At 35.7% G+C, this 144,179-nt stretch overlaps 1 protein-coding gene and 3 long non-coding RNA genes across 4 annotated transcripts; 2 read left to right on the plus strand and 2 right to left on the minus strand.

The window, feature by feature from the left end:
- Positions 1-4,268: 4,268 nt before the first annotated feature.
- On the plus strand, positions 4,269-7,244 carry LOC126912481 (uncharacterized). Its single transcript, XR_007707183.1, has 2 exons — positions 4,269-6,552; positions 6,904-7,244. It is a non-coding gene; the product is annotated as an uncharacterized LOC126912481 (long non-coding RNA).
- Positions 7,245-7,730: 486 nt separating this feature from the next.
- LOC118264509 (uncharacterized) lies at positions 7,731-102,505 on the plus strand. The gene is made up of 9 exons (XM_035577034.2): positions 7,731-8,011; positions 25,446-25,643; positions 71,333-71,550; positions 73,694-73,832; positions 75,205-75,354; positions 78,157-78,300; positions 90,626-90,718; positions 97,925-98,089; positions 101,177-102,505. The coding sequence occupies exons 2-9, from the start codon at positions 25,541-25,543 to the stop codon at positions 101,692-101,694; spliced, it is 1,530 nt and encodes a 509-aa protein (XP_035432927.2). The 5' UTR covers positions 7,731-8,011; positions 25,446-25,540; the 3' UTR covers positions 101,695-102,505.
- Positions 26,484-27,501, minus strand: LOC126912482 (uncharacterized). Its single transcript, XR_007707184.1, has 2 exons — positions 27,364-27,501; positions 26,484-27,254 (listed from the first exon to the last, which is right to left on the minus strand). It is a non-coding gene; the product is annotated as an uncharacterized LOC126912482 (long non-coding RNA).
- Positions 102,506-137,318: 34,813 nt separating the features above from the next.
- On the minus strand, positions 137,319-139,710 carry LOC118264692 (uncharacterized). Its single transcript, XR_004782696.2, has 3 exons — positions 139,634-139,710; positions 137,866-137,986; positions 137,319-137,601 (listed from the first exon to the last, which is right to left on the minus strand). It is a non-coding gene; the product is annotated as an uncharacterized LOC118264692 (long non-coding RNA).
- Positions 139,711-144,179: the final 4,469 nt, after the last annotated feature.

The raw sequence follows: 144,179 nt of genomic DNA on the forward strand, positions 1-144,179 counted from the left end.
AATTGAATTGTCCGGCAGTCTGTCTGTCAGTGAAGCTAGACGATCGTTTCAAAAACTGCGATAATAGAGAAACAAAAATAGTCTGTCCACATTCTGTGTTAGTTGGCTGAAAAAGATATTTAAAAAAAACAGCCATTCCTATAAATGTATTTGTAAAAATCAAAAAAACTAATTAAATTCCGTACTCGCTATGTGCCAGTTATCAAGAACCTCGTAGGTACTGAGAATTTGGGTAAACAAAAAACCATCTGCTGCAGTTGACGTTTGCTTTTGCAATCCCATAAAGGTAACAGACCATATCCGCAACACTTTGATAGTTGAAAACTCTTCCGACACTGGAAAATATTTTTCTGTAGTATTCCGATACTTTTTAAAACCTCAGCGGCTACTGTAAAAACTGCGATAGTTTCAATGTTTTTATTTTGCAATCCTTCAATTTTTCAACTGCGTAGTTCGCAACAGATTCCCACTTTAGTTTTACTCGCACATTGTTTGTTGTAGCAAAAGGAAATCTGGGAAATGTACCTATTTAACGATCAGTATTTATATTTCTAAAAAAATCAAAAAAATTAATAAGAATCAAAGTGTTGTATAATACGATATTATCATCGGCTTCTATGACCACCTTTACTCGAATCGTATCATTAATATTATAAATCGAATTGTGATGCGTATAATCGAATTGTGATGAATCACACTTATAAATATGAAGGTTTGTTTGGATGTTTGGATATATGTGTATCAATCACACTGAATTTACTGAACAGATGATTTTTATTTCCTCCCCAAAAAAAAAAACACTCTTTCTCTCATAGATATTTTTAATCAACTACGATGAAGAATCACTGTACCTATATAACATGAAGAACAAAATTAGACGAGTGACCCAGTTCGTTGATAAAAATAAATATGTTTTAGCAAAATGAATCCGTAAATAGACTAAGTAAACGAAACGTTTCCATCATCAAAATGATGGTCCTCATTTAGTTGTAGACGCTTTATTTATAAATGGTAAATAACTTGATTTGTCTATAAAAAGTTTCTTGGAAAACAAAACTAGAGATTTCTTCCTTATTTTTAATGTTTTCTTTGAAATTTTTTATTGCCATTTTAAAAGAAGGTCAAAAATGTACTACTATTTAATAAGTGGCTGTTTGATCAAATACATGAAATTGATCTAATTACTGGTAGAGAAATATCGTGGGTTGTTTATCTGATATTATAAATAGATATTATAAAATGGAGACAACTTGTTGTAGGTAGACAATTAAAACTTGACACGTAGGACATATTATGTTAGATTTTTTGGAAAGTTTAAAGTCCTACGCAAACCGGGCCGGTATGGCAATGGATTTTGCTGTCGGTCAGCGCACATTAGCCACTTAGATTCTGTGGCATTCCGCGCGAATGCCACGTTATGCTTGCCATAAAGGAGCTCTGAGGTAGATTTTTTGGAAAACCCTATGTTTGTTACTTATGCTGTTACATGCAAAAAAAAAAATGTATTATGGTGAATGACGATGACGATCTAAACCAAACAATCATGTCGTGTTAAATATTGAAACAAAACACGTATTAAGCATACGTGTTTTGTTTTGCTAATCCGTATGCATGTATAACCTTATGCTAGCGTATATAATGGATAATCTTTAAAGGTTATCAAGTGATAAACTTAAAGGTTATGCTATCACACATAATATAGTACTGAATATATATTTTACATAATACATACACAACATAATTAATACGCATTTATATTAACTCCCCAAAGATCTCTTCAAGCAAATAAGTTGTCAGTTTCTACATCGACGTTTGATAACCAATACAAACACAATACTTAAAGGCCCTTCCTTAACACTACGACACAAATACTGACATAAATGTGAGACATTAATGTCTGTACCGTTCACACTTATACGGATGATAAGATGGTGGTTAATTCGACACTAATTATCGTGTCACAATAAATTCTCCAATTACAGATCGTGTTTATACAGAGACATTCGATTTATACGCTGAGCTTATAGTTTATAGTGTCGTAGCATATTCTAAGTAACTAGTATAGGCCGCTAGATCACCAGATCAACACTTTTTTTAAGGGGGGAAAATCATCCAATTCCTTCTCCCGCCTTGAGTGAGGGAGTGTCAGACTCTTATTGACTAAAAACAACACCGTTCCTATTCCGGCTTAAGCCTTAATTCCTAATTCCTCTAGACCGCGTCCGACATCATCTTAATAATATTAAACTTTTTAGGAAAAGCTGTCAGTTTTTGAACAGTCTTTCGAATATACTATAAGAAAACTTTTTTTCTTCTCCTTTTTTTCTTCTTTTCTAAATTTCTTCTGATATATTTCATTGCGGGATCCAAGACAGATATTAATATCCCTGGGACGCGCCGGACTTCAGTCTTTTCAATCTTATAATATCTACTGTAGATTCTGGCTTACAGGAGTTGCAGCGATATCGGAGGACACTGCGTGATTGAAGCATCACACATAACGCACATAACGTTAAACACACTACGATTATTGAGGTAATTTTATTACCGTCTAGAAATTATTTATTGTAAAGGTTAAAGTTCAGGGCATCTGCCTGTGGGCGGTAACTAATGAAGGTTGCAATAAATGAGATTAAGGTTTTTACTTCTCAAGGAGAATCTTATCCAAGGTCATCGCCTTATAGCAAAATTAGGATCTTGATTATATCTATGTGTTTCTTTGTGGGTAAAATAATTGCTAGATGATTATTATAATTATAGTCTGGAATTATGTCCAGTATATGGCAATAGACTCACCCCCTATTACATGGTACTTATAACACAAATGGTGAAAAGTGTGTGTACATTGTATAGCGGCATTACGTGTCGTAATGAGCACCTCTGCCTACCCCTTTGGGGATAAAAGACGTGACGTTGTTGTTGTTATGATTATTTCATACACTTCTTGATTTCTTTTTGTTTACAGATTAACTTTTTAGAAGTTTCCCCCTGGTCATGATAATATAGCGCATTGGTACGACTTATTTTAAAAATGTCTTTTACATTTTTCCGTATTAAGCACAAAAAACAGGCACACTCCTAAAAGAACACTTGTGTAACTTCTAAAGAATATACGTTAGAAACAGATGTTGACTAAACTTGCTCAAAACAGAATGCAGTTAAGTTTTAAAACAAGAGAGCTTTGAAAACTGACACATAGCAAGATAGTACATTTGCAAGTCCACCAGTTTTGCTTACCCACTTTAGACTAGTATATTCTGTACGCAACAACACCTGAGTGATTTATTGTGTGGCTGCAGCTCGAAATTCTGGCTTCGATTTGCACGTTGCCTATATCGTCATGCCTTTTATCCCGGAAGGGGTAGGCAGAGGTGCACATTATGACATGTATTGCCACTTTGCAATGTACACCCACTTTTTCACCATTTATATTGTAAAGTAACCCATGTAATAAGGTGGTGAGCCTATTGTCTATACGGGCACATTTCCAGTCCGACCCGGGAATCGAACCCAAGACCCCTTGCCCGGCATTCGCACTTGCAACTACTCGGCCAACGAGGCAGCCTTTTTATTGAGTTATTCGATTTTGTCATCCACTAGCAACATAAATCATCTCTGAACCTTTGCCTCACATTCAACGTTGAATACTAAAATAAAAGCATTTTTGCACCAAAGCTGGTCTCGACTTTCCAGTATAGAGTTTGAATGCATAAATTTTAAAATTAAATTAAACATCACAACACGCATTCCTATTCCCAAAGTTTGCCCGTGCAGGCTTCCAGATGAATAGAATCAAAACTATTTGTTTTAATTAAACAAAACATACGCCAGTCGGTAAGTAGAATACGTTGTTCGCTACTAAGAAAACTTGAGTTCCTGAATTTCAAATATAGTGAATTATTTAGCTTGAACTAAGACTGTGGTTCGCGTCTGTGAAAATGTGATGAGATGAAATTATGTTATGTTGGTACTTCTGAGCTTAGACTTAAGTGTTAATCTTGGTAATATTTTAGAGCCGGTGGGTTTTCACATCCTACTTACTACGGAGGGTTTATTTCTTTGATCGTTCTAATCTCTGAAGCTGTCAGTATTAAATTTTAACTTTCCTTTTGCATTTGACAGGCAAAAGTTTAAAAATCGAACATATAACCTCATAATTTCCTATCAGAGGAAATCGATGATAAAGAAACTAATAAACCTTTTTGTTTCTCTAAACTTTTTAAGATATTTTACTTCTTTAGGGCAATTAAAGGACGTTACTTAAACTTACTTATCTTATATATAAAAATGAATCGCTAAAATCGTTGGTAAGCGCATAACTCGAGAACGCGTGGACCAATTTGGCCAATTCTTTTTTTGTAATATTCGTCGAAGTTCAAGGATGGTTTTTACGGCGAGAAAATATCAAATAATTGACGGAAAAGCCCTAAAAACAGCCCTTTTCTTTATCCCATACAAACGTTTTCTAACTAATACGTAGAGTCAATTTGAGCTTTATTGCTATTGGATAAAGTTCATATTGCTATTGGATATTAAAAAACAAATGCTATTAGATAAGTGTGCGTTGGAGACTTGGAGCACAGAATCCCTACTAATATTATAAATGCGAAAGTAACTCTGTCTGTCTGTAATTACGCTTTCACGCCTAAACCAGTGAACCGATTTTGATAAAATTTGGTAGTGAGATAGAATAGCCTTACTTGATACTTTATATTGAATGAGAATGGGTAAAAGTAGGGGATAAATGGTCATATGGAAATTCGTCATTTTAAAAGCTGTAACAGTAAAACTTTGTATTTAGATACTTAATGAGGAACGAAAGAACATGGTCTACTTTTTATTGCAAAAAAATTGGGGAGAGTGGGTAAAAATAGGGGATAAATGGTCATATGGAAATTCGTCATTTTTAAAGCTGTAACAGTGAAATTTTGTGTTTAGACACTTAATGAGGAGCGAAAGAACATAGGCTACTGTTTAATAAAAAGGGTAGAAGGCGTAGAACGCTTGATAGAGGAGATTAATGTTTGCTTGAAAATTCGTCATTTTCGGTAATACGTTGCCTGTGGCTTCACTCGCGTTCGATTCTTATTTAAATACACATCTACTTATTTAAATCGCCAAAATCCCTACTACCATACTAATGTTATGAATGCGAAAGTAACCCTGTTTGTGTTGAGGTTATGCTTGCACGAATGTTTTTTTTTTTGGAATATAACAACGAAACAATGTATTTTTTATTGATAGGCAATATATAGGAAATTAAAGGATAATAATATAGATAACCTTGGCTATTTTTCATCATGATTATAAAATGATGAATCGGCGGTCGTGGTTTCTTTGGAATACATATCTTTAAAAATGCTAACAGTAACATATTCTCAAGTAATTCACATTTTAGATGACATACGGCAGCATTTTGACCACTAACACCACAACGCGGACGAAGTCGCGGGCAAAAGCTAGATTCAATAAATTTTCATTTGTACATGTCAAATATTTGTTGTTTCTAAATTCAAATTTTGTAAATAATGATTGACATTTATGCATAAACTATGAAAAGGATGAATAAAAAATTGTCTGTATTTTTTTTAATCTATTGAAAATGTTGAAAAGTGCATTAAGCATTAATAGAAATTCCTCAAATATTTATGCAAGCGTTCAGAAATAATGACAAATTATCAACAGTTACCCGTGTGTTCAGAAATTAATTTTGTGTAAATTAAAATTTTTATTCACGTTTCCGAACAAACGATGCTCTTTCAATATAGTCTATTGGTGTGAATGACATTGACATTCGTATTGCGCGTTTTTTTAAATATACAAAATTAAATGTATATTTTTCAATATTTCTGAGAGATTATCTTAATATTTCTTCGAGTTTTAAAGACTAAGAAGATTTTTATTTGCTAACTAGCTGACCCAGCGAACTTCGTACCGCTTTCGCGTAGCAATGATGCTCTACTTTATTTTGTAAGGTAAGTTCATATCTTCATGTTGATTTTTAGTCACTTTTGGTGACTACACAATACTACAATTTGGTATACATGGTTATGCAGAAAATGTATGAGAGCTTTTTATTTTCAGTTGGAATTTCGTTTTTAACAATGCTACCAACCAGACGTACAAGCTTAGGCCGCAGAACTCGAAATACGGCAAGTCAAAGAAATATAAGAGCAAATCATACTGATGAGTAACGCAAAGCGCGAAATGAACTTGAACTGAATCGATATCAAGATAGAAATGTTGTGTTTAATCCCCACAAAGCTGCATTCAGTTATAATGTGGCAATTGATTACAGTTCAGAGCAAATTGTTGCTATTGGACTAATGAACATTGTATGTCCACATTGGGATTGAAATTAAAAAATGAAGCCTCTGGATTGTGTTGCGCCAGCGGCCAAGTCAAATTGACGCCATTGGTACCGCCACCAGAGCCACTACATTCATTGGTTCATTTTTTGACTCATATCCAACAGTACAATAATTGCTTTCAAATGACATCATTTGGGGCAACAAAAGTTATACGAGACAATTTTTTGCCTACTTTTAGCAAGTAAGTATAATGGCAAACGTTTTTTTTTTAGTTTTAAAACCATGTAGCTGGCGCAAAATATGTCGAGTCAGTGATGTGTTTATTTTGTAAACAATAAATCAAATACATAATAATAGTCTATAATCCGAAGACTTCATCAGCAACATTTTATAACATGTTATATTTTATAGTGGCATGAGCAAGCGAGGCAAGATGTTCTTGGTAAAGCCTACTACCTAAAGCTGCCGTGGAAGGCTGTTTAATGTCGAGGTTAAAAGTAGTTTTAATCTGAAATGATATAAAGTATTGTGGCAGTATTTTGCGAGCCACATGGTGGTACAATTGCCTGTATACATATTTATATTCTTGCAGATTCAGGGATTCAAATATATCATCAAACAGGTTCCTTATTGCCAGTCCCTGTTGAAGACTGTACATTTTTGCAATTATATTTTATGGACAATTCAGCAAGAGAAGTCGATCAGCGTTGCGCACACAACAACTCAGTAAAGAGATCCATTGTGATGAACAACATCAAACATTTTTCCTTCAACACAATGAATTAGTTGCATTAGACCGATGCATTAGACATTCACAAATGCATTAGACCGCATGCCATCAGATAATCACAAAATTGTCATCAGAGCCGATATTAAGGCGCCTGCAGGACAGTGAAATTATTAAATCCTTTGAAATAAACATTATTATGAAAATATATTTATTTTGTTTTTTTTTTAAATTAGTAAAGTCCTTTTCAGGTATAGTGAGATCAGGAAATTATGGATTCATTTTTATATGGAGGATATTTATAGATTCCAATTCAAATTGAATAGGGACTCATACATAACTCAGCTATACAAAATAAAGTAGAGCATAATTGTTACGCGAAAGCGGTACGAAGTTCGCTGGGTCAGCTAGTTATTATATATATTTAATTATGATATTAAACTTACTTATATTATGATATTTAAACTTACTTTCTTTATAACAACGTAGACGTAGTTTCCTTTCAGTCTACTTACTTTTTCACAATAACAAAACCTCCGCTCTAAAAATCACATAAACTAAGGAATTTTTAAACACATCCCCCTTTTCAGCAAATGCACTAACGTCTTTAATTAGCTTTCTGCCATCGAAGTACCGACTGACCGATATTAGAACACCATAAAATAATCCCGTGGTTGCGTCTCTGCGCAGTTTTGCCGCGTTGATTCCCGTCTGAACATCCGAGAGTGTCAGTCGGTGGCGTGTTCCCGCCGGGGTAGCACGTGTGTCCCGTATCCCGAAACGTTGCACGACCCGCGTATTTTACGTGAGCGAATTTTAAACTTCAGTGTTAAAATGTGAAACTTTAATACGTGAAATGTTTGATGATGTGCCACGTTAATTAGTGCCGTGTGGTTTCCCCATGAATTCTGGTTATGAATACAAATTAATTAAAGACTGGCTGGATTTTGATTATTAATTTCTCTTGTGAAAGGTACGTTAATTTGTGATTAACTGGTGTGTTATTTCGATATTCAGCTCTAATTATGTTGAATTATGGGACATTTTGGGGTAACTTATTATCTTCCATTATAACTACGTTTGGCCTTATCTGATGCTAAGCAATAACGTTTGGGACCAAGGCCCCTTTCCTTTGAGTCAAAGGGAACCCGGTTGGTCTATTTTTAGTTAATGTCATTTAGCCACTGTGGATGATATTTCCGCAAAATGATGAAAGCTATCAGTCAAATGTAAAAGGAGATTATAAAGTCAAACACTTCAAAAGCAATGAATTGATATCTTTTGAGGAAGAATTTTCGGATCTTTGGAATAATTTTGTCAATAAAAAAAATATATCATTAATAAATAGAGTATCTTTTAGGTGTTAAACATGTATCGTTTTTCCCCAAAAAATTGATACCCCTTGAAGAATACCGGTGCGGTTGAATGCACAGCTCGGTCAGAGAGAATAGCTAAAAATTTCCCCGTACCTGAGGTATCGGTTTATTTACATGCAAATACACATGTTGCCCGCTCATCTGTACTGTTTTTTTGTAGGAAAATTCACTATATTTTTGTTCATTTTGTCATGCAAAAGTGCCTTGTGGAAAAACTATTTGGACCAGTTTTTTGCAGTAGGACTGGATTTCAGTAATAGTGTGTGGAATTGTGCTCAGTTTTTAGTAATGGACTTTACTACAAAAGAGCATAGGTACCATGTGGGAAGATAGTACGCTGTTTTTATACAGAATATTTAAGAGAAGACTGAGTGTATTGTGGCCAGATAAATAAATATGCAACGCAGTAGGCGAAACTTTTATAACGGACTTACACCTATCTTCGTAGGTTTCTCGTAGGTACTGGGATATGCATCTTTAAATCTTTGACTGCCAATAGAAAACTCTTGAAGGCATATCCTCCGCTAACGTCGGTCACCGGTGACCCCTGGGGCATTTAAAGTGTTAATTGAATTATGTTCTAAGTATTTTCTTAAATAATGTGTTACGTTTTTTAATGAAGCGATCATTATCAGCATCTAACAAGTCCTAAAACATGTCCGATGGGACATAGGCATGAATTTATATTCCCATACATATTATACTGAACTTTAGCTTTTATCCTCACTTTGAACGGGGGTACACAAAGTTGTATAAAGGCAGTCACCAACACCAGCCTAAACTAATGCCCAGGGCGTCTCGACAGAGAAATTATACGTGTAATTACCCACACTCCAAACTTTAAACCTGTGAGAAAAGTTAATCTCGATAGAAATCTAATTAAAGTACTCTTCTTAGTAAAATATAACCTACTCGTGTTTATTCCCTGAATTAAATTAGAAAGAGAACTATATTTAATACATACTCATTTACCAATTTTGTATTAAGAGTTTTATTACTAGTAGATACTCGTTGTAGATATTATTACTAGATACTCGAAACACATTATTCTACAATCTTTGTCACACAACGTCACGTCTTTTATCCCCGGTAGGCAGAGGTGCACATTAAGGCACTTAATGCCGCTATACAAAGTACACCCAGTCTTCACCACCTTTGCAGTCAATGAGATTTTCAAATCGAAATTCTCATCGATTGATCCTAAAATCGAACGCCGCAGAGTACTTTCGCAGCTCTAAGTCTTACTCTATTTGTCACTGCCACCGAAATGGCATTAATTCAATTGCTTCAAAAAACATTATTATCTTAGAAACAGTAAAACAGTGACACCTGAATTATTTTCTCTGTTTCATTTTACTTTTTAGTACGCCTTGATAATGTAATTTCTCACAGCTAGGGCTGTGCCATCATAAAAATTATCTCTAAGTATACGAGACAGAAGAAATGGTAGGAAGATTTTAATTTCTTATGAGTTAATGCTCTTGAGAAAAAGAATTCGATAAAGAAGAGACATGAGATACGGCAAAGTTACAGCCGAATGGATTAGAAATAAAATATGATGTTAAGCTTTAGGTACTTTCTGCGGTTGTTCTTGATGGTTCATGAAATCTATTTTTGTAATACGTCGAATAATCTCTTAGGGACTTGCGAGTCTAAGTATAGACTGATGTATAAAATTGTACAAGTAAAGGTGAACTAGTACCAGATTTAGATAAAATTTGCGAGAATTTAGTTCCCAGGTGGGACAAAGTTTTACTAATAACACGATGTTTGGAAATACGCCTGGTTTAGACTATTGAAAAACAATAACGATTTATTCATTGTAGAGTATCGCATTATTTGTAATAATAAATGCGAAAATGGATTGCTTCTCCCGTCATTGGTTGAGATTATTCTCACAACCAATGACATGGCGAGTTCCTTTCAAATATTTCGAATTGACAATTACAGTATAGCTTAGCTGATCTACTAGAAGCACGTCTATCTTTTGTTACTTAAAACAATTCTAGTCTAAATTTTAATCAGAATCACAGAAACAATGGAATATACAGTTACATACAACAGTTAGGGGTTTTATAGTCTAACTATTGCAACCAGTTTCACGAAATACGGCTTCGTTGGTCTAACGTTGCAAGACCAAGTTTTGGACGTAATGGTCTAAACCTCGGTTATTTTCGTGGCATGGGCAGATAACTATCTGGTTTTTCAATTAAAATTCTCAACTGGTAGTCAACCCGATATATTGGGACTTAGAATAGACTATGATTTAATTTAAATAATTGGTTTAAAATATTTATATGCTTTGTAAACCATTAAAACTTTATATATGTTTGCAGTAAGTTTATTTTTATATGATGCAACGTCACGCCTTTTATCCCCAAAGGGGTGGATAGAGGCAGATTACGGCACGTAATGTCGCTATACAATGTACGAGTCTAGTGCCATATACTGGGCACAACCCCTTGTCCGGCAGTGGTACTTGGGAATACTCGACCATTGAGGCAGTCGTATTTATTTTTATATTTCTCTTGAAATATATCTCCCACACAAGTTTAGACAAATCCCATCATTGAAAGTGAACTCACTGCGAAACTTTTGAAAACACGTATTCAGAGAACATAATTTAATAATAGCAATTGAACTATTAGACTATCAGTAGCCTACTTCGAAAATTGTCCCTTTACTGAAAATTAGATCCCACCAAAGTTATTGCTTTGAACACAACACGTAATAATTCAAGTAACTTGTAAATTTTAGCGGAGTTCATAGTTGCTTAGTTTATAATGTTAATGGTTCTCTTTGATAAATATTCCAAGAGGGGCCGATTGAACTTTACAATGTTCAATTTAAGTAAAAGGCAAATTACGGAATCGTTCACTCCGGTTCATTCACTCACTCGTTCAAAATGTTGACTCCATGGTGACATATAAAAAGAGATTCGCTCTCATTTGTTTTTCGTTGTCCAATCACTTAAGAGCTTTGGGTGAAGCACTTTTGAATTAAACACTCTGTGACTGCAACGAGATATATCGGTAAAGGATTGGAGCAAAATGTAAATCCGTTCATTCAAGTGTAGGTAATTAAGCTATTTTCAGTGGGTTGTTTAAATTGGATGAAAGGTTTTGTGTTATAAAATATAATTCAGGCAATAATAATGTCCCTTGAAATATTTTCTTTGTAAGTGTATTTTAAAGTATTGGTACTATCGTCATGAAAAGCCTATAAGTGACCACCGCTCACCAAAAGCCTCTTATCACGGATAAGGTTCATTGACTATAGGCTGATAATAATATAATTATCTTAAAGTCTGAAATAAATAACAAACTACGTTATAGTGCATGACTGACACATTTCACATCATCCTATGTAATCAAAGTTTCTATTAAATTACCAGAAATATTTAAAAAAAATTATAAGCAACAAGTACATTTCCCAGAGGAGTAGAAGTAAGTCTATTGCGAACACTTTTTTTTCATAGCCTCCTCAGAGAGAAAGCTTTACCGTGAACACTAGACATTTTCTGTGTTGCTCGTTTAGATATTGCACTAATAGCCTCTATCTAACTAAAGAAATCAGGACACTACCCATGTAATCAAGTTAAAGAAATGTGAAATCAATGCTAATAAGAATAAGAATCAAATTAAAGAATGAAGGTGAACACGAAAAGAAAAGGAATTCAAAGATTTTAATCAGACTAAAATAATTTGTTGGCATCGCCAGGAAATATTCAAATCAATCTGATTACCTGAGACACTAAGACTTTTAGTCTTCAGACGTCTCATGAATATTTAATTCTGAGGAATACTTGAGAATTCTAACGTCTCTCTGTGTAATATATTTTTCCTGGGAATGGAAATCAAGTCTATTAACGTGTGAGGATCAAAAATAAGCCTATTACCTTTGTACGAAGGCATCGTTTTGATATTTTGATTGACAGGTATTTGAGGTGACTTACTACATTGATGTTTTCAGAAAAATGTTGACAACATTGTGATTTTATGAGTATATTTTTATGAGTTACTTAGTTATGAAACGTATGAAAGTAGAAGTATTTTCTTTTTTGGAATCTATTGCGTGGCTTTATATCACAATTATTTTTTAAGTATTTAGTTTTTTCCTATATTCTTAACTGTTACTCTACTAATCTTAGAGTGGGGCAACGTTTTAAACATACAAAAAATAGTAATTAGTTAGCCTTGTTTTCTGGGCCCAGACTGGTTTTCACACAAGTCTTCCAGTCGCCAAGACTCAACGGTATATAATTTTTTCCTTATCTTTTAATAATATATACTGATTTATTTCGTTGCGGGTTCCATGATAGATCCAAAATACATAGGTATTCACGTCTATAGGACGCGCCAGATTTCACTGTTCCAGAGTTTTCAGGGTTGTATCTACTGATCCTGGCTTACAGGAGGTGCAATGGTTGTAGGAGGTAGTGGTGGGATTGTCCCATTAAAAAATAGACTCATCTTTGTACATAAACTCGTAACATAACTTTTGAGACACTGTTACATCTTAATCTGTACACTACCTAACCCTTCGCGTAATAAAATATGTAATGTTATGTTACATTCTCCTAGTATATTACATGGTTATGTATATGTAACACAATTATAAGGGTGTGTAGTATTCGGGGGTTGCATACGGAAGCTAAATGGGCAACTGCTGTGACAAGCGAGGGTGTTCACGTGATGTATGATGTTTTGTTATTATTGTCGCTTGGAGGAAGTAGGGGGCGTGACTGTGGAGACTTTATATTACAAAAGAGTTTGGTGAAGATTTGTTTTAAGAAAACTATACAAGATAGTGACTCTGACAATGAAAGTGACTGCAATATTATGTAATACATTTTATGTTAGTGTCAACAGCAACTGTTGTTACGTTATGTCTGTCTGTAAGCGGTTACTGTAATCTGAGTAAAGTGCAACTCCTTCGACATTGTGTGTGCGTTGCCAACTATGTAGGATATGGTATTTTGACTAACTTTTGGTATTTTAACTGACTTTGACCTGTGTATACATGATATGTTTGTGCGCGATTATCTCGGGTTTGGCTAAACAGATTTTCAGCATAGTATTTATCAGGCTTAAAAAGTTTTAGATATATTTATTGACTTGAAGAAAGAAGTAAAGAAAATTGAAGCCGATTTCCTTTTTAACGTTTTATGTAGTTTCCTGTCGTGGAAAATATCATATCAGCAGAAGTCATCATTTTTCTTATGCATTTTACAAAAATAAAAAGCTTTACGAATACTTTTGTTACTGACCAAAATCTACCACTTTTAATACACTTACTCGGCTCTGAAATTTAAACTACCGGCCGTAGCGGCGAGCAGTCGAAAGTCAATGTTTCAGCCATATTTCATGAAAACGTTGCCTCTAACCGTTTTACTAGATTTTATGGATCAGAAACGATAAATTTCAATAAAACTCTTGTAAAGGATTTGACAATTTAATTGTCCTTACGAGATTGACAAACAGATTTTATTTTTATACTAGCTACTTCCCCGCGGTTTTAACCGCTCTGCTTGGCTCCTACTGGTCATAGCGTGATGTTTTATAGTCTATAACCTTCCTTGATAAATGGACTATTCAACACAAAAATAATGATTCAAATCGGACCAGTATAGTTCCCGAGATTAGCGCGTTCAAACAAACAAACAAACAAACTCTTCAGCTTTATAATATTAGTATAGATAGTATAGATAACAGTTGTAACTATGGTTTCCGCATTAACCAATTTTTTTTGAGGAGCGTAAATCATCCAGAGTCTTCTCCCGCCTTGATCGAGGCGAGAGGGAGTGTCAGACTTACTGACTAAAAACCATCCCAATCTTACTCCTGTTTTTCGAGCTGGAGCCCCTGTAAAACCATTAGGTAGTCCGTATCTACGGCCCCATTAACCTATACATAATTGAAAAAACAACATCAAGTTTACCCATATTTTCTTGTCTCTTGTAAACAAATCAATAAGTATTCAAACTTTATACATAAACAGCTCATATTATATTAATAACAATTTGCTTTTTATACCTACAACGAAGAATAATAATAATCATAATCCGTACATTCTTGAATATTTGCCAAATCTAAATATGTAGATACATATTTATTTGTTTTGTAAATAAAAACTTTGTTTTCACACAAATACAAAACAAAACAAGTAAAACACTACATTTGAGACTAACTTTCTTTATGTATTGTGATTTCTTTCTGTTCGTAGTATTTTTATGTATTACAGCTATAGTATCTTATTTTAGTTTTTTTTACTTGTTTGCACTTGGCAAATAATTTACACTTTTTCGGTACAAATGTTCAAAGAGTAAAAAATGCGCCTCTTTCTATTTTCCAGCATGCAGTTCCATCCTACAAACACGTTGCCAATTTATTGTCTACATTTTGATGTACCACTTTTTGTATACCTACCTCTATACTTATAATCTCCTATTTGTACTTGCTTCATGAAACTATCTTAATAATGCCATAATCTAAAGCTCTCTGTAAAGGAGACCGTTACTTTATCAATAGACCACCACGAGCGCATCAATGTTAAATTTTAAAGAAATTTGGTACTGAAAACAGAATTTTAAAATTAAATTTTCACTAAACACGGCTGACTAGTAACAGAAAATAATTTAACTTTGACGATTTGGATTTAAAATTATATATTCAACTATTTTCATATAGAATATAGAACTTTAGATCTTTAAATTTCTCATAAAATATGAAAAGAGTCAAAATTGGAAACTAAAATTCCTTTTTAAAATTTAATACCTATAACATTTTGCTGGTTCATATTTTCGACTAAATTTTAGGAATACTTTATCAAAGCAAGCAATTTTGAGCTCTTAATATCACACTTATTAAAATTCACAAGGGTAAGCTTACATTAAAATATAATGAACGTGTAGAGGAATCAACGAGGGGTAACCCTTCCAGTTTTCCTTATTTTTATTCTATGAATAATGCTAGACATTAGAGTCACAAAGAAGTTCAGGAGTAACACAATTAATTCAAATTCTTTTGTTCCCTCCCCACTCTTGTTTAATCCCCATGTATAAAACAAGAATCACAAGGTTCCACAGAAAGCGACATTAATTTCTTCTTTCCCAGAAAATAAAAGAATAAAAAAATACCCGTCCTTTAGGGTTGTCAGTCAGCGCCTGCCATTTTATTACAATCCTTGAGCTTACTCGGTATTAAATCATTGTTGATATACAACAAAAAATAGAATTTTCTTCAGCAAATATATTATTTTTCTTGGCATTCCTAGCAGAATTACTTATTAGTTAACTTTAATACTTACTCTAATACAAAAAGAGTTTCTTTTTGCCCACAATTCACTAAAAGAAATGAGGCATTAAACACAAAAAAAAAATGTAAACGCAAACAACAATTATCTACGTGAGTTAAAGCATCACATTAATAAAACGTTTAACGTAACTGAAAACATATGTAAGCAATTACATTTAACCGCTAAGCATACATCAAAAAACGGAGTATGTACAGAGTAAATAGAAACTTCTTTACGCTTACGAAAATACTTACCTATGTAAACCGCAAAATTATTTTCTGCGGAATCAACTAATTTACTTCGGTGGCGCTGAATTCCACGACTCGGGGCCCACAAAAAAATAACAGAACCAAGTAAAATAAACATCCAAAAATACACCGTACACTTACGGAACCAACTGTGTTTACGGAACACACTCCTCCCATAAAACTCATCAGAATAAATGAAGGCAATCGCAGGAGCTACTCACTTTTATACGAACGAAATGGTTTAACGTTGGTCACAATGAATGACTTTTTATATATAAAGGAATTGGGAGTTTAATTTAAGGGCTGCTTTGCTTTTATTTGTTTACTTATATAAGATGTAACGATATTAGTTCGGGATATTTTTAGCTCCTTTTATTAACATCGTAAATTATTTGCCAGGAGCCGCAAGCGCGACTCTTCGACTGTTATGTTGTCTTTGAGGCGTTATTGAGTTTTTCGGCTTCTTATTACTTATATTATTACCTACAATCTTATCTAAGAAAGATATCAAAAAAGCATTGCTGGGGTAGGCAGAGGTGCACATTGCGGCACGTAATGCCACAATACAATGTACATCCACTTTTCACTATTTGAGATATAAGTCTCTTGGAATATATGGGGTGAGCCTATTGCCATATACTGGGCACAATTCCAGACTCTGTGCTACTAATGAGAGAATTTCAAAATAAAAAAAAAATCCAACAATACTTTGCGCGACCCGGGAATCGAACTCGAGACCCCTTGTCCGGCAGCAATCAACGAGGCAACATATCAAAGCTCAATCTAATATTACGTAAAACGCTATTTATCACTGCTAACAAAAAAGAAAATTAACATTAAAAACAATCCATTTATGTAAGTAAGTACCTAAGCAAAGTAAAGCAATTTGTACCCCAGAGCGGACCTTTTTAATGCTACATCACATTTTCACAGGAACTATGGCAACCTTAAGGGTTTTCCCTTTCGTTGTGTTTATATTAAAGTTTATACCGTGTTTATATTGTGTGAGTGTGTTTAGCGGTTCGCTCGTAGACGTGTTTTGAATAATAAGTGGTATTTCAATTAGAAAATGTTGATCGCTGAAGGGTTTAGTTTCAGAAGATAGGGGCGTGAAGATGTTTCTGTCTAAGTGAGTGTAACTTTAGTTAACATAATATTGTATTATGTTACGTGTTTTCCTCAGGGATAGCTAACTAGTAGTTCGAATTAGTTGAGTGGTCGCTACAACTCTACAAGATATAGTATTTAGATTTCCCAGTCGGATAAAGTAAGTTTAGTATCCGTATTTTATTGTTTTTAAAGAAATGACGACCCACACTAGGATTTTCTACTGTGACGTGTGTGCGTTTACAAACATACAATACACAAACACATGAAACCCAGACCCGAAGCAACAATTTGTGGATCATACAAAGAGTTGCTTTGACCGGGAATCGAACCCGCTACCCGTTGCACGGCAGCCATCAACCGTGCAGTCAAATGGTAGCAGGTTCCCCTTTATTATATAGAACGCAATAACCAACAAAAAGTGTGTAACACATTTAATATGTATGCGTTCTACTTACCCCTGCAGGTAAATAAAGGAGAGACATTATATTTTATTTCCTTCTTCAAAACCGCCTCACCCACATCCCACGACAAGTAAGGGTACAAAAATAACTTCATTTTCCACTTAACATTTGGAGTTTCCAACACATTAATTATGAAAGATGCATTATCTTCCTGTGTAACTCTAATCTACGTTAATTAGTGAATTTTATTTTATAAGATTTAACACTGTGAGGGTTGAGGGTGCATAAATAACGAAGAGTTCCGAAGCGCTTCGGAAACTCTTGCCTGGGAGGGAAGTAATCTAATATGTATAATATCGTTAATTGAGAATTCTGAGAAGGACCTTTTTGAAACCACGTAGTATATTATACGGATGGGTAGGTAGCTTTAGGAAGTAACCTCGGGGATAAGTTCTAGAATTTACAACAGTTAAGTATCTTTTGAAATTGTATATCTGTTTTATGTTTGTAAAATGTAGAATTCCATTAGGTGCCTACGTAAGTATTGTGCTTACCTTTACAAACACCAGTAAATGGTCTATTTACTTATGAAAAGTTTAGTAGGACAGCAATAATTACGATGTCCTTTATACAATATACTATCTAGTCTACATTTTTGATGGGTATAATACCTTTTACATACAAATAAGCCTGATGGATTATGTTACGGACAAAATGTATTCACAAAACACGAAGCGTTGTTTACGTAAATAAGGCTGTTTCTAAGTAGGCAAACCAATAAAATATGTAGCAAATTCTCCACGATCGACATGTAAACTAAAGGATAATAAAATTTACATAAAACAAATCCAGGTCTGCTTTAAACTAGGCCACGCCCATTAAAGACTACAAACTTTCTAGAAACATCTGTGAAGTTAACTGTCTGTAACCAAATTGTTCTTTTAATAGTCTGCAGAATCGCCCTCTTTTGTTCCTTCACTAAACCAGATATACGGACGAAATTGGGAACAAACTGTTAAAGTGGACTATTCTGCAAAATTTCGTTTTGCATTTTTATTTTTCTTATGATATTGTCGTGTAGTTCTGTGCTGTACCTTGTTATTTGCTGAGCGCTGGCATTAAAACGTGTAATGCCTACATTCTTGCATCTTGAGAAAAATTTAACCTATTTCGAGGAAACATTTCTAGCTTACGATGCATAAGTACTGGGTTTAAGATCTAGAAAATCTTGTTATTGTATTACGTTCGTGATTTTATTGTATTGTAGGTATTAGTAGTGATTTGTGTAGGTAGAATAAACTGAGGTCATGATCCGAATGATCCGAAACGTATACTTGTAATATTAATATAGATATTAGCTCACAAAGCCTTATAGATCAGAGAACAATGTATAATTAGACCTTTCACAAAATAATTATGTCCTTGGTCATAAAAGTTAAATGTTAAGTAGAAATTAATAAACCCCTGGTGTTATTTAAAATTTAATTTTGTTTTAGTCGGAATTTTAATTCGGGATTACATATTTTAACGAGTAATACAATGCAGGTGCTAAGTATTATTTAATATCAGTACATTGTGTAGGTATTTCTAGTAACACGTCATGTCAGCACTTTGACCACAGAAATCGCATTAACCACATGATTGACGATGTCAATACAAACAACATAATTATTAATTGTGTTGCTATTTATTTAATTACATTATTAATTACACTGTCATTGTCACTGTCATTAAATATGTATGCCATTTAATGTCAGAAATATAAAAATGTAATCGTGATCGCGGTTATAAAGGTTTATTTAATTTTATTAATACGATTGAGCCACACTAGTTACTTTTTTATTAAATTTTACTTTTTACAAACTATTATTATAGTAGTTATTTCTGCTGACTCGATTCCTGGATCAGGCAAAGTATATCCGGGCTTTTCTCTGTTTTTTTTAAATATTCTCTGTACTAGCACGGAGTCAAGAATTGTGCCCAGTATATGGCAATAGGCTCACCCCCTATTACATGGGACCTATAACACAAATGATGAAAAGTGGGTGTACATTGAATAGCGGCATAAAGTGCCGTAATGTGCACTGCTACCTACTCCTTCGGATTTAAAACGCGTGACGTTGCGTATAAAAATAAAATAGTATACAAGAAATATTTTTTCAAGAGAATTATTAACTTCTTTCATGAAAAACTAGTGTGTAGGGTGTTCCACAAATGTATTACGAAAAATAAATCCCATATACTGTTTGTAAAATATTATTCTTTATCGAGTTTCCAGTGGAAATATCGTAGGAACTGCGTCGACGTGACGGTACCTAGCAATCCCAGCTTTACAGTTGCCAACATGCATCCGTTGGTTCCTCTCACTGTCATATTTTATTGTTGAGTTTTAATGTTTTATTCTGTGATACGTTGTACGACTGCAGGATTTATGTAACTCGAAAATCATGTTTCAGTAACCTTTAGTCTACAACATACCTACTGAGGATTATCGGGGTTTTTAATTTGAATACTTTTGGCAACGATTTTAAGCTCGGTATATGTATAACATACTCAATGCTCACTTATACCATGAATAGGGAAATGTAGTTTAAGTCATGCGAAGGTAGTTTTCCATAGACCGTGGAAAATTGCTGCCAGCCTTCTGGGCACTTTTCCTATTTACGTCGACGACGTTTTGATGCTTTGTAAATAGCAAATAATTCTTAGTTTAGTTGTAAATATTATGCTATAGTATATTGAAAGCGAATAGTTGTCTAATCTGAAAGCTAAATGATCACACACGCACCTAAGTGTGTCCCATTGAGGGTGTTATTATGAAGGCAACACCACCAAAATAGAAATTTTCACAAAAATGATAACTTAGGTATATATTTCACAAGCCATATATTGCGAGGCAGCAGCGTCTAAGACTTGTTCAGTAAAATATTAGAGGCGTATATTTTTTGAAACTCTGCCAGAAATAGGAAGTTAGTATAATCATGATGGATTACAAAAGTTATTGTGTGAAACGAGTTTTTCGATTTTGGTCCGAATGAAATGAAAGATGTCAAAAAACTTTGGACCATCGGGACGTTGTAATCGTGAAAAATTGGTTTCGTAAAGAAAAAGGGTTTTTTTAGATTATCCCAAAGAAAATTAAGGACTATCTGATTAGTTTTATATCAGTCTTAATCAGTATTTGAATAGGACGGTAAAAACTTCCAAAGAAATTTTAGGTTTATGTATAAAATTTGTTTTTTTTTTTGTGTAATTACAGAGAAGAAAGAAATATCGTCGAAATTCCTAGAATTATAATTTAACATTGTAAGGGTGTTTTTCCACCAGTGATACTACGAATATGTAATAGCTAAGCTGTGAAACTATGGGACCGTTTCCACTGATACTAAGCTGTACGCGGAATATGCGGAGCTCGTGAATAGTATCTACATCGGTAGCGATAGCACGCATCCATAGCAGGTATATTTCCATATAAAAAAACATAGCTTAACTGAGTCCGTTTCCACCAGTGCTTAGCTATGTGTACCAATGAATATGATTGGTCAAAGCCAAACGCACACATAGCAACGTAACATAGAACATCTCTGGTGGAAAAGCAACTTAAAGAATTTAACATAATATGTATGTATCATGTTATGATATTCAATGGAGGACTTTTCACAAGTCGAAAACATGATACTTTATTCCCGAAAATAGATTAAACATAAAGTCTCATATAACATTGCTTTGTTAAAGGTTTCTCGTACTAGGAATTACTTCACACAGTAATATGAAACAGTAATTATGAAAGGCGGTAATGATAATAAATTAAATACACACTTACGAAGAACATAATTAGGTTTGTTTTACCTTCAAATATTAAATTCTCCGCTTTACTTTACAAGTTCTCATTAAAATAAATTCCAATTTAGACGTTCGTGTACCTTTTGTAAACTAACCTAGTTTTCTTAACCATTACTGGGTTCCGTAACGTGATATTTTAGGTATATGAGACGCGCGCCGTAATGGATAAGTAATTTTCACGTCAGCGAAAATATCAGATTCTGCTAAAATTAAGTGATTCGTATTTTGTTTGTTTGTTGACATTATCTTGTACCTAATTCTGTACAGTTTGAAAAGAAAGGAATTATAATTTCTAATAGAGCATTGTACTGTAGACTTTACTTTTGTTTTACAATGTAATTATGGAAATTAGTCTATTTGGAAATCTTTCTTGGATACTTGTATAATATTTTTATTTTATATTATTATACGCCGGTAACCGAGCAGACGGATCCACTAATGGTAAGCAATGGCCGCCGCCCATGTCACCCGATACACCAGAGGCATTACAAGTGTGTTTTCGGGGGTTAGGAATTTAAGGGTTGTTGGGGAATCGGGGATTGGAAAGATTGGAGAGAGGAGTAATTGGCGCTCCGGTAACCTCACCTCCGGTGTCCTCACTCACACAGCGAAACAAAACAAAAGCGTTGTTTCGCATTGGTTTTCTGTGAGGCAGAGATATTACTCCGGTTGAGCCGCCCCATTGGTGCCGAGGCATGGCTCTCCCACACTTATATTATAGTTGTACAATTGTACATATGTATTGTATGTATTTATTAAATCCATTTCTAGGAAAACTTCACTTACGTATAAAAAAAATATACGTAAGAAGTAAAATACATACAGATAAAGATTTAAACCAAACTACTTATTTATATAACACAAAAAAGGAAACAAATCAACGAAAATATCATTTCGGATAAAGCGAACAAATGTTTTTAAGTTGCTCCTACAACTGATGGAGATTTAATATTAGATTGGATAAGGAAAATAGTAAGATTTACTGTTCTGCGAGTAGAAAATAATGCTGATATTATTCTCACGTTTATTATCCGACCGAGGAAGGCGCACCCGGATGTTTTCCTTTACTTACGGCCTACTTTCGAGATTTATTTTGTTTAATGGATCGCATAGTGCACGCTGGTAGTTCTTGCTTATGCTGTTAAGTTTATCATGGGATTTCACCCTTTCTTTCTGAAAGGGGAGTTCAACACAATCGCAGTTTCAAAAATTTAGACATAATATGTCTAATGTTGAAGAAGAGTGTATGAAGAGGCTCTTAATATATTATATACTATTGATCAAAGCCTCTTATCGTACGGAGAAGGTTTGAGCATTAATCACCACGCTTGCTCAAAGCGGGTTGGCGATTTAATACTTATAATTAGAAATGCCGTATATTTGTATTTGCTGTGTTAACGACTTATATTTATAAATCAAAACAATATTTACCCAGAAAATCAGGAAATAGCATTCAGACGAAGCAGGAAAGCTTTACCCTTTCGCAATACTGACTTTAGAATATTTTCGAAATCCAATCACACTTTAGTCAGCCGGAACGTAAAATTTCCCTGCCGGAGTCTGTGTTTCCTGAAGGCTTCAACCCTGGAATCTTTAAGTCGAGAGTGAATAGGTTACTTCTAGGTAAGCGCGCTCCATCGTCGACCGCATCGTCGCTTCCCATCAGGTGAGATAGTGGTCAAGCGTGAACCTATAGTTAATATAAAAAAAAAAAAAAAATTTGATAATGGTTTCTCGTAAAAAAAAACACATGTCTGCCAAACTAACGTTTATACGATAGCTGTTTTCAGTTCACAATGTGTTTAATGAACTCATTCTCTTAAAAGCAAGTTGCCAGCATTTGAATTGTAAAGCTGGAAACTGTGACCAATAAAAACTGTTCACTCGACGTAAACACACCATTACACATAATTAAATAATATTCAACTTCTTGCTTCACAGTCTTCGTTAATCCCCCACAGTTAGGACATTAGTTTGCAAACTATTAACCACTAAATACCAAACTGTCTTTAATAACGCAACTTAATGAATCTCAGATTTATGCAACTGCTCTTAATTTTATAAAACAATTAACCCTGGTTGCGACTCCCATTAACATGAGATTTACATAGTTGGGAGTCTTTAAGCATTTATGAGGAGTAACTTGGCTTTATTTACCCGTTTCCCGGTCCCAACATATCATTGCGGCACATTAACTTCATTAACATAGTGTCCATGTGGTTTAAAATTGCCATAACTTTAAAAATATAACAAGAGAGTAAAGTCTTTATTTCTTTTACGCTACAATTAAGGTTGGACAATGAGCATCGTATTTAAAAAAATCCTCTTTTAGCCTGTTATGTACCTACATCAGACGTAATAAAGAAAATTCTAGTGACATAGTTACAATCAATTTTTATATTACACTTTATGTACATTGAAACAATTGTGGACTTAATGCCATTCACAATTTGGCATTATCTATCAGGTCAACCTTAGTGTGATACATAATCTAGACACGATTCTAATCTCATCATGTTACCTACTTACTAATAATTTCAAAATCCAAAAATCTTACATTACTTTACCCGACTAAATGCTTACACGTTGTAATTGAAACTACTCGGTCATTGAAGCAGCATTTTAAATAGTAATTATCTAGAGTTGTTAGTCAGTCAGTTTATGAAAGTATACTAAGCTATGTTTAATACTTATGTAGATACATGTGTTAATATTAGTCTAGCCCATAACTTGGATGTCAGCAATCATGCTAGCGGCTATTGACCTGAAGCGAATGCCTAGACCAATGCCAATCGGCTTCAGTTTCAATAATCATGTTTGATTTGACTATACGGTAAGCGCAGTGATTTTTTTTTAAACTTGCCACACTCTAGTCTTTTCTTCTGTGTCGTGGGTGCCTTTATAACCATACAAGTTCACATACACATTACACTCAGACCCGAAACAATAGTTTGTGGATTATACAAAGAGTTGCTCCGTGTGGGGAATGAACCCGCTACATGTTGCGTGGCAGCCGGTTGCCCAGCCACCGCGCTAACCAGTCTTTGGAGTCTAGATTAATTATCCTTTGCACAACGTATTACAGCTTCAAATCCTGAACAAATATTTTTGGATCTATATATAGTTATTTCAGATTTAGGTTTGACGTAAATGTATATTATTAAGATATATTGGGGAAGCCCTATTAAGTATAAAGAGCGAAAATACTATTTATTCTGGCTTCATCTTATAGGTACTATTTTTAGAAGCTAATATAAATCACTCTCACATTAAGATTACGAACACAAAACGATACAAATAATAAAAGTCTAGACACTAGACTGTTCTTAACGATCAAAGGGAAAGAATAAATAAAATAACTTAGCTAGAATTTGAGGCTATATTAGATCAATTTCAGGTACATTTTCTCAGTACAACAATACTATCAGTCTTTATGAATCATATATCCACTTCAAGGCTGTATTCATAGAAAAAAATGAGTAACATCGATCATCGCGTTAGCTCAGTACGTGTTGCCCATTTAGAACCTTTATAACTAGGTTTTCTTGTGGTGTTTTCCTCCCTCCCTAATGTTCGGGAAACTGTTTAGAAAGTTTTAGAGGAAATTCTTTTGTTTCAAGGTCAAGCGTACTTGTATAAGTTTTTGGTAAACGTGTTTTTTGTATCATTTTCCTGTACTTTGTTGGGTAACAATAATGTTTTTTTGAGAGGGGAAAATCATCCAGGTGACTTCGAGGCAAGAGGGAGAGTCAGATTATTACTGACTAAAAACCACCCTTGCCTACTTACGAGCCGGAGCCCCGGTAAAAGCACTAGGTAGTGCACAGCTCCGGAGTCACAATAAAGATAAAGCGAGTTTACCTAAATAGGAAACTGTAATTTAGTGACTTCATTGTTATTTGAATAAGACTTATTTTGGTTTCTTACGAAATAATAGAGTTGAATTCTTGAAAGAATATTGTGATTCTTATTAAAGTTGCGTATTGTATTTTTCCTGTACTTTCGTCCATTACCGACACTGTTAATTTAGGTTATCATTCAGGTTATCCATATTATAGCGTATTTTATTCTTGTTATTTTGATTTTTTATTACACAAAATAAACATACTCAATATTAATTTCCTTTGTTACAGATCCAGCCTAATTTCGTATGATATTTCGAAAATCTCCATCGTCCAAAAACAGTGCAATATGTTGTTCAAAACAGAACTAACAAGAGTTGCTTCTCATGTGCGGAACTGACAGTGTTCACCAAAATATGGAGAGGAGAGCGGGTCTTGTGGTCGTGTTGTGGGTGGCCATATTCCCTCTGTATAGAGCTGATAATCTTGGTAAGTGAAACTTTATAAATACTTTTTAATTGTTTTAAACTCAAAGTAACTCATAATATTCAGAAAATAGAAAAATCATAATCTTAAAGTCAGATGACTTAAAACAAGAATACTTATGAAATATCGAAAATCGCATTAACTTTCTTAATAACAATATCAAATTTCCTAGTGCCACATCTATAATATAAAAATGAATCATAGAATGTGTCGAATAGATTGTTCGAAAGTATTTGTTTCCGTAAGAAAATAAAAAATACGCGTTTTAAAATAATCTACAAGACGGACATTAAAGTAAAACTTAGTCGTCTACTCTATTTTGTTTCTTCAACATTAAATTAACTTTAAAATAATCAGCGTAATGCACTTCTTATATCAACACATTATTACGGAACCTTTTAGAAAATGTAAGCGTAACTGAAAACTAAACTTAGTTCACTATTTCTTGGAAATTCGTTCAACTAAGTTAAATATAACTCGAGCACTGTATTTCTTATTACTACTCCTTTTAATATAAATATTGCATCAATTTCGTTCCAACTATATTGCATTCCGATGTGAGGCCAAGGATGCAATTGAAACTTCGAAAATAAAGAGCAAATAGGAAATGAAATGTTCACTCGTGGACTTTTTTATTAATTTCAACTAGCTGACCCAGCGAACTTCGTACCGCTTTCGCGTAGCAATGATGCTCTGCTTTATTTTGTATAGCTGAGTTATGTATGAGTCCCTATTCAATTTGAATTGGAATCTATAAATATCCTCCATATAAAAATGAATCCATAATTTCCTGATCTCACTATACCTGAAAAGGACTTTACTAATTAAAAAAAAAACTAAATATATTTTCATAATAGTGTTTATTTCATAGGATTCAATCATTTCGCTGTTCTGCAGGCGCCTTATCGGCTCTGATGACAATTTTGTGATTATCTGATGGCATGCGGTCTAATGCATTTGTGAATGTCTAATGCATCGGTCTAATGCAACTAATTCATTGTGTTGAAGGAAAAATGTTTGAAGTTGTTCATCACAATGGATCTCTTTACTGAGTTGTTGTGTGCGCAACGCTGATCGACTTCTCTTGCTGAATTGTCCATAAAATATATTTGCAAAAATGTATAGTCTTCAACAGGCACTGGCAATAAGGAACCTGTTTGATGATATATTTGAATCCCTGAATCTGCAAGAATATAAATATGTATACAGGCAATTGTATAGCAAATTGTACCACCATGTGGCTCGCAAAATACTGCCACAATACATTACATCATTTCAAATTAAAACTACTTTTAACCTCGACATTAAACAGCCTTCCACGGCAGCTTTAGGTAGTAGGCTTTACCAAGAACATCTTGCTCATGCCACTATAAAATACAACATGTTATAAATGTTGCTGATTAAGTCTTCGGATTATAGACTATTATTAGTAATTTGATTTATTGTTTACAAAATAAACACATCACTGACTCGACATATTTTGCACCAGCTACATGGTTTTAAAACTAAAAAAAAATTGTCTCGTATAACTTTTGTTGCCCCAAATGATGTCGAGTTCTGCGGCCTCTAAGCTTGTACGTCTGGTTGGTAGCATTGTTAAAAACGAAATTCCAACTGAAAATAAAAAGCTCTCATACATTTTCTGCATAACCGTGTATACCAAATTGTAGTATTGTGTAGTCACCAAAAGTTACTAAAAATCAATATGAAGATGTGAACTTACCTTGATTAACAAACACTTATTAGCAAATAAAAATCTTCTTAGTCTTTAAAACTCGAAGAAATATTAAGATAATCTCTCAGAAATATTGAAAAATATACATTTAATTTTGCATATTTTAAAAAACGCGCAATACGAATGTCAATGTCATTCACACCAATAGACTATATTGAAAGAGCATCGTTTGTTCGAAAACGTGAATAGAAACTTTAATTTACACAAAATAAATTTCTGAACACACGCGTAACTGTTGATAATTTGTCATTATTTCTGAACGCACGCATAATTAATATTTGAGGAATTTCTATTAATGCTTAATGCACTTTTCAACATTTTCAATAGATTAAAAAAAAATACAGACAATTGTTTATTCACCCTTTTCATAAATGTCAATCATTATTTACAGAATTTGAATTTAGAAACAACAAATATTTGACATGTACAAATGAAAATTTATCGAATCTAGCTTTTGCCCGCGACTTCGTCCGCGTAGTGGTGTTAGTGGTCAAAATGCTGCCGTATGTCATCTAAAATGTGAATTACTTGAGAATATGTTACTGTTAGCATTTTTAAAGATATGTATTCCAAAGAAACCACGACCGCCGATTCATCATTTTATAATCATGATGAAAAGTAGCCAAGGTTATCTATATTATTATCCTTTAATTTCCTATATATTGCCTATCAATAAAAAAATACATTGTTTCGTTGTTATATTCCAAAAAAAAAACATTCGTGCAAGCGTAACCTCAACACAAATAGGATTACTTTCGCATTCATAACATTAGTATGGTAGTAGGGATATTGGCGATTTAAATAAGTATATGTGTATTTAAATAAGAATCGAACGCGAGTGAAGCCACGGGCAACGTATTAACGAAAATGACGAATTTTCAAGCAAACATTAATCTCCTCTATCAAACATACTACGCCTTCTACCCTTTTTATTAAAAAGTAGCCTATGTTCTTTCGCTCCTCATTAAGGGTCTAAATACAAAATTTCACTGTTACAACTTTAAAAATGACGAATTTCCATATGACCATTCATCCCCTATTTTTACCCACTCTCCCCTATTTTTTTGCAATAAAAAGTAGACCATGTTCTTTCGTTCCTCATTAAGTATCTAAATACAAAGTTTTACTGTTACAGCTTTTAAAATGACGAATTTCCATATGACCATTTATCCCTTATTTTTACCCATTCTCCGCTATTTTTTTGCAATAAAAAGTATCAAGGTCTATTCTATCTCAGTACTAAATTCCATCAAAATCGGTTCACTGGTTTAGGCTTGAAAGCGTAATTACAGACAGACAGAGTTACTTTCGCATTTATAATATTAGTAGGGATTCTGTGCTCCAAGTCTCCAACGCACACTTATTCAATAGCATTTGTTTTTTAGTATCCAATAGCATTTATCCAACAATGAACTTTATCCAATAGCAATAAAGCTCAAATTGACTCTACGTATTAGTTAGAAAACGTTTGTATGGGATAAAGGAAAGGGCAGTTTTTAGGGTTTTTCCGTCAATTATTTGATATTTTCTCACCTTTTAAACCTCCCCTGGACTTCTACAAATAATTCAAGACCAAAATTTGCCAAATCGGTCCAGCCGTTCTCGAGTTTTAGCGAGACAAAGGAATAGCAATTGATTTTTATATATATAGATTTGTAAAATAGTGTTCGATGGAATAGCTCAAAGGGTCTTATTGTTTATGTTTACTGTCAATATTTATTACCAGCTTATAAATGGCGCATGGTTGCTTCTAGATGTATGAATGTGGAATCAGTAAAATTATAATAAATGTAGATAATACTTTGTGGTGTTAGCAAATTGTCGCAATACAAAGAGGTGTGCGTATGTGTAGGCTGTAGGTATATTATTCATACCATATTTAAAGTCGAATTAAATGTACATAGATACATAACTTCATACCTATCTCCCATGGAAGTAGATACCACCAACCAATCAACACCATCAACAGTCATCAGTCTTCTCATGCATGCTCGTCAGTTAAGGGTACTTTTAATTTCCCTAATTTAATACATCGCCAATCTGGTCGCTATATGTCCAACCGAAATGATATAAAAAGAGACTAATAGACGTAGAATATATAGGCACAAAAGATCCTAAACGACCTTCATCCAGAATCATTGAACCTGGAATTATATCTAAGTCTATATCTACGACTAGACGATCTAGACTTTACGTGTATAAACACAGACATGTTCAGATAAACCTAGTTGACTTAGTGCCAACCGCAACCTAATGAGTATAACGCATGAGCTCACCGTGGGAGATGTCACGACAAGGTTAGGTTTTGTGATTGACAAATGTCAAATAGATACCATCTACATATTATAGGTTTAATAAATTATTAAAGTTACCGTATGATGGTATAGTAGAATAAAGATGATTGTCACCACTCCTCTTCTTTCTGCGAGTGTAGAAAGAGCCGATTAAGACATACTTAATTTGACAAAATTACAACAGAAATGAAAGAAAAATGGCTTTTCTTCTTTCTTAAGTAATCTCCAATAAAGCTCAACGGGTTAAATTGTTTGCTAAAAGTGGAGATTATAGCATTTTTTCTTATTCTTGTAAATAACAAAAATTAGTAAGATAAGAATATTGTTTCCGACTTTAGTGGGTAATAGGAACTTTCACTCTCACAGAAAGCTGACGTGAAACAACGCTTGCGTTGTGTGACTGAGGTTACCAGAGGTTCAATTACCCCTCTTGCCGATCCACGATTTCCCAACAACCCTTAAATTCCTAACCGCCGAAAGACGGCAACGCACTTGTAACGCCTCTGGTGTTTCGGGTGTCCATGGGCGGCGCCGATTCATTACCATCAGGTGATCCGTCTGCTCGTTTACCGGCTTATAGGTACTATAAAAAAAAAACATTCCTACATGTAGCTTAGTTCTAAAAAGGTTTAGGTAATAAACCTTCTAATAGATTATTTATGTCTTATAACTCCCACGACGAATACTATTTCTAGATGTTTCTTTGTTTTCGTATTAAATATAAATACGGTCTTACGATTGATATTTGCAAGAACTTAATATTTAAAGATCTATTATACTCGTTTATTTAAAGCTGGCTATTTGACTTAGGAATTTAATTTAGAATTGTATTTTATCTCTTTAAGCAAAGATTCAAATATAGCTATAATATTCCAAGTAATTTTAAATCATCATTCAAACTAATTAATTTTATAATGAGAGTGATCTTCAAATATATATTAAATATTTTCGCACGTTCATTGCTCGATTTCAATTGCAAATACTTTAGATCTATTTTATATTCAACTACAGTTTATTAATATTTAACCTTTAGATTTGGATTAATTCTATATACAACGTCACGCCTTTTTATTACCGAAGGGGTAGGCAGAGGTGCACATTACCTTTAATGCCGCTATACAATGTATACCTACTTTTCACCATTTGTGTCATAAGTACCATGTAATAGGGGGTGAGCCTATTAATTAATTAATTAATAATAAATGGATTGATTTTATTCTTGATAAAACTATTTTATTCTGCGTTTCATGAAATTACGTCTTTCATCCACTAACATCCACGCCCAAATATAAAAAGAATACCGTACTTAGTTCTCCCATTCTTAAGATAAATAAGCTTTTCTTTTTGAAAAAACATTGAGTAGGTATCATCTATTAATATGTGGGAACTATTGTGTTTATCTTTGCCAAGTAAGCAGTTCTTTGTTAAAAGAAAGTAAATATTTTGCTTATTTTGTTGTGGGTATTTCTATGAATACTAGAACTTAATTGATAGCATTGGTGGCGCGGTGGTTGGGCAACCGACTGGCGTGCAACGTGTAGAGGGTTCGATTATGTTCTCAGAAAGCAGAGTGATTTTCATTCAATGCTTTAAAAATATAAAAAATCTGAGAAATTAATTTTAGAAACTTCATAATTACGAAAGGGGTCTTAAAATTAAAATTATAATCATGAAGGCCTACCAAAAAAACAGACGATCATAAATTAGAAAGTAAAAAAAAAACTAAAAATAAAACTTTTTCTAATTAAAATATTTATAAACCCATCTGTCACGTTCTTAATTAATAACACCAACGGAATATTGATGACTTAATCCCTATTTTTGAAACCTAAAATAATGTTTTTGTTAGAAACTGTAATTTTATTATGTTGTTTTAGGACCCTTCTTGAGGTAACGCGTATGAGAATTAAATTTGGATGTTAATTTCTCTACCAAGGCTCTACACCTGTTTTGAATATGGATTTTTTTTTTGTCTTATAATAAAACTATAATTTTAATATTCTGATGATGGTTAAGTATAAATTAAAATAACTATTTATTTTTTAAAAACACGTTTTCAATTAGTTAAGAATTTTTGGATGATGAATTCTCAATTTTTTAGTCATTCGTTACTCACAGTAACCCACCCACGTCTTTAAGTTTTAACAATAACCAAACAACGTGACATTCTTAAAGTCGTGTTGCGTAAATCAATCTTTGTATTTCAAAATACACTATCATTGTTAATTATTATGCTATCGGCTTACTCACATAACGGTTTGACGAGGAACTCAACTAGTTTCAAGCCATGCTAGAGGCTCATAGTATTTTAAACAGCATTCTGCGACCCACGACGCGGCAACTCTCACGCTACTACTAGCTCTAGCATGGCTTGAAACTAGTATATTCCTCGTCAAACAGTTACGTGTGTAAGCCGGTATCATAATAATTAACCTTCGGTGTTGTTAGGGAAAAAAACTCTAAGGATCCAAGTACCTACCGATTTGTTTGCAAATGAAAAATGTGTTCCGAACTTTTTATTTAATTAATATCAAACTTCATTCGCTGAACCCTTTCTAACTTTAAATATTTTATAACGAAATATCTTTCGGAACGACCCTTTATTTTTCGCTGGTTTTGTGCCAAAATATTTTAAGCCATACTAAAGTTTTAACAAACAAATCAGACTTTGTGAACATTTTCCTAGAAGTTTTATTAAACCTGGATTCATATGTTGAAATACATTTTAATACGTTCATATCAGTATAGAAAAAGGTTCATAGGATTTGAGTTTCCAGTATAAAATAGGCTCTGAGTTTGTCTAAAGTTTATTTAGGAATAGATCTTCTTTTAGGTACCTATCCTTTATATTGTTAATATTTAGTTTAAGCTTTATAGATTAAAGTAAGTCTTTGTTTGTTAATCATTTTAATATTAATAGAGATATTAATATTAATTAATAGTGTCTGGTTTGTTTTAAAATGTTTAGTATGATTAAGCCTTAAGCCATGTTCATATGGTGAGCGTTAACAATATATATGTTTTACTACTTAAGTATACATAATTATGTAAATACGTATGTAAATGAAATGTATGTATACGTATATAAACGCGCGTTTAATGCTTGTGATGTAAACATAGGTTAAAATACTTATTAAACCTTGTAATAGTATTTTTTTTCGTTACTTACCTACACACTTTTGACTGTATAGAAGACCTAAAGTCACAGGTACTTTCAGTCCAAAATTGGGAGATTGTGGTTTGAAATCAGTAACTTATGAATTTTCAAGCTAATAATTAAACATTAAATATAATAGATAGAGTACAGGTACAACATTAATAATTTAATTCAACCGCTTTGGAATTCTCGAATTAGTAAGAAGCGAGTGCTTACACAATTGAGTAACTTTTCGTAGAATACCGAGAAGTTAATTTTGATACAAATTGTCTTATATCCATTGTGACTAATGATGCGCAAAGACTGGGTTTTAGGATCACTATCTAACTTACCAACCGTTAATATTAGGGCCTGAATCTTCCTTTCAGCAGGAGCTTATGTTCGCTAGTGCGTAGGATTGAAGTAGCTGAGTTATTATATGCTCAGCTCCATCGCTGGAATTGTGAATATATTAACGGGTTATTTTGTGAATATTTTCTTTAATATTTTGACTACTTTGTTTCAAAAAAGGCTTGGTACTCACATACTAATACACCCACTGACAGAAATTATTTTATTAGCTTAAAAATACTGGTTGAATGGTATCGTAATAATATTAAAGCTATCTGTTAAAGAAAAATCAATACATTTGATATTAATTCTTATTTTTGCGGCTTACTCGCGTAATTATTTGACGAGGAGCTCGACTAGTTTGAAGACATGCTTTTTTTGATGGGGGAAAATCAACCAATGACTTCTTCCGCCTTGAGTGAGGCGAGAGGGAGTGTCAGAATCTTGCTGATTAAAAACCACCCGTTCCTACTTCAGCTTTTTAAACCGGAGACTCGGTAAACGCGCTAGGTAGTTCTCAGCTTCAAGCTATGCTAGAGGCTCATATTCATGAGCAATATTCCGCGACACATGATGCTCTACTACTAACTCTAGCATGGTTGAAAACTAGTCGAATTTCTCGTCAAATAATTACGCGCGTAAGCCGAAAACCTAATAATTAATTCAGTATGACTCACGAAATGTATCATATTAAAGATTCAAATAAAAATATGTTTAGTATACATTACAATCATTACAGTTAAAGTCTATTGACTCCCACTGAACCATTCAAATATAAAAAAGAACTTGATATTAAAAATTCTTTGTGCCAAACTTGAAAACCATCTTTACGTGCCATCTATTTAAAATTTAACGGTTGCAGAGCATTACGCTTCATACTCCCGACCCCTTTTTAAGCAGTTTGGTATTAAACATGGATCACGTTTGTCAGAATTCGAAAGTGCACGCTTAAACCAAAATGTTTGAAATGGTGAATGCTTTAATGAATTTGAATACTGAGAATCTCTTTCTTAACCATTTTGAAAATCCTTTTTAGTCTTGGTTTGTGTCAGTGGCCTGCATAGGTAATAAATGTCTGTTAGTGGTGAATAGAAAAGTGAATAATATATAGGTAATATAGTGATATGAATGTGAAACTATAATTACTATTCAACCGAATAAAGATATCAGCCTGCTGCCGTTCTCTACGATTATAAAGGCGATATACTTGTTTTTTTTTATAATTGTAATAGACGTTGCCCCCCAAGGATTTCTCCTGTGTCGTTGGTGCGTTTAGAATAATACAATTTCACATACACATGACACTCAGACCCGAAACAACAATTTGCGGATCACACAAAGAGTTACTCCGTGCGGGAATCAACCGCGCTATAAGTTGCGCGGCAGCCGGTTGAACGCCCAGCCGCCGCATCAACCATGCAGTCAATTTCTTACCTAGGCAACATTCATACAACCAGAGCAGTACTTACAAACATTATTATACCAAAACAAAAACAAAGATAACAATGAAAAACATACAAAATAATTGACATTGACGGTTTTTGGTTAACTGTCCCGGAAGATAATCGCGATGTCCGAAATATAAGCCTTTATCCCGAGATGTACTGGGAGTAAAGACGTGTCAAAACGGCGAGGTTTGCGAAAATCTTGTTCGTGACAGAGAAAAGATAATCCTGCTTCGGCCCCTTTGGGGATGATGGTAAATGGCCACGTATGGGGTTGGATGGTACACGTGGATCGTGTTTTATGGATGTTTTCATATCTGAAGGTCGTTTGTTGTGAATATTTGTGTTGTTGTGATTTTATGGTGGGTTCCCGACGTGATTTGGATGGGTTATTTTCTAGGCTCGTAATAAAATTTTGCATTCATTCAGGATTTTTTTTTGTACTGTGAATATGTTTAAAAACAGCAGTGTGTTAGGAAAGCCAAATGTCGAACTCTCCAATCACAGAAAAGAGTTTGAAAAATACCATTAGGGACATAATTGAACGTAAAAAAATACGATTTTATCATATAAAATAACAAAGCACGTTTAGAACTCTTATCTTTCATTATAAAAATCCTTCAAACACCTAATACAATCTCTACAAACCAAAAAAATAAAGTAATCTCCAACAAAATTTGGTATAAAGGAATAATCTTAATAACGCTACGAACATAAATATTTCTATATCACCACATAGTAAGTGCTTATGATCATTCATGCATAAGAAAGGAGGGCAAAATAGGCCGAAATCTCTGGGAATACACGTGTCACCTCACGTACTGACAATACATCAATACGATTTGTCAATATCGTTTGAACCGCTCAGAGAATGTAATACATACTTAATACTAACATATTTCGAATACAGATTTATTATATTTTACGCTTGGAATAAATTCGGGGTGCGTTTAATGTTCGAAGTTGTACTACTGTTGTTAAAAATGTCCCTTTTAATAATGGGAGCGATCAATAACTTGTTTGATGTGTGCACGTACTCGTATTGTGTTTTTGTAATACTAATCCGATCGTGTCAGTCTTTATTTGGCAGATTAGTCGGTCGGTCGGTCGGTCGGTATCAGAATTTATCGATTTTATTTGTTCTGTGTGGTTAAAAATTAACGTATGAATATGCTGCTGGATATAACTAGTTTAATAAATGTATAGTCAGTAAAATACTTTATTTTATTTTATTATAAAAGATAAACATTTTAATGAAAGAAAGAAAAAGGGAAAGAAAAAGCTTGGTTTGTACAAAGAAAAAAATGCCTTTTGTAGTTGTAATAACATTGTTTTATCCGTCTACTTTACCTCGTTACAGCATGTAACTTGAGATAAGAGCAGGAAAGAACAGCCATAATATTTCGATTCCACCATAAAATAATGTTTTCGAAAAACACGCTGATTATTACGAAGCTACCCCGAACCAATTAGAAATACGTAACACACAGCTAGAAACGAAATTTGAGGGAGAAATTGAAATTACAAATTTTCCGGGCCCAAATTCCTGGCGAACCTAATTAAAACCAATGATGACTATAATTTAGAAACTGATTGGGTCCAATGTTAAATGGGCTTCGCAAAATATATTACATTGCAACAGATATTAATTTTACCTCCCAAAGACTACGAGAAAGTTAATTAATTTCCTAAATATAATTTAATTATGAAATTGCTTGTTTTGATTCGAAATGTACAACGAAATTGTGAGATGTAATTAAATTAATGATGTGGGTCGGGGAAAGTTGTTGACGAAGCTTGTATAAAGATTATATACATAGATATTCGAAGATCAAAATAATAATGTTTTAGTTGATGTTTGAGAGATGTTGAGGTTTGACGCCACAACAACCAATCTTCAGATATCTATGTATATGGAAGTATGCAGTACCTCACCCAGAATATCATTAACCGGAGCTGCGGACTGCCTAGCAGGTTACCAGGGCTGGTTTTAAGTTAGTATCAGTCTGACACTCTCTCTCGCTTTGCCGAAGGCGGGAGAAGTCATTGAATGATACCCCTTCAAAAAAGACCATCATATTTTTTTTTCAATGATGCCTCCAGTAGATTTTCAACCTAGGCCTGAAAAAGTTATTTTTAGAACGAATCTATTGACGAACATCTTCGGAAAAATATTGAGCCAATTTACCTTTTACAAGCATTTTATCGATGCGTGCTCTCACGCCGACCTTGGCTACAAACTCAGAATCCTTGCACGTACACCAATAAAGTATATCATGGGAATCCCAGGTGTCATAACAACTCGAATTAAGAAACTAACTTACGATATAACTTGGGAACTAGTTTTAATTATAATGCTAATACTTGTAACTAAAACATTTCTGTAAAGTTACTGTTGAGTGGTTTGTTAGTTTTAGTGGTTACTATTGCCAACTTATTTAGTAAAATCTAAAGGAATAATTCCAAGAAGTATCTAAGTGCTTTATATCTGATTTAAGGTCAAGTGCCTATTTTATTTATACTGTAATTGAAAATTTTCCATCAGAAATTTCAATTTAAAATCACTGTTAGAATTCGTAGAAAATTTTCAATAAGCGGTCTAAATGATTCGGTGCGTAATTTAGCAGACTTAGAAATGTAGACGTATTTCAAGAATACCTAATGGAATTACTCTGACAGCTTGGCTTTTACACGATACCTTACAATCTTTAAGGAGTTCGGTACAGAACCACGTAACCGAAGAAGCAGTTGCATTAATAATAACATCGAAAAAATACGCTGGCATCATATTTTACGACATCACGGTATTACCTAATCTAGTTCAGGCTGGGAACGGAAAGCCAGTATACGAACACGGTGTTCAAGTTTTCCCGCGGCGAAGTCGACAGGGCTATCATAGCCCCCATTACTTATATTTTATAGCCACCCGCCATGCCGCCTTTGTATATGATAAAAAATAAATTGCTCTACATCCACTTTCGAAGCAATTGTTTTTAGGCAACGCTTCGTTATGAAAAGCTGAAATGAATGCGCAATAACTTTTCGTAATTTTAAGTGTTATAAAAATATACATAGTAAAAGAAATATTTCACGTCATATCGCTTCTCTCGTTTTAAGAAAGAATTTTTGAAGGTATAAATAAATCTCATCTACTTGGCGTGTGCTACAAGCGTAGTTTAACCACGTGAAGTATCTTCTCTGTACGAGTAATAAAGTCACAAGCCTGCAGAATAAAGAGAGGTTTTTTATGTATTTTTTTATAATATCGATGTTTCTAATAAGCTGTGATATGATATCATAGTAGCCCGATTGGTAAGGACTCACTTCTCAAGCACAATAATTTCTATCGTTGGATTTTTCAAACTTAAGATTAAACTGGTTCGACGATTCGAACTTGGTCACATAAAGAGAAATACGTAGTTAACCTAAGATTAAGATAAAACCTATTTTCAGTTATGTTATTCAGTTAGCCACAAAAATGTCAGCTGCAGTTAAATGTGCAACGGCTACGTCCAAGTTTCAAATGCAAACGTTTTCGATTTAAACTTTTTAGTGTTTCGTTTCACTGTTTTGTAAATAAACCAGCACCGTGTGAAGTGGAAATACGTTGGCCATTGTTTTTTTAGAGGTTTTTAAATGGCTACCCGGCTCGTGAGTTTCGCTGGTAACTTGGCAATAAAGGGTTTTAAATCATGAAGTTCATTATTTAGGTTCTCTTTAATTGGGTTGTAAATATCTATGTAACTCAAATTATTTATTGCATTCATACAGTGTGTGTACATTTAGATATTTTAGATTAGTCAATAACTCAAACTCAAATTATTGCATTTATGTGTACATTTAGATAATACAGAATCAAGCACATTTGTCTCAACATGAAATCCGGTTAGGGTACGACAACATAATTATAATAGTGTTAAGTTACTTCTGGATAAAATCTAAGTACTAGTATTTATTTCTTACTATTAAGGCACTATTGCTATTAACTTATTACTTTATTAATTTACTATTACTTATTACTTTATTACTAAACACCACCATTAAGGCACACACAAACAGAATAATTAAAAAAAACAAGATGAAGACAAGGTCATGTGCTTATGCCAATTATAGACAAGCACTACATTCTCAATATCAACAAATATAGAATACAATGCAGGTAACTATATTTTGTACTTAAGTCTAATAGGCACTTACAATTTAATGTATTTATAAGAATCTACGATCAACTTTCTTACTCAAAAGTACGGGACATACGCTTGGATTCCGTTCTTTTACTTTGTAATTAATTTCTATTAATTAAATTCACAGGCTTCCTTTTAATATTCACTTTTCGAAGAAACGTTATCGATTATAAAGCAGTGTGTACCTAGAAAATGTATTATAGGTACAAACAGATTTCTTCGATAGAAATTAGTAGTTAGATTGACAGCCTTTTGTTTTGATAATAATATTTCACTTCTAAACCTTTATCATTTGGGCCCGCTGTTATAGCGGCGGTAAGTCCTCTCTTTGAGGAGTGGCTTGTGGAACGTCACGGTGTCTTCATCTACCGCCTCATGTAGTTGCTTATAGGACACAGAATTTTCAGTAAGTCTTTGGGGGCCTACTTTAATTATTTAAACGAAAAACGAAGTTTCGTCCGAGACTTCGCAGACTGCATACTACAATTCTATTTATTGCAAACTTTTATGAAAAATAAATGAACGAATATAATGAAGATAAATAAATAGGTTTTGATATGAAATTAAAAATAAAACGTTATTTCAAGTGATTCTATTAGTAAATCAATAAAATCTACGGCCGAAGATTAAACGAAACTTCCGATTCGAGAACCGGAGTAGACCCCCTGTTTCGGATTCGGCGATTCGCAAAAAACTTTTATATTAGAGAAGGATAGGTAGTCGAACATGTTTGTACTTTACCCACAAAGCCCAATTATTCCAAACTGTAAATACGACTAAATAACAATAAGTACGCAAAAATTTTACTTACAGACTAATTGGTAAGTCTCGAACAACCAGGAGATCGTACAAAGAGACAGGCAGTGGTTATTGTGCACAACTTTTTGTCTTTCATCGCTTCTACCCTTACGATCAAAAATGGCTGCCAGCTTTGATGTCGCAATGTGAATGCACATTCATACAAACTCACTGACTCGACGTGACTGGCTTGGTTGCTTAGAAAAAGAAAATGTATGTGGCAAATGTTGTCAGACATAATTATAATGCTATAATTAGAAATACACTTGAGTTACGCAAACGAGTTTTTAATGTTATTAAAACGTGAGAAATAATGATTGTTTTGTACGTAAGATAATTTATTGCAAACGTAAATTCGTTTGTGTTAAGCATCTTGTTTTATAAAAATAGATATATGTAATGTAGATAATTATATTTTTACAAACATGTTTTTGTCAACATTTTTCCCATGTTCTGGATAGCTATGATAAATGACCACTAAAGAACTTTGAGAGCTATAAATAGAAATTCTGATAAATATTAAACTATACTTAGAAAACTATCTAGTTCTACAAACCTTGTCTATTCGTCACCAACAAAAGTAATTAAAAAGGCTTAGATGTATATTGACGGCCATTTGAACGTCTTTAAGGCCAGCTCTGACTTTTTTGTGTGCGTATGTGTAGGTGTTATTTATAATTATGTATTGATTTATGTAGCTTGCAAATTGTTGAGTGATATTGTGGCACGAACGGAATGTCTGTGATGTTTAATGTGTAAAAAAATAATAATATATATAAACTAGCAAACCAGGCGAACTCCGTTTCGCCACCAATGATTTTCCCTGTTTTCCTGCTTTTCTCTTATATTTTTTCTGAATTTTCTTTGCTATAAACCTCACGGAGCCCGAGACCTTTCCAACGAATGCAAAACCGTGGAAATCGGTTCGTGCGTTCTGGAGTTATAGCGTCAGGAAGGAAAACCCGACTTATTTTTATATTATATATAATAAAAAAGGCCACACTAAATAGGATGTTTCTAAAGAAGCGTTTTCCATCTTCGACCGCTTACCACTTTTATCAGGTGATACCGCCGACAAATGGCTGTCTTGTTAAAGATAAAAAAAAAACTTGAATGTAACTGCTCTCAAACACAGCTACGAGTCCTTGTAACAATTAAAACGAAGTTTAACGAAACCAGCTATCGATTATACGGCCGTCTGGAAAACGGGATAAGTAATTATCTTATAATTACTTATGAAACAAGCCAGAATTCCTCATGAATAACTTTCATTTCTACTACGACTGGCAGTCACAAAGCGTCCAAGGAATGTCATGAAGATGACAGAATGAAACGGGTTTTGTACCGTAAACAAAATGAAATAACTTGTCAAATACACCCGGTCATAGTGTTGTTTATATTTTTTTTTCTTATCATCCGAAATAAACTTTTATCCTTTTTTGAAGGCGAGATGGAAAATGGAGCGGATGGTTTTAGCGGGTGAAAGGAAGAGAGCGTTGATGAAGTTTTGCTAAGACTTTGTTTTAATTTGTCTGTCGAGTAAACGGCATTTTAAGAAAGTGTTCAAGCATTAATGAGTTTTGATAGTTATGGAAATTCTGTACAATTCCCAGATAACGATTTATGTATATGCCCGTTTCCATCAGCCTTTCCTTAATTTTAGAGGACCTCTAAGCTATGAAAGGTGACATTTAACGACACTTTAGTTTTTACCATATTATAAGTGATAGCTAACAGTACAAGGGGTTTTTTTGAGGGGCAAAATCATCCAGTGACTTCTCCCGCCTTGGGCGAGGCGAGAAGGAGTGTCAGATTCTTACTGGCTAAAAACCACCCCGTTCCTAGTCCTGTTTTATGAGACGAAGCCCGAGCCCCATTAACCCACCAGGCAGCCCGCAGCTCCGGGTCCGGCATCAGTCCTACTGGGTCCCATCTGTGGTGGTTTACGAGTTGTTGGTAAACATTGTTATAGGCCGAATTAAAAAAAAAAACACGAAATTTTATTTTATACGATCTCTAATAATTATTAATAATTATTTATTATATAACCACCAATACAGTTCAGATTTAGACTCATTTTGACAAGAGCAATGATAAAGTACACTCACATAACGATAACCAGGGACTTACAAGGGAAATCATGTCAATACTAAGAGCGGTCCAAATTCAGGGGTTGAACATCAGTGAACCTGACAGGAGGTCAAACATGGCGCCTATCCGTGTCAAACCTGACCACTTGATACGAACCTTTAACATTTGGCTCGTGTGGTTTCCAATTTCATAGTTATATTGATACTTTTGCAAGGGATTTGCTTATAAACACGGCCTCAACGTGACCTCGACCGCTCTGCCAAAAGCGAAACGACAGAGAAGAAGATTATAAATAGTATTTTGTGTATTCTCCAGACGCACTAATATTCTATTTTTTTTTTATGAAACATGCCTGCATAATCGAGCAGACGTATTACCTGATGGTAAGCAATCGCCGCCCATGGACACTTGAAACACCAGAGGCTTTACAAGTGCGTTACCGGCTTTTTGGGAGTTAGGAATTTAAGGGTTGTTGTTCGGGACTGGGGATGGGGAAGATTGGGAAGGGGGGAATTGGGCTCTCTAACTAAGTATTTAGATAATTAGCTATTAAAATGCTTTCTTAAAGATCTTAATATTTAATAATTACAATTCGAAACTTTGAGATTATTTTTGAGGCGGCAAAATCATCCAATGATAGCTTCCATCTACGGTAAGAAGAAAGAGGGTATCAGACTCTTACTGACTACAAAACCCACCCTGTTTCTAAGCCCCCGTCCCCGCTCTTTGAGCCGGAGCCCTGGTAACCCGCTAGGTAGTCCGCAGCTCCGGGTCAAACTTAGAGTATAATCTAATTATATAGACTTACAAAATTATATTACCAAAAATCTTAATACTTTATTCTCAGTCTGTAGCTACTCTATATCTAAACAAATTCTATATTTAACCCATCTATTCACTGACTTGTCTTCCTCACATTACTCTATTCATAAGAACACACATTGACATCGTTCACTAAGTTATTATAAGAGAAGGGTCCTATAAATAGCTTTTCTACGTTCAAATAGAACAGAGGGCTTAATACGAGATTGTTTTACGTTTGACAAAATCGAAACGTTAACGCGTTTAGCCCTATCATTGGTTGGTTCTTTGGAGCTGGCCAATCAGAGCGCCGAACGTCATAAGTGTGTTGATCACGTTAAACGTAAAACAAACTCGTACTAAGCCCTCTGGGTAGCAATGTGTAGCACTACAGGGATGTCGTGACCAACTATTTTCATAATCATGGTTGAAGGGGAAAAAGTATTTTAGATATCAATACGAAAGAATGTCGTTAACTAGAAATATAGTGTTTACTGTTTAACATACATACTATTACGTAGTTAGGTAAAGAGTTGGCTAGTGTTTGCGTGTTTGTTAATATTGTACAAGATTAATGGCGTGTTTGTTAGTAATGTATGGGTTATATTAAGAAACTTATAATATTCAAGTACACTTATACACACAGCACTTAAGAGGTTTCGGATAAAAAATAAATGGAGACTGTTAATATTACGTAAATTAAAAAAATACCTACACATTCTTATATTTAAATAGCTTTAAAACATTATTAAGTGATAACCTACTACTTAGTTATAAGTATTAAAAAATAAAATATATGAGACGTTGTACTATGACGTCACAGTACAACGTTAATTTTGTATGAGAATGTGTTTATTGTTGCCAATAAGAATTTAAATTTTAAACTACGGGCTGATTTTTCAATCAACAGATAATTCTTATCATCAGTAGTATAAAATTTATTTCAGTTTTTATTAAGGAATAATCGTTGAAAATTTAAAATTATTCCTCGAACAAAATTTATGTGGCGTTGGAAAAATCAGTTCTAAGAAAAGTAAGAATAAAGAATATTTAAATTACTTTCTAACTTAAACGGTTTAAGAATAACATTTAATATTACCTACCTAAACTTTTGAAATAGTATTCAATACAATATTAAATAGTTTTTAAACATACATACATATCGTCACGCCTTTAATCCCTGAAGGGGTAGGCAGAGATTATGGCACATAATGCCGCTATACAATGTACACCCACTTTTCACCAATTATTTTATAAGTCCCATGTAATAGGGGGTGAGCCTATTGCCATATACCGGACATAATTCCAGACTCCGTGCTACTACTGAGAAATTTTCGAAAATCCGAAAAAAGCCCAGCAATACTTCGCCCGACCCGGGAATCGAACCCGAGACCCCTTGTCCGGCAGTCGCACTTGCGACCACTCGACCAACGAGGCAGTCAAAGTAGTTTTTAAACACTAGCTTATAACCTGTCAAACAAATGACGATAGCACAAAAACAACCATTTAATTCTACTTTCTACAAAACTTTAATTAATTTCAACGAAAAATAACAAGAGATTTAAGATTAGTAAGTGCTTAACCACCAAGTATGACGTGTAGCGTGTCAGCAATCGTTCGTTTCAATCGAGTTTCCTGCCACTGCGAACTAAGTACCCTATAAATATTACTCGAACTGTACGTAATCCGTTCGAGTTTCGGTGAAAAAATAACAGCGTTTTATGTTTGTAGCTAACTTTTATTCATAGGTTTGTTTCTATGATTTGAATAAATTGTTCACTATTATGGTTTACTAGTTGATAGATCGCATGGATTATGGACTTTATGACTTTATTTTTTAAAATAAAAGTAGGTCTAAGTTACTCCTTAGTACATTAGCCTGCAGTCAATAAAAGTCCCGTCAAAATCATTCCAGCCATTTCAAGCATTAGCCGGAATAAAACAGACAGACAGACAAAATTTGTGTTTTTTTTTGGTTAGATATCGTGTGTATATTCATATGGATGTATTGCTTACCATCAGGTGATCCGTATGTTCGTTTACCGGCTTAAACAAAAAAAAAAAGTTTATGGAAGTACCTAACTAACAAGCAGGAAAGCTTAACATGCATTTCAAATGAGTGTACTATCAGGAATACTACCGTGAGTGCGCCTGTCACTGCCAATTCGTACCAACATACAAACAAACAATTCCGATTTTTTATGACGGTACGGAAAAAGATATACATTTTGGATTCGTCGAAGTGGAAAAATGATTTGTTATTGAATTTTTTCCTCCCTTTTTCTTTTTAGCTTCAGTTTGTTTTGCCGGCTTTTACCGAATTCGCTGAGGTGAAATCGTACTGTCTAGAGATAAAACAAAAACATTGTATCTGAATAAAATTAGGGTTCTCAGAATTATGGATAAACAACTATTGGTTGGTGAAGCAAGCCTAATTTGATTTTATCAAAAGAATTTCTGGCCTTATTGTAATCGAAGAAAAAATGGTGTTATTTATCTTGTATTGTATCCTGTGGTTTTCACGGTAAAGTGAATACGATAATTTTATTGTAACTTTCGTGAGACATACTAAATTAATTATTATGTTATCGGCTTACTCACGTAACGTTTTGACGAGGAACTCGACTAGTTTCAAGCCATGCTAGAGGCTCATATTCATGAGCAGCATTACGCAACACACGACGCGGCGATTGTCGCACTGCTACTGGCGATTCGAGCTACGCGCCCATCGCGCCCTCTGCCTGGAATCGCGCGTACTATTTTCGCGCGCGACGATGTTGGCTCGTTAGACTCGCTCGCCGGCGGCTGCGCAGGTGTTGGGTTCGATTCTCGGGTCGACGCAAAAACGGTGTCACATACCGCGCTCACTGTGTCACACTCCAGACCCGCAACATTGTAGGCTGACGCAGATTGCAGACTTGGCTTCCAGGCAGGAGGTAATGCCCAGCCACCGTCTCTGTTGAAGTTGGGACGACGACTTATTTCGATAGCCTCACGTACTTTCCGCGGTACGAAGTATTTCTCCCTCGCTAGTACGGAGACCTTGTCGAAACGGAGGAAGTGAGTCGTGCCCGCGCTACAAGCATGCTCCGCTACTGCCGATGTATGAGTGTCCCTGTTCTTCACACTGCGTATGTGTTCCTTGAGTCTGGTTGTGATGTTGCGGCGAACCCCGATGTAACTCGAGCCACAGTCGCACGGTATCATGTATACCCCGGGAACTGCCAGTGGATCCTTATCCTTAGGCGAGCGTAATAAGTTCCGTAATTGACCGGGTGGGCGGAAGATCGTCCTGATGCTGTATCTTCGGCGTAACAGGTGTCCGATGGTGTCGGTTACTCCTTTCACATAGGGTAAGAATGCTGGAGTTCCGCAACTGCCGGTCGTCTTTTACATGATGAACTCGCCAGTCGAGTACATTGGCGCCAGTTGTACCCATTTGTTTCCAGTACCTGTTTAAGGTGATCAAGTTCCGTGTCAATGTACTGGGGATCACACAGGTTCAGTGCCCGGTTGATGAAAGTACGGGAACATAGGAAATGCGGAGTAATCTGATTTACAATAGCTATAATTGTGTGTCGGTTTCACGGTAAATTGTGACAGGCGGCCGTCTTTCACGAGCACGTCTAAGAACGGTAACATTCCCCTTTTTACCCAGTGGTGAACTGATCACCGTGCACCGAGAGGTATAAAATAGCCTACATGTTCCCGGTTGATGACGGCACGTCATCAACATATCTCAGTATCGCGGGCGCACCGGGGCGGATGTTAAGGCTTGACCCTCAAACGGTCAATATGTATATGGAGTGGTTTGAGGGTCAAGCCTTAACATGCGCCCGCGATACTGGTGGAGATATGTTGATGACGTATTCGCCGTCATCAACCGGGAACATGTGGCTGAATTCGTGGGACACCTAAACTCGGTGGTACTCAGTTCACCACTGAAAAAAAGAGGGAATGTTACCGTTCTTAGACGTGCTCGTGAGGCTGAAACGGACGGCCGCCTGTCAAACACGGTTTACCGTAAACCGACACACACAGACCGGTACCTACGAGCCGCACCATCATCCCTCCCACCTTGCCTCTGTTCCCCGTACTTTAATCAACCGGGCACTTGTGTGATCCCCAGTACATTGACGCGGAACTTGATCACCTTAAACAGGTACTGGAAACAAATGGGTACAACTGGCGCCAATGTACTCGACTGGCGAGTTCATCATGTAAAAGACGACCGGCAGTTGCGGAGCGGACTCCAGTTATGTGAAAGGAGTAACCGACACCATCGGACACCTGTTACGCCGAAGATACAGCATCAGGACGATCTTCCGCCCACCCGGTCAATTACGGAACTTATTACGCTCGCCTAAGGATAAGGATCCACTGGCAGTTCCCGGGGTATACATGATACCGTGCGACTGTGGCTCGAGTTACATCGGGGAAACTCGCCGCAACATCACAACCAGACTCAAGGAACACATACGCAGTGTGAAGAACAGGGACTCATACATCGGCAGTAGCGGAGCATGCTTGTAGCGCGGGCACGACTCACTTCTCCGTTTCGACAAGGTCTCCGTACTAGCGAGGGAGAAATACTTCGTACCGCGGAAAGTACGTGAGGCTATCGAAATAAGTCGTCGTCCCAACTTCAACAGAGACGGTGGCTGGGCATTACCTCCTGCCTGGAAGCCAAGTCTGCAATCTGCGTCAGCCTACAATGTTGCGGGTCTGGAGTGTGACACAGTGAGCGCGGTATGTGACACCGTTTTTGCGTCGACCCGAGAATCGAACCCAACACCTGCGCAGCCGCCGGCGAGCGAGTCTAACGAGCCAACATCGTCGCGCGCGCCGGATAGTACGCGCGATTCCAGGCAGAGGGCGCGATGGGCGCGTAGCTCGAATCGCCAGTAGCAGTGCGACAATCGCCGCGTCGTGTGTTGCGTAATGCTGCTCATGAATATGAGCCTCTAGCATGGCTTGAAACTAGTCGAGTTCCTCGTCAAAACGTTACGTGAGTAAGCCGATAACATAATAATTAATACGATAATTATTTATTTATGTGGTCAAGTCTTTTTTAGTTTGAAATTTCAAGTTAAATTTTATACATTGAACTAACATCATCATCATCATCAACATTGAAATTAAAAAAAATGGTGTTAAATAAAGCTTACTACTTTTCGAGGGGGAACATCGTCCAATGACTTCTTCCACAGAACTCAGACTCTTACTGACTAAAAACCACCCCGTTCCTATTCCTGCTTTGAGCCGGAGCTCCGAACCCGTTACGTTATCCGCAACTCAGTGCTTGTGTTACAACTATGCAGTGATATAAACTTTACTATCAAATAATCATGAATGACATCTCTTATTACTTACGCCAAGCATATAATATCTGTATACATACCATTCTCATCAAATTGCCAACCACATTTCGAAACACCATATCATATACACACACATATGTATAATATAGAAAACAGTGTCGAAATGTCTTATCAAAATGTAATTAAAGTGACATTACGACATACAACACTATATTGGTGTGGAGTGCTGCTGTACAGAATGTTATGACAAATGTGTAATTAGACAAGCACTCATCAAGTTTGTGAACATTACGGTAACATAGGAAATGCGAGAGTAATCTAATTTACAATAGTATAATTGTTGCGTTTTCATTGAATATTATATTCTTCACTAGTTTCTGCCCGCGGTTTCGTTCGCGATCTAGTGGGTTAAAAAGTAGCCTATGTGTTTTTTTTAAATAATTTTATTCAAAGTTTTTACATATATTGTGGCCTTAAATCTAGACTCGCCAAACTGTAACGTTTGAAGGCGAGAAGCGCTCATTAAACAATATTTATTATAAACAATAGTTATTCAAGACCATAGTCTACAAGACATAGGCTACTTTCTAGCCCTGTTCCTAATTTAATCCCAATAAATAATGTAATTTTGACGTGATTAAATAACAAACATACAGACAAACTCACAAATTTTAATGAACCATGGACTGTAGAAATTAATAAAGTGTTTGTGTTATTTCTAAAAAATCAAATAAAATTTCTTTGGGAACGATTATATATTGTGCCATTTCTAAAAAAATCAAATAAGTAATCTTTAAATATCAAATATTTATAGAATCAATAAAAAAGATTTTCATAGGAATATCAGGCTACAGAAAAATGTCAAAAGTCGCGAATGTTAAGAAAATTATGTTCTCAATTTTACAAAAACTATTTGGTACGCGAATAAATCATACTTAGCATACTAAACAGCTTAGTACTATAACGTGGAAAAACATGAAACGTTAAACCTTTATGATTTATGGTTTTATTTACAAAGCTGTACTAGGTTACAAGACTATTAGAACGTTAGGTAAACGATGTCATTTAAGATTTTTTGACTATAATATGAATAACAAAAATTTCAATTGTCGACGAAGAAAATAGTGTTCTCTAAATTTGAACTTAAGTAACTTAGGCAATGCGTAGAGATGTAGCTTCGTAGTGTATTTTTATCAATTAAACACCACGGGGAGTGCTGAATTGTTTCGCTGACGACCTACACGACAGCACTTCCATCCTCATCATATTAATAAATGATTAGCAGGCTACAACTGTGCGTTTCTCATGAAATTGCCTCGCTGCCTGCGCATCGTCAGCTGTCTTCAAACTCATACGACCTTCAAACCTTCAAACCTTCAAGAAAGAGCGTATTCCTTTTAAAAGGTCTGCAACATACATGTGACCCCTCTAGTGTTGCGGGTGTCCATGATCGGCGCCGATCGCTTACCATCAGGTGACTCGTCTGCTCGTTTGTCCCCTATTCCATAAAAAACGAATATTGTTTTAAGTTTTGAGACTCGTATAACAGCATACATTTCATAACAACAAAGTCATAGATATCAGTTCTTAATAAATTATGCAGATTCAATCAAATTTCGTTAGTTCTAGAAGTTCTTTATGCATAGGTTGAACTTTGTATACACGGTCACAGCGCAAAGTGCAGGTCGAGAATTCGAGACTAAATCCCAACTAGGTCGCGAAATGTTACACCTTATACGCAAATGTACTCTTTGAAGCGTTTTCTTTGTAACTGTGAAAGAAGGCGAGTATTTTCTAATCTTTTGGCAGTTGACAATAGAAATCTGAACTCATGTTGGACACAGAAAGTGATTTGGTTTTTTTGTTAGTCATAAACTGTTGGAATAATTATGATGTTTAGATTATAAAGCAAGATGTTTTGGCAAAGTAGGTAAAGCTACAAAAAATCTGCAGTACGAAGAAAATAAATAAGTCAAAATATTATGCTGATATAACTGAGTTGAGTATAGTATTAGACAATAAATAAAATTAAAACAAAAACTAGATGTGCAACTAGAGGTGCTTATATTTTTAAGTTTTTAATACACACACATCACACCAAGAGCCTGTAAGTGGCCACTGCTGACCAAAAGCCTCTTCTCCCACGGAGAAGGTTTGAGCATTAATCACCACGCTGGCTTAATTTGGGTCGACGATTTCAAACTTATAATAAGAAATTATAAGCCCGGTTTTCCTCAAGATGTTTTCTTTCACCATTTGTCAAGTGTGTCTTAAAATCTTAGAAAGTAGATATAACTTGGAAAAAGGCATATTGGTACTTGCTTGGTAGGTTTCGGACCCGCACCCTCATGCATGAGAAGCGAGCGTCTTAAACCTTCGGCCCACAACGACACTCCCAACAGCCTTAATTAATCACTTAGTTAGTCTCCCTACTTTTTAATCTCCTTTCTCATTTTCTCCTTCATTTGTCTCCTCTCCAAATCCCTGACAGCCGAATACTTAGAGTTCAGGACGTCATTGCCTTCCAAGTTTCTAAGTTGATTTCAACAATACCCATTTGTGTTTCGAGCTCAATATACACAAACAACTACGGTAACTTAGTTGGAGAAACGTAATTGTACTAAGTTTCCTTCGACGGTGTACGCACTGGGTTGGCAACGGCAATTAGCGAAGTTTGCTGATTTTTAGAATTCTATGTTGGTGCGATTTTTTTTTCGGTGTCCAATAAAGGCTTATGTTGAGAATTTTGTTTTGGTTTCAATTAAGAGTTTCGTTCTTTTATAAAATTTTCCGCTTTAAAAAATATCCTGTTATCACCTTAAATTTCCTGAATATCCGTAGTTAATTTTGACAAGTTTCAAATCTCCGGCAACTTTAATTTATTGAACTCTATTAAAAAATATAGTAAAAATCTTGTAGGTTGCAATTACAATAAAAGGATTTTACAATTTTTTTAGTAAATTTATTTAGTACCCACTGAATCACAGTCAGCTTACATAAAATAATGGTTATAGCTTTCATATTATTGTATTAAAAAATAAACCCGCCTGTTTACACTACGTACGGATTTACAAAACAAACGACGGATCCGACAATTGAACCACAGAACAATTTAAATACGGTACAACTTCCATTTACAAAATGAAAACCATTAAGTTTAACAAAATAAATATTTTTATAAGGATTTTATACAACAATGTGTGATTTTATAAAAAATGTTTATTTAATTGGATCAATTCAGTGATACTTCATATATTGGTGATAGTTTTTATCAATTCAATAATTGGTACTTTTTCACCAGAGATGTGCTATGCCACATCATTGGTATTCATTAATATATTCATTTCACACATAGCTTAGCACTGGTGGAAATGGCCTCAGCTAAGCTATGTTTTTTATATGGAAAGATACGTGCTATGGATGGCTTCCCTACTATCGATACATCGCATACTCGAGTTGCGCATCTTCCTCGCACAGCTAAGTAGTTTACTATTAGTGAAAACAGTCACATAGTTTCACAGCATAGCCATTACATCTTAGCTTAGCTATAATAAAAACAAATACTTATAAAAATCATAATAATACCACCTATTGCATTACGTATCTACTATACTATTATTTATCCTTTGAAAAACAAGAAAACTATAATCAATAGGCGAACATAACCTTTGTCATAATATAACTCAAAGCAAATACCAAAATACGAAAATATGTCAAAGAAAATCTTGAATATTTTCTTGGAAAGATGAATGTTGGAATTAATGAGAACTATTCATGAAATGCTTCATAAATATCTGTATGATTTTGACCCTGATCATGCAAGGTAAGGTCATGTTATGAAGGACAAATAAATCAGTCCCTGAATAGAAAAATATGATTATCTAGATCTAATTTTGTCTAGATTAAGAACTTAGTACATCTATATTTAGGACTAGCTGATGCTTGCGTGGATTACGGAGTTTGTGACTAACAAAAGTAGCCTATGTTACTATTACTACTACTGAAAAAGCAACTTCACGCCTTTTATCCCCGAAGGGGTAGGCAGAGATGCTCATTACGACAGGTAATGCCGCTATACAATGTACACCCGCTTTTCACCATTTGTGTTATAAGTCCTATGTAATAGGGGGTGAGCCTGTTGCCATATATACTGGACACAGTTCCATTACTACTACTACTACTATGTATATTAGCTATCTGTCTATAAAAGTCCTGCTAAAATCGGTTTAGTCACTCCAATTTTATTTATTAGTCTAGAAGTCTAAATTACCTTTCTCCTCAGATTTTGGCCCAATGTGCAGATATTTGATTGCTAACTAATACCTAGTAATAAAATCTAACCTTAATTAATACAAAATGGTATTAATTTGTGATCCAAATATAGTTCAATAAAACTACACAATTTTAATATTTTATTCGAAATATTACATCGATGAAATTGGATCCAGTATGAATACTTATTAAAAAAAGCCATATTGATTTTTGATAGCTCTCCCAGAACTATTAATTTCATTCCATATTTTATATCTATCAACATTTGGAAGAATTTAATTTGAATTGAATTATTCTGTCCGTATAGCAAAAATGCTTTGCATGAACTGAATTTCGGACATGACATACCTCGCATTTTATTTTTTGTTCAGCTCTAAAATAGATTTTATAAATTCACAAAATTGCATTGTAAAAAAACGACCCAGACATTTAAATTATTGAGGGCGAACTACACAGAGCAAAGTAACTCAGGTCTGCAATTATGACAAATTGAAAGATCTTTTATTAACGCTGAAAAATACGAGACAGAGGTTTTTGTTCACCGTTCACCGAAACGTAAGGTAATGGAGAAATTCAATAGATGAATTGTAGACTTAATGAGAGATACTTATTATAGCTATTTTTATCAGAATGGTAATGGTTTTATTTTGAATTGGATTATTCATAAAAAGATACATCGCATCATCAGCCTATAAGTGGCCACTGCTGACCAAAAGAAATGACACATGAATCAGTGCATATTATTATAGATATTTTTATGAAGCCTGTCTTTTGTTTAGTCTGGCACAACTTAATGTCATTGATATTAATCATATTATGTACTTTAAATAAAAAAAAAATATCTAAAATGGACTCTGCAACAATATTGATAGTTCATTTTTGTATATCCAATAAGAAATGGAAATTCCAATTTATACAATATGTAAACTCACTATCTAATAGAAACTAAGCTAAGTTTTACTCCATAAAATACTAGCTTTATGTTTCCCAAAGATTATTCACAGCTCGTTTCCTCACCGAACTAAATAGCTTTGAGGTTAGGAGTACACATGTAAGAGGTTCTGTAAGGGATGGAGAAAGGACAGAGGACAAAGGCGGAGGTAAGCCAAAACAGGACATTTGAAGGCAAATTCTTAAGTTTATTATCAACATAGTCTGAGTATCACGTTTTTATATCGATAAACAGTAACAGTCTTAACTGACAAAAGTCCAAATTTTACACAAATTGATATAAACGTTTTATTTTTTGGTTTTCATATTTATTTATTGTTTCCATTAATTTCAAACAACTGTGTCGAACAAAATATCAGTCAGAAGGTATTAGTATTTTGCGGTCGATATGCAAAGAAATATGTAGATAAAATATACTAAAACGTATCAACAACCCCTATATTTAGGTATTCGTGACACTCCAAATACAGTGCAAAACCTTAAAAATATGATATTGTTTATTAATTTTAGTTCATAAAAATAAAATATCGGATTTCCCATATATAGCAGGGTTTTGTAACAGTTTTTAATAGGTATGCTATAAAAAGTTATGGTGTAGCCTGCGTTGGGCGATAGGACTCACTATTTTTATAGCAACGGACATCATTGAAAGCTGTTAATATATATGGTAGTCAAATGGCATTTGTTTTGACTTAAATGTTCCTATAGTAATAAAAAAAATGTTCATCAAATATCTGAATTGTTTTTTTTTTATTTGATTTTTGTATTCAATTTTAGTGTGGGAGTGCCATGCTTCAGCACGAATGGGCCGGCTCGACCGGAGTGATATTACGGCCTCACAGAAAACTGTCGTGAAACAACGCTTGCGTTGTGTTTCGTTGTGTGAGTGAGATTACTGGAAGCCCAATTACCCCCTTCCCAATTTTCCCAATCCCCGATTCCCCAACAACCTTTAAATTCCTAACTTTCAAAAGGCCGGTAACGCACTTATTACGCCTCTGGTGTTTCTTTTTTTTTTTTTTTTACATTTAATGGGTCGACGTTTGGCCGCTATCTCACCTGATGGTAAGTGATGATGCGGCCTACGGTGGAGCACGTCTGCCCATAAGCAACCTATTCACTCGGGCCTTGAAGACACCCAAGTTATACCCATCAGGAAACACAGACTCCGGCAAGGAGTTCCACTCCCTAGCAGTTCGCACAAGGAAGCTTGAAGCGAAGCGCTTCGTGCGAGTGGGTGGGATATCTACCATGAAGCGGTGACGCCTCGCCGATTGTCTTGTGGTTCGATGATGAAAAGGACTAGGGGGAATCAAGTTGTGCAATTCCCCCGCACACTCTCCGAAATGTATCCGGTAAAAAACGGAAAGGCTTGCGACCTTGCGCCTGTGTTCAAGGCTTTGAAGCCGGGCCTCCACAAGCGCATCGTCATTGATGAGCCTCTTGGCACGCCTTTCAATGTGTTCGAGCGCATCCAGCTGGTATTTGGCCGAGCCGTCCCAAAGGTGAGAACAGTACTCCATACATGACCGAACCTGCGCTTGGTACAGGCTCAGCAGTTGTTTCGGTGTGAAGTACCGTCTCACCTTCGAGAGGATACCCAACTTCCTACCAGCCAGATGCGCCTTCGACTCTATATAAGAGCCGAAGTTAAGCGTTGGCGATAGAGTTACGCCCAGAAGCTCAAGACGATCCGCTACCGGAACGGACACATTTCGGAAAGTCGGAGCCAGCGGAAATTGACTCCGTTTGGCAGAGAATAGACACGCCTGGGTTTTGGTAGCGTTGAACTTGACCAAGTTGGCGTCACCCCAATCGGAAACCGCCTTCAGGGACGAGTTCAACCGTTCGACCATGGATTCTCTTAGAGACCGGATCTGTGTTCCGCTACTCCGCGCATCGGACACATACCTTTCAACAACTGTGCTGTCGTCTGCATACCCAAAGATACCGGGCTTAAGCAGGTCGTTGATGTGCAGCAAAAAGAGCGTTGCTGAAAGTACTGACCCCTGAGGGACTCCGGCGTTGATGCCAAATTGGTCAGACGAGCAGCCATCAATGACTACTCGAATTGACCGATCCCTCAAGAAGTCTGCAATCCATCTGCACAGATCAGCGGGAAGTCCATATGCAGGAAGCTTGCCGATAAGGCTGTCGTGCCAAACCCTGTCAAAGGCCTTCGATATATCGAGAGAGACCGCTATTGCCTCCCCGTGCTTCTCGATGGCCTCGCTCCAAATGTGGGTGGCATACGCAAGAAGGTCCCCAGTGGATCGGTTGCGGCGAAACCCATACTGCTGATCACTGAGGAGGTCGTTACCTTCAAGGTATGCCAGGAGCCTGTTGTTAAGTACACGTTCCATACTCTTGCAGAGTTCCTAATCCAATCTTCCTAATCCCCGATCAACACTTTAATTCCTAACCCTTAAAAGGTCGGCATCGCACTTGTCACGCCTCTGGTGTTTCGGGTGTCCATGGGCAGCAGCGATTGCTTACCATCAGGTGATCCATCTGCTCGTATACCGGCTTGTACCATAAAAAATCAAACAATCTCGGTTGTCGATTTTTATGAGTGCGGTTGACATTAACCAATCCTCGGGTTAATAACAAACATTTGTCGTCACAAACAAACACAAAAGAAAAAACTGTATACGAAGTAAACTTTTTTGTTACAATAAATACATACATCTGTTAATTAATTTAAAGTGTTCTTAAACACGTGATTGGTGTAAAGCTGGGACGTTTAATAGGCCCCCAAGAAACAGCATTAAAATGTTTAAGGCAACATTATAAAATTCAAACGTCCCATTAACCGCTAAATATGTCTGCAGCTGTATTCTTTATGTTTTTCAACGGAAACACTATAAATCAGTCGCTGGGGGCAGTATCTCCTATTGGCCATGTACGTCGTAAAACCGTTTTGATGGGCCGCATGGCATGGGCCCATACATTCCAAACACATTAATGTCCATCCATGTCGCTCACTTTTTTCTCTTCCCCAATCGTAAAACTATCTCTTTGAGTAATTTCTTCGAATGGCTGACTTCAAAAGGACACGTATTTGATTTGAACAAATCCTTTTGAAGCGTTTTGATGGTTTGTTTGTCGCGAGCAAAGAACTTAATTGTTCGGAAAACATCTCCAAAAATGTAAATGTTTATGAAACAATCACAACCCTTTGGATGTTTTATTCATAATGAGTGGGGGAAGTGTAAAAAGGAGCAAATTAAAAGAAGTCCAGGTTCATTTGCTTGTAAATTATGTAATAGGTAGGGCTGTGCTTACAACTTTTTTTTTTACTTTAAACATTTCTTCGAAACGAATTGCCATTTTGTAAGGGTTCCCACAATTTGAGATTTATTATTAGGAAAATTAAGATTTCCGCAATAAAATGCCGACTTTATGTTGTGGAAAAGTTATTTTTTTATTATAACGCAGTTACCCCGGGGATATTCGCGTATTTCAAACAATATTTTTGAGTAGTCCGAAAAAGTTTGACCGAAAAAAAGTTTTAATGGAGAGTTTAATTTATTTTACAGCTTAATTGGTCAAAGCATGTGGCTAATTAGCGTGATTTATGAGCTTAACGAAATATATAATAAAAGAGCAAAAAAAAAGAAATACATTTAAAACATCGACTTCACAGACTGCATTGCAGTCACATAAAAAACTTTCCAGAACAAAATAAATTCTCGATAAATTTAAGAGCAAAGCCAAATAGATGCAGGATAAAAAAGTCGCGCAGCCAACCACATGCGCCACGCGTTGCCTCCCGGGAATAAAGACGCAACACTATCGTAGACACGGGTGCACATCGAGCTAAGCAAAACCAGTATAACCTGACCGTTGAAAGTGCGAAAGGATCATACAAAGCGAGGCCATGGTACACTGGATGTACAGTCATGTGTAGATACAATAGTACTTACTATAGCATGGTACTTACCGCATACAGTGTATACTGGTTTTATCCAGATATAGTGACATCGTCGACACTTCTCTGACCCATTTCGCTTCGCTGATTCCTGCATCTTGTGTCGTAGCTCAAGGACTAGTGCAGTCATGTTGTATTACCTGATCACTGCATTTCTTAGCTTTATCGCCATTTGCGTTTCTTATTTTGTTTCTATTGAATTTGTTTAAGACGTTTGTTTGGTTGTTGGTTTAAAGACTTTATGGTGATTAAACTTAAGGTTCATTTTTAAAGATTCTTCCTTATTAGTTAGGGTTTCATGTGTCGTAGTTAGATTAATTATTTTTATGGCTGAAGCCGGTCTTCATCAAATGAGCAGACGAATCACTTGATGGTAAGCAATCGCCGCTGCCTATGGACACTTGAAACACAAGAGGCGTTATAAGTGCGTTGCTGACCTTTTGGGGATTAGGAATTTAAGGGTTGATAGGGAATCTGGGATTGGGAATTGGGGGTTAGTAGAACACAACGTTACTTTTATGTGAGGCCGTGCCGTGGTACCACTCCGTTCGAGCTCTCCCACACTAAAATTATGACCTTTTCTTGTAAGTATACGATGATAGTCGTCAATAATAGAAAACATATTAAATAAAAGAGCAGCATCATTAACTAATTAACTTACATTTATTCATCTCACCGGAGACTCAAGCTCCTCAATTGAACCACTCGTTAAAGATAACACAAAACTAATAATCGAAAAAAAGGAAGTACCTAAATAACACAAAAATAGATTGGAATTCAATAGAAAACCCATCTGGTGTTAGAATTAAGAGTGAGTACAAAGAGAATCGTGTTTACGGATCGGATACCACAAAGAGACGTTCCAGAGAGTAAAAATAAAAGCCGTGTGAAGATGGAACATCCAAGAGCTTTTAAACATTAATTAGTATGAATTGGGTAGATCTTTCGTTTGTTTGTTTTTTAGAATTATTACTTTATTCCTATTGCTGGCCCGTGTGATGCTTGTGTTCTGGTGAACTGTATGAAATGAAGTTACGTCTGGTGTTCTCTGAAATTATAATATTATTGTTACTGTGAAATGGATTATGGAATAATATTTTACGCAACGTCAACGTCACGCCTTTTATCCCCGAAGGGGTAGGCAGAGGTGCATATTAATTAAAACATATAATGCGGCACGTAATGCCGCTATACAATGTATACTCACTTTTCACAATTTGTGTCATAATTCTCAGGTAATAAGGGCCTATTGCCATATACTGCGCACATTTCTAGACTCCGTGCAACTGAGAAATTTTCGAAAAACCCGAAAAAGCCCAGTAATACTTTGCCCGATCCGGGAATCGAATCCGAGACCCCTTGTCCCAGTCGCACTTGCGACCACTTGAACAACAAGGCAGGCAATAATATTTTACTACATGTGTTTCGTGTATACCTATCTAAATATATAAAACTCAAAGGCGACGGACTGACTGATATAGTGACGTACACACAAACCCAAACTACTGGACGGATCAGGCTGTGGCATGTAGGTAGATGTTATGACGTAGGCATCCGCTAAAAAAGGATTTTGATCAATTCTGTTCCCAAGGGGATGAAAGTTTGTATGAAACTTTGTAAATTTTTAACCAATCGGGCTGAGACTTTGCATGCATAAAAAAATGCCTACGTCATCTACTATGACGTTTTTTTCGGACAAAAGCTACTATTACTATATGTGAAGCGGAGTTTAATTGATTTTTTTTTACTTTGAAGGAAAAGATCAAAGGAATGGCGACAAAGTCCTATGAGTAAATGGTATTGGACTGCACGGTCGGTGAAGTGGCTGGGCAGCTGCTAACGTGTGGTGGGTTCGATTCCCAGGTCGATTCAGATCTGGGTCTCATGTGTATATGAACTTATATGTTTGTAAAGGCACTCACTACACACGAGAAAATCCTAGAGTGGTTTAAAAAAGTAAATAAAAATTATAATCGTGCTAATCATTCGAATTTAATTGATGCTATGTCTTTTCAACGAATTTATAATTTACCTGAAAGTTTTAGACTTTACATGCAAGCCATTTTATCTAGCAACACATTTCTAAACTGCCACCTTATGACACTATTATATTTTTCTAGTAACTCGAACAGGAGATAACACGGAGCTAAGTTCCCAGATTTCATTAACATGAAATTTGGAAACATGATACTTATTTCTCATTACATTAGGTGCTATTTCGGTTAATACTCCTTTTATGTGAAACTAATTTGTGGTGAAACCGATATTTCCTAGAATACGCGAACCATTTGTTTGTTACAAAGCAAAATTGAGTGGGTAATCAAAATTATTCCGCTTAAAAGAATTTAATGGTTTCCTGCCGAAACCAAAAAAGGTTACAGGACTAATTAAACCAAATTTCACTAACAAACATTTCGAGGTGCTTATTTATTAGTCTAAATTTCCCGTTTCCTTCTATTTTCTTTTACAATTCTGACATTTTATCGAGATCTGGGTGGACGACCCTATTTTATAAATTTCTTTTAATAACGACCCCTTTTCTTTGGCATACCTCTTTTTTAAATACATATTAATATTATATTACAATTTTTAGGACATTTTTGGTAAGAATTTCAAATGGTTTTCTAAAAGGTCAATGATTTAATTACGAGTGATCAAAAATGAAAAAAATAGGCTCTCCCCTATTACATGCCATATAACACAAATGGTGAGAAATGGGTGTGCATTGTATAGCGCCATACTTCTGCCTATGTCCTTAGGCGTGACGTTGCATGATTAAAATTGTTGGTATGATTTACCTACTTTATATCGTAAATATAAGAACGAAAGTTAATTTCTCGATACAGGAAAAACAAGCAAGCTGAAATCACAGCAAAAACCAAACGCAACCCAGATTTTTTGCCAACTAACACGTTGCTAAGTACTACAAAACCAAAAATAAGCACATTCTCGTAAACTACGATGTCACGTAGCAGTTCAGTGCCATCCGACATTACGGTGACAAGGATTGATGGCCTCCTAACCGTGTCTTCATCAAGTTCAACTCTCATTATCTACCTACGTATGCGTCCTTAACAGCGCGCACTAACCGAAACAGATGCGCCCAACTTCTAAATTTAAAACATAATGCGCCACAGAAATAATGAGATAAGTGGCCTTTTTTGAAGAGTCTATTTTTAAAAAAGAATTATTCTTTGCTCAACGTTCGATTCTCTTTTTATTTTTCATGTTCCTTTTTCGAAATTAATGAATGTGTTAATAGAGTTGAACAGGGATGCGTGAATGTAGATTTTAAACCAAGTTTTTTTAGGCCTTACTTTTTTAGTGACAGAGGCAGCCCTAACGACTTGTATTATAAACGTGTTTAGGGTTACCACGCACTCTTTTTACGAACAACATTTAGATGGGATTTTAACCGTTTTATGGAGATATAAAGGTTGGGTAACTTAGGTAGGTAATGTTGCATATTGTTTGCTGGTATTTAAGTAAACAATGAAAGCTCCGTTATGGTTCCTATTATTATAGGTATGTGCTAGGTTCGAAGTAAAGCCCTAGAATTCTGTGGCTTTGCAGTACTGCATTGTAGTTTCAGCTCGTCTATATCGTTCCTCTGACAGTTGTACAATGTGCTCGGTATTGCAGCACTCGCCGAGGATGAAAGGCCTTTGTACAGAACCCTCTTAATTAAAAACATAATCTTGTTGTCTTTTATTTTATTTGCCAAGTGAGTCAATGTAAATTGCTCGTTATCTCTCAGGACATTAAGTAGGTTACTGTGTTTTTTATTTTACAGTAGTAGTTCAGTGATTAAATGAACAATAGGGTTAAGAATTCAAAGAAGCTCTGTTGGTATGTATGTTACAGCCAAAGTAATAAATCTTGATATTATATATACTGTCTAGCAATTATATATAACGACTACTTAATTTAGATAAAGTGATAAATGATACAAAATTAATCACATTAACTAGCAATTTTATATACTATCTTCGAAGACTTTGATAATGTAATAAAACAAGCAGCATGCAAACAAACATGCAGCATGTAGCAAGCAGGGTTTCTCTCATGGCTCCGGCGCTGCGGGCCTCCGGCGGCCCCACGCCTGCTAATCGTCGCAGACGGCTTTCGCTCACCACCGCAGCTTCGGCTTGTTGCAGCCTCAGCCGCGGTGGCTCGCTAGCAGCCTCCTGCTACTCAGCCCGCGGGCCGCCTTGCGCCTACGCGATTTTAAATTACACTCTAGGGGTAGGACAAACAAGACTACGTGGAGTCGGTTTTGTAGCAATTCGGTTCTGTCACTAACTTTTGTTGCACAGCATATTAAATTTTTAACCGACATTATTATTTAATTGTTACAGGAACTTATAGCAAATTAGTTTGATCGGAATTATGTATAGGGCACTACCAACATTTCCTACATAAGTCATTAGGCCTACTAACGTTATGCGACTCAAATTTATGCCAAAACAAATTAGTCTTTGATCTTAAAGACTAATTTTTATTCTTACAAGTTATTCTTACTAGTAAGAGTCTTGTGACATTTTGAGTTACACATGTATTATTACTTTAACTAACTTGGACTTCCTATTATGAATAATGTCCAGATAAAGTGATTAATTTATTACATTATCTAGTGAATTTGGTATTTTTATACGATTATTCATAATGACCAGTCATTATGAATAATTGCTATTTAATCACTCTGACTGTAACATGTATACCAACAGAGCTTCTTTGAATTCTTAAATTGTTAATTTAGTCCTTGTTAATTTAATCCTTTTGAGATAGGTATTAATTAGTTATTACCTACAAACCTAAATATCTATCTACGACTGACAAGATTTTTCACGTTTTGTCACTCCTTTTTACCCCCGAAGGAGTAGGCAAAGGTGTAGATTCCGGCACTTATGTCACTATATAATGTACACCCACTTTTCACTATTTGTGTTTATAAGTGACATTAATTGGGGGTGAGCCTATTGCCATATGGACTGAACACTATACCAGACTCCGGACTAATATTGAGAAATTTTCGAAATACTGAAAAAAACCCATCAATACTTTGTCTAACCCGAGACCGGCAATGACACTTGCGACCACTCGACTAACGAGGCAGTCAGAATACTCGTTTGTTATATATTCTTTATATGTATTTATACATTTAAACTAAACATTTTCTACATCTAACAATCCAAAATATCCAGGTTCAATAAATTACAGAAATAATAATTCAAATTGATACAAAAAATAAGGATGTCTCCGTCTTGCATTCTACCACTCCCTACCGTCTGCCACCTCCCCATCCATCCGTGACGGTCGCCACGTGCGACATATTACGCCTCTCATCAGAAATGAAATATTACATTATTTATACTTCTATAAATACATCATTCTTCTACTGTTATTATTTATTAATGACTTCTAACAATAGACCGGGTTTGGAATTTTTAAATTGTATTATTTGAATGAGAGTCGTCTTTATCCGTAGTTATTTATTCAGAGAATAAATGGTCAGTTATTTATTTCAATACAGAATTGTAATTCATATTATGTTATGAATATGTTAAATGTTAGCAATTTTTGCTAAAAAGTTTTTTTTCTATTTAGGTGTACCAAACAAAGGGCCAAAGTTTAAAAAAGATATACACTAACATGATCTCACATCTAACATAAAATTATTTTGTGTTTATTTCTTGGCAGAACATTGTTTTAAAACAGCCAATTATAAAAATAAAACAAAAAAAAAAAAAAATATGAATAAATTAACACCCTTGCTAAGGTACTTAAATCTGACATGTCTTTCCTGTCAACTTGACAGGTCCTGTGCGCATGTGCAATGCGTGGCTCTCATCAAGTATGAAATACGAGCTGTTGCACCATAAATAGATGAAACTCCGTAACGATCGGTTGTGTGGTCGGCTCGAGGATTATGCCGACCAATATTTAACAGTTGCTGGCTTTCGTTTAAGCCCTAAGCTTTGTAGACAGTTTTAGTTAAGCCTGACTTATTGAAAAATCGTTTTTGTATATTTTGTGCTTTTTATATTGATTGGTAACTTTAATTTGGTAAAAGATAATTTTGGTAGGATTTTCTGGATTGTTTTTAATATTAGTTTTATTTATGTTTTCCATCACATTTTTTCTTTACAATGAGAGTTCATTTGTGAATGCCATTTTGAATTAATACATATTCACGAATTCTGGAAAAACAGATAATATGACGAAATTAATGAGCGTAGTAGTCAAGCATGAATGCAAAGAAACAACCAAGTCCAAATGAAAAAAGAAATACAAATCTACAAAGAAATAAAATTAACAAAAAATCTATTTACAAAGAATAAGCAAGATTTGATTGAGAATATTTATAAACTTTAAAACACAAAAGGACAACGTCTATAGACGTCTTCAGATAATTTATTTTCCATTAACGTTTTTGCTGAAACAGTTTTTGTCTTGGATATTGATGATCGCATCCGTTTTTAATTAAAACTTCTTTTAATATCTTTTAAACTAAAAATTTACTTATTTATTAAACTGAATACAAACTATGTGTATAGGCGGACTTAATATCTAAAGCAGTCTCTCAGTGAAGCATTTTAGTGGACTTTAATATTTGAGTTATATACATCATTTGATGAAGAAAAATTCGGTGATTTGCAATATGTATCAATTAATGCCACAAAGAAATGTCCATTAGATCAATAATTAGCCTTTCAACCATCAATATGAGTCATTATGAGTTGCCTTTTTCATTCATTAAAGACAAGAGACCTACACTTTAATAAAATTCAGTGGTACGCAAAATCTATGTATTTCAGGTCGGGTTTCTTTTTTTTAGGTATTTGATTTTGATATTCGTAGTTACGATAATAGAGTCTACACTTGTACTCTGACGTGTTAACCAAAGAAATGGTTTTGCTCTCTACCTTTGCTAACCACAAGACGTTAATTTAGGAAGCCAGACAAATATTTTGAGGTCCTAAGTCTTATGTCAACCTATATTTTATGTTACTCAGTACATGATTAGTCTGAGGTCAAACACACTAAGGTCCAATTAATTATAACTAAGCATACCTTAAATTACGGTTCGTGGTTGTGTACACGTGACTTAATACTGATTAACTTGGACAAACAGTGATAAAAGGGTGTGGACAGAGATAACTTAGATAATATTGATATAAGTCATGTTGAAGTAAGGTTTAGCTTGAATTCATAAGACGTGTTTAGAGTAAGCATGATTTTATTTAATTATTTCGTTTTTAGTTGAGATTTTTTTTTTTTGAGTTGGGAAGATTATCCATTATGTTCTCAGGTCTTGGGCGAGGCGAGAGGGAGTGTCAGACTCTTACTGACTAGAAACCACCTCGTTCCTACTTCTGCTTTTCGAGCCGGAGCCCCGGTAACCCGCTAGGCAGTCCGCAGCTCCGGGTCGGCATCAGCCCTAGATGAGAATGAATTTGCCTTTTATAGGAATTTATTTAGCTTAACCTGTTTGTTTGGGTTTAATAAATTCAAAAACACGGTTAAAATTGGGCTTAGTAATTGGTAGCTTAACAACTTTCTGACGTCCGGTCGATCGATCTATTTGGATACACACTCTTAATCTTGATGACCATATAATATAAGACAATTAAAACAGTTTAACATAAGAACATCATTTTAATGTATTACTTGTTAAATCATTTAATGAATGATAAAGGAATCATAGATGGATTTATATTGACAAGATACACAACCTTTGTAGAAGATTCCATTTGGAATATCTTCAACAAACGAGCAACGAGCATGTACGAGAAACTGATGAATGAAGATACATAGTTTCGCTTTGTCTACAATGCCAGGAATTATGTTAATCGGAGGTCCATTGTAGTGACTATGCCTACATGCTACTACGACAAGCAGAGGGCTTAGTACGAGTTTGTTCTACGTTTAACGAGATCGAAACGATAGCTAGTTCAGCGTGATTGGTGGGTTTATTCGCATCGGCCAATCAGAGCGCCAAACGCGCACTCGTTTCATTTTCGTTAAACGTAAAGCATACTCGTACTAAGGCTACAGACTCTTTGTTTAAACTCTACGTAACTAACGTATTTATTAAGACTCCATTTGAATATCTTTAAAATCTTCATTGAAGTAATTAATTGAATTGTAATTTAAAGAACTTCCAGTCTGTATCAAAATTCGTTTTTATTTTTCAGACTATACTTTTCCAATATTGTGTAGAAATATCTATATTCTGTCACACGAAATAAGTCATAAAATACAATCTCAGAGGTTTATTGTCTACACGTGTGGGCCAGTAAAAGATAAGGTAAACAGTACTTGAAATTTATAGGATATTATAAATTAGTATTAAGTATGGATATAGGGTTTGATAGGTCGTTATTATTTATTGTAATAGAAGTGCTCGTTGCTTTTTATTTGATAGCTCCGATGTTGTTTGGTGGTAAAATGAGGTTAGCAATTCGTTGCGTAAGGACTTGAGTTATTATGTTTCTTGTTTTTGTTGCTAAGGGTTTTGTGACTGAGCTGCGGACTACCTAGCGGGTTTACCGGGGCTCCGGTTCGAAAAGCAGGAGTAGAAATGGGGTGGTTTTTAGTCAGTAAGAGTCTGACACTCCCTCTCGTCTCCCCCAAGGCGAGAGAAGACATTAGATGATTTTCCCCACTCAAAAAAAAAAAGGTTTTGTGACAGTATTCTTGGTGCTGTCGTGATGATTGGTTTCTGGGGTAGATTTTTAGGTTCTCTAAATATTGTATTTGGTATATGACTGCACGGTTGGCGCGGGGGCTGGGTGATTGGCTGCCGCACAACGTGTAGCGGGATTGGTTCCAGCACGGAGCAACTGTTTGTGTGATCCACTAATTGTTGTTTCGGGTCTGGGTGTTATATGTATGTGAACTTGTATATTTGTACGTACCCATGACGCAGAAGAAAATCCTAATGTGGGGTAAAAAAATGTACCTATAAAAAATATGAGTTATATTGCATTTTATGAAAAAAAAAATAAACATATTGTGTTCTTACGTCATCTCATCTCCATGTAACATTATACCTACCTAGATAAAAAATTGTAATAAAACTATTTTAAGATAGAAAGTCGGATGTATGACACCGATCTCTTAAATGATAATATACAAGTACCTACTAAAAAAACTGACATTTTGAATCAGACGTCCGACACGTGTTCTTTCATAGGGGTGTCTGCAAGATACCATGATTGTAAAAAAAAAACAGTTTCACAGTAGCGTTCAAGGGTTGTTTTTTTTTTCTCATTTAAAAAAATGTTAAGTAGCGCCACTCAAAGCCATGTGCGTCGGCAAAAACATTTGAACTGCGGCTTTGGATATTGTGCATATCTTTTTTAAATGTACCGCGAGTGTTTTGTTCTTTTGCCGACTTTTTAAAGCAACGGTAGATAAGTAGAATAGGTACTTCATTCATTTAAGTAAAAAAAAAAATAATGTTAAAGTAATGCAGCTCAAGTAACAACATATTCAGGAAATTAAGCCAACGTATGGGTATAACTTGGGTGTCTTCAAGGCCCGAGTGAATAGGTTGCTCATGGGCAGACGTGCTCCATCGTAGGCCGCATCATCACTTACCACCGGGCGAGATAGCAGCCAAATGTCGACCCATCAAATATTAAAAAAAAACATCGTCGTCGTAACGTCTTATTTAACGAAAAAAAAAGTAACACAAATAGGCAAACTTAAATGCAATAATGTGTAATAAGTATAGTACCATTTTTTCCCATAAAGTCTAAGTGAAAGAGGCTAGACCAATGTTATCTCACGCAGTAGTAAAGTAAACGAGATTATCACTATCCAATTTTATACAACCGCTACTCGATTCATCAAAAACTAAATACACACTTCGGGTATCTATATCCCAAATAAGCATGCCCATTCTAACTCATTGGATCCCACTAACATGGACATTCGATCCAACACAAGGATCATATTACAAAAAAAATTAACCCTCAATTGATCTAAAGGATCATTTCTTATCAAGCTAATGTGACGTCACAGCACTCAAGCAATAGACCATAATAACATGTTCGGTCATAAGAGGGATCGTTACGACTCGTCGAGCAGCTCTAAGACCCCTAGTGGGCTTCCAACAGTCCTCAAATTGTTATGTTGCTAATAAAAACTCAATTAGTGTTATTACATCCAAAATGATACGAGTATTGTTAGCCTTCTGACTCTAATTGGGAACATTGAATATAATATGAACTTCTAATTGGGTGCTTATAAAAAATAATAAAAACTAAAATTTTCCTTTTGAAGGTTTTAGCGCGTCTTATGCTGGATATCGTTATTTGAATTTTAATGAATACTAAACCAAGCTTCTCTTAGTTTCTTGAACTATTTCTTTGTTCCTGTCATTGAAATAAAGCTCTTCAAACTTCTTGATGTCTACAGCAAACAATTTTCACCAAACAATCTAGTGACCTTCTCATAATTCAATGGAAGCTTTATTCAAACAAGTTTAATTATACATGTTAAAAGAAACCGAAAGAGACCAAAAACGTCCATTAATGACACCAAAAATAACACATTTAGGTGTCCAAAACAAGAACGTCTATAGAAAATATGACTACATTATCATCTACTCGGTCCACGCAAACAAAATTTTGAAAAGCAACTCCGCAGGGCTGAATGAAGATTGATAAATCGTTGTTGGGTCCTCAACGTCCTTGGGGGACCCCTGTGGTATTTTTCAATACGCATCTGAGCTCTTAGGTAAATAAACCTGTCGGCAGTTGCAAAATTTTAGGAATTCTCTTATGTTTGCGATCAAAAACTGTTTTATTTATGTCTATCTTGCTGTTGGTTCTGTTTCATCAGCTGTTAGAGTGTTTTTTCACCAGATATATGCTTTGCTAAGTTGCTGTGGATGTGTTTGGCTTCTACCAATCATCATTGGTACACATAGCTGAGTACTGGTGAAAACATCGCTAAGTTATTTTATTCATATGGAAAGACGCATGCTATGGATACATACAATGGATGTGTGCTATGGATGGCTTCCTTATATGGATATGTTGCATACTCGAGCTGCGCATCTTCTCTGCATAGCTACATAGCTTAGTATCAGTGGAAACGGTCACGTAGTTTCACAACTTAGCTATTACATCTTCGTTTATCATTATATTATTAACTAGCTTTTGCCCGCGACTTCGTTCGCGTGGAATAGTGACTTCCGGCAAATTTTTGGTTTTAACCACATAGTTCCCGATCTCGCGGGATCTCTTCAAAAATGAGATGTGGAAGATATTCCAGGGAACTCTTCAAAAATCAACATAATGAGCTCTGCGTTTGATTTTAATAGATGTATACTCACTTAGGGCATTGAAAAAATAGTTTAAAAACGGACTTTAACTAAAGAAATATTATAATCTTTCCGAACTTAAGATGAAAACTTACTTAAAACTAAAGAAAGCTACGAATTACGAATTTATAACAATTAAAAAAGAAATTATATTAGAACCTATCCTTTATGCTATAATAACCAAGCTTAAACTAAATAATTTAAAAGAAACGACTTAAATCTAATCTAATTAATTTATAAATTAGACTTACAATTTTATTAAAAAAACTAACTACAGTAACTACTAATAATCGATATCAAACTAAACCTACGTTAAAAAGTTTAACCAGAAAACCAGGAAAACCCAACAAATAAACTTATTAATTGACAAATACAACGAAACCAATTTAGAATATACGAAACAGCAGGACCACTACAGACAAATAATCATACGACTGATAATATAATACACATTTTCTACAATAGTACCGAAGCGCTCGGCCGATACCCAACCAAATAATTATAACAAAACCATAGCGCAATCTATTTCTCCCAACGCCATCTATCGAGGATAAAGACAACTTGGATTATTTATTTATACTCCGTTCGGGCATTTTCTTTGTACTAAAAGTTTAATTATATTGATATAATTTTTGTCATACCTTTTTACTATTTGTTAACTTTTTTCGATGAATTAAAACAATAACATGAACCGAAGTCGTGTAACGATCGACATAGAATTATCTATACTCCGTTAGAGCGTTTTCTTTGTACTAAAAGTTGTATTATGTTATATTTTTCATTGCTTTTTACTATTTTGTAAAAACAAATTTCCAATGAATTAAAACAATAACATGAACTGAACAATTGTAATTACACCATTGCGCGATCAACGCCATCTATCTACGGAGTATAGGAACAGCCCGACATTGTTCAATTCCGTACTATAAGTACGAAATTGAACAATAGATGGCGCTGTATGTCCGGAATAAATTTATTTTTTATTTTATTTTTTTTATTTTATTTTTATTTTATTTTTATTTTATTTTATTTTTATTTTATTTTTATTTTATTTTTATTTTATTTTTATTTTATTTTTATTTTTTTTTATTTTATTTTTATTTTATTTTTATTTTATTTTTATTTTATTTTTATTTTATTTTTATTTTATTTTTATTTTATTTTTATTTTATTTTTATTTTATTTTTATTTTATTTTTATTTTATTTTTATTTTATTTTTATTTTATTTTTATTTTATTTTTATTTTATTTTTATTTTTATTTTTATTTTATTTTTATTTTATTTTTATTTTTATTTTTATTTTTATTTTTATTTTTATTTTTATTTTTATTTTTATTTTTATTTTTATTTTATTTTTATTTTATTTTTATTTTATTTTTATTTTTATTTTTATTTTTTTTTATTTTTATTTTATTTTATTTTATTTTTATTTTATTTTATTTTATTTTATTTTATTTTATTTTTATTTTATTTTTATTTTATTTTTATTTTTATTTTATTTTTTTATTTTATTTTTATTTTATTTTTTGATTTTTTTTTTGAAATAAAAATATATCTATGTCCTTTCTAAGGTTCTAAACTATATCTGTACCAAATTTCAACCAAATCCGTCAAATAGTTGCGGAGATTAATGGTATAAGCATAGAATGTTCGACGTGATTCTTTAATTTGACATAACTTTTTTATTTATGAACCGATTGACATGAAACATACACTAAATGTAAATTTAAGCATCCCACAATATATTCGTGAAAACCGCATCCAACTCGGATCAGCCGTTTCTGAGATTAGCGCGCACAGACGAACAGACAAACAGACAAACAGACAAACAGACAAAAAAAAAGTTAATTACATTTTTGGGTTCGACATCGACATAACAATAACCCCTGCTATTTTTTTTATTTTTATTTTCAATGTACAGACAGCACTTTTCTACGATTTTATTATATGTATAGATTGTAGGTACCCATAGTTTGCTAGTAACTAGATTACTAATTACTGGTATTTATACCTATTAAGGTATTGTTATTGCAGAGTAATTAAATTATGTACAACAGCGTATTTTTAAAATGTTTTATTTGCACACCTGTCTGTACTCGTAATTGGCAATAAATCTTATTGGTATTGATTTGATCGTCAGAGCCGTTATTCAAATGAAATGTTATTATTTAAGTAATGTTAGCAATAACGTGTTCAAAAGAAATTTCGATATGCGAATAAATATTCTTGAAATATATTTAAATTCGTCTCAGTAATCACAATATTGATCTTCAATATTTGAATAAACTAATGTCAACTAAAATAAATTAATGTCGACGAAACAAAAAACGTACAATATAATGTTTTGAATGAATGAACTATTTGTTAATGTTACTGTATTTATTATTCTGTGATGTACCTAGTAATTTTCTCAATTACTAAAATTACAAACTACCTTTCAATTTTCAATTAATATCGTTATGTAATTATTAGAACTAGGTAATAACAAGGCGAGGAGCTTCTCAAGTAATTAATTATAGGTACCTTCGTTTTATTCAATTATCAGATTTTATCTCGGAATTTTGTAATGACCTAAATTGCTTGGTGTGATGCCCTGTTTAAAGAATGGAGAGAGCACTTATTTGTGGGCAGACACAGTCGGTTCAGATTAAAATGGCTTTGCGGTGCCAAAAATATTGCTTATGACTTAACTATTATTCTTTTGAACACATACTAAAGTCAGAGCTGACTTTTAAGAAAATGAATTGGATATTTGAGGGTAAATGCATTTATTGTACGCAACTGCCTACAATACAATGCTTTTGTACTGCTTGTATGAGCGTTTCTTGGTAAATATTGGACCAGTTACAATAGCCATTAATCTACTAACAACGTCTATACATGAAAGTTGAAAAGTTTTCCATTCAAAAATACATAGTATTTATTTGAAGACATTTTTCATTCAATAGTCAAATAACAATTATCCATCTATTCTTCAATTATGAAGTTTTTCAAAATACAACCACAACACACCGTAATAAAACACAAATTCTTTTGTCCACAGAACTTCTTCTGGGTACACTTCGAACACATCAGAAGGCTGCTTGTGATGAGGAGATGGTGACGCTCATATGTCCTCGAGGAACCACCATCAGCATCCAAGTGGCTCAGTATGGAGCTTCGGCTACACAAGGATCCTGTGCTTCAGACCTGGCAGAGTATCAGCCGGTAGCTGTCGAAGTAGTTGGAGATACTTCATGTATCTGGCCCAGCGCTTTACAGGTTAGATGAATTTTTAATGGCAATATGTTTTGTAGGGAAAGCAATTTATATTTGTTTTGAAAACATAAGTAGGTATCGACATTAAGAAAATTGGACATTGAAAAAATTGGTTCAGTATTGTAAACCGATCTGTATTGAAACTAATTTGAAACGTATTTTTTTACAATGCCTTACCTGAATATGGTAACAAAGTACCTAATTACATTACCTCTTACCTACTACAATTGCGAGTACATTTTTTATCTCTGAGCAAATTAATCAAATGTCCTAAAATAATACAATGTAAAACCTACATGGCATGTAAAATAATTAGATTAGATATACGCTTCATCAGCGGTTGGGTCGCCCGTTGTGTAATGTGGGATTGTACCCGGTTGATACAGCTGTCTGTCTTCCTAAATGTAATCCTTTAATCGCCTCTTGTAATATCGACGGGATTTTATGGGGTCGCTCAAAATAAAGCCAGACCACCACTGTGTGTGCGTTTGAACAAATCAATTAATGTCGTGTTTTCGGCACGAATGGGCCGGCTCGACCGGGGTGATACCACGGCCTCACCGAAAACCGACGTGAAACAACGCTTGCGTTGTGTTTAGTTGTGTGAGTGAGGTTACCGGAGGCCCAATTCCGCCCTTCCCAATCCCCGATTCCCCAACAACCCTTAAATTCTTAAACCCCAAAAGGCCGGCAATGCACTTGTAACGCCTCTGGTGTTTCAAGTGTCCATAGGTGGCGGCGATTGCTTACCATCAGGTGATACGTCTACCAGTTTACCGGCGTGTTCCATAAAAAAATGTATAGTACAAACCCTTGCTTGTTGTACTGTAATTGCAGTGGTGACTGGTACAGTTTATTTTTAAATCCATTGTAAATCAATTGTACAATCGACTTAAAATTTCATAGTTTCACATTGTGTAACCATATTTGAAAACCAAACAATTACTTTTATGGCTGCCAAAAAGGCTTTAAGAGCAATTTGATGAATGTTTGTATTTTCAATGAAATATTCCAATCACTTTAATCCTATCAATTTGAAGCATTCATACATCAGCAGCATTCAAATTTTATGCCTTTTCAAATGTCCATTTAGTGAAATGTCAAACATCAGACTGTTCCTTTCACCAAATTTTATTACTGCTCTGATATGTTTAGGCAATAATTCGGCTTTACGAGCAGCTGCCAATACTGTCAGCCCTTCATATAACAACATTGTATGCGATATTTCACTCGTTTCATATTTCCCTCATATTTTCTTTAGTACAACTTCAGCTTAGAAAACACAAACCTGATTTAGCTTTGTTATTTCGTATTATTACTACAAGAGGCTTTGTTTTTCTCGAACATTCGCCGCTACGAAAACATCAAGGATTTGTTAAATGTAAAATAGCAGTTATTCTATCGTTACGTTTAATGTTTTCATATAACCCGCGATGGAATACGAATATAATTTTATTTGCCAGTAAAATATGATTTTGGTTCAAAAAGGATTCCTTCGATAAATTGAAATGTGTTATTTTGTCGTTACAATGCTTTCGAATTGATAAAAGGATTTCCAAATAAAACGTTGTCTGATGAGAAAATATACGGTTCAATGAAAGTGCGTCATGTTATATTTGTCATTTTGATTATAATAGCAGCTAATGTTTCTGATACAGAACGAATGAGAAAACTTCTCTTTCCGTGGGTGGAAGGTTTGATTTCCCAGAGCAATTTGAACGCTAGTTACAAAATATCATCTACATTTTGTTTCAAACTTTCTATTACACATTTCTGTATAAAATCATAAGCCTTTCAGAAATCATAAATTATTAATTTTACGAAGAGCAAATTTGCGTCTCGTGTTTGATTCCAGTAATTATAATATATCATTCGAACTACGTGTCCTACTTGTGTGCTTATTAAGATACTCAGATCTTTAATTATATTTGAATAGAAAATTAGACTAATACCCGTACCTACATAGACTTCTAAGCATTAGTCGAGTGCTGAAAATAGTCACGTATAATTATTCAACCCACATGTTTGGAAGTTTTCTGCTTGATAACAGTTGCAAAACTATCAGACTGGTAAATACCTTGGGGGTAAAGTAACTATGCTTTTGCCAAAGTTTGAAGAGAATAGGCATACTAACTAATTTGCGTAGTATTCCTTGTTACAGACAGTGGTGGAAGCGTGTCAGAAGAAGCGACAGTGTAAATTCCACACAAGCCCCAAGGCCTTTGGAGTCGACCCCTGCCCGGGCTCTAGAAGATTCGTTGAAGTCGCATACAAATGCCGTCCCTGTAAGTACCTAGTCTACCTAATTTAATACATTATTATACTAAACTCTACATTTAACTGACTATCTTCTTAGTCAAATGGTATATTGTGAAGGCAAATCAAACGATTTCTACGAGTCCGAAAAGAAATTTGTGTTAATGAGTTCAGTTGACCCTTCTATTGCATGATATAGTTTTTATACGTACTAACAAAAAAGGACTGTGACATGTTATGATATGCTATGCAAAATATTCTGTGAAATATTAAGATTCAATTCAATATTCAATATATAAAAAACATCTACGTAACGGAATCCAATAAATATTTCATTACCTACAGCTACAAAATTGATGTTACTATATTCCGATAGGTCTCTCTAAACTATTTCAAAGAGTATTTTTAAAACGTTCTTGATGACAAATTCCTATTTGATAGAAATGTGAGGAGCGATTTGAATACGATTCGATTTATTTCGATGTTGCCTCGTTGGTTCCTTTGTGAGAATAGTAACTACTATTTGTTTGTGAGCACTTTAAAATGGTACTCTATTTTTAATGGGATAAGAAAGAGTTTAGATTGTTATCGGAACAGAATGGTATTAGTTTAGTGATTCTATCTATGTTAGACTACGTTTTTGAGTCTGGTTTTAGCCTCTTCAATGAATAATGTTGAACAAAACAACCATTTTCAAAGTAAAACTCATAAAAATATACGATAACTATTGTCAACGTGTCATTATCTTCAAAATTGATTTACATGCCATCAAACAAATCAAGCAGCAACCAAAATAACCTACTTAATGCCAAACCAATTTTATCATTATTTTCTTCGAAAACATTATTAAGCTCGTGGCGACCTTCCCTGTCTCTTATTTCTTACATTTAATATTTCTCTTCTAAGTCTATACTATCTTCGACAATCTCATTATGCTTCCAATCTATTACTTGGACGCTTTTATCTTGGATCGAAGGCTCATCTTTCTATCTTAATTAGCATTTCCATCAGTATTCGTTGGCTGATTGTCGAGAATAAGTTATTTATCGTTCAATACCTTGATCAAGTGGAAAGTGCTGTAAAGTTTTTCTTTACTGTTGATGACAAGGTCGCTTCATATACTTAAGGACTTTTAACATAAATAACTAAATAGCTAAGGGTAACTGACCACAACTCGAAATGATGATGATGATTTTGAAGTTGCCGCTTCATGGATAGTTTTCATTGTTTCTAAGCAAGATACAAGCATAATATGTCATTTATAGGCCGCTTACAAATAGGCATGGTCTCTAAATTAAATTTGTCCTTATGGGTCGGCCTTAGAGTTTAATTTAGAATGTGTGTTTTCTAGCTTTATAGGTACATTATTTTATAGCTTTAACATATTTTCCTTGTTCACAGACGAGTTCAGAAGTAAAGTTGGTTGTGAGAATGATGTGCTGCACTTAAGTTGCAATCCTCACTCGAGGGTCGCAATATACTCAGCTCAGTATGGAAGAACGGAGTATGACTCGATCCAGTGTCCACAGCCACGAGGAATGAAGGAAGAAAGTAAGTATTGGATAGAATTTATTAAGTTAAGCAAATGATATTATTTTTGTAGTAATGACATTGTTATTTGAAGTTTTGTTAGATAAAAATTATGGAAATTAAGCAAAATTTCAAATACGTACCCGACGACGTTGAATACATTCAAAACCATTAAAAAATCGACTGTATTTTTATACCTACATATACCTAACTTGTATTTTTATTCAAAACAATATCTTACCTCTTTTAATAATACAAACGTAAAATATGTCAGTATAATAATATAAAGAGAAAAAAAACCAACATTTCTTCTAACCAAAATCTTAGCTTAGTAGAAAATCAATATGAGTAGAAGCGAAGAATACGTATATTTGGTTCTCCGTACAATACGAAACATTAATACGACAGTTAGCAACAGCGTAAGCTTGACCCTAAACGCTACGAACATTTCTTTTTTATCCATTATCTACTTTTCCTTTTCGTCACCCAACTCCATTCACCTGAAAAACTCATCTCGTTGTTTCTAATCTGTTTTGTTTCTTTCATCCAACATTTTGTCCCTGTATTTTTGTTTCATTTACGCATGTCTCCAGTGATGGATGAACTGCAATCGTTTTTATTTTTGTGATGTTGTTGTACCTCGGGAATTGATTCAACCGTCACAAGCAATATCGATTCAAATTTTCAAGTCTGTAGTTGACAGAAATAAATGTTACTAAAACATATTAGTTCTAACACTGCATTTGTATAACAGTTGCAAAGGGCGATCATTCATCTCAAACTGTCATTTACCTTCACTATTCAATTATTCGCTTTGTATATTCACTCCTGTCAAATATGACTAATCTGCGACCGAGGGGATCGAGAATACTTTGCCGCCATTTGCATAAATAAATGTAGATTAAATGTTCTTGAAATGTAGCAATATAATATAACGGGGAACAATAGACAGTGATAGAAAATTAATAAGCACAATTTAGTACTTTTATCATCTCAAATTCATTCTGAAGGAAACCTAATTTCAAAATGAAAGCGTTCCTCGGTCGGAATCGCTAATTTAATTTTAACGTGTAAATTCAGCCCATTGAAGCCTGTTTATTGAATAAATTATTTAGATTCTTACGTTTTAGAAACGTAAGGATGAGCGGATTCGAATTATACTCGAAAAGTACTTTAAATGTTTAGAATTTGCATTATCCAATTGTAAAAATTTTAATCTGGCGCGAAGTAAATGAATTTTAAAGTGCATTGTATAAATTTTTGTCACAAAAGTAAACAGGGAAAATTTGTTTGTAAATAACAAAAACATTAGAAGAATTTAAATTTTGTTAAGTAATACTTTTTATGAGTTTGTATAAAAGAATTAACTATAGGGCCTGACTGAACAGATGGCCGACTTAACTGTTTTATTGCGTTTGACCGACTTACTATTTGTAGAAAACACAATATAGAAGTTGTACGATTGTTTACAATAGCTACAAAGGCCCTGAGTACAATAGAAGAAGGTATCAATCGAGCAAAACTTAATAATTAAATACAATTTCAATGAATACCAAACGGTTTACTTTTAAAATTCCCAAATAGAACAAATCTATGTTCGCGACATTTGAATGACATGGCAATTTAAACATTTGAATTCGGAATGCTAAAACTGCGTTCGAATATTAAAACAAATTAACCGTCAGAATATTTATACAAACACGAGCGTTTGGTTGCTCATTCTGGAAGCGTCAGTCTAATTTTAGTTGGGCAAACGGCACCCCCATTCTTCGCGAAAGTGGGTAGGCACATTATTCAACCCTAAGTGAGCGATAAACGGGGGCTGGAAAACATGAAATCGATGATGACCCTCATTATAAGTACTGGCCACCTTATGTAACTGAAAAATTTTCGGTCTGTTACCATATTTTTTGCTATTGTAGACATCTTTACGAAACAATTACTCTTATACCCGTTTTATCAACCTCTCCTAAATTTTAAGGGACTCCTAAGATGAGATAAATTACATTTAGCGGTATATTGGTTTTCACCAACCTATACATACCGTACACAGTACAAGGAAGTGATTAGTTTCGGTGCTACAACACCATATGTAACTCAGTCTTTGGCAATTGTTTTCGGAACAAAATCGTTACTAACTGCCGCGCTCAGAGACATTTTATGATTACTCAAATTCCATAGTAACGATTTTGTATAAAAAACAATTGGTAAAGACAGGGTTAAGTAACCATTAAATGTCTCTGAGTACGGCAGTTATAGTTAAGAGATGTTTCAGGGGTGGTTGGTAAAAAGTCCAATAGACCTGACTACTATTAGCGGTGCCGTACCGAATTTTATTGTTAGAATAAACTTTTACAATATAATTGTTTCGTTTGTCAAACATCAGTGTTGTTGGTTGGATAACGTCCGTGCGCTACCCGCCACAATTACTCCGATTTTAACTAAAAGCGTGTCGTAATTACGGATTCATCGGTTTTAAATTACGCGGTATCGGTTACTCTTTTAGCGTGTTTAAATAATAATTTGTTGTTTTCATTTCAATGCGTAGTTTTAATTATTTTGATGTTCCTGTATTCGACACAATATTACCGAGAATCAGTAAACGTTAATATTGAATGAATAAATACAATATGTTTAATAGTTGAGTGCACACTTATTTAAAGTTACAACGAGACTGAAGCTGTAAAAGTCTTTATTACTATAAACATACACTTTTTTCTTTAACCAGAACAACTTTAAAAGTTAAACAAACAAAATACTTGGAACTCTTTATAGGACTCAATCTAAACAAATTTGATGGTTAATAAAACCTTTTTTTCTCAGCTTGCTTGGAGCCATATGCCACGGAGACTGCCATGAGGGAGTGCCATGGTAAAAGAAGATGTGTTCTCTCTGCGGACAGTAACATGTTCGGCAAGCCGTGTCGAGCCGGGAGTCGAACCTACCTCAAAGTTGTTTACACTTGCGGTGAGTCCATGAGAATGTTATAATGTTTTAAAACTCGTAAGTTGAGCAATTAAGTCGTAAACAGCTTTTAAACATCGTGCAGTTTTAATGGACGCTTTTTTGGCCACTTCTTTATGGGCGAAACTGTAATGTCTGGATTAAATAGGGTTCTGAGTAAGTTGGGAGCGGTTTTTTTGGTACAATGTTTACTTGTTTTATTTGACTTGACTTTAATACATGGGTGTGTACTAAAGTCTTGTTTCATCACTTAAAAACATTCTGCATAAAAAACAAAACCAAATCTAACCCAAGAGAAGTGTACTATCTTCTTACTCACTTATTAAATGTAATGACAATTAATACACTTTCAAACCATCCAATAATTATTAAATCAACTCTAGTATCGTCTGCATCTAGAGTACAAACAACTGCTATAGACTAAAACTACAAACAATCTCTGAGCATATTGCTCGGAATAATGCTTGCTAGACAAATTGTTTCTCCTGTAATCCCTTTGTCTCAGCTCTCACCACTCCCTAAGGTACACTTACACAGATTACTTACGTTACTTCTATTAGATTTAAAAATAATGTCTTCGAGTTAACACAATGTAAAGATAAGATTTCGTCGTTGTAAAAAATAAATTAGTTAACATCATAGCACTTGCAGTATTGTAAAGAAAAGGTGCATTAACATGAAATAATATATAGGTTAAAGTTATTGTTGGTAAACCTCGCAATATCTAAGGTTAAATATTCCCCAACAATGCTTAAATTCCTAACCCACAAAAGGCCGGTAACGCACTTATAACGACTCTGGTGTTTCGGGTATCCACGGGTGATCCGTCTACTCGCTTACCGGCTTATATCATAAAAAGTAAATAAAGTAAAAAAATCCAATTGCTAAAAGCTAAGTAATTGCTAAATACACAAGGAACAATCATATTTATCTGCAGTTATACTTTTTAACTTGCTACGTCTTAAAAGAAAATTTCGTACAAGTCACATTGTGTCACAATTCCCGTCTTTTACCAAGTTATTTAACAGACAATTCGTTGAAATGGAATCATAAGAGCGAAATTTCTAGAAACAGTGACCCAGCCAAGCAAGACGCGACTACAGCGGTGTTAACAGCTCTACAAGTAAACATAGCCAGAAATTCTGGGAATCTTAGTAATTCGCAGTGAAAACGGGAAAGATATATTATCTTGCAACAATAGAGAGAACTCCAGCATCCTCTTGCAAAACGAATTGCTTTAAGACCTTCGTACTAACATTATTGTCACTTGAGACCACTAAAATGTACAAGCAAACAGCGCCACGGGGCCAATGCTAGTTACTTATTAATATTTATGAACATCTGCCAACATTATTTCAATCTGAGATCTCCATTCCTTACACAGATATTGCCTCTGTGAGTTATTAAATGACTTAGAAGTAATACAACTAAGCGTTGTTGAATTTGTTTCCAAAACAATCTATGTTTTATTAGGCAAAGAAGAAAACAAGCCCTCGGCTTACTGTTAAGAAAGTTATTTCTCTTTCCCGTCGATCAGTCAAAAAGTTTTTTTTTTTTTGTTATTTTTAATATTTATTTTTTCGTTCCCTCTCTCCTTTTGTTTCCTTGTCAAATGTATATTTATTATGGGTCAGCTGGCGGAAACGTTTCTTTCGTTCGGTACCGCGCGGCGGTTCCGTAAATCACGGTTTACGTTGTTATTTCATTTTGTTTCGACGATTTGCAAGTTATTGTTTTCAGTTCTTTTTTTTTCGCGATTTATTTTAATATTCTAGAGCCGAGAGCTATTTGATCCGGTATCTCCCCGCATCCGGCTCGATAAAACGGTGAAATTTAATTTTCTATTAATAAAATATGATCTTCAACGAGTCACGTGTTGTTGGTAGATTTTGTGTAAGACTCAAAAATGAAGTGTAGATACACTCACTTAATATTTGCACCTGGTTTGCATATTATGTTGAACTTAATTTTAAAAAGTAGATACCTACATAAGTATGAAATTTGTTTCACATCGCTTTCTACATGCATTAATTACATTTCAATACAGTCAATAAATAAGTCATAAGTATACTAAAATTTAACAAATGCTATCCTACCTTATTCTTCTTCTTCAAGATATAAAACGGGTGATCCTATACGATATACATATATCAGAAAATACATACCATACATTTATATTCAATTTAACGTTTACTTGTCTTCATGAAACTTAGTTCTCTAGTACACAATTATATAATTTAGGATCCTCCGTCAGACTGTGTCCCTTTAGTTTCAAAATATAATCTTACTAGTTTTAGTTTCAATAACAAACCCTTAACTAGTCTAGTCAGATCTAAATACTCGTTAGTAAACTGTTAGAGCAACTATATAAACTTACGTCTTTGTGCGGTTTGGTAGAAACTTAAGAAAATCGTCTACTTTGTAATGTTTTTTTGCTTTGTACAATTTGGTCAAGCACTTGGAAGGAGAGAGGAAGAAGTTTTTTTTTTGTGGAATAGGAGGCAATACAGAAGACCGGTCACCTGATGGTAAGCGATCAGCGCTGCCCATAGACACCCGCAACGGAAAAAAGACCGATGTGCGTTGCCGGAGCCAATAGAGATTCTGAACAGTTTGAAGGTCGTGTCGGTTCGGAAATTCCGCCGATGACAGCTCATTCCACAGTTTTGCATTACGAGGCAGAAATTTTCAATAATAAGATACATATTTCTTAATCTGATAGTATTTTTGAGTAAATTCTGACTGGGCTATTTACCGAAAAGCACTATATTATTTAATTACTAGTTATTATTGCAAATGTAACGAAATGTAATTCAACACATAGATGTACTTTCTCAAGAACAAAAACAAAGTTACTCTAAGTTTACTTTCACAGCAGACGGTAAGGTTTTTCTCACGATTTAATGAAAACAATGTCCTTTCAAGTTTCTAAAGTGAATACACACTTTCCCAATTTCCGGCCCATCAAATATTCAAGAGGCACAAATGCGAGTGCTTATACCTGACATCTTTCAATCACCGATTTTTTTTACTTTCAGTATTTTTCTCGGAAGAAAGGTTCGTATTTATATTGACTTGATTCCATGTAAAACACTGCGTTGTGATATTTGTTTGATAGAATAAAAAATAAATATAAGAGGGGTCACTTGAGTAACTACCTCATAGAAAAACTAGAATAAGTAATAGTTAGTTTCTAAGGGCCCTCGCCCACGGCGACTTTTTGTAGCGATGCTATCGCGTGTTTGCATCGATACAAATATTAAGTGCATATAAAAGTAACATACGTTAGTAAAAATGCTGTCGCGCGTTTAGTGAATGCGCTACTAAAATAGCAATGGGCGCGGGGCCCTTAAGCAATAGGCAGTAGCGTGCCTCAACACGATGCCACCACTGCCGCACGCACTGCTGCCGTGCCGCCGCGACCGTTACATTGTACATACGCATCGCCGCTGCCGCGCCGCCACCGCACCGCCGCCACGCGCATTTCATTTGTTTGATTCATACCATTACCGGTCGCGTACAAACTTACACGTGCGTAATTTTCCGGCATGGTGTGCAGGAACGCTAAGTGGACTCTAAAGGCAACTAATTATATTCTGCTTTGTGATATAGAACTCACAAAATACAGTTTTATACCTACGGTATGAGTTTTCCACCACACCTCGGTCATAGATAGAAAACCTTCAAGAAAAGAGCGTATTCCTTCTTAAAAGGCCGGCAACGCACCTGTGACTCCTCTGGTGTTGCGGGTGTCCATGGGCGGCGCTGATCGCATACCATCAGGTGACTCGTCTGCTCGTTTGCCCACTATTCCATAAAAAAAAAGATTTTACATTTTACACAGCATCCAAAACACGATTCTTTCAGACGTATGGAAATCTTGTTCCCATAATATGCTCATCTCTAGTTTACCACTCCGGAACATACAGAGTGTTATATATGTTCCTTTTACTTCACTATCAGTGCTCACATTTACGGGGTGGTCCGTATTATGCAATGTTGGGTGCTCAGTAACGAGTGTCTTCGAGCTTACTGCCTCAACAAACATTTGAGCGCAAATGTTCCCTTGTCGAGGTTAGCTTACGTAGACCCTACGTTTTTAATTAACGCAGAAGACGCATAGCGTTGATTAATTGTTTGCTAACATATTAATTATATTGACTACCAACGATGCTGTAGTTGTGTGAGCCACACTCATGTTAAAGTGAAAAGGTTTTTGCTCAATAGGGTAGATGACCAATTTTTACTTTAATGTCCGTCTTTTAAATTGTTTTATAATGTTAGACATGTATTTTATTTTTCTTATGGAAAGAAATGCTTTCGAAGATATATTGATTGTAAATATCGCATGATGTCACTTCTACATAGGTACGTTTTATACGTAGAAATATCGTATGTGCTCCTACTGTTAAGCTTTGAATAGTTTTATTTAAGTTTTTTTTTAATACGACAAAATAAAAAAAATACGTTTCTGTTTTTTTCCTTACCAAACTGACGGACTAGATGCGTTTTTAATTTTCATACCCCGTCATCATCCCTATTTGTGAATGCATATAAAAAAACAGGTCACTGGCTATTCCTTTTTGTATTGCCAAAAGACATACTATTCCAAAATAGAGGTCAACTTGAGTAAGTTACATAGCAAGGAAGATTATTATATGTATGTACATAGTTTGCAAGCAATATGATAAAACCGAGAATAAAAGAAAGATAACAAAATATGAATAAACTAGGATAATATCCAGTAACACGAGTCGGTCCTGAAAACAGTCCAGTTTACACCCAGTGACCACGTACAGAACAAAATTTTATTTTTCCATATTTTTCCAGAAATTTCTATTGCATTTGGCAACGGAAAACTGAGAAAGAATCGCTTGAACAGAAATACGCTTATTGTACCGAAATAAAAATATATTCTTGTTGAGTATAAGATACTGCCTGTGTTACTTGAATACATTATATTGTACCTGGCAAAGTGTTAAGGTTCGATTTCCGGGTTGAGCATAGTATTATTGGTCTATTTTCGGTTTTACGATTTTTTTTCTGTAGTAGCACGGAGTCTGGAATTGTGTACTATATGACAGTATATGGCAACAGGCTCATCCCCTATTACATGGGACTTATAAACACAAATGATGAAAATTGCACCTCTGCTTACCCTTTCGGGGATAAAAGATATGACGATATGATACTTTATATTGTCTAAAATCCGAATATTTTTATAGATAAGCAACTGAATAAAATTGGTAAGAATCATACTTTCGACTCTGCTTTTTTGTGCTCTTTATCATATCAACCCAGTCAAATTGTGACTGCTTTAAAACCTGCAAAAAGAAAAACAACGTCCATTTCTTTAAGAAATTGACCTCCAATCGTTACAGTATCAACTATACTTAGAACAAACTACATAAACTACATACATACATAGGTACTTGAGCCACGTAAACCAGCAACAATAACACAACTAAAGAAAGTCAAACAAAACAAGTTCACCTATTTGTGATTCAGAGGAACACACGTAACTTGAGACACGAACTTCTTAATACTTAACCTTGTTTATACTCCGAGTTAGTGTGGATCCTCATTATATGTCCCGGGACTTTAATATCAAGGAGATAAAGTCAAGAACAGACAGACTGACAGTAAAATCTAAAACTAAGGTGTGTGTTTCTGAATAGAATGTTGATGTATGTTGATGGGTGTTGTTTTAATGTTCGTCTGCAGTGAGGTTGTTTTCTTAGGTTTGTATCTAAACTAGATTTGACTGGATGAGGTGAACCATTACATAATTCAAGGTATGACTTTTCATTTTCAAGTTTTTATACTTAAACCATTGTAGTTTAATGTACGGTTAAATTTAGACACTAGAAGAAAATAGTTCGGACGTTTGCGACTCACATTATATCTATAAATGACCACTGCTGACCAAAGCCTCTTCTCACATCTCCATGTGAGAAGAGGCAGAGAAGAGGCTCAAACTTTCTCTTTCTCTCCAGAAAGAGAAAGTTTGAGCATTAATCACCACGCTTGCTCAATGCGGGTTGGCAATTTCTAACTTATAATTATAAATTATAAGTCCAGGTTTCCTCACGATGTTTTCCTTCACCATTTGTCAGTGGTGTCTAAATAATCTTAGAAAGTACATATAACTCGGAAGAAGTCACATTGGTACTTGCCATTGGTAGTTTTCGAGCGCACACTCATGCATGAGGAGCGTCTTAAGCCTCCGGGCCACCACGACACGTTTGCGACTAATGTTACGTAAACGGAAGAGTCTGGTTGTTCGGTTTTTATAACAAAATTTATACTTAGGAAGATATTGCAACTGCCAAAACATTAAACTTTTGATAAATCGTTAAAGTTAACAGAGGCTTAAACGACTAACTAGAATCGGTTACAGAATGATCGAAAGACCAACAATTCTTAGAAATTTATGGGCCTAATGAAATCTCTCTCCAAAGACATAGATACTAACTTTAACAAGTCCCTGTGGATAGTAAAAGATAAATTAGAAAAGAAATAAAATCCAAAGATTTGTGTTGATTCAGCTCGTTGCGAAATTTTAGCTTCGGGCAAGTCGTTCACTGGATTAAGACTATGAAAAACCGTTTCGTAGATCCGTCTTCCTTGTTAATAAATATATCGTAAAGTCAAATTAAGGGACTTAAAGACGTTTTCGTCATTTCTCACAGAAGTCATTTGAACTTGTTAGCGACAAAAACGTAATTTCTTTCGCAAACTTGATATTTTGAAATCTTTTGTCTTGGATCAGTTTGGATAGGATATCTTGTTGATACCCAAAATCTAATTAAAATAGTTTGCAGGTTCCGTGTTTTAAAAGTTTTATAAAGTTTTCCTACAATCTAGATTAAAAATGGGGTTGTAGAAGAGTTCAATAAAATGAGCAAAGTATAATTATTTCTTTTTATCATGATATTACGGTTGATAATAAAAACAGTGTGAAAATTTATGCACTCCAATGTTATTGTAAAATATTGACCTCATTTTGATTTTCCATGCTAAAAGCAAAATGAACTTTAAAATCAACAACCTTGATTTTACAATAAAAATATAATACAAATCAATATTAAATTATTTACCAGAAGGTTGAACAAATTATGTACAAGAGAAGGTTGAAGTTACATAGGTAGCTATTGTTATAAAAATAGTACCAAAAAAAAAGAACAAGGATTTTAAGAACCTAAAAACGTAAGTACATTTTGAGAAAAATCCTTGGCAATAAGAAACCTAGATAATAGGGCAAGTTGTTAAAAATGTAACAAGAAGGTCCTTTTGTGAAGATTTCTGTGCGATATTAAAGTTCAAAGCATTTTGTACGTCTAAAGATGTTGCTAATTATTTGGTATAGTTAAACGCTTTACCAAAATTTGAGGAGCTTGGGTTCAACAAGATTTCTTTTATTGTGAGGGGAGAATTTCATCTAATGATTTATCTCGCCTTGGATAAGGTGAGAGGGACTGTCAGACTCTTACTGACTAAAAATAACTCCGTTCGTACTCCTGTTTTTGAGCCGGAGCTCTGGTAAGCCGCAAGGTAGTCCGCAGCTCAGCCCTACTGTATGTCGGCTTCAGCCCTACTGGACCCTATCTGTGGTGGTCTGATGGCTCTATGAGCGCGTGTGGAATGCAAAGCGCCGAACGCACAGATCTGGTTCTTACAGTATTTTAATGCTATTTTTATTGTAAAGGCTCTTCATTCCAATCACTGAATTTCTCGCAGGGTTTTGTCTCTTTTAATTAACTTTAACAAATTATCAGTAGGTCTAGACTTACCTAACGTCTCCAGTAACGCGTTAATTATCTACAAATTAAAATCTAATTATAGCGGAGTTGTAATCCAATCTTTATTGTTTTATTTTTCGAATATCGAAGCACTATAGTGTAACTGCCTGACGATATATTTTTTTATGGTATAAACCGGTGAACGAGCAGACGCATCACCTTTTTGTAAGCAATCCTCGCCGCCTATGGGCACCCGAAACACCAGAGGCGTTATAAGTGCGTTGCTGGACTTTTGGGTGTTAGGAATTTAAGGGTTGTTGGGGAATCGGGGATTGGGAAGATGGCAATTGGGGGTAATTACGTCTATTACATTTTCATTTGAATGAACACGTTCCCGTTCATGTATTTTATATTATATAATGTAATTATAAAATGAATTAGTTAATTTCAAATAAACATGACCTAGTATTTTAGTTTGCGCATCACTGATTACAGCTAAACACTAATTTATTTTTCTAATAATTACAACATCAATGATATTTAAATTACATTTCACTAAGCATTTGAATTAAACACAACTGACTGAGCTGCACAGAATTAAATTTAAAAAATAAATCACAGATCTATAAAACAAAATGGAAACGACAAACCATTTCTGGGAATTCCGATGCGTAAATTCAAACTTTGAACGACTTGTTCTTTTAGAGCATTCCTGACGTGCAAGGTTAGAAGGCATGAGAGAATTCTCATAATACAGCTACCATCGATAGAGTTATTTGCTTAAATCGCTTCCAGTTATTACTGCTCCAAGATACGCTTCGCCAGCAATAAATCTGAGTCATAAAAATGCGAAGCGAACGCGGACAGTCGAAACTCTTCCTATCTTTTATTGTCTAGAAGTGGTGTCACAGGATAAAGAGACACAGTTAGATAACGCAATTAAAATCATTGATCTTTTAAAACGCCTTTAATCTAGGTTTTATTCTATTTTGAAAGTATAATAGTAAGGTTAAATTATTGGTTTATTTTAGGCGTCGTATGAACCTCAGCAGAAAGGGTTTTTTGCGCAAGGAAAATCATCCAATGACTTCTCCCATCTTGGGTGAAGCGAGAGGGAGTTTCAGATTCTTACTTACAAATAACCACCCAGTTTATACTCCTGCTTTTCGACCCGAAGCCCCGGTAACCCGAGGGTAGTCCGTAGTAAGTTTGTCGATTGTCTCGCGTTTGGCTAAACCGATTTTGATGCAGTTTTCAGCGTAGTATTTATCAGACTAAGGAAAAGGTTTTAGGAATATTACCCGACTTAAAAAATAAGTTTCGCGCTTGAACACGTGTCTTTAATTTTAGAAATCGGTTTTGTTAAACTTAGTTTTATATTGACTCGTATCATATCGACGTAATAACCATAGAACAACTTAATGGGTGGGTATCGCCAATTTGATTGAAATAAATATTCTTCTGTGGTGTTTTACTCTGTGACATGACCGACTAGAGAGATGCCTTTCAGCAATACTAGACATAGACAGGGTCCTATTTTTTATCTCTCTTTATCATATTACACTAGTACTCTTTATACCACTCTTGTTTCTGTGATGTTTATATGTTTATTTCGTAATAGAATGTCTCCTTACATTTATTTGGTTGGTTTGTTACTGAGATATTTGGGAAATTGTCTGACCCTTACAAGGGTGCTTATTATTTTTCTGACAAAACTGCTATTTTGTTTGTGTCTTTATGAGATTAAATAGATAAGGTTTATTGACGTTTGTGTCAACAGTGGATATTCATCTAGATATCTGTGCCTGGTTAGTAGTTACCACAAAAACACCTATACATAAAAAATGGTATCAACTTAAGGTAACTTTACTGTAAAAGCAAAACTTGAAATTAAGTTAAGAACTCTCGAAATATGATACCATAATGAGTACCTCTGCTAACTCCTTATTTGTTTAATATGTATATGTAATTATATAATTTCGAAAACCTCATACAGTCTAATTATAAAATAAATTGACCCCGTGAACTTTGCTTATTAAACTGCGAACAGTATGGGATTTGCACCAAAACACAATGCGCTTTCAACAGAAGCTGCATTCACTGCATAATAACGTTAATGCAAAAATATACGTAATTAAACAAGTTTATAATAGGTACGTTTGTTTATTTACTAGTTACTGGTTAGCGAAATGCCATGAGTTCAAAGCAAAATGCCATTGAACACCATGAAGTCGTGGAGTCCAATGTCTATTCCTAAATTGAATAACCACACTAATATTATAAATGTGAATGTTTGTTTGGTTGTTTATCCGCCAACCACGATGAAACTACTGAACGGAGTTTGATGAAATTTGTTATACAAACAGCGTTTAAGCTGACTTTTGTGATTGGGTTCTTTTTATTCCACAAGAACGTGGACAAACCCACTGGTAGAAGCTAGTTACATCATTATTTCTAAATAAACATGTGAGATTTTGAGTAATGTCCAAATTACGATAAAGCAACATGACTATTCAACCGCGAGTGTATTGTGGCTAGAAGACCTAGAAACAAAAACGATTTTTTTACTACCTACCCATATAGGTACTACCTAAGTTTATCTTATTTTTAAGTGCACAACTGCATCGAAGCAAGGAAAACGTGATCTAGTTCGAGTTTCACGTAGCATGCATTTAAATTCTAGATACTGCCAAACATTTTGTTTATCGGAAACAACTTCACCGAGGTTGAACGCGCTATTTGGGTTCAACTTGCAGTATTCGAGTTCGAACTCGCTGTTTTGGGTTCAATTCACTGTTTTGTTGCTGCATTGTAATATTGGAATAGTATGCTTTACCAATGTAACTCCGTTAGTATGTAATTCGTGTAACTGTTTTACTAATTTTGGATTAATGTGGGATTTTGGTTTTGTGGCGTCAGTATGTATTATTACTCGACGTCATGATTGAGTGATTTAGACGCAAAGACGATGCGGTGATAAAAAGAAAACTAAAGAGTATACAAAAAAATCTTTGGGAAAGTTGTTTGTAATCATGAGTATTGTACTCATGATAACGTATTAAAATATCGGACACTAATTATCGTTCACCCTACATGTTTTCATTCTAGGTTTTAAAAGAATCCTACGCAGATAGGAACACCAAAAAACCTTGAATAAAAAGAACAAAACCTATGTACATCATACCCGAATATCTGTTTCTTTCTGTATCGCAGTACAGCAGCACATCTCTAATCTGAAAACCCACACAAGCTACCTTTGTTATTACGTTCTTGTACATTAAAAAAAGCAAAAATATGCACTAAGCTAGATAACCCAAAAATGGGATACCTCCGTATCTCTGGATATTTCGGGAGCTAAAATAATTTGCATTGCTGGGTGGATAGTATTTCCACCAAAATTGTTGTTAACAAGCCGCACAGCACTACGGTAATGCAGAATCCCGCTGAAACGATACCACACAACACCGATGTTTGAGTTTCATGCGATAGTTCCCGATTTCTCTTTGGAGTACTGACCATCAGTCGGATCACGAGTAGTAAGAGATCTGAAAAAAAAAACATTTCTGTTGAAAGCTAATACAATAGTAATAAAGTCGAGAATCATACATTAAAAACGAAATATGATTTGTCTCCAAGTTTACATAATTACTTCAAAAAAGAAGTGTAATCAATTTCAATTATAATTTCGGTAATATTGTTTTATAGTTTTATAAACTAAGCCCTGAATATGTCAAAGTAATACTTCAGTCTTCGCATAGGGGACGCGAGACGCAGAGATGCGTGGGAGCGTGGGACGCAGAGATGAACGATAAAGAAATCGTCACTGAGTTCCATCAATGTCGATGTAGTCGTGACCTCAAGAATCGATCAAGCATGATATTGTTTGACTCAAAGAACTTAAAGGGGCATTTAAACAGACCGCCGTCTTCACAAAAAATATTTAGTATTTTTTTTTCAAAAATCCTTTTATTCTATTATTTAAAATAATGCCAAAGAAGCAATATTGTAAGAAATTAATTCAGCATTTTAGAATTCACAAAACGCTTATTTGAATACAAAATCATTGATTCTGTTTTTCGAATTTAAGTAGGACCTGTTTTTATCATGTTTCAATACTTCAACCTTTATTTTTTACAAAAGGCGTAGCCGCTCCGAAAAATGTTTCGGAGGAACATCGAAACACAATTCGCCATTCAACATCCCTTCGGCGTTTTATCTATTCAAATATTTCTTTTACAGCGACATAAGTACGAAAATATAGACGAACCAGACAAACTCAAAGAACGAATATAAAGCTGTCAAACCTCCGTCTACAAAACTCAATAAGATTCAAAATAAAAATCTCGAGACAGTAAAATGGCGAGGATTTAGAGAAAAATAAACACGCTCTTTATATGGCAACTTCGATCGAAACCGTGCCTTCTACCACATAAACGCGACTAGCTCCCGAAAGACATAAATATACCAAAACGCGAGAACACCCCAAGATTCTAAAATTAACATCCCCTTAATTAAAACTACAATCACTGTTACTAAAACAGAATCAACTTTGTTTCGTTGTTCCTAAAGTTCGTTTTTCTTTGTAGTTCCCCGTACGGTGTTAAAGGAGAGGTACGAGAGTGCCCCTGAAGAGGATGAGGTTGCTCACGACGTGTCCGATCTTGAACACGATGAAGTCGGTAAGTGCTTTTTATTTTTTTAAACCTATTAAGCCGGCAGACGCTGGGTACTTGGCAGAAAGAACTGCTCAAAAAGCTATATTCAGACGATGTTGTTAAGAGTCAATCAGTTCAAGTGTCTACCTATTATAAGCTACCACTTTTAGTTGGAGAATAAACGGGTGCTGTCTTAAAATGTTTGACTTAAAGATTTGAAGCGTGTTCAACAGAAACATAAGTACCGAGGCTTTATGTCAGTAGGTAGACATAACGCAACATGCTTGTCTGGAAATTCGCTGATAATAAATTAAGGATGGACTTTGTCTGGGAGACGTAGATAACAAGCCATTACTCTGTAGTAAAACGTAGACTCATTACTTTAGACGGTGCCTGGCTATAAAATAGAACAGCAAAAATAATGTTTCAAAAACATCATGTGCACAAAATGTTGGCTAACCAAATACATTTTAATCAAGAGATAAAACATTGTTTTGTTTAACCCGCAGGGGCTATCCGCAATCAGGAACTCAATCTATCTAACTCTGGCTATCAAAATAATCGCGCCACAACGATCTGTTGATGCGGAACACTTAAACAAATGACAGTCATCAGGGCTGACCCTAAACATGGTTGAAAAACTACAAACTTCGGTGTTGCCAATGAACTGGTATGGGCTGAAATGTGTAAGGTTTATGGGCGACCCATAAAGGTGTTGTGCTATAAACTTTATAAGGATAATTCACAATGTCGGTAATCTTACCCCGTTGTATAAATTTTCCCTGTCAAGTGCTCTCGTTGTTCGCTGGAAGTTTGAGCTACTAGAGGTGTTTTCGATAGGTACCCCGCTCTAAGTGCGTTGTTATCGGTTGAAAGTGTTTAAAACTTTGAAATCTGGAGTAAATTTTTGAATAGCACTTGTTTAGGTTCTGTTGTTTAAGGAAAATTATTTGAAATTAAAAGATATCAATTCTTTCTTTTTTTAAAACTATTTTAGTTATCGGTTGAGCATTTTAAGTGTTCGATTTTCAGATCAGTTAAGTTTAATTGAATCTTTTTGAAATAATCAGTGATAATAATGGTATTATGATAAAGTATTTTCCTTTTGTTGATTCAAAGTTGAAATTAAAATAATTTATTTCAATTAGACTAGGAAGATCCGCGCTTTTGAAAGTCAAAGCAAATATTACAAATATCAGTATGTCGGTCAGTCCTTTAGCGAAGCTATTTGCTCGTTCCACAGTGTATTGATTATAATAATTATTCACTTATTTAACATTTAGAGCACGCAGTAATACATTACCGCATTTAGTTGAAGCATAAAATCATTTAAGTACTATTAGTCTCAGGATCCGTAGAACTTTAAACTTTATAGCTAATAAATTTAAAGCCGTTATTTAGATACAGCGCGGAGGAGTTTACTACATAGGCTTCAACAATGGATTTATTATCATAGCTAAATTAAATTCATGAAATCAAAGTCTTTACTTCATCAACTGGAAAGGCGAGATTATTAATTAAATATTCATCATCAATTATGATTTAAAGTATTGTCAAACGTAATTAGTATACTGCGAAATTTTTGTATAATATAAAAAATCTTTAGAATGGCTAATCTTTTTTGTTCGGTTTATTATTGATAGAAACTACTCTAAGAGTATGAAAAAAATAATAAAATATACGCAGAAAAAAATCCAAAGCGAAACAAAGTATGCGGGATCTGCTTGTTTCTTATAAAATGGCATTGCATAGGTATTACCATGCCATTTATACTGTGCTCTTCTTATCTGATAATGCATTGAATCCAAAACATTGCTCCGAGAGGAGCAGCTATCTTGATGATACTTACAAAATAAATATCGTCTTACGTAGTAAATGAACTCACACCTTACACAAAAAATCTAAATAAATGTAAAATGTTTATCAAAGCTCCCTCTATTCAAATTTAATCTATCAATTCCCGGCAGAATATGAGGTAAGCATGAGATTACAATCAAAATCATCCCCGCTAAGTGTATTATCTAACATTTAAAGTGTATGAGATGAGACACAAACGAAGAAATTTGCTTAATCCGTTCTTAATTTGGACTCCAGCAATCTACGAGGATTTGTTTGGCTTCGCGTCAAGGCGCTTCTTTGCTTTGTCAGTGTAAAAACGGATTACAAGATAAAAGGTTTTCTTGAGATGGGGCGCTCGTGACGACTCATATTCTAACTCTATTAGTTATGTTGTTAGTACGGGTTTGTAAAAATGGAGCGTGATATTTGGGATGATTGGTTTCCTATTTTCTCTGATTTATTATTACTTTGTATATTTGTCTACTGAATAATGTTTATTTGGTGACAGAAGAGTAATATTGTTTGCTGTTCCATTACATGCTTTATTTAGAAATGTTTTTTTTTTTTTTTTTTTTACATTTAATGGGTCGACGTTTGACCGCTATCTCACCTGATGGTAAGTGATGATGCGGCCTACGGTGGAGCACGTCTGCCCATAAGCAACCTATTCACTCGGGCCTTGAAGACACCCAGGTTATACCCATCAGGGAACACAGACTCCGGCAAGGAGTTCCACTCCCTAGCAGTTCGCACAAGGAAGCTTGAAGCGAAACGCTTCGTGCGAGTGGGTGGGATATCTACCATGAAGCGGTGACGCCTCGCCGATTGTCTTGTGGTTCGATGATGAAAAGGACTAGGGGGAATCAAGTTGTGCAATTCCCCCGCACACTCTCCGAAATGTATCCGGTAAAAAACGGAAAGGCTTGCGACCTTGCGCCTGTGTTCAAGGCTTTGAAGCCGGGCCTCCACAAGCGCATCATCGTTGATGAGCTTCTTGGCACGCCTTTCAATGTGTTCGAGCGCATCTAGCCGGCATTTAGCCGAGCCGTCCCAAAGGTGAGAACAGTACTCCATACATGACCGAACCTGCGCTTGGTACAGGCTCAGCAGTTGTTTCGGTGTGAAGTACCGTCTCACCTTCGAGAGGATACCCAACTTCCTACCGGCCAGATGCGCCTTCGACTCTATATAAGAGCCGAAGTTTAGCGTTGGCGATAGAGTTACGCCCAGAAGCTCTAGATGATCCGATATTGGAACGGATACATTTCGGAAAGTAGGAGCCAGCGGAAATTGACTCCGTTTGGCAGAGAATAGACACGCCTGGGTTTTGGTAGCGTTGAACTTGACCAAGTTGGCGTCACCCCAATCGGAGACCGCCTTCAAGGACGAGTTCAACCGTTCGACCATGGATTCTCTTAGAGACTGGATCTGTGTTCCGCTAGTCCGCGCATCGGACACATACCTTTCAACAACTGTGCTGTCATCTGCATACCCAAAGATACCGGGCTTAAGCAGGTCGTTGATGTGCAGCAAAAAGAGCGTTGCTGAAAGTACTGACCCCTGAGGGACTCCGGCGTTGATACCAAATTGGTCAGACGAGCAGCCATCGATGACTACTCGAATTGACCGATCCCTCAGGAAGTCTGCAATCCATCTGCACAGATCAGCGGGAAGTCCATATGCAGGAAGCTTGCCGATAAGGCTGTCGTGCCAAACCCTGTCAAAGGCCTTCGATATATCGAGTGAGACCGCTATTGCCTCCCCGTGCTTCTCTATGGCCTCGCTCCAAATGTGGGTGGCATACGCAAGAAGGTCCCCAGTGGATCGGTTGTGGCGAAACCCATACTGCTGATCGCTGAGGAGGTCGTTACCTTCAAGGTATGCCAGGAGCCTGTTGTTAAGTACACGTTCCATACTCTTACAGAGTATGGACGTGACTGATTGGTCGGTAATTGTTAGGGTCGGCACGACTACCTTTTTTGGGCACAGGCTGCACGTTGGCCAGCTTCCATGCAACCGGCACTTGACCAGTCTCCAAGGAAAGTCGAAACAGGCGTGTCAGGATTGGAGACAACTCAGGCGCACAGGTTTTTAAAACCACGGCCGGGATTCCGTCGGGGCCACTGGCCTTGTTCACGTCGAGATTACGCAACGTCTTATACACCTCCTTCTGTCGGATGCGAATTTTCGACATTTTCGTCTCGCATACGTTATTTAGAGAAGGAGGTATAGCGCCACCAGTATCAAGACGTGAAGATTCCGCAAATAGAGAAGCAAACAGGTTTGCCTTCTCTACCGCGGTGTGTGCCAGCGTCCCGTTAGGCCCCAGGAGAGGTGGGAGTGAAGGACGGCAGAAGTTCGATTCAACCGCCTTGGCCAGGGACCAGAATGCTTTACTACCCGCTGGGTAAGAAGCCAGTTTGTTCCCTATTCGGCCAATGTGGTTGAACCGGGCCATCCGTAATGCCTTTTTGCATGACTTGGCAGCCCGGTTATAGGCTCTCTTCCTTTGAAGAGTGTCGTCAGCCCTACGACGCCTGGCATCCGCCCATGCCAAGTATGCCGCATGCTTTCGCGCTTCAGCACGTCTGCAGTCGGCATCGAACCATGGACGAGTCCCACCGAAAGATGTCGCGTCCGAGAATGGAATGTAGTATTCCATGCCCTGACGCAACACCCCTGTTATGGCATCCGCACAAGCTGACGGGTCTTCAGTAGAGAAGCAGACAGGCCGCCAAGGATAGGATGCAAAAAAGGATCGCATCCCATCCCAATCTGCTGACTTGTACCGCCACATCCGCCGAGATCCCCTGGGACAAGGATCCGGTGGGGAGTACGTGGATACGGATTTCACCAGACAGTGGTCAGAGCTACCCAAGGGTGAAGATACTGACACCGAGTAGCTGTCTGGATCAGTTGTCAGCAGAAGGTCTAGGCAGTTGGCAGTGTGCGAGTCGACATCGGGCACCCTTGTGGCCTCCTGGACCAGCTGGGTCAGGCCAAGCGTTAGCGCAAGCTTACGCATTTCCCTCCCAGCATGGTCAGTGCACTGGTATGGGAACAGCCACTCCTGGTGATGGGCGTTAAAGTCCCCCAGTAACACCAACTGGGCCGAAGGGTACCTCTGCCGAGCCGCATCCGCCGTCTCCACAAGGTGCTGCGCTAATCTGGTCGTCTCCAAATCTCCGCTGTGCGACCGGTAGACACAGGCATAGAGGATTTTCTCTATGCCTGTGTCCACCAGTATCCACAAGGTTGAAAAACTGGGGTCCTCAAAGTTTCGGAGACGCCGGTAACAGACGCCGTCTTGGACGTATAGGCATACGCCTGCACGGGGAACGAAATTGTGCTCCAGGGAAAAGCCTGGGTAGTTCAGGTATGATACGTCCGACGGACATCTGATCTGGGTCTCCGAGAGAAACAAGAGCGTTGGGTTCTCGGTCTCCAGATGGTGATGGACCGCATTGAGATTTGAGTGCAAGCCTCGGATGTTGGAGAGGTGCACTTTGAGGGAGAAGTGCAGCCGCTGTTGAACCCTTTTCTTAGCTCTCGTTTTCATAATCGTAAATAAGTTGCTGAGAGAATGGTAGTGAAATGTTTCCCCACACAGGCGACCCCCAGACGCGCACCGCAGTTGGCTACACCATTGGGAGGCCAGCCTGGAGACTGCGGGGACGCCCGAGCCCCCCCACGTAAATCCATCGGGCCCTCTCTTCCGGTCGCCAACCGGCACGATGGCGTATACGTGGGATTTTTCGCTAAATATCACCAACTTGTGTTTGTCTTATAAAACATTATCTTCAGCTTGCATTAAAATATTCACCCCTCCGTTTCAAATTAAACTACAATTACGATGATGTCCATCCCGAGTCATATTTATTCTTCCTCCAACCTAATACTTGCTAAGATGCCCAGCGGCGGCGACTTAAAACTTCTCTGCATTTTCCTTCAAGATCAAAATGGAAATTTTAATATTGTCGGTAAAATTACCGGTATCTCTTCAAGGTGCGGCGTTTCGAGTTTAACTTAGTGCGGAAGGCAATTGCTTTTCTACCTCCATTGAAATGTTCAACTTGCTGTCTTGAATCGACGTTTATTAAGTTTGGTCTGACAAGAAAAGTTGTGCAAAGTAGCTCAAGCAATCGTATTATGTTTAGAACTTCATATTTTATGTTATCAGGCTGTTTTCTAAAGTTGTAAAGCATTGTTTTAGTGATGTTGCTGAATGGTCTCGTGTTGATAACAGTTGCTTTGGTTATATTCAAGTCAATTGTTTATCACTTTATTTTAGGAACTGCTAATAACATTAACAACATTGAATGATTCTTGAAGATTTACACCGTTTGTGCATTGTAAATTATTAGGATTAATTTTATTAACATTCTTTGCTCAGAGTTATTTGCACTCTAAAGCCTATTCAAATTGATGTTGTGGGTGCCACGTTTTTGTTTAGACTCGCTGTCAGCCGATCGATCGTGTATTTGACGACTTTATATATGATCTATTAGTCCGCTGAAGGACGCATGTAGGCTGGTAGCGCAGTTTTTTCTTTCATTCTATCTATATTAGTTCTCCGCCGTCACTTGGTCCGTGCCTTTGTCATAAATTTTTTGGTACTTAAGCACTTAATACTTTCAAAGTACCTACGTGGCTGCATATTCAGTAAATCCGAATCCTCGAGGCGAATCCGTCAAGTTTATAAATTCCATTTCATTCTAATATTCACAAAGGTGTATTGTTTTGCATCCAACTGACCCATTGTCTATTCATTTCTGCATTTCCATCGAATGTACTGTATCTCCATATTTCTATCGTATCAATCTCGCTCACTGTTTCTCGATATCTCAATTTATTTTTCGCTTCTTTGAAGGACCCGAATTGATGATAAAAAACCTTTTGAGAATAGTTCGTCTTTTATATTTGTGAAGTGGAATATAATATTGGTTTTGCCCAACAAAGGTTCTTTCCAAAATTGTATTTTGATGTCGTGTTTTGGATCGTACTTTTCAGATTTATTTAGAATCGAAATTTTATTTTACATCATTGAAATGTTGAATAGATTTGAAGAGGGTCTGTAAATCGGATTTATTTTTCAGGTAAATCATAAAAACGTAAATTAATAGTTATTGATGTATTGAGGTATTTTAATTTATTGGATTAGGTTACACAAAGTCGGCATATTTTTAAAAACTAACTAACTTGAAAGGCCATTATAAAATTTAATCATGAACTTCTAAGATTTGATTTCATTAAAATAGGCACAAACGCGCTGTGACAAAACGCGAAGTTAGATACTATCTAACACACCTTATCGGAACGCAACATGGTACTTCACCATCTACATCATTAGGACTTAAGATTATGCAGACATTAATCAGAGCTTCCTTACAGATGAGACCAACGACCGCTGGTGGGGAGAGTCCGCAGTGCCACCAGCTCCAGCAGTAGCTGCAGTTCCACCTCAACGGCCCACAGCTTCGACCAGTCTCAACATCACTAGCATCAGCAGGGATGAGCCCTCAGCATCACCACCACGACACCATCTGGCCAGCGATGGTAAGATATTCAATATAAACTGGTCATGGCCGCGTTTTGACCAAAACCCTGCCATGTTGCATCCTAAAAATTTTTTCGTTAAAAATTTTGTCATGAAGTATAATTTCATGTGTGCACTTATATTTGGTAACAAATGTGGCAGTTATAGGGTATTTTTTTCAAAATTGCTTCATTAATTCCAAAGTCGATATTGTAGTGAATCAACCATTGAAATTACGTCTTAATTGTCATTGAGTCTAACTATCCCCCTAAGCTTCACGAACAATTTTATTTTCCTATCTCTCTCGAAATCCCATCTTTCTGCTGTCCCTGACAATACTGACTACTACTTTTAGGGAACAGCGAGTAAAGTTCCCTAAGAAAAGGAGGATCCTCCGACCAGGCGAGGTGATCAGCCTGGCGGGCTTTCTGCCCGACTGTTGTTCGTTGGCATTTTCTATCCGTGTTAATTCGCATGTAAACTTCATATGTGCGATGCAGGATATTTGTGACGTCATCCATTGATTTGCTCGTCGATAGTCTATGTGCGACTTCTGTCATCTGTCATCTGTCACTTGTCAGTGTCGCCACATCACTCCCCCCCAAGACCGGAGGTCGATCCTGTTGAGACGGCTGTCGATGCTTGAGATGAGCGATGCCAGAGCCAGTGTAGAAAGTCCCTAGTTCCAGTGAGTCGGAACTGTGCCGCTGAATGCCCAGTGAGTCGGGTGCGCGGTGCAGGGTGATACTCCAGTGAGTCGGAGTAGTGAAGCTCGCAGTGTCCCACAGTGAGTCGGGGAATTGATGCTGCGAGGGTAGGTGCGTAGTGGCTGGCGTCTGCGTTGACGGGAGGAAGGCGTCCTCAGACCGTGTGCAGAGTGCTGTGCCTAGACGCTGATGAGGCCGTAGGGAAGAACCAGGCTGCATATCTTCGATGTAGCGTGTGGTGGTCCCTGATGAGGCCGAGGATGCTGGTTGGCTGCGACTTGATTACCGCTCAGCGGAGAAGTGATGGGTGAGGGAGATGGCGATAAGGATGACGGTGCTGATCTGCTCCGTGAAGGTTGGTTTCAATCACGTCGGGGGTCACCACTTTAGGGAACAGCGAGTAAAGTTCCCTAAGAAAAGGAGGATCCTCCGACCAGGCGAGGTGATCATGCCTGGCGGGCTTTCTGCCCAACTGTTGTTCGTTGGGATTTTCTATCCGTGTTAATTCGCATGTAAACTTCGTATGTGCGATGCAGGATATTTGTGACGTCATCCATTGATTTGCTCGTCGATAGTCTATCTGCGACTTCTGTCATCAGTCATCTGTCACTTGTCAGTGTCGCCACATACTCTTATTCCTTCACTGTTCATACGGTGAAACTATAGAGATTCCTAACCCCTAAAATACGTGATTCCAAGTCCATTTTATTCTTTAAAACACTTAGAGGTCATTATAATGTCCGTCACCTTTCTGAACATGTGCAGATTAGTAATATATGTATTTTATATGTGTAATATATATGTATATATAACTATATGTAATTTATAGGTTTTATTTTGTATATAAGTATGTAGTTTTAGTTAGTTTCACATAGTGTCTTCGGTGTTATTATAATAAATTAATTTAAAACAAGTTTATTATTTTTCTTTATCCTAAAAAATATACTTAACACATATTTAGTAGTATTTGTTTAATCGCTATAGGCATACATTTATTATTACTTCTTCCCCGTGCATGGTATGAAAACCACTAAAGGCCTATGTTCAGCAGTGAACGTCTTGTGGCTGATATGATTGATGATGACGATGACTTTTTGATTTCTCATCGTTAATAATGATTCACCAATATTGTTACAACCCTAAAGAAAATATTTGTACTGCCATATTGTGCGATTTTTTGACTATATAAAAATCATCGCTAGATATCACTTCAGTATAGACAGACATTGTGAGTAACATAATATACAAAAGCGCCTAAAAATAGTGTTATCATTTAAATAAGTAGTATATATGTATAAATATTCAGGAACTTTGAATAAAATGTTAGAAACTTTCTAGGCAAGCGTAATTTAGGGCACCCTCTATCTAGGCGGAGTGACAATATCCGCAAGGTGGCTGGTAGTGGTTGAATGCATAGAGCTGAAGATGAAGCTCAGTGGCATGCCATTGGACAAGAACATGATGATGATGAATAAATTCGCTTCAATACGAACAATATCGTGATTTGCAACTTAAAGCAATATTGCCAATATTATCATATCAAGCACTATAGACTTTACATTCATAAAGGTAGCTTCAACTACATGTATACCTAGTTACACATCCAGTTTCAATATACTAAGCATCCTTTCACTAAATAATTTATAGCGCGTCCCAACATAGTGAATTATTTCAAGCAGCTCTATTCAATACCGCCGTTTACTTGCCCAAGTTTACATACAGGATTCGGCAATATGCATAATTACCTGCCTTGTCTAAACAAAGATAAGTGTTGAGCCGATACAGCGTTGTTTAGGAAATATTATACCTGCTTAGAATCAACATAAATCGGTCCTCGTAATCCTTTTCAAATACCAATTAATTATGTCATATTGTTTACGTTGAATCCCTTCTGTGAGCTATTTTTGCTATTAATCCTTAGTACATTATAGGTAAAGCAATTAAGCTTGATTATGATTAATATCTATTAATTGAAACAACTCGTTATTCAGTGTTAATAATGCGCAAATCAATTATCATAATGCTCCTTTTGTTGTCTTAGTGACCTTTTGTATAACTAAGCAAATAGCATTTGTAAGCCAGTAATTTATTTGGCTAAAATGATCGACCATTTACTTTAGCGGTGATGACACTATTAATCTCTGGTGGTGTTTGGGTCTTTTCTGACTTATGGACATCATTTTCACTTTAGAATACTGAATGGTGGTTAGGGTCCCTGAGAACAATAAGATTTTGAATAAGAATTTTTATCTGGGTGGTCACAATGTAGAAATCTTTTTTGACAGCAAACTAATACATGACCACATATCGTCGATGCGCGAATAAAACTTGATAAATGGTATAGAATATTTTATACTCGTGCACGCTGACGTGAAATTAATACGTTTTCTTCTTTCACAGATCAATTCGACATCATGTACGTATACATCATAGCTGGAGTCGCTGTTAGCCTTCTACTCTGTATCATCCTGGGCGTCATTCGCTGCGTCATGACCAAACAAACCTCAGAACAACCAAAGGGCCCAGACGTCTCAGCCACAACAGAAATCCCTAACGGATTCAACGACAGCATATCTGAAGTTGATAACGATATCAACATAACCAGTCTATCTGGACCCGTCGACACAGTCGACTCGGGTATCAAGCAAGATATTCAGTACTCCAACGTGGCTCTTAGCCCCAAAATCAATAAGTATGTTGGCCGACCAGTGCCCAATACGTACCCTCATGTGAGCACTAATATGTATGGACAGGTGGCCGAATTCCCTATAGAAATGCCTCTTCGAACTATGCCGCATGGCACGTTAGGGCGCGGAGTTGCGGTCAAAACTCTGCCAAGAGTTCAAATACAATCTGAAACGGACCCTAACACAAGGAGTTTATATCGATATTCTAACGCCCAATATTACTTCGGGTGACAACAAGACAAAAGCCAGTGTTCGGACGTATCCAGAACTTACTGTTTCTAGTTGAATCGTGTAGTGGAGTGTATATAGTTCACGGACTAACTAGTGAAGTTTGTAATGTTCTACTTTTAAATACGGAAACTGTGATATTAATTGAAAACTTTCCTATTGTACTGCGAACAGTTTTCCAACTGTAGACACAGAAAGACAGTGTGGTTGTTCCTCCGTTGTGGATTGAGAGACGGATCGTTGTTAGTGGGACTTTGTTACTCTGTATTGACCTTTGATAACTAAGTATTGTTTTGCATGTTGAACAAATCTGTGTGTTCATTTAGATATTCACATTGTTCCTTGGGGAGTTGGACGTAGTTTGGAACTGATGTATTATTAATCTGTATGTTCAAGTAATATGAATTTCCTGTACAGTCGGATTGTGTGGAGAGCCTAGCTAGTGTGTGGATACTTTGGTTTCATGCCAGCTCCTGTCAGGATCGTGCTAAAAGCCAAAAAAAATCTTTATTTATTGTTTAACATGTTGTATACGTATATTTTTGCGGACAATTTGCTTTGTTTATAGCTTACTAATTTTCGACGCCTCCAGGCGTTTGTTGTTCGCGAATTATTTAAATTTATTTGTAATTCAAGGAATGAGTTGGATTGTACTCTGTTCATGTTATGATTGTTTCAGAAACTTTCGATGTAAGTTACTTCAAGACTAATAAAAATTGTTTGTATAATATTGTAAGCAACCCATCTGTTTTTGTAACAGGCTAAAATTGTGTCAGATATTTATTATATTAATAAATGATAAAATATTTGTTAACATGTTTAATTATTTGTGTCACATCGTCGTACAAATTTCAAATTATAGGCAATAGTTTCACAAACATGGAGCTAATTAAATTTTCGTTTCGACATCATAAACTGTATGTGATTGGTGTTATTGGAAAATTGCTTTTTGTGTCTACTAGTTACGAAATATATTAAGAGTTGAAAACGTTGTGAAAATGATTTATAATTGGTTTGTAATTAGTGTTATAGTTTGTATTTGATTTTATAATTATGTTCGACTGTGTTAATTAGGTTAATTAATGTTTGAACTACTACTAATAAATTTAACTGGATTTTGTTGTATATAACTTGTCAATATGAAATTATAGGATGATTGAAAATTGAAATGGTTTATAAAATATCGACTTCAAAGGTTTAAATCGGAATGAAATTCCGTAATTAGATACCAATTAAGTTGGTGATGTTCTTATCTTGAATATATTATAGTTTACATTTATATGGCGTCACAGACTTAATTATCTATTAGTGGGGGAGGTGAAGACTCCCTTACTTCTAGTACAGAAATAGCAATCTAGTATATTTTTTAAACGCTGTCACACACTAGTTTTTTCTCCTATGACGTGGGTGCGTTTACAAACATACAATTTTACTTACACATCACACCCAGACCTGAAACAACAGTTTGTAGATCGCACAAAGCATGACTCGCTACACGTCGCACGTCATCTAGTTGCCCAGTCACCACGCCAACCGTTCAGTATTAGTTTTCATTTGAACATGATTTTTAGATGTAAATTTCGAAAGATACATCAATATAAACCCGGAGATCTCTCCATACACATAATAACCAAACTAAGTAACATTCATAGAACACCATTATATCTATTTAATATCTACTAGCTTCAAATAAAACTAATCTATGTATTATTCCAAACCATAATCAACCCCTGTTCCAATGTTTTATTCCAGTCTCTTCAGCCGTTTTGACGTGATTGAGTAACAAACACACACTTTCAATATTAGTAAGATACAAACGCAAATCGATGAAATCACACACATACTTGAGACTGAACGATGCAAATACACGGATGCAATAAGGCCCGTTAATTGCTTGATGGATGCGGCACTATTAGTTCCCGTTTGACAACGAGCGGTGAATGTGAACTAACTCGTAAAGCGAAGAGGGGAATTTATGATAATACGCCCATTTGCCCACTCTAATCAACCTTGGTACTGTGTTATTGAATTATAAACTGTATTTTATAGCACAAAGGCGCTTTATAGATTGATTTCATTTTAAAGACATGACTTTATGAGTATTGATTTAAAGACTCGATGGAGCTATATTCGGATAAAATGTACCGTATCACTTTTATAACCTGATTTTCAATACATTAACATCACATTATAACCAAAACAATACAAAGAGAAACACACTCAATAATTATTACCTACAAAATAATCAATTTCAACCATTTCACTAAGCAAATGTGATCACTGCAGTGTATTGAACCAAGTATTTTGGTACTAAACTATTCTAGTAAATACTCGTAACAGGAAACCGCTCAACAATCTAGAGGTATCATATACAATGTCTAAACTCAAGTGACATGCCTCAGTAACGTACAAAGCGCTAACATAATATGATTTGTGTAACTGGAACCGGAATATATCTGGAAACAATTATGGACAGACAACATGTGGAATAATATTAATGTCTATTTGTATTTCGGTTACATTGGGACTGCCAGACCAGTTTACATTACCTATTTAGGTACTAACTTGAATTCTGCGTAACTGTAATATTCTCTTCTCGCATTTTGGCAAGTTTTTGAGGTCGATTGCGGTGTTAGGATTGCGCATTGTATACGTTTTATGGATACTATTGGGGTTTTGAGTTTTCGAAGTAATTTTGGTAACAGTCTAAAGCTACGTTATTAAGATTTAAGAGCCTTTTTTCCAATACCGATGATACATTTTCAAACAATTATGAAAAGCCATGATATTTGGCATTCGTCAAATCAATCATTTCAAACTGATGGACATCCCATTCACATGATATAAAGCGACAATTTCATTCCAAACTCCACTAAAGAGATCCTTAAGCCATGCTTTATCGGGCACAATAAATGGGGAATCCAATTAAAAACTAGTAAATTACAGCTAAGTTGGGGGCAGCTGGTTGTCACGTCACAAATTAGGTGACACTCGGATTCTCGCAGCGTGCAAGACTTGGACGTGTCCGCCGACCAATTAATGTTCTCCGTGACTCTAACGATGCCGATGTACCGAATAACTGGATTATTTCTAAGCGGAGATTTGCTGCCGTACCAATTGTAGGGTTCCAGGAAATTGCCTTAGCTCCTAGCCAGATACTTTAGCTTCGAATAGATTCTATTCAGCACTGATTTTGGATTTTCTAGCCTTTTTTTTGCTTTTGTTAGCTTTGTGTCTGCAGTTGATCTATTGTTGGAAGCTAGCTCTAAATGGGCTCTTTATTCAGTAATGAATGGGATGTCACTTCATCTAACTAACATTTTTAGAAACATACACACATAACATACTCTAATACAGAAATAAGTGCATTATCGAGTAATTCTCCTTTTTTAAAGAAACACTATGAGGTCATGTCTAAACATAAAAAAATGCTGTTATAAAGTCATAAATCTAACACGAAAATCCTGCACACACATATAAACATCATAGCACACACCCACAAAGAAATAACAATAACAATATAGTATAAAAGTTAAAGACTCGCCACACAAAACGGCCGGTAGCGATACGTTCCGGCATGAAACGTAACTATGAAATACTGCAACAGATTAGAACGCTCAGATTGTAAATCCTATTTTCACTCCATTGCCGCTCCCTACCCAGACACCGCAGTCGCCGGCAGTCCGTCTGACGTGCCTTTTATGTGACTACTTTTATTTTCAAATAAAATTGAATTTGTTAACATAATTTTTGTTCAAAGAAAATTTTAAATGTTAGCTTTGAGTTTGAATAAGCGTTTTGAATGTCATTGTTAAAATCCATCTGATTTTAATAAAAATATTATTATAACAATACCAAAGCAAGATTATTGAAAAAAAAAAAACAGTTGATAATTATATTCAAATCCATGTTCTTTGACATTGCGTTTAGGGAATAGAGAGTAAAGTTTCTTAAAAAAAGAAAATCCTCCGACCAGGAGAGGTGATCGTGTCTGGCGAGGTTTCTGCCCAACTGTTGTTTGTTGGAATTTATGAATGATTTATGACGTCATCCGTTGATTTGCTCATTGATCGTCTATGTGCGACTTCTGTCATCTGTTATATGTCGCTACATTGCCTGTCATTTGTTTATTCAAAACTTATTATTTGAACATTATAATTTCACATGAATTAAACTTGTAAATAATCACAATAAATAATAATATATAACTAACACCTGAATTAACACAGTCGAAGGACAACAAACAAGTAACATTTTCAAAACGACTGACTGTAAAGCCTATCCAGATCACGTTAGTTAATATTTTAATTGTAAAACTAATAAATATCTGTGTACAGATAACTTTTTATGTCGTACATCGATTTAATATTAAAGTAATGCACATTAATATTAAGTGTTTTATTTATTCAAACCTTTTTTGTTGAAATGAAGTGTTAGAGTAAAAGTATAAGTATGAGTATGAGAACTGTGGTGTTTTAAATTGTTGGCCTACACTGGGAATTTCTTCTGTGTCGTGGGTGCGTTTACAAACATATAAGTTCCCATACACATGACACTTTGAGGATCACACAAAGAGTTGCGTGCAGCAATCAAACCCGCTACATGTTGCACAGCAGCCAGTTGTCCAGCCCCCGCGCCAATCGTGCAATAATTTTTAGTGCCGAGAGTAGCAGAGCTCCATTGTGTAGCAGTGAACCGACGGTAAGATTAAGATCAAACTACAATCTATTGTGTATAAAACATATTTTTTTAATATAAGAAAAAAATACAAATTATCATGTCATTTTGTTCTCGAAAATAAACAAATATATTCGTATAGCACCTACACTCAAATTAACTAATATTAAATTAAATTCATAACATAAAATATTAAATACTGAACAATATAAAGTTTGACACAAGAGTTCAACACCAACGAGGATAACAAACTAAACGACAACACAACAGTTTCTTGATATCAAATCATATTCACAGACAAGCTCATTCGAAAACTACCCTTGTTACGTCTGTTTATAAAGCAGAAAATTGTATAAACGAAGCAACACACGAATACATGCAATTTTGACTAAATGAATAAATGACAAATGCACTTGACGAAGCGAGAGTAACATGTATTGCGATACACAAGTAAGTATTTGTATGTAAGTTACGTAAAGATCGAATTGTTGGGACACAGAGTAGAATGATAATGCAGAATTTCAATGCCAAAGAAATGTTTCAGAAGAAAACTTTCTAGTAAAACTTTGTAAGGCCCGAAAATAGGGCGCGCTGTTTTCCGCGCTCTTAAGGCCTCGGCCTCGAATTTTGCGGGCAGCGGGGCGGCAGCGGGGCGGCAGCGGCAGCGGCGCGGTAGCGGCAGGATCTTATGCGTATAATCAAATGGACCGGTTTTCGAACACAGCGGCGGCGGAGCGGCGCGGGAGCGGGCAACGAGCGGTGCACTCCAGTCAAGCGGTGACCGCCCGTGTTGCGCGTCTGCATTGTAGTATAGTGTTGTGTACCTACATTTTTTTTTGTGACGTATCAAAATGTCCTCGGACGTGCAAGAGCAAATGATTTCGGCAATCTTTGAGAGGACACCCATATGGAACAGCAAAGATGTGAACCATAAAAATAGAAGAAAAATTAACCAATTATGGGAAGAAATAAAAAACGAACTGAATATTGAAGACTAAAGCAAAAACTGAAATATCTCTTGATAGTTTCAAGAATATAGTCAAAAGTTTCTACACTCATTCTAGTGTAGTCATAGAATTTGTCGGGATTTTGTCTCTGTTCTTCATAATTTCGATAAAACTCGCCATTTATTTTCCTTGCCCTATAGTAAGTCTTCTTCTTTTGCCCACAGTAAGTCGAGCGTTAGGAATAAATTTGAATCAAAAAGATTTCGTTCGCTAATAAAAACAAATATCTCGACAACACAACCACGAACACAACACTACACCGCTGTAGTGCCGCGCGATCTGCCCGCTAGTTTCGAGAACGGGTCCGCCGCCGCCGCCCCGCTCCCGCGCCGCCGCCGCCGCCGCCCCGCTGCCCGCAAAATTCGAGGCCGAGGCCTTAAAGAGCCATCAGACCGCCACAGATGGGACCCAGTAGGGCTGATGCCCGATACAGAGTCGTGGAAGTCCTGACGGGTTGCCGGGGCTCCGGTTCGATTAGTAGGATTAGGAACAGGATAGTTTTTAGTCACTAAGAGTCTAACACTTTCTTGCGCCTCATCTACGGGGCTGGAGAAACCATTACATGATTTTCCTCGTCAAAAAAAGTAAGTGAAATTTTTGTTAAGTTTCAATGTTGATCAGTCAATTGGTATGAAACGGATATAGAGTAATCGCGTTCGTTACGAAATCAGTAATCAGTAAACATTTTAAGTATTCAATTTTAATTACTGATACTGTAGTGTTTGGAGTATGGATGGGCAGACTGGTAATATAATAAGGTTACAAATTCTGATGTAAAATACCTACAAACATGCTTCAGTTATCCTCACCATCTAAATTATTGAACAAGGTGAAATTATTAAAATCAATAGGTGCGAAATAAAAAATAAGTTGGTCGACCAAATAATAAAACAGTAATTAATTGAACTCGTCTTTTAATACTAATTTCATCTCTACTGGGTCTTCTGCATTTTCTTATTCTGCACCACAAAACTGATCCAGTGTTCGACAACGAGGTCGATAAACGAGTTATGAGCCATAACTTAGTCTCAAAACACTGCAGTATGTGCAATATTGGAGACGTTTTGAGTATTACAAAAGATTTTAAAGCAAAAGACGTACTTATAGATCTTAAAACTTTAGGAGATGTCGTAAAATGTAGGTAGTAATGGTGGATTTTGGAACTTAGAAGAGTTCCTTTAAGAGTTTTGTGTAGGGATTACATTATTCCATTTTCAATCCAGCTAGATTTTTGCTGGATTAGCCTGAATTCAGTTGGATCCACATATTTGGAATTTTGTGATAGTTCGTTAGGTACTAAACTCATTTTCTTAACAAAATAAAGCCGGTACTTCTATACGCAGTGTATTAATTTAATTTGATACGTTTCCGCGCTTCAGGTCCAGAACCGTTTGCTGGATTCAGCATGACAAAGAAATAAAAGCGCTGGATGCAGGAATTGCAATTCCTTGTTTTGTTTTGGTAATTTAACTTATTATTCTCAAAAACTTATTCTAGACCTGATTTCCTGCATAATATGGCTGAGTTTACAAACACAAATTAAACATTAATGTCACCAAAACTCGTGTGAGTGTCACAAATAGTCCCGCTGTGTGATAATAATTAAGACTATGCTACAACTGGCTCTGACGATGTGTTGTAATTACTACGTACCTAAACATAAACAGACGTGATTAAAAATATGTATACATTTGAATGTGGAAACGTAGAAATATTTTTTTATGGAACACACCGGTAAATTGAACAGACGTATCACCTGATGGTAAGCAATCGCCGGCCACCCATGGACATTTGAAACACCAGAAGCGTTACAAGTGCGTTGCCGGCCTTTTGGGGGTTAAGAATTTAAGGGTTGTTGGGGAATCGTGGATTGAGAAGATTGGTAGTCGTCTCTATAATCGTTCAAAAGTACCTTCCTGGTCTATTTGAAATAAATAATTTTGACTTTGACTTTGGGAAGGGAAGAATTGGGCCTCCGGTAACCTCACTCATACAACGCAGGCGTTGTTTCACGTCGGTTTTAGTAGTAGAGAGCGAGATCAGTTAGAAATAAATCCAATACAGATTTGAAGCTTCAAAATTTGCACTCAGTATAACCATTATCATAATTAGCAGGTTTCAAACTGTTGGATATCCCGAAATCACACATCAAACAGTTGACCGGTTCGAACTCAAAGCACAGATATTAGGAAAGTCATTGTGTTAGCAAAGCTAGTTTCCGACAATTGGCATCATCGGAATTGATGCTTAGTAAAGATCGACCGATTTGTCATCAATCATATATCATACTGTTTATGATGGTCACATGGTGTATCATAGGTTTTATTTTAACTTATCAAATTTATTTGTAAAACCCAGCCTATAGGTTTTATTCCCGTATCGTCACACCTTTTATTCCCGAAGGTGTAGACAGAGATACACATTACTGCATTTACTGAAAAAATTTTGAACGACAGAAAAAGCCTAGTAATCTTGTGCCCGACCCTGGAATCGAACCCGAGACCCCTTGCCCGACAGTCGAACTTGCGACCACTCGACCAACGAGCAGTCTTTTAGCTTTTATGTGTTTATTTACTACCTGTAAGTATTAATAAAAGCAGGTTATGATCTAAACAGCAAGGAGTATATATTTTTATCCCGATACTAAAATATTGCTAACCTCTTCATTACGATGTGCATTGCAAAATATTCTGAATCCCAAGGGTTATTTAAAGAGAAATGGCCCCATAAAGTTTTCTGAAATATCTTGGCGTAGTGTGCGATATTAAAACGGGTTAACTATTGAAATTTGTGGAGATAGCATTTTGATATAATTAAGAAGTTTTATTAGATGTGATTTCGACTTCCTCTTCTTTTAATTTCCAAATATTCTTTAGGTATCTGTGTGGGTATAATAATGAACCAGATTATAATAATATTTAGTTTGATCCAAAAAACTGCTAACATAATTACAATACATGGTTTGGTCACTGTTCACTATTGCACGCGGTGACTGATTAATCCATTGCCACTTAATGTGTAGCGGATTTAATCGGAGCAACTTTTTGTATAATCCACAAATTGTTGTTTCCGGTCTAGGTGTCATGTAAATACGGAGCTGCGGAAAATGTAAAAGGTTACCGGGGCTCCGGCGCAAAGCAGGAGAAGGAACGAGGTGGTTTTTAGTCAGTAAGAGTCTGATACCACCCAAGGCGGAAGAAGTCACGTAAATGTAAATATGTATGTTTGTAAACGCACCCACGACACAAGAAAATCCTAGTGTGGGGCAACATTTGATTAAAATATCTAAAGTATTTAACTGTTACTAAAATATTTACTTTCTTTTTAACATTTTTTACTTTTACGAAAGACTAACAATTTTAGGGTCCGGAATGACATAAGTCATTGCCATTCCCTACCCAAAACCCTAAAAATTGGTCAAGTCCACTATAAATGGGTATCCCCTACAAGTACAAAGCTTGCTCCATCCCTATAAATCACTGGGCCACCGCTATCTTAATTTATGGCTGCATTTTGCAAGCGTAAAATTAAAATTAAGCAGACATTTGTTCTCGACTTTTGGCTAAGTATCTTTATTTCTGATTTATTTAGTAGCTGTATGGTTTTGTGTTTAGTCGAGCTGAGCTAATGGATGTTCGGTAAAGGATTTAAGGTGTTTTTGAAATTTATTCTGAACAAAATAATATTTAAAATGTTCTAAAATTCCACGGTTTCTGCCACGGCTTTAATGGCAGGTAGTGTTATGTTTGAAGATTAAAATAGTAAATATAAATAATTGATTATGAGTACCTTTTTTCATAGCAAAAAATCTACTATGAATTTGTTATGAAAGAGCTATCTCTTTCACTGCCTCTGTCACTTCGTCAATGAAAACAATTGATAGCATTTGTTTTTATCACATCGTGCGTATTTGTGAATCAGTTTATGCTGAGTAGAGGCAATTTTTATTTAACATATTTATTTTCTCGTAATCTTCAAACACAACACTACCTCCCACATTCCAGATATAGCAGATAATTTTAGAACACCTTATAAATCTTTATTAAAAGTAATTTCTCTATTTACGTAAGAGAGTAGAGTATAATTATGTATTAAATTAGTGACTTCGTGTTTTATCTCATGTTATATGAGTTTCACTCGGTAATAAGAATTATACTTTCAGATTTTCTGTTGCTATGCCGTATTCGGAGTAAGATTTCGCTAGTAAATTACTAGCTCAGTTCTGAGAATCAATCTCGTGCTTGGTAACAACACTAATAAGATCAGTAACTATTGAATAGATGAAGATGCTAGTAAATCAATATTAATGTTCGTAGACCATTAAACCTCGCTCATCGTGTAAAGACTGCCTCGTTGATCGAACGGTCGTAAGTGCGGCTGTCGGGAAAGGGGTCTCGGGTTCGATTCCTGGGTCAGGCAAGTAATTCTGGGCTTTTTCGGTGTTTCGAAAATTTCTCAGTCGGAGTCTGAAAGTGTGTATATGGCAATAAGCTCACCCCCTATTGCATGGGACTTATAACGCAAAGGGTGTAAAGTGGGGGTACATTGTACAGTAGTATTGCGTGGAGTACTGTACACCTCAGCCTACCTCTTCAAAAAAATCTAAGACAATCCTTATAATTCGTCAAAAAAAAAATATACCAATTACAAAACGTAAATTAGTTTACAAATAAGGTTTAGAATTGTTTAACAAAAAACTGTTGCTACGCGGTTTCAATTCAAATGCCTTAATGCGAGAGAATGTTCAGGAAAGTTTTGAAACAATTCATAAACTTGTTCATTTCTTATAATATATTCATCGGTTGAGTTCGAAGATAATGCGCTGTTGAAAAATTTTCGCTCGCCCTCTAATGTTTTGTTTTATTCATTATACGCCTGGCCTTATGTTTTGTTGTTGCTTACGTAATTTGAATGCAATGTAGCTTTAAGTAGGTTGAGAGAAATAATCCCTTTCAATTTACTAACCCTTTTTTATCAATATACGAGTAATACTTTGGATCGAATTCTTTTCGGATATCAAAATCAGATTGGTTTTATGAAATTCCTTTATTATTGGAACTACTCATTATTAACGTAGAAGATTTCCAAATATCTATATTTTATTTAGTTCCTCTGTAGACCGTGAACCCAAAATGTGTAGTAATTTCTTTTTTTGAGGGGGAAAAATCATCTAATGACTTCTCCCGCCTTAGGTGTGGCGAGAGGAAATGTTAGACTCTTACTGAAGTAAAACCACCCCGTTCTTACTCCTGCTTCGACACGTATTTTTTATTTTCTTACTGGGACAAATACTTTATACGATATATTGATTTGAAATATAGCGTGACGTCCCCCTCCCTCTAGAGGAGACGTCCCGCGTCACGTTCATACGTAGAAATGACGTAATTACCTCCCACTCCCAAACTTAGATTCGTTTTATCTAATTATTGTTTTCTTTATATGTTAAAATAAAAAAATACGTGTCTAATATTTTTTCATTACCTAACTGACGAGATTAATAGATTTTTAATACCCCGTCATAATCCCTATTCTGACTGTCGAGTTTTATAAATCAAATATCTTGTAAGGCTACGTGACTACTTACTTCAAGACGTAAGTAAGTAACCTATGTTTTACGTAATCATGTTTATTGCCTACATCCTGTAAATATCAGGCCGAGGCGGATGTCTCGTGTCTCATGTAGACAGAGCTGTAATGAAATTTGAAGAAACCTTCACTATACATTAAGTGAAGAAGTGTATAATGTATTTATGTGTGGGAGAACCATGCTTCGGCACAAATGGGCCGGTTCTACTGGAGTGATACGACCGTCTCACAGATAACTAACGTGAAACAAAAAAAAAATCCCAATACCCCGATTCCCCAACAACCCTTCAATTCCTAACCCTCATAAGGCCGGCAATGCACTTATAACGCCTCTGGTGTTTAGGTTGTCCATCGGCGGCAGTGATTACTGTCTGTCGGCTAGGTTTCCGGCTTTCACCGTAAAAAAAATACTTGTGTGAGATTACTATTAAGTTATATTACAAGTTATGTTATAGTTGGTATGGTTCGACTAAATAGAAAAACATTTGTATTTTAACACACCGTTTAAATTAAACCACACAAAATAAAAATGTACATGATTACAAAATAAAACAAGAAAGAAATTAATCGAGTCCCATATTTCGCTAAAATGACATAAAAAATATATCTAGCGTTTAAAATTGCTACCTACTCGCCGTTGGTACTAAAATGTTTAAATAAAATATGCCTAGTTAAATATTAAAATCCGTACCTACTACAAAATAAGCAAAGCATCTGGCCGGTAACATGAAAGTAATGCAAACACGTGGGAATAGACATTAATTATGGAGAGAGCTCGGGCGCTGGAAAACACCCGCTTTAAATATACTCTACGAGTGTGTACATAGAGATTTTTTCAGAACATAATTTAAATGCAGTCCCAAAAACATAATTTGTTTTGTAGATACATATTTTACACGTTTATCCCCCTTTTGTGGGTAAGCATTTAGTAAAACTAGCAGAAATCCTACTTACATACAAATTAAATTAATGTAATAGGTTGTTTTGGCGTTATTTCGTTCAATTCAGACCTATGGGATTCCTTTGAAAAGCGTACAGACTGTTACATATCTTTACTCAAATTAAATGGGACACCAACGAGTTTCATTCATTCCTATTTGCTCTATGGAAGAGCGCCTAAGGACAGTCCCTGGTCAGTGCAGAACTATTTTGGGATGTGTAAACAAAGGGCGAGTCTCTGATATTTGGACAACTGAGAGCTAGTGTTGTGACTTTACTTCGCTCACTTTTTCACTAGTTAGTTTTGTACTAGTTTCATTTTATTTCCCTAACACCGAAAGAGACATTGGATTTTGTACTATTATAAAAAAATCAATAACATAATTTAGACTTTTTTAAATAAAAATCTACTATGTAACGATGACTAGTAGCTACATAGTATTATTTACACTTAGTGATGCGGACGTTGCATCACATCTCGTAAATTTTTGTTTTTTTGGAGACGGAAAATCACCTTTGACTTCTCTCGCCTTGGGCCAGGTGAAAGGGAGTGTTAGACTCGTAGTGACTAAAAACCCGGTTCCTACTCCTGTTTTTCGAGCCGAAGCTTAACGGTTTTCTTAAAGGTTTACTCACGATAATAGACGTTGAAATTTGAAACTAGTAGAACTTTTCTCAATTATTTACGTGAGTAAACCACCATTTTTCATTAATCACATTTTTATATTTTAAAATAAATCAATTCTCTAATAATTATAATAATATTATCTCTACTTTTTCATAAGCAAAGAAGAAAGATCCTTATTACTAACTTACTAAGGTAATATGGTAATTTGAAAACTCATAATGGTTTGACTGCCATGGGAATGCAGCGGCGGATTAATGATTTTATTTCACAAGAGCTTCTACCAAAGGAAACGGATAATTAATTATGGTGGCGGCCGATGAAGAGAGAATCAACCTTTCATTCTCATTGAGACTGCAGACCTTTATTTCTTTGCCTGAAAATGTATGATGATATTACCTTTTTTTAGTTCGGTTTTGATGAAAATGTTGAAATTTTACAATGTTTTCTACAATATCATGTTAGGGCAAAGTTCAATAACTTGTTCATTATTTATTAGTAGTTTGACGTGACATAAGCTGTTTACAAACCGATATGACCTTCAAACCTTAAAAAAGAGCGTTTACATTTTAAAACGGCCGGCATCGCATCTGTGTATTCTCTGGTGTTGCAGGTGTCTATGGGCGGCGCTAATCGTTTACCATCAGGTGACCCGCTTGCTCGTTTGTCCCCTATTCGAGTACCTAGCATCACCAACAGACAGACTGACGGACAACTCAATTTGAAGTTTCAAAAGTGCCCGCCCAATTTAAGATTAATTGTAATACGAGTAAATGCTTTGCCTTTATTCCATAAAAAAAACAACTGTGACTTTACGGTTAAAGTATTTTTGATAGAGATATGTTTTGGCTTGGCGTCACAAATAGTTGTTTTCTGATATATCTGAATAACTTTGGAAAGACAGTTTTTGTATTTCTATGTATGGATGGCGCAAATGACGCGTAAAGTCTAGAAGCCATCAAAAGTTAAGAAATTATTTTATTTATTGTGATCTCCCCCTTTGACCTTGTATTTTAATACCGCTTTAGTACGCAAGTGGCCATATGTGGTGATCCATATAAACTGGTAAAATAGAGCTCAAATCATGCAATTGATGACTGCTTGATTGGTGCGGTGACTGGGTAACTGGCTGCTGTGCAAAGTGCAGCGGGTTCGATTCCCGCTATGAGTAACTTTTTGTGATCCACAAACTGTTGTTTTGGGTAAGGGTATCGTGTGCAAGTTAACTTTTATGTTTGGAAACGCATGTACGACATAGGAGAAAAATCTAATGTGGTGCAAATAAAAAAAAACTTAACAACAGAAACATTCAAAAGTACCTCTCAATAATTTTGTCGAACCTACAGATAGATAAATTTAGTACCGTCTCTATTCAATTAAACCAATGGAAGAGAAATCACCAATACCCACTCAATACTCTATTACCAGAAAATTGAATGAACACCATCGAATCCCCGGCCCTAATAGAAACACTATACAATGACCGCTCGAAATTAAACATTTGACCGCCCCGTAGCTCGTAATTTTCAATGTGTTACGTAATAAATGTTCAATAATGTGATTGTACGTGACCGGGGTCCGTTGGCCAGGTAAATTTTCCTGTCCCTTGCAGGAAGAACGGACCAATAAAAATCATTAAACTGCGGGTTTCGCTTGACCGGTACCTACATCGGATCCCCGGAACGCAATATGCTAGAGCCAACCAGAATCTTTAATGTCGTTTCGCATAAAATACTTTTTGCCGAATACCTCATTATTTTCGAGGACATCCTGGGTAGTTCTGTGGACCGTGTAAGATCCAGGTTCAAACGTTGAAAAAATGGTTTGCTGTATTGTAAGGGAATGTGGGTTAGTAGGTACCTAATAAAATGTTTAAAACATCTCTTAGCGTCGACTTACTTAGCTCTGGCTCGTGTTATAAACAGGATTCTTGTTTCGATACGCCGTAAATAGGAAACATTTTTATATCTACTTTCAGTGATAGTACGAAACACATCATCAGGCCACTGCTGACCAAAGCCTCTTCTCGCATGGAGAAGGTTTGAGCATTAATCACCACGCTTGCTCAATGCGGGTTGGCGATTTCAAACTTATAATTAGAAATTATAAGTCCAGGTTTCTTCAGGATGTTTTCCTTAGCCGCATGTCAGTGGTGTGTAAATAATGTTAGAAAGTACATATCACTCGGAAAAAGTCACTTGGTGATGCTTGCCGTTGGTAGGTTCTGAGAGGGCCGATCCCACCCGTAGAAGGCGGCGAGGTGGCAACCGCCGCGGCGCCTAACATGTCGATACCTTGCCTACGATATGGGCAGCTAAACCTTTGATGTCATGGGCACATAGAGTGGGGAATCTAGACCTCTACTCAATGATCTCAAGGAAGACGATGGCATAATGGTCACGTGCTGCCGTGCACTGCACTGCACAGAGAGGTATAAGGATGACATATAGGTCTCCATAGGGAAGTGCCATAACAGGCGTTGCACCACGGGGGCTCCGGGGTTGGTCTACTAAGAGGGCCCGGCGCCTCCTTTAGGTGTCGGACGGTTTTAGTGCGGTAAAAATCCCACACTCCCTAGTTTTTTAAAGCTAGGCGCCTTTTGAAGGTTTCCCCCGTCAACAAAAAAAAAATGTGTTTTATAAGTCATATTGTAAAAAAAGCTTGCGTCCCTTACATTCAATTCACTAAACAGCGACACGTGACCTAAAAACATCCACCCAGACAGTACCCCAGTAATCAGTAATCATTCCATTCACACATAATCAAACATGTACACAGAACACAGGCGTTGTCTAGCCGAAGAAAACAGAACAGTAGCTACCTACGGCATAAGACATTGATTGATTGACACGATGCGCCTACATCCGTTACCGCACCGTACATTGTTCACTTTCTACACAATTACTGACTGTTTGTGACGTTTATTGTAATATGTGGCTTTCATTTGTTGTTTACTTTGAAAATACGAAGACAAAAGCTGAAAATAAGGGCATTTAGTATCAATGTACAGTTGAATAGCGGGAATGAACGTCATTTGTTTTGTGTGAATAGGTTTTGGTAGTATTGTATATTGTAGGCTAGTAGTATAATTAGTTTGTTATGTGATTATATTTCGAGAACACAAATCATAGCTATGAATTTTATTAGTATGATTTGAATTCTAGGTTTTACACGGTTGCTGTCGCTGATACGATGTGTTCTATTTGTTTGGTACAAATAAACGCAGGCCAGCCCGAACGAAGTAACACCAGGACCTCACAAAAAACCGGAGTTACTAGAGGCCCAATTACTCCACTTTCCAATCTTCCCAATTCCCCGATTCACCAATTACCGTTAGTTCCTAACCCCCAAAAGGCATGCAATTGTCACACCTCTGGTGTACCGTATGTCTATTGGGCGGCAGCGATTGCTTACCATCAGGTGATCTGTCAGATCGTTTACTGGCTTATACCATAAAAAATATTATAATTTGTCGTTCCAGACCTAGATGTAAGTCTCGACATCACAACCGTAGCAAGTTTTAAAACAATATTTCAGGATCTACAACTTTACACCAATCAATCCACCTTAGCATTTATGAAAGAAACAAACCCAATAGCAATAACAATACGAAATACCAAAACAATGACTGTTTAGTAAGAAAAACATTTTATTTTGACAATATTTATGTTTCCATTGACATCGTTCCCCAGTACAAGAGGATTTGTGCACTTCAACATAATGATGTGCATGACATTTGAGGAATTTTCCAGAAAATGGGTAGCTTGTTTGCATAGCAAGAACAAAGATGCAATGAAAAATGTGAAGTGGTAGCTGCTACCAGCTACTCGGTAGTTTTAATTTTTCTCTTCCTTGTGACAGTAATGAATTCTCGTTCCTTTAAGCTAACCAATTATTTTTAAGTGTTCAACTTACTTTTGCTGATGACTAGTCAAAGTGTTACTTACTATTGTTTTAAATATCCTTTTTCTAAATAAAAGTTATAGTTGTCATGGCTATATATATTTTAGTACAGTTTAAAGTTAATACATCACGCATACTTGACTTTATCCCCTAATTAAACCTTTAAGTTATCACACATCACATCAACAGCCTATAAGTAACGATTGCTACGAAAAACCTCTTCTCACACGGAGAAGGTTTGAGCATTAACCACCACGCTTGCTCAATGCGGGTTGACGATTATTAAATTATAATTTGAAATAATAAGCACAGGTTTCTTCACGATATTGTCCTTTACCATTTAATTTTGTCAGTTGTGTCTAATTAGTCTTAGAAAGTGCATTTAACCTGATTTTCTTTACCGTTTGTCAGTGGTGTCTTAATAATCTTAGAAAGTACATATAACTCGAGAAATCTCACATTAGTACTTGCTGTTGGTAGGTTTCGAACCCACCCCCTCGTCTGTGAGAAGCGAGAAGCGTATGAGAAGTGGCAAAGCGTCTTAAACCTCTGGGCCACCACGACAGACGACTACAGTTTACGAGCTGTTTAAAACAATTAACACCTAATTCCTAGTCTGCTGGAACTCAGATCTAAGCAGTAATAAAATAGTATAATCTCCCAAAATACTACAGATTTCAAACGCATAATTAGGAATTACAAGCCCAGGTTTCTTCAATGTGTACAGTCAATGGTGCATTCAAAATAGCTTATTATAATTACCCAAAATACACGTAAGCACAAAACGGCACAACCATCAAAAGCCGTATAAATCATCCCACTATCTTTCAACCCAACCCAAAATTCTCCAGATAGGCATAAATAGTCCCACAGGTAACGCCACATACCTGTGTAACTCTAATCCTTTATTCTCATCACGTGGTCTAAGGTGTCTGGCCTCCTTATTCATGAGACGCCTCGTTCAACTGACCTCTATGCCAAGATTTGGCAATAAACAGCGGCCATAGTGTAATTTGAATGTTTACTACCGCTGTGTGTACACCTACCTTAATTTCCTTTAATGTTTATGGCCCTGGTTAAACGCAAGTCGTTAGCCGATTGGATGTGTTAAGCGTTATAGTTTTAAGTGGGTCTGTTAATGGCTTTTGATTGGTGTTTGGGTTTTGTTGATGTAATTGTTCGTAGTGGTTTCTTAACAATTAATATTATATATTAGATATTTAAACTTTATTCAATTGGTCTAAAGTGTTTTTTTTCTGTAAACACTATAGCGCGAGGGAAAGTCTTAATTAATACAATTTTAACAATAATTTAATAGCAAACAGGGTAAATTATTTGTTGTATGTATTAGCAACGCTAAATGAATAACCCATCGGTGGTCATACTAAAAACGAACTAATATCCTCATAGAAACTACATTACATATCAAAAACTTATCGCCGTAACTTTAAGAGTAATTAAATAAAACAAAGCAAAGAAACGCCATAGAAAACACCCCACCTCTACATTATCCTTAACCTTTCATTAAACACGAAAACTTAAAACCTCAATCCATTACATGAAAAGCTGGGAGCATTAGCATAATACCTTAAAACCTTTGAAGACCTAAAAACTAGTAAAACCTAGTATTTTAGAGCAGTAAATTCATTTGAAGTTGTCGCAGATCGCGACGGTTAAAAACCAGTTGTCAGAGGCATTCGAGGCGCTTTGAAAATTCCAGTAGAAGAGTATAAGTTTGGAGGAACCGTCAGGTGGCGCTTTGGTAGTTATGTGTAACGTGACCCCATTTCCTTACAAAAAGTACAGTGACATGTTGAATAACGTTACTTGAACAAGGTTCAACAAAGTTTGGAAATACCGTTTTTTGCATGAGAGATTCAGTTTAGTCACATTTGCATAGATAACGTTATGTCACGGTTGTTTTTCGTTGTGCAATGGGCAGTCGGTGTAGGAAGTAGAATGTTATTTGTGTTAAAGAGTTGGGTTATATTTAAGTATACAAAATTAGCTTTACTTATGAAATCTATAAACTTATTTTTTTTGTCACTTAGGATGTCTTATGTATTCCTAATAACACATCCATGGCACGTATCTTTCCATATAAAAAAAACAGCTTGGATGATTTTCAGCCGTAAATAAAAGGTTAAGTCCGTTTCCACCAGTCCTAAGCTATGGGTACCAATAAATATGATTTTTGGAAGCCAAACACATCCACAACAACGTAGCATAGCGCATCTCTGGAAAAGCGCCCTTTCATCAAACATTTTCGATAATGTTGGTTGTGTTTTATTTTTCCAACAAAACTGTTTGATGCTGCCGGAATTCAAACAAAAGAATCGAGCAACAAAAAGTAGAACAAGAAACAATACATTCCATTCAGAATTATCGTGAATTAAAAACCGCTAGCAGGGTTTTACAACACACAAAACGGCTTTTACATCAACGCTAAAAAACCTACAATATCCCTCCTAGTTCGGGCACACAGCCAAACAACGAAACCCAGGTGTCTTCTTAAAATGGACAATTCACTTAATAGCACTCTGGAGCCAAAGAATTTCTGAGGTAGACCCTTAAATTAAAAAGCAGAACTTAACACTTCAACTAGAAATACAAGCGCTCTTTTAGACAAAACTTTTTCCGACACCAATTTAAATTCTTTAATGTAAAATTAATTGAATTTTTTGCGGACATTTTTAAAGGGGATAGTGGAATTAAAAAGAGTTTAGGGGAAAAGAGTACAGTGACAAATGGTTGGCCGCTAGTTTTAACCACAAATAGAATTACATAATGAGTTTGCTGTTGTACCACAGCGATCCAATGTAACTTTTTTGTGAACATTTTCGCGAATAGACCCAGAAAAAAGTACATCGTTGAGTTGATAACAGTCATGTTTAAGCTTTGAACAGTGTTTGGGTTGATTTATACATATATTAAAATAACTCTTAATTGAACAAATTAAAACTTTGTTGATACATATATACATAGATTACTTAGTACCGAATTAAATAACCGATCTTATTTATAATTGATGTTCATTTTTGCCAGAAATTCTATAGAACTAATGTCAAAAATGCCTGAATCTAAAGATTATAGATTGACATCGGCAGTTAGCCATGCGTTCGATACAAACTACAAAACAAGGAAAAGAAATCATGACGCAGTAAGTGCTACATTTTACTTAGCAGACATTCATATGAACGAGTTTTCCTACTAGAGCAAACTTAGCCGAGGCAACACGTGGAGAACAGCACACTTTACTTACTTGGCCAAGGTCAACCAAAGATGGATTAGATTCTCTTTCAAATAGGAAGAAAAAACAAACAATGATCGATTGGTAGGTCCATACTTACTCCTGTTTCGTAATTAAGGAACTTAACTTAATATTCCTTTGCCTCAAGGATTGTAACTCAAACAGAAACTATTGTTTACCTTCTGCTTTCAAGGTGATTAAATAATTTATGAGCCCTTGGTCTAATGTTTAACGTAACGTTACATTAGCACGTGTTTGAGATAGGTAGAGAAGCGTAGGAGGAAATTTGTTGCCATAGGGCAGCTGTTTATTTTGGTCAGATACTGAATATTTACAGAAAATTACATATTGTTTTCTTTGGTTTCGTTGGTGTCTGTATATGGCAATAGGCTCACCCCCTATTATATCGGACTTATAACACAAATGGTGAAACGTTTAGAAAAATCAAAGGGGTTATGTTCCGAAAGGTGTACTTCTACCTACCTAGAGTATGGAAAAATCAAAGTTTTTAAAAAAAAAAATACTTGTCTCTAAATTCTCATTACTTAGCAGTAACAACATTTTCGATTTACTATCCAGTTAAGTTAATATAATAAAATACATGACAGAATCGAATTAAACACTATTTCATTTGAGTTACAGCTATCTATAAACCGTAGTAACATAACGGGTCAACCACATGTACAAATATTAAGCAAACCCACTCAGACACTAATTCAAACCAATCTGTAGAGGTAAACAAAAATTTCTTTACACAAATTCAACCTCTTAGCCCAAGTCGAACACGAAACGACCATAAAGTACCTTTAGAAATTGGGTACCCACACTGATATACAAGAATAGACTAGATATCGCAAACGTAATTACTGGATAACAGTTTTACAACATAACACCAGAACTTCATTTCTTTTTTATTTGTTTATTTAATAAATAGGTACAGAGTATGACTTATAATCTAGCATGTTAGTGATCGCGTCCAACAAAAATATACATAATATATTGTTTGGCTGTCGGAACTTATCTATATCTATACATATAAATAAAAGAAAGACGTTAGTTACACCGTTTATATCTAAAGAACGGCTAAATTGATTTGGATAAAAGTTGGTGGAGACGTAGCTTAGAACCAGGAGACAGACAATGGATACTTTTATGGTAGTAAAATTCTAGGGAAGGGGAAAAATGGGGTTGTGCGTACGAAGTCGCGAGCAGAAACTAGTTATTCGTAAAAGCCAATCAAGCATACATGTACCTAACAAATACTGTTTTATTAGCTGATATTAGTTTCATTGCCATAAACTTAGACTTCATGCTATCTTTTAGTTACCCTTTTTATATTATAAGTTATTTATGAACTATGATAACAATGCCTTGTTCAACCCTCGCATCGTGTCAATTCTAATAACCAACAGCCGCACTTAACAATCATCTAATAGACAATTTTCCTTTCAATATACAATCAAAAAACTCCATCTAGTTCACTACATCTTTGGAATCCCACTTCAAATATCACGTATACTAGGCGGGACTCTCGGAAACACCTCAAGCCCTCAGGGAGGCACTGGATTCAGATACAGTCAGCAAACATCAATTTTCTTGACATTCAAAAGGTTTATTTTAAATTAGGTTTTGGGTTTTATGACTAGAGGGAACTGTAATCTGGATTTGTGTACACATAAAAGGTTATATTTATTTTGGAATTGTGAAATTAGATTGTTATTTAATTTCTGTATTAATTAATTCGTTTAAATACTGAATGCACAAAATACAACAATAGAATATTATGTTATGCCTCGCATTGCCGATTATAAACGTGCCGTTAGTTCTATTGTTTCAGAATCTATTGGTAGATACTCGTACCGGTCACAATTGCAGATTTTGTGCAAACAATTTGAACTATAACTGTCGATAGACATTATTAAATTAGTTAGATTTTATGGCTTACTCACGTAACGCTTTGAAGAGGTAACTCGACGTGTTTCAAGCCAAACCAGAGGCTCTTAGCTACAAGAAGCGTCCTTTTATATATAAGTTGGCTATAAGTGCGTTTCCAACGCTCAAAATTATGTATAATTGATCAAATATACAAGGAAACAAAACAAATGTGAAACTTTCAGCTATTCCGGGCTTCAATAATCTGAATGCAATATAACGCTTGTCTGTGTACAAGAGCATATTGAATATAAACATGATACATAAATAATTTCTTAGAACAAATAAATGTTGTTTGATGTTGTATAATTAATTTACAAAATAAATATAAATCTGCGTTCGTTTTCAGTTTGTTTAAGGCAAAATGTATGAATATACCGGAATATCCATTAATTTTCTGATAATAATATCTGAAATATCATGTTTTACGTAATCTAAAACATTTGTACTAACGTATTTGTTTTCGTAGTTTTATTGTATACTAGCTTCCGCCCGCGACTCCGTCCGCGCGGATGTCGGTCTTCGCGTGGATGCTTTATTTCTCCATTTTGAGTAACTCTGACAATAACATCTTATCAATATCTATTGGACCCAAATACGGCTAGGCCCATAATAATTAAAGAGATCCCTCTATTGAGCTACAGCTGTTGAGTTCGCGTTCTGGTAGTATAAAACTGAAAATATAAGATTATTTTACGTATTTTTCCAGGATAAAAAGTATCCTATTTTATGCCCAGGATAATAAGGTATAATTATACCAAGTTTCATCGAAATCGAACCGTTAGTTTTCACGTGATGCCTGAACATACAGACAGACAGACAGACAGACAAAAATTTTTTTAATCACATATTTGGGTTTGGTATCGATCCAGTAACACCCTGCTATTTATTTTTTCAATATTTTCAATGTACAGAATTGACCCTTCTACAGATTTATTATATGTATAGATAGTAGATATAATTTGTAGGTTGGATACCTACTTACCGCAAACGAACGTTATTACTTATACTTTTGCTAACTTTCTCGGGAAATATCGAAAATACCGGATTACCGGTATTGGTCTGGAGCTAATACCGAAAATACCGGTTTTGCTTAAATTATCTGGTATTGCGAACCCTTTTTTTTTTGTTGGTGGAAAATCATCCAATGACTTCTCCCACCTTGGGCGAGGCGAGAGGGAGTGTCAGACTATTACTGACTAAAAACCACCCCGTTCCTACTCCTGCCCGTCGAGCCGGAGCCCCGGTAAACCCGCTAGGTAGTCCACAGCTCCGGATTAGACATCAGTCCTACTGGGCCCCATCTGTGGTGGTCTGATGGCTCTTTGAGGCGCGCGCAGAACGCGACGCGCCGCACGCACGGGTCTGGTTCTGGTCGGGCGGCGAGCTAATCTTGCTCGCCGTCCGCAGACCCGCACTTACGGTGGCCGGAGATCGTCGCGCGATCCCCGACGCCCGGAGTGTCTCTCGCGACGGCTGGGGCGTGAAGAAGTTCGTTCTCTCACGCGCCCCGCCTCCTCCTTAGCTAGCATGACTGCTTCGCAAAAGGAGAAGACGGTATCCCAGTCCCCCTCGCTCCGCACCATGGCTTGTATCAGTGCCGAGCGCCAGAGGTCACCGTCGCCGACCACATCCCTGAGGACACGGCGGTGTTCAGCCCACGCAGGGCAGACTGCAAGCGTATGTTCCACCGTGTCCTCCGGGCGGTCTTCGCAGTGATGACACCCGGGCGTTTCCTCCCGCCCAATCAGAAACAGGAACCAACCGAAGCTCGCATGTCCGGTAAGTACTGGCGTCAGGCGGTAGGTGAGGACGCCGTAGCGCCTCTCAAACCACTTCTCAAAGAGGGGACTTACCGCTGCAATGACAGCGAGCCCAGGTATTGCGACCCCTAAATTAGTCAAACTGTCTTAACAGTTTGGTGGGTTTATGAATGTATATTTTTTTGTAAAACTATTAAACGATTTTATTATTAAAAAAATAAAGTATTCACACACGGTGGCTTATTAGCGTAATCCATGCATATCTTTGGTGTTTCTGTACCGATTTCTATGATTCTTTTTTTATTAAATAGGTAATAATGTTAACATTTTTAATTAGAGAGGAATGAGAGTGTTATAAACGCAAGAGTAGACAAATATAATCAGAAAGCTCCGAACTGCTAAGCTATCGGGAGTTATACGTGTTATTGTGAGTCAACCATAAAAGATAGACATTTGCTGTCGTGGAATATTTTTTAAACAATTTTAAGGAGAACATTTCCGTCATACATGATTTCTGTGTAGCTTTAACCATTAAGGCTGCACACGCGACGAAAGCTTAAAAAATTGAGTAAGTTCTCCTGTTTTCCCTTCACTGCTCTGCTTCTATTGATCGTAGCGTGATGAAAAGTATACTATAACCTGCCCAGGAGTATGAAGAACAATTGTACCAAGTTTCGTTGAAATCTGTCGAGTAGTTTTTGTTTCTATAAAGAACATACAGACAGACAGACAGACAGACAGACAGACAGACAGACAGACAGACAAAATTTTTTCTGATTGCATTTTTGGCGTCAGTATCGATCACTAATCACCCGCTGATAGTTATTTTGGAAATATATTTCATGTACAGAATTGACCTCTCTACAGATTTATTATAAGTATAGATTGAATAAAATTCCCTTTTAAAACGGATAGATTATTATAACACACTAGCGATCTGCCCCAGCTCCATCCGTTTCATTTAATTTATTAGGATATAAGATTTATTCAGACTTTACTAGCAATAAAAAGTAAACCGATAACTTCTACGTAAGGAAATCTCATATCAAATACTAATAATAGTAACCTCATCATCAACATAAATCTTCTTCGAATACAAACCACAGAATCGTTATCAGTTTCTGTATAAATATGTACTAAGGAGGACAGATACGCCTGATCATGACATGACATTATAATTCAGGTATACCCCATAAATGTCTCATCCAACAAAAAGCGATAACGTCGCAACTTATTGAAGCAACACGTATAACCCCTTAATCAGTGGTGGTTGTGATGTTCTTCAGCTACCTGCGCCGACGACGGTAGCATCGCTCACTACCCCGCTTCATTCGTCAATTCAAGGTTATAGGGAGGGCTAGAGAGTGAAACTCATTAAGTGATAACAACCATTATTTGAGTGGTGGTCACGCGCATGCGACCTCCATTGTACATTTATATATAATATACAATTCTAAATAAACCCACCCTATTTGGCTAACTGCCATCGTACAAAACTGTCAGGGTTGACTGCCTATGTATAGGATGGACCATTGAATGGTATGACGTCATAGCGAAGGTCGGGGTACATAGTTTGAATTAGAATAGGGTAGTTAGCTGAACATTATTTAAATCGACTTTAAAAACAGAAAGAATAAAAATATGAGTACCTAAGTCTATCTAGTGTTACCTAAGAATTATATGCCAATAGTTTTAGAATCATACCCATAATATTATTCACATGATTAATAAAGACAGTATGAGTATAAAGGGGTAGGTATATTCTGTCATTCATAAAGTTTTACATCTTACGAAGTGAAGAAATTCAAGTTTTAATGTGTAGATATATTTGTATGAAAGGTAAGAAATTGTAAAATATTAACTATCCATAATTATGGAGCTTCGGAAGTATAAACCAGGGTTCCGCAGCCAAATGGCAAAAAACGGAACCCTTATAGATTCGTCATGTCTGTCTGTCCGTCCGTATGTCACAACCATTTATTTGAAGGCTTGTATGTCACGACCATTTATTTGAAGGCGTATCGAATGAATTCTGTAAAAGTACAGCGAATGCTCTAACGTAGTTTTTTAACAAACACATAGTAAGTAATTTCATATCGAATAAATAAGCAAAATCCACCAAAACTAAGTTTTTTAATCAAAGCAATGTCTACACTTTTCATTTCAGTATATTAGCTACATAAATCAATACAATGTTGCATGAAGAAAGTTCCTTATTGCCGTGTAAGCAAGTTTATGTCTGTGTATACGACCTCTATGTAGTGTTTACAATCTCTGCCGTAGTACTTTCAGAATAGGGGCTATTAGATTCTCGTAGAACATCTCTAAATTTAAGGTCAGTCAACTTTTGTGAGGTCGTATTGGGGTAGAATAAAATAATTTTACGTTCACTCATGCCCTGGAGGAGTACTGAGATGTACATTTATATAATTATAGTTTTTTCTGAGGAGGGAAAATAATCTTATGACTTCTCTCGCCTTGGGTGAGACGAGAGGAAGTGTCAGACTCATACTGACTAAAAACCATCCCGTTCCTACTTCTACCTTTCGAGCCGGAGCCCCGTTAACCCGTTAGGTAGTCCGCCAATATAATTATAGTTAAGCCAACAATAGTAATAATTATGTTTTACTATATTTTGTGTCAACTAAATTCTTTCCTTTCTCATGGACCAAAGTGCCCCAAATAAAATTAAAACCATTTTTTCTTAAAATCTATTTATCAAGAATAAAAAATGTAACAACTTATATTTACAAATTGATTAATTAAAAATAATAAAACCTAACGCGAACAGAGATTAAAACGAAAAAGTAGCTATTTTTAAAAGAAAACGAAATAATTAATAACGAAAGTTGAAATGAAACTTGAAACGAAATATTTATTTTTCTTTCATTAGGGATAGGGTCAAAGCAAATAGTCTAGATTTTTGTTCAAAGAAAACTCAATTTGTTTCATTAAAGAAAACTTTTAGAGGGAAAATTTTTATGAACTGTTTTTTAGGCCTGTCATTATTTAAGAGTTTACAATCATGAAGCAAATACAAAGAGGAGATGTCATGATTTCCATTTAATATGTATGTTAAAGGGACGCGTGACACTATACGGGGAACGCGTGACGTTACAAACCACTCCTCTCTGTATTTTCCAACTTGCAGTCCCATACTACAATCACGTTGTCAATAAAATTGTCCACATTTCAATGTGCCACTTTCTGTGCGCTTATAACATTTATACTTATAATATCATTGGGCAGGGCCGATTTGTTTTATCACAGTGCACGATCACATTATGGCATCTTCTCTTTGTACTTGTTTATTGGTCATAAAGATACAATATCAGTGCTATGAACCAAAATTGAAATTTACTTCATAATTTCGACACCAGCAATTTATACTACGCTAACTCGAAATTTGGAAAAAACGTTTTTTTATGCCAAGTTGCTTAAAATGTGTGTTTACATACGTCATAAAAAAATTGAGAAGAAATATGCAAAAATAAGAAAGTTACAAATCTTATAAAACGCTAAGTAAAGGTACTTTTTGAAATCACTCGATTTATATTACGCCAACTATTATTAGCGGAGTGTGCGCGGGGATCACTTTGGTCAAAATCTGTACAACACTGCGCTAACTCATAGTTAGCGTAGTTTAGTGCGTTCGTGTGTATACTTGTTCGTTTGTAAAATGAACGACTTAGCGACTTTTACATAGTAAATACTTATGTGTTAATGCATTAATTAGTTTATTAATGGTACGTTGACTATTCTTTTTGTAAGTAAGTACATATTCTTTATAAAAATATTGAAATATGCATCAGATAATTGATCATGCACTACGACCATCGTACTACACTACGCTAACATAAGTTAGACGTGTATAAGATGTAACATTTTTTTGATGAATTACGTTTATATACGGCTAACTTGCGCTAAATCAAAAAATATAAATAATTAAGGAAATATAAATATGAGATATTACAATGAATAAATTAAATATTAAGCATACCAAATTTCAAAAAAGTATCTTAATTAATGTAAAAGTTATCACGTTTTTCCCTTTAAACGCCTCTACTGTAAAGTACGCTTTTTTGAGTTAGCGTAGTATAAATTGCTGGTGTCGATTTGTTCGATAGAGATAATAGAAATATCAAGATATTGCAGATGTTCTTAGGCGACGCTGATAGCTTATCATGAGATCGTACACTTTTTTATTTTTTCAGGCGGGAAAATCATCCAATGACTTCTCTCGCCAGGGCAAAGCGAGAGGGAGTGTCAGACTCTTACTGACTAAAAACCACCCCGTTCCTACTCCTGCTTGTCGAGCCGGAGCCCCGGTAAACCCGCTAGTCCGCAGCTCCGGATTAAGCATCAGCCCTACTGGGCCCCATCTGTGGTGGTCTGATGGCTCTTTGAGGCGCGCGCGGAACGCAACGCGCCGCACGCACGGGTCTGGTTCTGGTCGGGCGGCGAGCTACCCTTGCTCGCCGTCCGCAGACCCGCACTTACGGTGGCCGGAGATCGTCACGTGATCCCCGACGCCCGGGGTGTCTTTCGCAACGGCTGGGGCGTGAGGAAATTCGTTCTCTCACGCGTCCCGCCTCCTCCTTAGCTAGCATGACTGCTTCGCAAAAGGAGGAGATGGCATCCCAGTCCCCCTCGCTTCGTACCATGGCCTGAACAAATGCCGGACGCGAGAGGTCGCCGTCGCCGATCACTTCCCTGAGGGCACGGCGGTGTTAAAGCCCACGCAGGGCAGACCGCAACCGTATGTTCCACCGTGTCCTCCGGGCGGTCTTCGCAGTGATGACACCCGGGCATTTCCTCCCACCCAATCAGAAACAGGAACCTACCGAAACTCCCATGTCCGGTAAGCACCTGCGTCAGGCGGTAGGTGAGGACGCCATGGCGCCTCTCAAGTCACTCCTCAAAGACCCCTCTTTACTTACCACTGCAATGACGGCGAGCCCAGAGATCGTACCCTACGGCTCATTTGCCTCCTATTCCATAAAAATTTAGACTATGAAGAATTACCTGCTATGTTAAAGAACGGATGGTATGATCGGTATGAGATATGAATTGAATAGGTTAAAATTCTTCTCTTGTTTTAAATCTACGATGTGTCACTATCGCGTAAAACACGACCATATACTCGAATGAGCCACGTCAACAATCTTATTACATCGCTCATACAATTTGCAAAATTCATCCGACAATGCATAGAACATCCAATTTTCTTCAAAATTCAACTCGATCCCGTCACAAACTCATCTTTGAAACGCGAACAATTCGCCTTTGATCAAGAAAACTTTGGAAATACACCGAAAAGTTTTCGATCAAGCACTTAACACGTAGAACAACATCCTGGGCCCGTAAACCCGGAACCAATACATAAATAGCTGGACTAAAAGTAATAAGTAACTGGTTTCAGGCAGAAGAAGCACTAAGGCAGTAACTGTTTCCGTCACTGGAACTAAACCGGGTAGGGTGGACACAATCGATGGTCCGATAAAATAATGGCTGAGCCTTTTTCTTTGTGATTTTGTCGAACTATTTATATTCCTATTCTATATTTTAATATTTACTGTGATAAAGTTTCTTATTTATATTTCAATTTTCGTGAGACTTACTAAATTAATTATTATGTTTCTTCTCGGCCAGTAGCATCGCGACAATCGCCGCGTCGTGTGTCACGGAATACTGCTCATGAATATGAGTCCCTAGTATGGCTTGAAAGTATTTGGGTTCCCCGTCAAATAATTGCGTGAGTAAGCCGAACAACAAAATAATTAAAATAGTTTATTGTTTAATTTAATAACGATGGAAGGTTTTTGATGCAATACTTTTTTTATTGTGATTCGTGGGTTGAGAGTGAGAAAAGTTAATTGATTAGTTTTTCTTTTCATTGTCTATTAAAATTGAAATATTAGTGTAGTTTTTTCTTCTTCATACTTATGTCAATTCAATTATATTTTATTTTGCATTTCTATTTCAGTTAATATCTAAAACTAAAGTTTCCAAACTTTAAAAAATTGATTAATTTCAAAAAGCTGCGTATATAAATTGCTCTACTATATCAAAAAATATGATAACACAACTTTCTTTCACTTTGGGATTTTCTAATGAAATCCAAAACAATATTTTATTTTATTTCATTTAAGTTCAGTCCAAAGAGAATCTAGATTTATGGTCATCTGAGTCTTAAAGGCGATCGACTCTAATAAATCGCTGGCTAACAGCTAAAACGAAACTTGAGAACAGAAAGCAAGTTATCGTTTATTTCTTTTTAAAAATCGCGCCAATGAATAAGAACCTATATTACGGTATTAGTCATTCTTCTATAGTTTTTTTTTCTATTTATAGAAGTACCTGTAATGTCAATGATATGATATAATATGTAAAAGTATACTTGTTCGTATATTGGGAGCAGAACTGGAATAGAAATTATGAATAGAGTAGATGACTAATTTTACTACTAAGCTAACTAAGCTTTGATTAGTTTTATCATTATTTTTTTTATACGACAAAATAAAAACAACGCCAAATATTTTTCCATTGCCTTAGGCAATGAAAGTAACGGACGCGGACTAAATAGATTGTGAATTTTCATACCAGGGTGTTGTAACTCTTCCGATTGATCTTATTATAATTGATTTTAACAAATTTGAACCTACCTGCCAAGAGTAAAGATTATGATAAACCCATAATGAAGCTAAAAATAGTCTAGCAAAAGGCTGTCACGACTGAGTTTGTGACGTGTGTAAAACTGGAAAAAGCAATACCTGTAGGTACCGTAAAATAACTATTTTTAGTATCCAATCTACTACGGTTAGACAGTACATGATTAAGATTTCCACAGAGTAGGCGTCAAAACGTCACAAACACGCTACCGTTCGCACTTACAATAAGATTAAGATTGTGTGGTATTATAAATAGATCATTATTAATGACTTGGAGATAGTTACAATCCGTTCAAGGACAAAGAAGTACAAACTACAGTAGAACGTATAAAATGGGTTTTTAAACTGACATGGTCACTAACACTAACATTAGAACTTAAGACGGGATATTTACCATGTTTATTTATGTCTATGAGTTTCCGATATTTCGGCACTGTTGCAAGCGCCATGATCTCGGATGAAATTAAAGACATAAATAAACATAGTAAATATCCTGTCTTAAGTTCTAATGTTAGTCATATAAAATGGCCGGAGCTGCGGACAACGTAAAAGGTTACCGGGACTCCGGCTCAAAGCAGGAGAAGGAACGGGGTGGTTTTTAGTCAGTAAGAGTCTGACACTCCTTTCCGCCTCACCCAAGGCGAGAGAAGTCATAGAATGATTTTCCCCCCTCAAAAAAAAGTCATATAAAATGGGTTTATTTGTACCAAAATAAGTCCCAAATGCCACCCATTCAATAAAGCTAACTTACAGCGCTGGTGAAAAGGCAAATTATAGGAGGTGCAACCCACTAAACGTGTGGAGATTTCGGTAATAGCAGCTATCCATTTTGATCGGGAGTCTGATACAAATCCGAGCGAGACCAGAATTCGCGGTGGAATCGGTTAGTACCGTACTTTGCGGACCGGCTGCGGTATCTAAGTACTCTCAGGTATTAAGAGTTTCGGTTACAAGTACGAATAAAATGTAAGTAATGTGAGGCTATATTTTTCTATTTAGTGAGGTTAATGGGTAAGCTACTTTTATCGTAAAACTTGATTTGAATAAGTATCTTGTTACTTCGGGCTTAATTAATGCTGATCCGTTTCGTAATCTAAGTGAAAGCAGTTTATTCTGTGGGCGGATTTAAAATCATGTACTCAATCGCTTCGGCTCGAATGGGTCGGTTCGACCGGAGTGATACCACGGTCTCACAGAAAACCGACGTGAAACAACGCTTGCGTTGTGTGAGTGAAGTTACCGGAGGCCCAATTCCCTCCTTCCCAATCTTCCCAATCCCCGATTCCCCAACAACCCTTAAATTCCTAACCCCCAAAATCCGGCAACGCACTTGTAACGCCTCTGGTATTTCAAGTGTCCATGGGCGGCGGCGATTGCTTACCATCAGGTGATACGTCTGCTCATTTACGGCGTGTTTCATAAAAAAAAAGTCAAACATGAAATCCAAAATAGAAGTACCTAATCTGATTCACTAAAGTAGAAATACCTGCAAGCAGTCACCGAGTCGCTGCAATTTGCAACGAAATTGATGACAACCCGTAAATTAATGTCTCCTATTAAAACTTAATAATAAAACAGTTCCACGCAGCTCATAGTTCGACTGAGGGATAGTTTCCAAACTCCAGTAACCGACTTCACTTAATAAAATGCTCGGCGTGTCGTTGTTCTGAATAGTTTAAATTCAAGCCGTAGCTGTCTTTTGCAGCGAATGTACACACCGCCGGTGCGAGTACACACGAGTTGTGGTATTTTGAAAGTAATTTTAGTAACATTTGCATATTATGTCCTATCACAACAAAATATTACGTAGCTATTTCTTTCCCTGAATTGTTATACATTTTCGTCTGTTACAGATAGTATGAGTTTCATGTAGGTGATCAATATTATATGTAGGTATTGCTATACACCAAGACATCGAACAGAACTGACTCGTCTCGTCTGTCGCGCTTAAGACTACACCCTGTAAGAAACTTTCCATTAGTTTATAGAAAAATAAACTGCGAAGTAATGCTTTATGTTCTGCGAAACAAGACTATTTATAGGCCATAATACTTCTTAAAAGAAAGTGCGTAAGATGACATAAAAATAAAGAACAACACTAATAGCGAATGAGAAAATATCTTCCGATAGATTTGTCGTGCCGTTTCAAAGAAAATACTGAGAATAAACAATATCGTAACGGGAGGGGAAAATATCAAATAAATCATACTCTTTTTTCTCTTCCTTTTGATGACTTTATTTATTGTATTGTTCGGTTTTTCAACTGTTTATTATTATTTGTATTGAAATCGATTACGTCGACAATGCCAGGAGACATGAAAGGAAATATTGCGTGGCTCGTGGTGGATTACTTTTCTTGGAGAGCTCAAAGACCGTACAAACACCTGAACGTGTGTTCAGGTGTTTGCACGTACTTAACGAGAATATTTTTATGTCTACATTATATTTATTGTTATTTGATTTTTTCTATTTTGTCATTACAAATTGATAAAACCCATTGGTTTTATCATTTAATTTCTTATCAACTTTGCCAAACTTGTGCAGCCTTCAAAAAGTAAGCAACTGAAGTATGTTTTTTAATCAATTCATCCGTTGCCTATAACCTCGAGCGTAGGATGATAAAACTTTTTTAAGCCTAAAGGAACTTAAGTATGGGAAAGCCATGCTTCAGCACGAATGAATTTAGAAACGAAACCAACTTGAAACAACGTTTGCGCCGGCAACGCACTTGTAAAGCCTCTGGTGTTTCGGATGTCCATGGGCGGTGGCGTTTGCGTACAATCAGGTTATCCGTCGGCTTATTTACCGGCTTATGTATACCATAAAAAACTTCCGCTTACTGCATTTTTGTATATGCATAGGTACCTAACTACTTTGTTTGTTTCATGCCCCAGCAAGTTACATTCTCTACTTAACTTTGTGTAAAGTTAGTCACAACAATGAGTTAAGTATGACTCGTGTACCAAATATAAGCATACCAAGTAGTGTAAGCACAAATCTTACTCACTTTTACAAAACATGTTGAGACACTCGCACGTGAAGCTACACTGTTTACTTTAATGGACTTTAGACTTTACAGTTTTATGTTAGAGTCGGTAATCGATCACAGTAATTAGCCAGTTTGGTGTATCTTCAACTGCATTCATTATTTGGTGCGTCTCAGAATCTTGTCCGATAGTAATTTTATTTCTAAACTAAATAATGATGTATTTTTTTGTTTTGACATATTTAGTCGTGTCTCTCTTGACGTGGATGAGTTGATTCACTGAATTTATTGTTCTTTGTTGTGAATTTGTGATTTAAATTTGTGTGCACAAAAGTTGTTGATTCATATTTCTATTTTTAAACGTAAGTGATTACTGGCTAATTTTCTTATTTGACTTGAACACTCTACATCTAACAGAACAACAGAACTATGGGTTACCATATATGTATATCAGAGCATGCAATTTTTTTATACAACGTGTAACAAAATACCCATATACATTAAGAAGCCCTGATGAATACAGGTTGAATAGAATCTCTACACAAAGTTTCAGCTTAAAATACGTTTAAAAAAAAATTGTACCAAATACTTGGTATCGCATGGTTCTTGGTTTCAAATCATACAAACGTGTCACAACACTACAGGGGTTACTCGCTAATATTACGAAACATTTCTTCTGTCAATCTGATCGCCTAGTACCTGTCTACCCAATTTTGATTCGCGCGACGGCGCGATTGGAAAAATTCATAACTTGGTACCATGATAACATGAGTTTAAAAACCCTTCCCGTATCGTTTGTTATGTTATCTAGAAACCGTGCACTTGATATGTATACCCCTTTTTGTTACACGTTGTATATTTTTTGAGATAGGTAAGTCATCCAATGGCTTCTCCTGGTCTCAAGGCCTCGAGGCGAGAGGGAGTGTCAGACTTTCTGACTAAAAACCACCTCGTTTCTACTCCTGCTTTTCGAGCCGGATCCCCGGTAATCCGCTAGGCAGTCCGCAGATCAGTCCATGCGATACGCTGCCGAGTAAAACACGTAGGTGTAATAATTAGAGTAATTTCATTTCTGCCAGTAACAAAAAAGTTATTCTAAACAATCTTCGTAATTTAAGATCTTCATTCTTCATTTTCATTTTAATTACGAATATAAAATACATAAACAGCTAGCAATACGATATCACAGAGATAGTATATTCATATAAACAAACACATATCCAAATATCCCCATTTAATGCAATATGAAGACTGAAAGAAGCAATTTAACTAGCTATACAAAAATAATCTTTAACATCCAGATACTAAGGTGTAAAATTCTTCGTTTGATCCACATTTTATTACACAAAAGTAAATGTAGATTTGGATATTTGATATTAAAGCGTAAACAGTTTAATGTTCACAGTAATTTAACGTTTTCAGGAACTATTTAGCTCGATGAATTAAAAATGAGACCGCGAATTTAAATAGTTTTCCTTGCTCCAACACAATTTCAGTTGTAATGTGAAACCATTTTGGATTGTTTACTTTAAACTAATTGTCTTTTTAAATAGAGGTTAACTTATGTTTAGACAAACAAATAGTTGTTTGTTGTGAATAATTACAAAATAAATAATAATTTTAAGAGCGTGTTTCACCACTTTCATATAAGGTCCCGATAAACTTATGTGACAGATAGTGCATACAAATTACGTTCTTAATTCAAAATTATCTGATACATAGCGGCTATCCAGACATTGTGAAACAAGTCCTGAGTGTGGTGACACCTTCCATTTCCATGTCTATGATTTGACAGTTGACGTTAGTGACAACTTTGACATTTGTAGACATCATCAGTATGAAATATAAAAACCACTGAAAAGAGATTCTACTCGTATAACATAAACATTGCTTACTCGTATATCTAAAGGTGAAAATATTAGAAAAGAAAACAAAAAAGCTTTATAATATACAAAGACATTCACAAGAGCTTTGTATGTGAATACAAACAAAAATGATCATAACATTGTTCTTTATTCAAATTAGAAAAAACACATAAGTAACAAGCCAGTAACTCAGAAACCGGACCTTTTTGGGGAATATTAGCAAATAAAACACCCTTTTTTCTCATTTAAAAGAGTCGAAATCGAAAAAAGACGCAACAGGAATGGCATGAAAGGTCAAAAAGCCTTCATTTTACTTTTACGGCCGAATGTAGTCATAAAATAAAAAATATACAGCCCTGTATAGAGGGGATTTAATGAAGTAAATGTCCTGGTGGAAAATAAAAATGGCGCTCTTTATTCGGATACAAAAATGCTTTATTATTTACACTTGTGAAGTAATGTAACTAGTTGGTAAATCTTCAGCGAATGTGTCTAGTTCCGAATTCGGGTAGTCTTTATTAGCTTAACAAATTAGGTTTCGGGTAGACCGCGGATTAGTTTAGGGTCCTATCCACTTATTTAGCCCACATTCACTTACAGATGAATTTATTTTCTTTTGTCTGCACTGCGTCATTATTTTCTATTGTTAGTAACTATTTTATTGTTGTCTTATCTCTCGTAACGACAGAATATTTTTTTGTTTTTGCTAGAAAGAAAACACACAACTATCAAGACTACAAATTTACTATAAATGTTAAGTATTATCGTTATAGTCATGATTATGGACTCTGGAAGCCATAATAGTACTTTATGTGACCTAAGAACTCGGGATATAAAAGTCAGTTGTCGTTTTTTGACTTCAAAACTTCGTGACGTAGTTAATGCTTCTTTTTTGCGCTTCAGAGATCTTGTTCAAAGTTGGGTAAAAAACGTTTGTATGCCAAGGACTCCGCAGTCTCGAATTGATTACCTTCACGGTAAGTAAATTTGAGGATAAGTAGGGTCCCGACGATTTAGTAAATATCTTATTTGTGGTCCAAAACGGTCTCATTCTTGTTTGGCAATTTAAATTATTCGGTCCTTTCCTATTTCTGTTGAGAGAAAAATAAATCTCATTTCGTTGATGCAGGTCGTTTAAATTAAAGTCTAATAATGTTCAAATAAATGTTTTTTTTTTTTGTAATTGGACATCAACATACCTAAACTATGCAACGTCACGCCTTTTATCCCCGAAGAGGTAGGTAGAGGTGCACATTGCCGACGTAATGCCAATGTACAATGTACGGGTGTACTTTTCCCCATTTGTGTTATAAGTCCCATGTAATAGGGGGTAAGCCTATTGCCATATACCGGGCACAATTCTAGACTCCATGCTACTGTTGAGAAATGTTTAAAAAACCGAAAACAACGAGACAGTAATCGAACCCGAGACCTCTTGTCCGGCATTCGCACTTGCGAACACTAGACCAACGACCTCGTTGGTCTAGTGTATTTTTTATTGGTTAAATTATAAAATGTGCAGTATAAAAAAAAAATATACCATAACTTAAACGAAATTATTGCCTACACAAACACACCAGTAAACATCCAAGGAAATAAAATTCACAAAAACATGGCAACTTCAAAGAAAAAAATAAATCAAATTTTATATCAGTTTGACAGAAAGCCGATTAGAAGTTAATTAGATTCTGAAAGCGGAATGACATGTTCTGAATTACGGAACTAATTTAATTAGCTTTATTCCTCAAAGAAAGACATCTGATATAAAGAATGAGTGATTTTATTAATGAACCAGTTCATTATTATGTGCTCGAAATGAATGGCTTTTCATTCAAATTACGTATACTCTGTGTATAAGATGATACTTAATTGGAAAATAGTCCGTGAGGTTTATAGTAAAGAAAATTCTAGAAAAAATTCAAGACAATAGCAGAAAAACAGGGAAAATGTTTGGTGGCGAAACGGAGTTCACCGGGTTTGCTAGTTATTATTAAATTAATGAATATATGAGCCTCAGGCATAGCTTGAAACTAGCCCAGTTCCTTGTCAAATAATTACGTCAGTAAGCCAAAAAAATAATACCTATAATTTTTTTGTTTTTTTCGTTCCACCACATCAATACTTGAAAACAGTTTTTTGTTTACATTGGTATAATTTTATATGGATAATTACCTATTTCCCAAAGTTGTTTAAAAACTGTTGTAAACAACGAAAAGTTCCCGTCGAACTTTTTTAAGCGAAACAGTGTTATGTTGCTATTATAAAAAAGCAGGTTATTCACGAAATCGTTACAATTTTAATGAAATGTAAGCGTTTAATTCGCTTTTAAGTGATGTGTTAATGTACATTTGAAGTTCAAAACAATTATGCCCTGTTCATGGCAATATAATGCCTACTAGGTATAAAAAAGGATTCGGAGCTATGGACTACCTAGCGAGTTTACCGGGGCTCCGGGTCGAAAAGCAGGAGTAGAAACGGGGTAATTTTTTGTCAGTAAGAGTCTGACACTCCCTCGGAGAAGTTATTGGACGGATTCCTCACTCAAAAAAATAAAAATAAAATAAAGGTATAAAAAAGGGGAAGAAAAATATAGACAAAGATTAACTATATAGGTACGGTAATAAATATTAATTCCGCAACACATAATCTATTATTCTTTCAAGCAAATAAATTGTTCTATTGTTTCAAATATTTCCAATATGTTATTGTTGCAAAATCAAACAATATACTACATATACAAGTAAAACATCTTGTTTAAAATATATGAGTCGAGTTGTAACCGTTTCGTACGTTCTCGGTCGGTTTTATAGTTTCATGTAAATTATAGTGGCCATAAAAACAGCGGTTGAACGAACGCATCGAAAATATTTGATTTGTTACATTTTATTGCTGGGAAAAATAAAAGGTTGTAAGCATGTGTCCTCGTAAACTGAGCAGTTTGAAGTTAAACTCAGTCATAACTTGAAAACGTTTTGAGTTACGTGTGTTTTTTATTAAAAATGTGTCTTTTTTATTGTCCTTTGTAATCTTAATACTTTCTTAATTTACTTGGAATGGCTTTATACCAATGTGGTGTTCTTTTAAGGGGAGAAAATCGTCCAATGTCTTCTCCCGCCTTGGGTGAGGCGAAAGGGAGTGTCAGATCCTTACTGACTAGAAACCACCCTGTTCCTACTCCTGCTTTTCGAGCCGGAGCCCCGGAAAACCCACTAGGTAGTTCGCAGCTCCGGAACCAATGTGGTGTTAAGGTTACTTTTTAGCACTTCTATGAGCACCCTTTTCAATGCAAATAAATAAAGACTAATTTTTTTTTTAATAGTCTCGTGTTCCGGGAGCTTTTCCCAGTGACAGTGATGCGGACGAGTACTTTGACGCCTAATGGAGGGAGTTTTTGTTTTTTATTATTTTATTGTTTTAATTTTTAAGTTGTACAACATATTATGTTATCGGCTTACTCACGTAACGTTTTGACGAGGAACTCGACTAGTTTCAAGCCATGCTAGAGGCTCATATTCATGACGATGATGATGGTAGCAGTGCGACAATCGCCGCGTCGTGTGTTGCGTAATGCTGCTCATGAATATGAGCCTCTAGCATGGCTTGAAACTAGTCGAGTTCCTCGTCAAAACGTTACGTGAGTAAGCCGATAACATAATAATTAATTTAGTATGTCTCACGAAAGTTACAATAAAATCATTGTACAACATACTTATTTCATCTGGATTTCATCTTTGTATACGGTTTATTTTTAAAGGCCAGTAAATTGTTATTGTATGTTCTGGGCCTCTAACTGGATTGTAAATGGCAGATTGTGGGCAGATATTAGCCTACAGTTTGCCAAACACTGGCTGATATGCCCGCTAGACGTGCCGAATATCCATCAGACAGGATATGCGTATGACTAGCTGTATGCGTATGACTAGTTGAGAGTGACGTAAATGTGATTAAATAACAGAACCACTATTTTGATGGAGAAAGTGGATATACTTTCTTGTTATTTATATATAACCTGACTTGATAACCATTTAGTAAAATTCTGACCATTACGATGAGACATATACAGGTTTAACTGTCTTAGTAATATCAACAATGCGAATGTTTGTAAGTTTGTGTGTTTGTTTGTTACTCAATCACTTCAGAAAGCTGAAGGGATCGGAATCAAATTTGAAATAGTGCTAAATTATGGTCTGGAATAACACATAGCACACACATAAAACTTTTTATCAAATGCTAGTGCAATAATTTAGGAAAAAACTGAGTCGAAGTTGCTGATTTCAACCAGGTTAAAAATCACTGAAGAAATTCTTTTCCTTGCAATCTGGCCTCTTCTAATAAAAGATTGTTGACTTTTGAGAGCCCATAAAATACATTTGTATTGCTTCGAACGTTCCCCGTGTATTAGGGAGAATTTTGATTGGCTCAGCTTTAATTTGGTCTTATGTTGCCCATTAAAAGTTATACTGTTGATTTTAGAACGTTAATAGGTATCGTTTGCGTGTTCTCAAAATATCCAGCTGGAAACAAAAGTTTGGTGAGGAGTTTTAGTCCTTATGCGCTTTGGTTTAGCGGACATTATTGTTTACATTGTAATGGACTGTTTTACAACAGTAGCAGAGTCGTTGAAACGAATATTTTTGCTATGGCGCATTCGTTCTCATTCTCATAGCGAAGTAAAGAAAAAAGTGTTAAGTGTCTCGTAAAAATTGTGCGAATAAAATGTTGGTATGCAGTTCAACGTTTTTGTGACAACACAGCTTTGTTCGTCGTTATACTTGCGCTTTTATTTCTTAATAAACAGTATTATGAGCGTGACGGGAATTTATTGTCTTATTGCTAAATTGAGGGTACTAAAAATAGGCATTTTATACTTTATGTTGTATCCTGTAAAATATAATACAAGAATGATTTCGAAAATTACGTATTAAAAGGAATATAGAATCTCTTCAACATATCGTACCGCGTACCTAAATAATAAGGATGAGTGAAGAGAGGAACGACCTAGAATAGATTGATGTTAAGTGTGAGAGAGCCATGCTTCGGTGCGAGAGAGATCCTACGGCCTCACAGAAAACCGACGTAAAACAACGCTTGCGTTATGTTTCGATGTATGACTGAGGTTCAATGACAAAAGGCCCAATTACCTTCTATTCAAATCTCCAATCCCCCAACAACCCTTAAATTTCCAACCCCAAAAGAACCGGAAACGCACTTGTGACGTTTTTGGTATTTCGGGTGTCCATGGGTGGCGGAGATTGCTTACCATCCGGTGATTTACCGATACCAGGTGATCCGTCTCCTCGTTTACCGGCTTATACCATAAAAAAAAAACAAAACGAGCCTAGCGGTCAGAAGTTACGTTTGAAACTATATCACCATTGATGTACTGCCCCCTCGTAACTCTATACTGTGGTAAAGAAAGGCATACTAAATTAAATTTCATAATACTAAAAACTGCGCAGTCATAATGTTACCATAAAGGAGCATAATTATTATACTCCTTCTCCGGAAGAGGATTCCAATTTGCCGCCACATGTATCTTGTTTTATCCGATTTAATAGCAAAAGCCACTTAACTATTCTGCTATTTGCATATAAAATATCCCGCCCTGGTTCAAATTTATTATGCTTAGTAATATCACGTAGATAGAAATATAATTTAAAGTTAAAAATAGATTTGTTCGAGTATAGAAGTTACTTAACATACATAGGTAAACATAGGTAAGTTATCGTTGAGTTCCGTTTTAGGTAGAATATTATTAGGAATTTCAATGCCAAACTGGAATTGTATTAGAATTTAAATAATAGTCCCGAACACGTGGCTTGTGTACTTGTCTGTCATGTAGATATCAAACATGGAAGGAATAACGAAGAGTTAATCATAAATCTTTTAGTAGCTTGCTCTTACTTTAGCCAGGTATAAACAATTATTTTGAAAGCCATATCAAATATGTGTATTCCGAACAGCGTCACTGTAGGCGCAGTATAATTATAATAGTATGTAGATGTATGATAAATCATACTGGTTGGTGCTGAAAATCAGCGCCGTGGACTCGAGCCTTCGTGCCCAGGCCATGGCATTAAGCTGAGTACTCACCTTTTGCACTGCGACGCAATATTCTTTAAATTTTATGGTGTAGCTGCCTGTGTTCTAGGCCATTTGTGTGTCGTAGCGTAATATACATTTCCTTAAATTCTTTCTTTCATTTTCTCAAACTGAAAATTCCAATAACACCGAAAAGTAAAAAGAATCCATAAAATCGTACTTTGAAGTTACAATATTTATTACTGTACCAACGTCATAGTCCAGGCAGATATTAGTTCACACATACATATTATTCGATTTGACAGTAAGCCAAAGCTACATCATTTCCTTTGAGCAAGTCACAGCTGTCATAATTTATTTGATAAAGACCCAAAAAGAAAATTCTGGCGAAAACCTTGTCATTCGAAGTAACTATGTGGAACTTCCGATACGTACAAAAAGTCAGCTTTGGCACTACGAAAATAAGTGTAGAAGAAGCCTTTTCATAAAGTCACATCACCTGTTAAAAAAATATTTTGTGCGTAAGTACGAAAACGATGTGAAAAGGAAATTCTCACAATACTTTTGCCCATATTTCTTCATGTACTCTACTTTATTGACTTCGCTCAATACCATTGGACGATCAATTTTAATAAGGCAGGAATGCTGGGTATGTCGCCATCTTGAAATCGCTGCACGTACCTAAGTGTAAACGAATAAATTGTATGTTCCTATTTCGCAAGTCACCGAATCCGTTTACAGATCCCACTAGGATTCAAGTATCCAAGACCTTCTCGAAGTATCTTCAATACATTGCTGTTTTTATTCGCATCAACGGTTTATGCGACGTTTCTGTCAGCGCAGTGGAATTGAAAATGAGATTGATTATTTTTTACCTGGCCAATTTGTAGTAGTTCAATTTCTTTTGAGGTACAAAAATAAATTTCTGTCAGCTAAATATAGAAATCCAAAGAAACGTGATTTTCTTCTACCGTCACATTGTTTAGAATGTTCAAAAATAAAGCTTTTATTGATGCATGAAAAACGCCTACTACGTTTTCCCATTGTTAGATAATTAACTAAATTTAAACCAGAATGATCTACAGTTCATCTAAAGTTTATAAATTACGGATTACCATTATCAGTATAAAAACGTATTATAAACTTGGCGTTATGACTAACCGCGATAAAAACAAGACATTTACGAACACCAAAACGCGTCTAGGGACAAACGAAGCTCATTTTATACATTCATAATGAAAA

The sequence above is a fragment of the Spodoptera frugiperda genome, chromosome 26 (assembly GCF_023101765.2).
Source record: "Spodoptera frugiperda isolate SF20-4 chromosome 26, AGI-APGP_CSIRO_Sfru_2.0, whole genome shotgun sequence".
Taxonomy (NCBI): domain Eukaryota; kingdom Metazoa; phylum Arthropoda; class Insecta; order Lepidoptera; family Noctuidae; genus Spodoptera; species Spodoptera frugiperda.

Coding starts and splice junctions, on each gene's coding strand:
- LOC118264509 (XM_035577034.2), top strand. CDS start 25,541: ATGTGCGGAACTGACAGTGTTCACCAAAATATGGAGAGGAGAGCGGGT. Junction 25,644..71,332: donor GTATAGAGCTGATAATCTTG/GTAAGTGAAACT, acceptor TTTTGTCCACAG/AACTTCTTCTGGGTACACTT. Junction 73,833..75,204: donor CGCATACAAATGCCGTCCCT/GTAAGTACCTAG, acceptor CCTTGTTCACAG/ACGAGTTCAGAAGTAAAGTT.